This window comes from Megascapheus bottae, chromosome 22, assembly GCF_031878675.1.
Source record: "Megascapheus bottae isolate mThoBot1 chromosome 22, mThoBot2.hap1, whole genome shotgun sequence".
Classification (NCBI taxonomy): Eukaryota; Metazoa; Chordata; class Mammalia; order Rodentia; family Geomyidae; genus Megascapheus; species Megascapheus bottae.
Genome location: NC_143530.1, coordinates 11,463,582 through 11,605,213, shown reverse-complemented (window position 1 = coordinate 11,605,213; position 141,632 = coordinate 11,463,582). Strand labels below are relative to the sequence as shown.

Below are 141,632 nucleotides of genomic sequence, written 5' to 3'. Positions count from 1 at the left end.
AGTTATAATAATGTCTTTTCTTGAGGTTGTTGTGATAAAGGTGTTTGTATTTGTGAGGATTCAGAACAGTACCTAACAATAATAAACACCAAACATTAGTTTGACCATTAGTACAAGTTCTTTTTTTTTTGGCCAATTCTGGGGCTTGAACTCAGGATTTGGGCACTGTCCTTGAGCTGCTTTTTGTCAAGGCTAGTACTCTACCACTTGAGCCATAGCACTACTTCCAGCCTTTTCTGTGTGTTTGGTACTGAGGAATCTAACTCAGGGTTTCATGCATTCTAGGCAAGCACTTTATAAGTTCTTGCTGCATGCTACTGAATTTGTAAAACTGAGCCAAATGGTGAAAGTAAAGTTTTCCTTTTGTATTTTGAAATAGCTCCATTGTATATACTCAGAATCATCTTATGTTAAGTATTTCTTGAGAATGTCTGTATGCCAGGTGTTAACTAAGTCCTGTGTACTAGTGTGCTCTGATGGTAAACAGGGCATATGCATTTCTTATCCTAAAGATGTTTCAGATACATTGGAAAGGCAGGTGATTATTACTGTATAATATTTGAGCTTTACTGGGGACCAGGCTTTTGCTAAACCTACCATAAAAGTTATCACCTTGATTAAAAGACACCCTATAGATAAACACTATCCTCATTGCACATATGTGGCTGAAAGAATTAATTAACCCCCTCAAGATTATATAGTTACTAAGTGGCAGGACTGGAATTAAAACCCAGATAGTCTGATTCCAAAGCTGCCTTTATCTAACTACTCTGCCGATGGCAAATAAACATATAATAAGTGTAATTATTGGAGTCCACAGAAGACTGCTTAACCCTAGCCTGCCTTTTCTTGAATAGATCCAGGAGCCAACTAGAGATTAAGGTATATATTCTGCTACTGGTAAAGCTGGCCTGGAGAGATGCTGGGCCACGTCAGCCAAGTGGGTCTCTTTATTTTCTCCCCACTGAGTTGAACTTACACAGAATTGTAGGCAAGTCAGCTAGGCACCTTTGGGCATTCTCCCCAGCAAGACTGCCTTGAAGTGGAGTGTCAGAGCTGGTCCCATAGGAGCCATCCCACCTCCCCAAACTGAAGCCAGTTTGAAGCGAAGTATAAACTTAGTAGAATCTTAAGAGAAAGGACAAATTGTTCTTGGATAGGTTTGAAGTCCATATTCAGAAGAGAAAAGAGCCCTCTGCCATTATGTGGAATAAGGAAGGAGTTGGTGTTGGGACCCAGTGTCTCCTGGGGACCTTTTAGGTCACTGAGGGAGTGATGAGACAAATTCCGGAAGGATAAGAGTTTAGTCATAGCATGAGATGTGAATGAGCGCGAGGAGAATCTCAGGAACAGCTTGTCTGAGCAGTTTAAGGAACTGAAAGGAGCCTGCATGCCCCCCAGCAGGCCTGGGAGGGGAGGCAGGAAGGAGTGTTGCAGGGGCCGGATGAGGGCTTGGGCAGGGTCAAGTCACCCGGGCCTTGTGAGCCCTATGATAAGAAATTTGCACTTGGTTCTATATGTTAAGGAGATTGCTTGAGTGATTTGCAGCAAAAGTTTTAAAAAAATTTTAAAAATTGTATCAGAAAGTTGGGTGCTGGTGGCTCACAACTGTAACCCTAGCTACTCAGGAGGCTGAGATCTAAAGATCATAGGACAAAGCCAACCTAGACAAGAAAGTCTGTGAGACTCTTATTTCCAGTTAACTTCCAAAGAAAAGCTAGAAGTGGATCTGTGGCTCAAAGTGATAAAGCACTAGTCTTGAACAAAAATAGCTAAGGGACATTGTCCAGGCCTTGAGTTCAAGCCCCAGGACCAGCACACACCCACACACACATACACACACACACACACACAAAGATTGTATCAGAAGTTGGGCATAGTAGATCACATGTGTAATCACAGCACTCAGGAGTGTGAGGTAGAATAAATCATGATAGATAGATAGATAGTATTGGGTGCTAGTACAGAATATATTAGAAGGAAAGAAAACAAACAGAAATGATAAAGATGGTATTCACTAAGATGAGAGTTGTATCAGGTATTCAAATGTCTGACTTGAGCACTTACCAGAATAACAGACAGGGAGAGTAGTAGTCTGGGCAGTTTGAACTTGTTAATGAGTTCGAGTCTTACATGTGTTCCATATAAGAATGTCTGGCAGCTGGGCGTTACTGGCTCGCACCGTAATCCTAGCTACTCAGGAGGCTAAGATCTGAGGATGGCAATTCAAAGCCAGCCCAGGCACTAAAGTCCATGAGACTCTTAATCTCAAATTAACCACCAGAAAACTGGAAGTGGAACTGTGGATCACATGGTAGAGTGGCAGCCTTGGGCTGAAGAGCTCAGGGATAGAGCCAAGGCACAGAGTTCAAGCCCTACGACTGACCAAAAAAAAAGAATGTCTGACAGACTGTTGACTGAGAAAAAATACAGTAATAAATATAGATGTAGGGGTTTTAATGGCATTTAACTTGAAGCTATGGAATGTGGCAGGGAGAAGAGAAGAGGGCTAGGACATGTCCTGAAAAACACCTTCACAAGGAGTTTGAGTGAAGGTACGCATTCTGGGAACCAACGGAAATATGGCTACAGACTAGGAGGGACCGAATTTAGAGGAAGAAGCAGTGGTAACTATGTCAGTTTGCTAATTCAGGAAAGTAGCCATTTGATTTATCCATAGGGATCACTAACGATAGGGAGAAGAGTAGTTTCTGAATGGCTTCAAGAAGGAATGATGAATGGATTGTAAAGATCTGTGCCTATAAAACCTTAATAGCTGAAACTCTGGACAATTTTGTCTGTAGATTCTCTATTTCCAATGAACACTGCTGCTGCTCTATGGGGCACACTGAATAGCAGATGTAAAGATGTATGTGTTGGAGTTGTGCGAAGAGCTTGGGAAAATACAGACCGCTGGACCTCCTTTGGTTTCTGGGATAGAGCCTACAAATTTGCATTGCTTACACATTCCCACATGAAACTGATGGGCTGGTTCCCCTGTGTTGGGCTCTCTGGTGTAGATGATTTGGGGTGTGGGAGGGGAACAGACAGGGAGACTTAACTGTGATGGCAGTCTCACTGAGGGAAGTTACTTGTTGGGGAAAGGAAATTGCTAGAGCATATTTATTTGACAAGGTCACAGGGAGAAGTGACTGATACAGCAAAGAGGTTGAAGTGGTATAGGAAGATAGGGATGACTCCAAAGTATGTTGGGTTTTGTGAGACGCTCCATTGCGTTCTTAGCTATAGCAAGAGGGAAGGCAGGACCAGGTGCAGATGAGATTACTGATGTGGTACTAGGCAGTCTCATGCTTGATGGTTTCTATTTTCTCCATGAAGGCAAAAGCAACTTTTGAGACAGGTGGATGATCAAGAGGTTTGAGAGAGGTGTCAAGCCAGGAAACAGACACTGGATAGGCCTGCCACCTGGATATTGGAAGTTGCTAAGAGTAAGTTAAGAGTGGACAGAGACACCCAGATAGGACTTTTTTGGTAAATGATGGAAAATTCCAAGTTAGCAGATAACTACAGGAGAAAGGAATGCCTTATCAGGGTTGTGAGCTTGAAGTAATAATTGTTGATGGGGAGGACATCATCCCACCTGCTAATATGAAGTATGCTGGATATGAGTGAATGCCCTCGGATGGCAGAGTGTTGTGTTCCTCTGCCTCACAAGTAACTGGGATTATAGGAGTATACCACCATGCACAGCCTCATTGCATTTCTTGATGTGGGTAGTCTGGAAGATACGGCTTCTCTGCCTATATCTCTGACCTCTACCTGTTCTCTCCTTCCTTCTTGTGCTTTGCCATGCAGGTGCCTTTCTCCTCCTCTCCTTCACCCCAGCATGCATGCCTTATTTTCTCTACTTCTGTTTTTTTTTTTTTCATTTTGCACTTGTATGTAGTTGCTCTTTTCTTTCTTTCTTTTTCCTTTTTTTGGGGGGAGGGTCCAGCCTTTTGGTAATTAATTGGAGATGTATGTCCCTGCTTGAGTTGGCTTTGAACAGTGATCCTCTGATCTTAGCCTTTTGACTAGTTAAGATTACAAGTGTAAGCCACTGATGCCAGCTGCACTTGTTCTTTAGAGGGGCAGCTTAGCCAGGCAGGTAATGAATAACATGAGCTTTGCGTCCAGTCCCTGCTCTGCCACTTCTTTGCTTTGTGACCATGGCACAAAGCACTTTGCTGTACTTCAGTGTCCTCATTTGTGAATAAGGAAATGATGATTTTTTTGTTAAAATATTGAGATCAAAAGGGCCATTTCCAAGAATACTAATGAACAGTTCTTGGAACAGTTTCTTATATGTTGTAAAGACTTGATTAGCCGGGAGTTGCACCTGGTGGTAGAGTGCTTACTAGCATGAAGACCCAGTTCGATTCCTTAAGTACCACATATACAGAAAAAGCTGGAAATGTTGCTATGGCTCAAGTGGTAGAGTGCTAGCCTTGAGAAAGCCCAAGGATGGTACTCAGGCCCTGAGTTCAAATCCCAGGACTGGAAAAAACAAACAAATAAGACTCTATTAGTTTTACCATTCTTCCTTGGCTTGGCACTCATTTTCCCCATGTCTCTGAATGATTGCCGCTTTTTTTGTCCTTTTTTGCTTTTGGATCTCAGGTGTGTCCCAGAGGCATCTCAGCAAAGCAGTCTTGGTCCTGCTTTATATGGTCATATTGTCAACATCCATTCCAATTTGAAAGTGGTTTTTTTTTTGTTTTGTTTTGTTGTTGTTGGTCATGGGACTTGAACTCTGGGCCTGGGTTCTGTCCCCAAGCTCTTCATCTCAAGGCTACCACTCTATCCCTAGGCATGGGTGTTGTCCCTGAGCTCTTAAGCTCAGGCTACTACCCTACCCCTTGAGCCACAGCCCCACTTCCTATTTTTTAGTGATTAATTGGAGATAAGCGTCTCACATTCTTTAGTGCCTAGCTTGGCTTTGAACTGAAATTCTCAGATCTCAGCCTCCTGAGTAGTTAGGATTACAGGAGTGAGCCACCATGCCCACCTTGAAAGTGTTATATACTTCTGCTCTTCCCCTCCCCAACTACCCTGAGTGTGGAAATATGCTGATTCACTTTCTGTTGCATCTCAGCCTCTAGAAAGTGCCCTGAACTCTGTGAGTCTCAAGAAATGTTGGTGCCAGGTTATAAGTATGAGGTTGTTGTATCATTCTGACTGGGCACCATGTAGTGGCAAGGTGACAGCACAACTGACACTATCCAACTCTTTATCAGTCTGATGGCTCATCTAGATCATGCTGTTGACTCATTTAGATCATGAGGCTGCTTGTTTCTATATAGTGTATTAGAAGCCTGTTGTACTTACTGTTATTTTGTTTTAATTAATTATCTGGCTGGTTTGCAGCTACAACTTCAAGTTGAATAGTTGTGACAGAGACCTTAGGGTTTGAAAAGCCTAAAAAATACTATTATGAAAAAGCTTACTGACTCCTGATTTAGATACATAGGAGAGACCGGAAGTAAAGCTCAAAAACAATCCACTGTTTATAGATTATAGTGAGATTATCGTCATTATTATGTTGTGCTTTCTTTCTAAAATTTTGTTACAGATTCATTTAATTGGAAAGTAAATGGCCTTATAGATAGGCAGAAATAGTATTGAGACCACTTTTAATTAATGTTTTTTTTTTCTTCTTCAGTGCTGCTTTTGATGCAAAAACTGGGTTGCGTGTGGCTGTGAAGAAGCTGTCCAGGCCGTTTCAGTCCATCATCCATGCCAAGAGGACATACAGAGAGCTGCGTTTACTCAAGCACATGAAGCATGAGAACGTAAGTACAGCCTTACTTTTTTATCATCTGAATAATTTAGCTTAACCTTAGGTTTCAAATTCTTGTTACTGGAATAGCAGCTTCAAAGAGCTTGCTCATAAGAATTTCATTTTGAGCTGGTGGATCACCATGCCTGGAATCCTAGCTGCTCAGAAGGCTGAGATCTGAGTATCAAGGTTCAAAGTTAACCCAGGCACAAAGGGACCTGAAACTCTTATTTCCAATTAACCTCTAGAATTAACCCTTGGTTCAAGGGTAGGGTGATAGCCTTGAGCTGAAGAGCTCAGGGATAGCACCCAGGCTGAGTTCAAGCCCTATGACCCACACACAAAAAAAATCCATTTTGGAGGCTGGAATATGGCTTAGTGATCGTGTGTTGCCTAATATGCATGAAGTCCTGGGTTTGATTCTTCAGTACCACATACATAAAAAAGCCAAAAGTAGCATTTGTTGCTCAAGTGTTAGAGTGCTAGCATTAAGCAAAAGAAGCTTCGGGACATAGCCAGGCACAGTGGCTCATGCCTGTAATCCTAGCTATTCAGGAGGCTGAGATCTGAGGATCAAGGTTCAAAGCCAGCCCAGGCACAAAAGGACCTGAGACTCTTATTTAACCTCTAGAAAATGGGAAGTGGCGCTTGGCTCAAGGGTAGGACAGTAGCTGTGAGCTGAAGGACTTAGGGACAGCGCCTAGGCCCAGGGGTAGAGTGGTAGCCTTGAGCTGAAGAGCTCAGGGACAGTGCCCAGGCTGAGTTCAAGCCCCAGGACCCCTCCCTCCCTGCTCCCCCACACACAAAAAGCTTAGGAACAGTGCTTAGTCCCTGACTTCAAGCCCCAGGAGTAGCCAAAAAAAAAATCAACTTGCTAAGTACTAAAGTCAAATTATGACGTATACAAATGATAGATATGGGGTATACAAATACTACTGAAAAATAAAGACAGGACAGTCATAATCATATGTTAAGACAGCAATGTAGTATCAGACTCTTGCACTTTACATTGAGAGGATCGTGGTTTGAGGTCAGCCTGGGCAAAAGAAAGTTTGTAGAACTTCTTAACTAGTACATTGGTGTACATTGTGCAACACAATTCAAAGTCTGCCTGGATGGAAAAGTCTAAAGAGAAAGTAAGTGTGGTAGTGCATGCCTGTCATCGCAGTGACAGAGGAAAACATATATAGGAGAATTGTGGTCCAGGAGTAAATCTGCAGGAAAAAAATTGAGACCCCCAAAGCAAGATTTGGATAGATAACCAGTTGGAGTTTACTATATGATGTTGTAATATTATTGAACTGAAGTGAATGGGTTGGAATTAGTTCCACTTAAAATGCTTAAGATCTAGTGGGTATTATAATAACCTGCAATTGATTTACTCTTTGACTTTTGTGTGCTCCTTGTAGGTGATTGGTCTTTTGGACGTCTTCACACCTGCAAGGTCTCTGGAGGAATTCAATGATGTGTGAGTAATATCCTGCATTTGCTTCTTTGACTGGAGGATGATTAGCAGCCCACTTCTGTTCATAAGCCAGTTAACTGTTTACTGGCTTTAGAAGATTCTTTTATTCCTGTTATGCAGCTCTTATGGGGGTGTGGGATGGATTGGAACAGGAGAGTAAAGCACACATGGTATGGTTTAGTATTCCATCACAGTAGGCACATGGTGCTTCATTCAGAGAGTCGATGTTGAGTTTGTACAAAAATTCCACGGAGCTGGATGCTGGTAGCTCACATTTATAATCCTAGCTGCTTAGGAAGCTGAGATCTGAGGATTCTGGTTCAAAGGCAGCCCTGGTAGGAAAGTCTGTGAGACTCTTACCTCCACTTAGTCACCAAAGAACTGGTATTGTGGTTCAAAATAGTACAACACTAGTCTTCAGCAAAAAGAGCTCCAAGGCCCCAAGTTAAAGTCCTACAACTGACAGAAAAAAAAAATCCAGGGGCTGGGAGTTTGGCCTAGAGGTAGAGTGCTTGCCTGGCATGCAGGTAGACCCAGTTTCAGTTCCTCAGTACCACATACATAGAAAAGGTCAGAAGTGGTGTTGTGGCTCATGTGGTGAGAGTTCCAGCCTTGAGAATGCCAAGGACAGTACTTAGACCCTGAGTTCAAGTCCCAGGACTGGCAAAAAAAAGAAAAAGAAAAGAAAATTCCAAGGGCAAGAGAGTACTAACTAACTTAGCTTTTAAGGTTTGAAAAATGTATTAGAACTCACCATGTTTCCAGTAGGAGCTCTGACCTGAGTTTATACAGTGGCTCAGAACATTTCCTGCTCAAGTAAGATTTCCTTCCTCCAGCCTTCTCATCATATATTTTCCCTTCTCCTCAGCTAAAATACTTTTGACTCTGTTCCTTGCCCTACTTTGTTCTTAGTGGATTTTATCATCATATTTGTGGCAGTCTTCTGTATTAGAGCAGAGCTCATTGTCTTCTCAGCTCAGTCATTGGTACTTGGAACAGTCATAGCATATGAGTATTACTTATTGAGCAGATGAATATAAGAATCACCCCTTGTCAGGGCAGTTATAAAGTGCTAAAGAAAGGGCTCTGTGGCCCTGGGGACTCCCTTCCCCAGACATGGGGTGTCTTCAGAGAAGGCTATTCAAAAAATATGTCTACTGTGATCAGAGTTTAGGCTCCCAAAGAATAGGAATCACTTATTTTCCTCTGGAGGGAATAGCTATGTGTGCAAAATTCTTTCAGAATTGTCACTGCTCACACAGTCTGGGAACACACGAGTTTAAGGCTGCACAGGGAACAAGGGCCAAGGAAACTTACTGAGGTGTGGGCTGAGAATCAGTCTACAGCTCTATCCTAGGAATAAGGGTGTATTTAAAATAAGTACTTTGGGAGACATGAAGTCAAGTTATGGAACATCTTATTCTGATTGAATTATAACAATATAAGAATAGTAGGACTATTCAATAAGAACATAGACTCAAATCATCTCTGTGCATTTCTGTCAAAATATCTAGAGGTATGAACCAGTGAAAACTCATAGACATAGCTATTGAGGGACAGACTTATGAAGGTAAAGTACAATTCTTATGTTCTCAAATAAGAACTTTAAAACAGCTTAAAACAAACTACTTTTTAAAATAAAGTATTATAAAGTTATATTACTTTCAAGCAATTATTAGGAACATGTGTGTTGTGGTAGACAATTATGGGGTAATATGTTTAAAGTAATCTTGATCTTGGTGATAACTGAAAAGGTAAGAATACAATGGATTTTTTGTTTAGGGCACTTCAATTTTATGGTATTTGTATTGTAAACCCAAGAGAAAGACATACATAATGTAGACCATGTGTACTGAACATAACGTACAAAAATGTTTAATGTAGCATTCATTTTAATATCTGAAAATGGAGGGTGGCCACAGTAGAATGTAGGAAGACACATTGGTTTATTTAAATAAGCGAATAGTACACACATTAATACCTGAGACACAAAGTTTTCTACAACTAATATAAATCTTCAGAGATAACTCTGAATGAGAATCCAGACAGAGAAAAAAAATCCATATAGGATGAATCTATGTCTATGCAATGTAAAAGAGCAAGGTAGATTGGTGATTACCTTTGAGAAGAGATATTGAGTTGAAATAGGCACTAAGACATTGGGAATTTTCTATTTCCTGAGCTAGGTTGTTTGGTCTGGTTTGGTTATGTTATCATTATTCACTGAGCTACGTATGTATGATTTGTACACCTTTCTCTATGTAGGTTTTACTGCATTAAAACCTTATATAATATTTTAAAAAATACGTCTACTGAGCTTGAAGTGAGTCCTGGGCAAGTTGGCCAACAGCAAGCTGAGAGCAGAGGTGATGGAGCTTTGTGTTCATGGTGAAAGATGAAGCTGCATAGGGGAGGGGCTGGGTTATTTGGGGCTTTAAAAGCTAAGCCTTAGTAAAGAGGTTGTCAGGGGAAAGAGATCAAAGTGTCTAGGGCACTGAGGGAAGGACTGAGAAAGAGTTGAAGGGCTTTTCTTTCATGTGGTAGGACTTAGATACAATTCTCTCCCTTCTTCATATCCTTTCACTCATTCCATACCATAATGTGTAGGAAGATTGTATTTTAGCAGAGGCAGTTGCCCCGGGATCCTTACTAACATGCTAGAAAGCATGTTGAATTGGCATACCAAGTCTGAAACTGACTGGTACCTTTTCTAAGAACTAAAATGTAGATGGCTTTGCTCCTCACCATTAGTTTCTGATCTCAGTTTTCTTCTGCTTTCAATTCTTGACATTACATGCAGATTTGTTGTTTAGAAACCTGGTCTTCTGCATATGAGTGAGTCTGTATTAACTTGATTGGTCAATGGCCTTGATGACTTACGAGATTTGCATATCAGATTTCTCATTTGACATTGAAGCTTTGTGAAGTAAGTATTATTATGTCTAATTTTCAGACGAGGAAACAGGTTAGAAGAAACAAGCCTAATTACATACTAATACATACAAAATTGCATCCATCCCAGGTCTTTTGGCTTTACATCTATTTCCCACCACATTTTTCTTGAGTCAAGGCTATCATTTAAAAGCCTGCAAACCCTTGTTACTGAGTAAATGCTGTGTGAGATTATGTGAGATGCCAAAGGCAAAGTGTGTATGTGTCTCCTTGTTGCTTCTGGTTTCATTAAAAAGATGAAGCACAAATGCTTACTTAAGATAGCTAGAGGGCAGGCTAGGAGTTTGGCCTAGTGGTAGAGTGCTTGCCTAGCATGCATGACTACCCAGGTTCCATTCATCGGTACCACATACATAGAAAAAGCCAGAAATGGTGCCGTGACTTAAGTGGTAGAGACCTAGCCTTGAGAAAGCCCAAGGACAGTGCTCAGGCCCAGAGTTCAAGCCCCAGGACTGGTTAAAAAACAAAAACAACAACAAAAAAAACCAGACAACTGGAGGACAGGACATCCAAGGCTCTTTGGTATCCTGGTTACTCAGGAGGCTGAGATCTGAGGCCAAGGTTTGAAGTCAACCCACTGGTAAGAGAAAGAAGTTTTGAGGCCTAGCTTAGAGTTCAAGTCCTTTGAGAAGCTGTTCCCAATTTACTCCTTCCTTGGTCCCTATAGGGGTCTGCTGTGTGCACCCCCAACTTTGATGATCCCATTGTAGCTTTGTTCATGGTCTGTTATGTATACCTTCCTCTTATCTAAATGGCACCTCCCTTTTCCTCATTACATCCCTAGTGTCCAAATACTTGTGGATGGAGTGATTGAGGGAATGGATGGCTGTGTGCTATCCCCATGTAAATGGCTGATGACTTGGTGTCTGGTGGCCTGTGTTCGCTTTTAACTGGCTTGTAGACTGTAATAGAGCAGTGTCTAGTTCAAGCGATGCTGGTAATAGAGATTGCAAGCATCTTTTAACAATCTTCACTTCAAATGAGAATAGTTCGTTGTGAAATAAGTTTGCTTAGAGCCTGCTTGATGATAGGAGTGGATCTACTACCCCAACATTAGAACAGTCTGACCTTACCAGATAAGATCTTGGGCATGTACCTTGTCAATAAAACACACTGCCACCTTGTCCTGAGTCAGTTCATCCTGTGGTAGTTAAGTGTCTATTATCTGCCAGAAAATTGCTCTAGGAACTCTAGGTACTACATAGGGTAAGACATAGCTTCATCCTCCATGCATCTTGTACAGGGAGATGATACTAAACATAAACAAGGAAATAGTATAGTATATTGGCAATGAGTACTATAGCAAAACAGCAAAGGATACAACAGGGGAAGGAAATTAAGAGTATAAGGGCCAGTAGTTAGATGCATTGGCGGGGGCGAAGGGGGGGCTGTCATGGGGCTTGAACTCAGCCTGGGCACTGTTCCTGAGCTCTTTAGCTCAAGGCTACCACCTTACCCCTGGGCCTGGACACTGTCCCTGAGCTCTTCAACTCAAGGCTGCTACTGCCCCACCCTTGAGCCAAGTCCCACTTCCCATTTTCTAGAGGTTAATTAGAGATAAGAGTATCAGGTTCTTTTGTGCCTCGGCTGGCTTTGAACCTTAATCCTCAGATCTGAGCCTCCCGAGAGCAAGGATTACAGGCAAGAGCCCCTGCACCCGGCAGTTGGATGCAATTTTAAATGCAGTATTAAAGATAGGCAAAGGCCTTACAGCATGCAGCAGAGGTTGCATGCTATATTGGAACTAGCAAATAAATGGGCTTGTTGTATTGCTGAGTGAAAGCAGGGGAGAAAAGTAGATACTAAAGTCACAGAGAAAATTGGGGTAGAATCCTGGATTAATGTAATTCCGGGCTTTACAAGACACTAAAAGGATTTTTGGAATTTAAATCTAAGTGAAGGGAGGGGCTCTTAGGAAAATCAATGACATGATTTTATTTTTACTGGGTATTTGTTGGTTCTGGGGTTTGAAATCAGGAATTAGGCATAGTCCCTGAGATTTTTTTTTACTCAAGAGTTTGCCTTACCACTTGTGTCACAGCTCTACTTCCACTTTAGTGGTTAATTAGAGATAAGAGTCTCATCACCTTTTCTGCTCAAGCTGGCTTTGAATCTTGATCCTTAGATCTCGGCTTCCTGAGTAGCTAGAACTACAAGTGTGAACCATCAGAACTCCACTTTGATTTTCACTTTTCAAAATAAGTGCTCTGGCTGAACACTAGTAGCTCATGCCTGTAACCCGAGCTACTCAGGAGGTTGATATCTGCAGGAAAGTACTCAGAATAAATTACTTAGAAAAAGCTGAAAGTAGCACTGTAGCTTAAGTTGTAGAGTGCTAACCTTAAGAAAAAGAATCTCAGAGACAGTGCCTAGGCCCTGAGTTCAAGCCCTAAAACAGGCACAAAAAAAAAAAATGGGGGGAGAGAGATGCAAGATTGTAGTCCCAGCTGTTCCAAAGGTGGAGGCAAAAGAACTTAGTTTAATGTAGCCCAGACAAAGTTAGCAAGACGCCATCTCAAAAATAAAATAGAAGCCGGGTGCTGGTGGCTCACACCTGTAATCCTAGATACTCAGGAGGCTGAGATGTGAGGATCATGGTTTGAAGCCAGCCCAGGCAGGGAAGTCTTTGTTTTTTAAAGTTCGTCATGGGATTTGAACCCTGGGTGCTCTGTCTAAGCTCTTCAGCTCAAGGCTGTCGCTCTACCACTTTGAGCCACAGTGCCACTTCCAGTTTTCTGGTGGTTAATTGGAGATAAGAGTCTCACAGTCTTTCATGCCCAGGCTGGCTTTGATCTGAGATCCTCAGATCTCAGCCACCAGAGTAGGTAAGATTACAAATATGAGCTATTGGTGCTGGCTATCTATGAGAATCTTTTATCGCCAATAAACTACTCAGAAAAACCTGGAAGTGGCGCTGTGGCTCAAATGGTAGAATACCAGTCTTGGTGAAAAAAATCTCAGGGACAGCTCTCAGGTCCTGAGTTCAAGCCCTAGGATGACAACCACCACTACCACTAACAAGAACAAAATAAAATCCAGACACCAGTGGCTCACACCTGTAATCCTACCTACTCAGAAGACTGAGATCTGAGGATCGAGGTTTCAAGTTAGCCTAGGCAAGAAAGTACATGAGACACTTGGCTCCAGTTAATTAGCAAAAAGCCAGATGTGGAGCTGTGGCTTAAGTGGTAGAGTGCCAGCCTTGGATGAAAGAGCTAAGGGACAGAATCCAGGACCTGAGTTCATGCCCTAGGACTTGCACAAAACAAAATATAGTGCGTGACAGGTTCTTGGGCAGTGTCACCAATGTGCCTTTATTTTAAAATGCCTTCATAGGGGCTGGGAGTTTGGCCTAGTTGGTAGAGTGCTTGCCTACCATGCATGAAGACCTGGGTTTGATTCCTTGGTACCATATACATAGAAAAAGCCAGAAATAGTGCTGTGACTCAAGTTGTAGAGTGCTAGGCTTGAGAAAGCCCAAGGTCAGCACTTAGGCCCAGAGTTCAAGCCCCAGGACTGGCAAAAAAAAAAAAAAAAAATGCCTTCATAAAAACATGTTTCTCTCCCGTCGTGGTGGCTCACCCCTGTAATTCTAGCTATTCAGGAGGCTGAAATCTGAGGCTCTGAGAATCCTGCCAGCCCAGACACTAAAGTCTGTGAGACTCTTATCTCCGATTAACCATTAGAAACCTGGAAGTGGCTCTGTGGCTCAAGGAGTAGGGGCAGTAGCCTTGAGCTGAAGATCTCAGGGACAATGCCCAGACCTAGAGTTCAAGCCCCATGACTGACAAAAAAACAAAAACAAAAACAATTAAACATGTTTCTCTAGGATTGGGAATGTGGCTTACTGATAGAGTACTTACTTTGCATGCATGAGACCCTGGGTTCAGTTCTTCAATACCACATGAAGAAATAAGTAAAATTAATTTAAAAGGCAACAAAAAGCCATGGTTCTCAAAGAATTGTTTTTACTATTTAAAATTACCTTTAGAGTCTCCCCCTTTCCTTAAGTCAGTATAAACATATAAGTTTTTAAATTAGGAAATACTAAAATGTAACCTGAAGGGTACAACTAGGCTGGGTCCTGATGATCTTAGCACAGTGCAGCTTTACGTGGAAATTGTGATAGTAGGATAAACATCCTCAGTTCCTCTTGGAGGAAGAAGCACCTAAATTAAGATTAAGTGTCCGCCTGTGTAATAGTGCTCTGGTCTTCATGTTCATAGTAATGACTAGGTTGAGGCATTATGAAAGTCTAGGGTTTCTGGGGTGAACCTGTTGGACTTGAATGTACTCATTCCCCATCTCCCAGTATAAGGAAGGATTAATAGGCAGTGCCACACCCATGGGGAGTTCTTGGTGCCTCCTCCTGTTTCCTTCAAGGCAGACGCAGGAATATTGTCAATGAACAATATGTTTTATTAGTCACTTGGGGGGGGAAGGGAGAATGGTAGCTTGAAAATCTACATGTAACTCCTGTTTTAGAACCTTACAGCATGGCAGGTTTACAAGGGAACTAAAAGATGAAGTATTCAACAATATAACATACTTTATTATGGCTATATAATAATTGCTTATACTGTATATTTATTTCTCTTATAAGAATAAACTTTTTTTGTTGTTTTTTTGTTTTTTTGCCAGTCCTGGGCTTGAGCGCAGGGCCTGAGCACTGTCCTTGGACTTTCTCAAGGCTAGAGCTCTGCCACTTGAGCCTCAGCACCACTTCCAGCTTTTTTCTATGTATGTAGTATGGAGGAATCGAACCCGGGTCTTTGGGCATGCAAGGCAAGCACTCTACCAGTAGGCCAAACTCCCAGTGCCCTTTTTTTTTTTTTTTTTTAACAGTCCTGGAGCTTGAACTCTGGGAGGGCCTGAGAGCTATCCCTGTGCTTCTTTTGCTCAAGGATAGTGTTCTACCACCTCAGCCACAGATTTTTCTTTTCTTTTCTTTCCTTTTTTTTTTTTTTTTGCCAGTCCTGGGCTTGAGCTCAGGGCCTGAGCACTGTGTTTGGATTTTCTCAAGGCTAGAGCTCTACCACTTGAGCCTCAGCACCACTTCTGGCTTTTTTCTATGTATGTGGTACCGAGGAATTGAACCCGGGTCTTCATGCATGCTAGGCAAGCACTTTAACCACTAGGCCAAACTCTCAGCCAGCCACAGATTTTTCTGAATGGTTTATTGCAGATAAGAGTCTCATGGACTTTCCTTCCCAGGCTGGCTTCGAACTTCAGTCCTGAGTAGCTAGGATTATAGGTATGAGCCACCAATATCCTGAATCTTCTGGCTTTTTTGATAGAGTTGAGTTTCATGAGCTTTCCTGCCCTGGATAGTTCTAACCTTCATTTCTTAGATTTTTTTTTTTTTTCAGTCCTGGGGCTTAAACTCAGGGCTTGGGCACTCTCCTTAGACATTTTTTTTGCTCAAGGCTAGAACTCTGTCACTTGAGCCACTGTACCACTTCTGGCTTTTTCTGTGTATATGATTCCAGGGAATAAAGCTCAGGGCTTTGTGCATGCTAGGCAAGCATGGTACCACCAAGCCCTTCTTCTGGCCCCAATCCTCAGATCTTAACCTCCTGAGTACTTAAGATTACAAGTGTTAGCCAATAACATTTTTTTAAGAGAACAAATTTTGGCATGTATATTTTCTTTTGGGTTAATTGTTTTCTTTAAGGAGCCTGAGAACAGTCAATTTTGAGTAGAAATGAGTGTAAAAATGTTTAAATTAGCTAGTTGATGATAGTTATAAAGTGGGCTTCTTGCTGGGTGTGATGGCTCATGCCTGTATTCCTAGCTACTCAGGAGACTGAGATCTGAGGATCTTGGTTCAAAGCCAGCTGGCACTAAAGACCATGAGACTCTTGTATCCAATTAATCACTACAAAAGGGGGGCTGTGGCTTAAGAGGTAGGGCAGTAGCCTTGAGCTGAAGAGCTCAGGGACAGCACCCAAGCTCAGAGTTCAAGCCCCATGACCCACAAAAAAAGGGGGGGGCATTGTGGCTCAAAGTGGTAGAGTACTAGCCTTGAGCAAAATAACTTAACTCAGGGATGGTGCTCAGGCCATGACCTCAAGGCCCACAACTAACCAAATAATAATAATAGTAATAGTAATAATAATAATGTTTTCCGAGTACCCTTTCCTTAAACTTTATTTTTTTAGTTGGTAGTGGGGCTTGAACTTGGGGCCTCTGCATTATCCCTGAGCTCTTTTTTGAGGGGAGGGAGGAGGGTCATGGAGCTTGAACTCGGCCTGGCCTGGGCGCTGTCCCTGAGCTCTTCAGCTCAAAGCTCCCACCCTACCCTAGAGCCAAGCCCCACTTCCCTGCTTTCTAGAGGTTAATTGGAGTCTCAGGGCCTTTTGTGCCCGGACTGGCTTTGAACCTTGATCTTCAGATCTCAGCCTCCTGAGTAGCTAAGATTACAGGCATAAGCTGCCATGCCCAGCTTCCCTGAGCTCTTTTGCTGAAGGCTATAATGCTCTACTACTTTGAACCTAGGGCCACTTGTGGTTTTCTGGTGATTAATTGGAGATAAGAGTCTCATTTTCCTGGACCTGCCTCTGAACCATGTTCCTCAGATCTAAGCCCTCCTGAGTAGCTAAGATTACTGGCATGAGCCGCCCAGACCAGCTTTTTTTTTTTTTTTTTCCTAGAGTTGGAACTCAGACCCTTGTGCTTATTAGGTAGATACTCTTATCACTTGAGTCACTCTGCTAGCCCCTTTTTCCCTTTACTTTTTTTTTTTCTGCCAGTCCTGAGCTTGAGCTTAGGGCCTGAGCACTGTCTTTGGACTTTCTCAAGTCTAGAGCTTTACCACTTGAGCCTCAGCACCACTCCCAACTTTTTTTCTATGTATGTGGTATTGAGGAATCGAACCTGGGTCTTCGTGCATGCTAGGCAAGCACTCTTATCACTAGGCCAAACTCCCAACCCTTGTCCTTTATTTTTAAGGTAAGATCTTACTTTATGCCTGCTCTAGTCTGGGTTATAAGCCTTTTATTTGTGCTTCTCCATGTAGTTAGGATGACAGGCACGTATCACCCAGTCATTGGTTGAGATAGCAACTTGCATTCTGCTTGATTGAGTTGGACTCAAACTTAAAGGCCAAATCTCTGCCTTCCAAGTAGCTAGGATTATAGGCTTGAGTCACTTCTCCAAGCCTTCTTTTTGAAAGTTTTATGAAGACAAGAACTTCTTAAACATCTGTATCACTGTGTAACTCTCCATTCACTTCTAGGTATCTAGTGACCCACCTCATGGGAGCGGATCTGAACAACATCGTAAAATGTCAGAAACTTACCGATGACCATGTTCAGTTCCTCATTTACCAGATTCTCCGAGGTCTAAAGGTACAGACAAGATCAACAATAATGCTAAGAAACCAAGTCTCTCTTTTCCTTCTGTTTAGGGCTTAGAACAAATAAAACTCCAACACACAGAATCACAAGCAAAGAACACAGTATGATGAACATTGGTCAGTAAGAGACCACAGCTGCCAACAGTCAACCTTGCTTCTTTGTGTTTCCTAAGCAAGATTATTTCCAGATTGTCTAACAAGTATAGGCATCTTATCATTCTAGCCATATATATGATGTGTAAATCTCTAGGAGTTAAGGATATTTAATTTTATTAAAAATTAGTAACTTTGCAGTGTAATGACATATCTGGTCAGTGTAATGTTGAAGTGTTAACAAAACTCAAGGATAACTTAATTGTAGGAGAAGATAAACAATATCCTAAAAATCAAGCCATCTTTAATTTCTAGCAGCTTTGTGTTCAGTCAAGCAGTCCTTGAAAGCTTAAGCGGGCTGAGTCGAAGCTGTGAAAATCACGGCTGTAAATGGACACAGTAATGCTAATTGTGACTGATCTTGGCTCTCTACTGTGAATAGTTATAGGTCCTTATTGATTCATGAAGATGTGCTACAATTTGTTATAGAATGGTCATAGTTAAACGTTGAAAAGAATTCATTTGATGGACTTCTTTCTCTTTTGCAGTATATACATTCAGCTGACATAATTCACAGGGTATGTATCATGACTTCAGTTATTATTTTGGGAATATGAAGTGGGACTAGAAGAATGGCACTCAGGCTGACAGTAGCTTACTAGTAGCCTAACAAGTGTGAGGCACTTAAGTTCAAGTCCTAGTACCACCACCAAAGAACAAAGAATAATAGGGCTTGGAATGTGGCTCAGTGGTAGAGTGCTTGCCTAGCACACATGAAGCCCTGGGTTTGATTCCTCCGTACTATATAAACAAAAAAGGAGGGGGAAAAAAGCCAGGCTTTTAATCCTAGCTACTCAGGAGGCTGAGATCTGAGGATCACGATTCTAAGCCAGCCCTGGTACAAAAGGACCTGAAACTCTTATCTCCAATTAACCTCTAGAAAATGGGGAAATAGGGCTTGGCTCAAGGGTAGGGCAGTAGCCTTGAGCTGAATAACTCAGGGACAGCGCCCAAGCGCTGGGGTAGGGTGGTAACCTTCAGCAGAAGAGCTAGGGACAGGGCCCAGGCCAGTTCAAGCCCATGAGCCAGGAAAAATAAATTAAAAGCCTAAGTGGTGCCTGTGGCTCAAGTGGTAGAGTATTAGCTTTGAGCAAAAAGAAGCTCAGGGACAGTACCCAGGCTCAGAGTTTAAGCCCCAGGATGTGTGGGGGAGGGGAGGTGGAGGGGATAATAACCAGGGGGCTGGGAGTTTTGCCTAGTGACAAGAGTGCTTGCCTAGCATCCTTGAAGACCTAGGTTTGACTGCTCAGTACCACATACATAAAAAAGCCAAAAGTGGCATGGTGGCTAAAGTGGTAGAGTGATAGCCTGGAGAAAGCCTAAGGACAGTGCTCAGGCCCTGAATTCAAGCCCCAGGACTGGGGGAAAAAAAAAAAAAAGAATAACATTCAGCCAATCTGAATTTAAACATACTGTTAGCCATTGGAATATTGATCAATTGCTACTTAGATTGATTAAAGAAAGTTACAATTTCTTTAAAATTTTATGCTTTAAGACTAAGTTTGCCTCTAGGCTGAAGATGGTCTGATGATGTGTGGATAAATAAGGTCTTCCTTTGATATATGGATCCTCACTATTATCTCTAAGGAGAGGATTGTCATTGTGGATAAAGTCCAGTCTATCCTCTCTGTACTTGCTTCCTAGGACTTAAAGCCCAGTAATCTTGCTGTGAATGAGGACTGCGAGCTAAAGGTAGGACCAAGAAGGATACAGTGGCTGTGGTTTGCTTCCCCTACAGATGATTCCTGTGGCTAATTAGGATGACTTTGATTTGTCTGAAAATTCATCCTGAGGAATAGCAGTTTATTTTTTAAATAGTGTTTATTTTTTAAATTTTTATTTGTTCATAAAATTATCTTAAAATAGTTATACAAAGTTGTTTGAATTTAACCTGTCAGTTTATGAATACAATGCATCTTGATCAAAGTAGACTTCAAATTTAAGCCATAAACTTTTAGGTTAAACTATGGAATTTAAAAACATAGACTAAGCTGTTTCAGTGACATGGAAAGTAGCATTGAGTGTTTTTTAGCATTGAGTGTTTTTTGTTTTTGTTTTAAAATGAAATTAAGTTTAAAATGTAATGTATTATACTAGGCACCCTTGGCTCACACCTGGCTCACTCAGGAGGCTGAGATCTGAGGATCAAGGTTCAAAGCTGCCTACACATGAAAGTCCATGAGACTTTTTTTTTTTTTTTTTTGCCAGTCCTGGGCTTGGGCTCAGGGCCTGAGCACTGTCCCTGGATTTTCTCAAGGATAGGGCTCTACCACTTGAGCCACAGCACCACTTCTGGCTTTTTGCTACGTAAGTGGTGCCGAGGAATCAAACCTGGGTCTTCATGCATGCTAGGCAAGCACTCTACCACTAGGCCAAACTCCTGGCCCAAGTCCATGAGACTTCTATCTCCAGTTAACCACCAGGAAAACTGGAAGTGGTGCTGTGGCTCAAGTGGTAGCTGAATAGCTCAAGGACAAACCAGGCCTAGAGTTCAAGCCCCAAGACTGAAAAAAATATATAAATAAATAAACAGTAATATAATAAAGGAAAATTATAGTCGGATGTCAAGTAATCATTCCCAAAGCAATAATTGTTAGATTACTTAGGTTATTAAAAATAAAAATGTCCCGGGCCGGGAGTTTGGCCTAGTGGTTAAAGTGCTTGCCTAGCATGCATGAAGACCCGGGTTCGATTCCTCGGTACCACATACATAGATAAAAGCCAGAAGTGGTGCTGAGGCTCAAGCGGTAGAGCTCTAGCCTTGAGAAAGTCCAAGGACAGTGCTCAGGCCCTAAGCTCAAGCCCAGGACTGGCAAAAAATAAAAAAATAAATAAATAAAAATGTCCCTAAACCACTCACTCAAATAATTGAAATAAGAGATAAAATATATGGAAGAATAAACAGCTCTATGAATTTTGGCATTTGCTTATTCCAATGTCTAATCATCTTCTTAGATTCTAGATTTTGGACTGGCTCGGCATACTGATGATGAAATGACAGGTTACGTGGCCACCAGGTGGTACAGGGCTCCTGAGATCATGCTGAACTGGATGCATTACAACCAGACAGGTATTGCTTGCACTGCTCACCCAGGGCTTTGTTGATTGGGTGTCCTTACTGTTGATTGGACAAATAGTTCTCAGAGGTAACAATGGAGGAAGCATCTGCCCTTAGTGTTCTTTTCAAAGACTGTCAATAGAAGCTGCTTCATTTGCTCAGATGCAGAAATGGCATTTTTTTTAAATTCCTTTCCAGGGCCAGGAGTTTGGCCTGGTGGTAGAGTGCTTGCCTAGCATGCATAAAGACCTGGGTTCAATTCTTTGGTACCACATGCATAGAAAAAAGCTGGAAGTGGTGCTAAGGCTCAAGTGGTAGAGCTCTAGTCTTGAGAAAGTCCAAGATAGTGTAGTGCTCAGGCCCTAAGCTCAAGCCCAGGACTGGCAAAAATAAATAAATAAATAGCTTTCCAATTGTCATTTAGCACTTGAGTTTTTATTTCTTTAAGCTTTCAACAAAACTTGGAGTGCTTCTGAAGACAATAGCTACTCAATTTTAGATAGGAGAATGTAACTGTTTTAGGTAGGGGAAACACTGTATATAAGAAAGTTTTATCTTGTTATGACTTCGATGCCCTTTAGTGGGGTAAAAGTTTTGTTTCTATTGTTGTTTTGTTTTGTTTTGTTTGGCCAGTCATTGGACCTGAATTCTGGGCTTGGGCGCTGTCCTTGACTCTTCGGCTCAAGGCTATTGCTCTACCCCTTGAGCCATAGCACCACTTTCTGGGGTGAAAATCTTAATAAACTTACTTAGTTCTGTGGAAATGAGTGTGATTGTTTAGCCTTGGTTGTCTTAAGTAAATATTGTTTTAACTATTTCTTCCTTCAAAAAAATTATTTTGTGTGCCAATCTTGGAGCTTGAACTCAGAGCCTCAAGCTCTTGCTTGGCTTTTTCACTCAAGGCTGGTACACTACCACTTGAGCCATACCTCCACTTCTGGCTATTTTGGTGCTTCATGGGAGATAAAAGTCCCTTGGATTTGTCTGCTGGGGCTGGCTTTGAACTGAGATTCTCAGATCTTAGCCTCCTGATTAGCTAGGACTACAGGTGTGAGCCACCAGCACATGGCCTGGCTTGAGTATTTCACAACTATGGTCCCACTGTAGCCAATTATAATAACAGTGACCATGTATGTGCTTTTATTTCTCTTTAATTTTGCCAGTGGATATTTGGTCAGTGGGGTGCATAATGGCTGAGCTGTTGACTGGAAGAACGTTGTTTCCTGGTACAGACCGTATCCTTTATAAAGTTTGGGATTCTTGTTTCTTCTCTGTATTCTGATGTCCATCGATTTGTATTACCTTTACTTATCTGTAGAGGAGACCTCAATTTTTTGCTTTTATGATCTAGATTTTTTTATGGGTCTTCCCCTCCTGCTGTGTGCCTTGCCAAAAAAGAGACAAGCTTAAAAACTGTGAGACTGTGAGAGTGTATATTTTGTGTGCGTGTGCGTGTGTGTGTGTGTGTGTGTGTGTGTGTGTGTGTGTGTTTGCCAGTACTGGATGCTGTCCCTTAGCTTTTTCACCCAAGACTCAAGGCCTGGCACCCTCCCACTTGAGCAACAGCTCCACTTCCAGTTTTTTGCTGGTTAATAGGAGATGAGTCTCAAGGATTTTCCTGCCCAACTGGCTTTGAACTGTGATCCTCAGATCTCAGCTTCCTAAATGGCTAGGATTATAGCCATGAGCCACTGGCATGCCACAAAAAAAGAAACCCTCACATCTGTCTTTTTTTTTTTTTTCAGCAAGGTCCTTATTGGAATAATCTTCGTGCAGCTGTTCTGAAACCTGAGTGTACTCATGAGATGCCCTAGACCCCAGTGACAGGTTTAGTGGATTTGTGCAACCATAGGGAGCAGAGGCCCATCTATAAATGAAGAGTATCTTGTGGTTGAGTTTGGCTTATGTACTTTAAAAGGCTGTGTTGAGTCCCTGCAATGACTTATCTGCCATCTCTCAAGTTTGTTTTGTAACAAATAGTAAAAGCACAAAGGTCACTATGTCATGTGCCTCTGTGTGTGTGTGTGTGTGTGTGTGTGTGTGTGTGTGTGTGTGTGTGTGTGTGTGTGTGTGTTTATTTATTTTTCCATCACAACTCTATCCTGGGGTAGAGCCAGTCCCAATGTAGTCCCATACTTGTTTTCTCAGTCATGGTCTAGCTCAGCCCTGTTCTCCCTGCCATATGTTTGGGAAATATCCTTAAAATGTGGCTTGTTCAAACTCCCATGTGCTCCACTTATAGAAGGTGTTTACGTGAGAGCCTTCAGTAAGGCAAGCCTAACGTGCTTGCCTACAGTTGGCTTGGGGGATGACTGTAAGATTCAGCTGACTGGCCTGAAATTTTGACAGGCTTTGGTTGGGCTCTTAGGAATGACACATTTCCCTCTTAGATCATGCTTAGATCTCCAAGTTCTGGTGTTAGCTCCATACCCAAATAATCTCATTGAATTGAATTGATCAGCCAGAATGTCAGTGTACTGTGATGTCATGATATCTATCTATGTGTTCTATTCTGACCGTCTCTTGCTAGAGATCATGGACTTCCCTCAGGAACCAAAACACCTGTTCCTTAGGGAAAGCCAAGGTGTCCCTGCACTGCCCCTGCATATTATGGAATCCATGCAGCATTCAGCCATTCTACCTCCTTTATTTGCCTTATCTCTTTCCCTAAGCCATTTGCTCTACATCCACATTACAGTCCAAGTTGAGAGGATTAGGTTTTGCCCCTTGGTTTGCCCTCTGGAGCAGACATTTTCCTGAGGCTGTCCTCTTCCCCTCTCTCCCCTTCTTGGTGTCTGTATCTGCAGCTCTCATTTGGATAGTCACAGATATGTGTGCCTGCATAGACAGTGCTAGACAAATAACACTGCATCCAGCAGCCATACTTTCTGGGTTTAGATCTTTGCTCCTTTACTTCTAGCTGCGGGTCTTTAAGCAAGTCTAAAAACAAATATTTATGTGTATGTGGTTCTTGTTTTTCTGTTGCTAATCCTGGAGCTTAAAGTGGGGGCCTGGGCACTGTCCTTGCTCTTTTGCTCAAGGCTAGCACTATACCATTTGAACCACAGTTCTACTTCTGACTTTTTGGTAGTTAATTGGCGATAAGAGTGTCACAGACTTTCCAGACCGGGCTGGCTTTGAACTGTGATTATTAGATCTCAGCCTCCTAAATAGCTAAAGTTACAGGCATGAGCCACTGGCACCTGCCATTTTAAGTTTCTAATTCATTAGGGTGAATTATATTCACAATGTCACAAAATCACCACCTCTGTCTATTCTTATGACTACAGATCTATCTGGTCTAATAAAAGTATTGATAAGAGTAGTTATAAGCTGGGCTCACACCTGTAATCCTAGTACTCAGGAGGCTGAGATCTGAGGATAGCAGTTCAAAGCCAGCCCAGGCACTAAAAAGTCCATGAGACTCTTATCCCCATTTAATCACTAGAAAACCAGAAGTGGCAATGTGGCTCAAGGGGTAGGGTGGTAGCCTTGAGCTGAAGAGCACCTAAGTTACTCATTCCTTCTTCCCATCTCTTCCAAACTTGTTATGAAACAGTTCAGACATGCTCCAAAACACAGAGTAACAGTGACCACCTGGGTACACTCTAACCAGATCAAGTGATTTAAAAAAAAAAAGTTTAACCAGGGCTTTCTGGAGTGACCCCAGTATTCATATCTCATGGCTTTCAGTTGTTGTTTTCAAATACTCTTCTCTCTTCCTTTCCCCTCACACCCTACAGTGTTGGGGATAGAATTCAGGGCCTCATGCACTCTTATTACTGAAATAGCATTACATTCCCTGTCCTCGTCTTAATTTTTACAAAGTGAGTTCTCTCTACAAACTGAAAGCATATGTCTTAATAAATGTTGGTAACTTTAGAAAGTATTTTTCCAGAAGGGGGTTTATCGACAAAAGTGCTGTACGTGTGTGTGTGTGTGTGTGTGTGTGTGTGTGTGTGTGTGTGTGTGTCTGTCTGTCTGTGAAAACAACTGTTTTGACAACCCAGAAGAAGAGGTATTCTGAGTTTCATTGGAGTTTATCCTGTCTGTGCCTAAGAGTGTCTCTGCTTTGTGTGGATCTAGTTTCCTGGGAGATGCTGCTTACAGGCAGGTAGGTTTCACCCCATGTCTGTTGTTCATCCTCAACTCTGATTCATGGATGTTTCTGAGGAGTTATTCGGGTACTAGAAAACAAACAAACAAACAAAATATCCCTCTAATTATTCATCCCTTGTCAATTTCCTCCACCCTTACCTATTTACTCGAACTCCCTTTTGGCTTTGTTACAGAGAACTTGATTTAAAAAGTAATCTTCGGGGCTGGAAGTTTGGCCTAGTGGTAGAGTGCTTGCATAGCGTTGATGAATACCCAGGTTTGATTCCTTGGTACCACATACATAGAAAAGCCAGAAGTAATGCTGTGGCTCAAGTGGTAGAGTGCTAGCCTTGAGGAAAACCCAAGAAAAGTGCTCAGGCCCTCAGTTCAAGCCAAAAAAAAAAAAAAAGAAGTAGTAATCTTCAAGCCAGGCACCAATGGCTCCTTCCTCTAATCCTAGCCACTCAGGTGGATGGGATTTGCGAATGGTAGTTCAAAACTAGCCTGGGCAAACAAATCTGAAAGATTTTTATCCCCAATTAACCAGCAAAAGTCTGGAAGTGGAAATGTGGCTCAAATGATAGAGCACTAACCTTAAGTGAAAAAGCCAAACAAGAACATAAATCTATGAGTTTAAGCCCTAGTACTGGTATGCACACACATATACACACGTGCACACATTTCAACCAAGGTTGTCATTTTCTGTACTTGCAAAAAGAGAACAAAAACTCAAGGGTAGGGGGCATTATGACTCAAATTTGTCATTGTGATCGTTACATTCATAGCACAGAAATGAGTCTTCTCCTCAGGGGAAAAAGGAGGTTACATCTGTTAGAAAGGATGGCTTGCTATGGAAATAGTTTCCTGTCATATTACATTAAAATTTGCTTTCCTCTGCTTCTAATGCTGCTTGAAGCTTTTCCCGACTTGTCTGCCTGAGCATGTGCTCATGGCTATGCAGTAGCTGGCCCTGTTGGATCTGGCCTGTGTTTCAGTGGAAATGGAGCTTTCAGAGAACCTAGGGGTTTGCATGCTTTGGCTTCCTTTACTTAAATACTCTTAGCAACTAAGTAGATTTCTCTTTTTATATCTTGTGGTAACTCATCTTCCAAACCCTGGCTGCCATACTGTATTAAACCTGCCCATAGCCCTTATGCACTCAAATTACTGTATCTACCTACTCTTCATGGTGTGAACACGTCAGGTGGAGTGTCTGGGAACTCTGTCAAGCTCAGTAGTAAGTGACACAGCTTTTCTGGAACAATTTTTGTATGTAAACTTTCCATAGAATGTGGTTTTGAGGGCCAGGTAGAGGAGCTGGATTGAGAAGCCTGTTGAAGAATGTCTTTTTCAGGTCAGCCAGGATTTATCAAACTGCCCAATGGATGATGTTACCTGCACTCAAAACTAAATGGGAAGGGCTGGGAGTTTGGCCTTGTGGTAGAGTGCTTGCCTAGCATTACAAAGACACAGGTTCGATTCCTCGGTACCACATACTTAGAAAAAAGCCAGAAATGGTGCTGAGGCTCAAGTGGTAAATCTCTAGCCTTGAGAAAGTCCAAGGACAGTGCTCAGGCTGTGAGCTCAAGCCCAGGACTGGCAAAAACAAAACAAAACAAAAAACTTAAGTGGGAACGGGGCGCCTGGCTCACACCTGTAATACTAGCTACTTAGGAGGCTGAGAGCTCAAGATCGAGGATAGAAGCCATCCTAGGCAGATTCTTATCTCCATTTATCCCAAAGAAATACAGACCAGCAGGGTGTGGCTCAAGTGGTAGAGCTCTGGCCTGAGTGAAAAAGCCAAATAATAGCTTAAGGTCCGGAATTCAAGTCCTACTACTACCATAAAAGATGAAGCCAGGAACTGTAGCTCATGCCTGTAACCCTAACTACTTAGGAGGCTAAGATCTGAGGATCATGATTCAAAGCCAGCCTTGGCAGGAAAGTCTGTGAGACTCTTATCTCCAATGAACCACCAAATAATTGGAAGCTTCTTTGTGCTCAGGGCTAGGGCTCTACTATTTGAGCCGTAGTAGCACTTCCAGTTTTCTGGTGATTCATTGGGATTTTTCTGCCCTGGCTGGCTTTGAACTGTGATTCTCCTGAGTGGCAAGATTACAGGCATGAACCAGTAGTGTCTATATTATATATTCACTTTTCCTTTGAAAGGTTGAAAGCTGGTGTTTCTGCTTTTGTGTGTGTGGCAAGCACAAGGCTATAGAAAGAACACATAGTAGGAGAGCGCCCTCTGCTGGTTCTCCTAGCCCACTGCAGCTGGTGTGGGAGGAAGAGATTTCTCCAGGGTGTGTGGAAGGATTTGGGATCTCCACAGGCCTCTGGTCTAGGATGTTTCAAGCTCTTCAAGTCAGGCCTTAGGGGAATCATCACAAATAGACTGCATGTCCCTAGCTGCCGTGCTCTACTGCTTCTTCCCCCCGCCACTTCCTCTTCTGTAATCTTCTGCTTGCCAGCACTTAGTATGCGCCATGTCCGGTGCTTTGGAGGAAGGGGTACAGACTGAGCCTCTGGACTAACTGGAGACTTTGCATCTTCATCTGCTATCTTTAGCAGCCAAGCTCCATCTAAAATCGCTTCCTTTTACTGATTGATGATGTTGACAGATGCACAAAATGAACCTAAGCTGGTATGTTAGGGCAGCATTCTGACTTTGGTACAGGGAGTACAAGTCCTCCTTGAAGTGACTGTCCTGCAGAAGGCTTGACTAGATGAGTCCACTTTATTGGCTTGGTTTGGGGTTTTAAACTTGTTATCGGAGTGTTTTGTTTATTTTGTTTCATTTGTTATGTTTTTGTTACTTGTTTTTATTTACTCATTTGTTTGTTTCTTTCATTTTTATTTGTCCCAACATTTTCCTTTATAGTCTACCATTAGATATTGATCAGTTGAAGCTCATTTTAAGACTCGTTGGAACCCCAGGGGCTGAGCTTTTGAAGAAAATCTCCTCAGAGTCTGTGAGTTGATGCTTTGATTGTAATTACCTGCTCTGTGGGGAGTCTCTGCCACTTGCCTTCCATTTTTCTGTACTTTGACCCTGGTATGTTTGTAAGCACATGTGCCCTTTGTATGCTCTGAGATGAGGTGTGTGTGTGCGCGCACGCGCGCGCCTGTGTGCCTGCTTGCATGCAAGAGCGTGTTTTGTTCTCTTTTTTTTCTGGGTATGTACTTGGATCACAGGAACCTCTATTGGGCAGTTGTACTCCAGAAAACATGAATTGGAAAACTGTGCCTTTATTCCCTATGTCCTCCCTTCATTTTCCCAGAAGTTTTGTGGACAATGAGCTTTTTTCTCATTTTGGCTGCTGTTGGATCTGAGCTAATCCCATTTACTAATCTAACCTCATCCCTCAAGGAATGACATGGGCATTTTTTCACAGTCCTGTTTCTTTCCCAAAGCAGCTCCCTTTTTGTTTTTGTAGAATGAACACACATTCAACAGAAAGTATTTGTTCACACTGGGGTTTGTTCTCTCCCCAGCCCTTAGACCACTCAGGAAATGCCTCTGCTCCTGGTTATCTCTTGTCTGCAGGAGAGAGTGGTGTTAAGTCCTCCTTACAAACTCCAAGCTGAATAACCTAAGGAAAAGCTTTAGAGATGGTGCTTTCTTGCTCCAATTCCTGTAAGCAGGGATTTGGAAAGGAGCCGGGGGCTGGTGACTCTGACTTCCTTTGGCAATGGCTTTGTGCTGTTGATCATTTGCTCGGTCAGAGCCATGAGAGGAGCTGCAGAAGTCCAGCCTTTCCCTCCATCTGCCCCCACCTAGCAGCTGGATAAAAAGGAAAAATTGTACATGCTCCAGCTATGTCTTCCTGGATTCCTAACTGAAGGGCCCCTTTGCCCAGTTGGGAAGCCAGCTGTGTAGTTTGAGGCAGGCATGAACAGGTGGGTTTAGCAGTTCATCATCCCCCGGACAAAGAATACCATCTTTAGTGTGTATCTGCATCTCTTGAAAGGACCATAAAGCTCAGTAATGTATCAGTCTGGAAGCTGCAGAAATTCAGCAGCTGGCTCTATTTTGTTTTGTTTTGTTTACTGTATTAGGATAAGCACAGAGAAGCTGTGGCTTGCTGGAGTCACACTGCCAGAACTAAGTAGAGATCCTGGATGTCTTAATCATCTCATGGGGTTGCACACTGTTTTGAGAGTCGTTTTCAGAGTTTTCTCCACCTGAACCACTATTCCCTTTTTCCTTCTGAAGTACAGAACCTGGGTTAGAGTGAATCAGAGAAGATAAGATGCTGAGGAAGGACAGGAGGGTTTGTTTGTTTTTTTATGTTTTTAAAATATTTTGGCTTAGAGTTGCCAAGTGGACAAGGGCCAGAAGGAGGGTTGGAAAGGAGCTCAGTTAATTAATGAATGGTGCTAATGAAACTGGGAGTGATGGCCTCTTTCTTCCCCAGCCATCTGCCCCACCGATGAGAGGTTCTGTAACACAGGATGGCTGACATAGTGCCTACTTATCATCACTCCATCCTTTTGTGTTTAAGGAAGAAATAGTGTTGAGTACATGAGCTAATAAGGAGCTGTCGTCATCTTATGGGAAAGGACACATCATACATTTCAGCAGCTCCCATACAGCACTGGACATTATGAAATGAACCAGAATAAAGAGCCTGTTTAATACACTGTTGAATACAGGAAGAAGAGCAGAATGAATGTCCCCACATAATTGTGGCAAGTGGATAAAATAGTTTATTTAAAAGTGCAGGCAAGAAAGCCGGTGCAGTGGCTCACACCTGTAATCCTAGCTACTCAGGAGGCTGAGATCTGAGGATCGAGGTTCAGAGCCAACCCCGACACTAAAATCTGTGAGACTCTTATCTCCATTTAACCACCAGAAAAGTGCAAGTAGCACTGTGGCTCAAGGGGGGTAGTAGCCTTGAGCTGAAGAGCCCCACGACTCACAAAAAAAAAAAAAAAGTGCAGGCAAGATTAATTTACTGTTAATGGCAGTGTCAGAGTACTTGTTTGTTTTTAAAGCACATGATATGGCACATGCCTATAATCTCATCACTCTGCAAGGGAGAGGCAGGCACATCTAGAGTTTGGGGCAAGTCAGAGCTACATACTAAGGGTCTGTCTCAAAAAAGCATGGGCTGAGTGTGAGATTGCTTGTATGCACAAGGCTCTGGGTTCCATCCGCAGCATCACTGGGGGTAAAAAAAAAAAAATCTCATGATATGTGGAGTATGGATGGAGAAATAACAAAGCCAGGTGAGTAAAATGTTCAAAGATTTTTAAATGTTAGAAATATGGTAAACAGAAAGACTAGGTGTTTTTAAAATTATTTTTGTTATTCCTGAAAAGCAATGACTAGTAATGTCAGCCTGCATCTGTAACAGGGGTATTCTGAGTAAGAAAATGCAGCCAAGCCATGTACTGGTGACTTAACACCTTTAATCCTAGCTACTGAAGAGGTCGAGTTCTGAAGACTATAATTCAAAGCCATTCTGGGCAGAAAAGTCCATGAGACTTATCTCCAGTTAACTAGCAAAAAGCTAGAATGGGAGTTGTGGCTCAAGTGGTAGAGAGCCAGCCTTGAGCACAAAAACCTAAAGGACAGCACTCATGAGGCCCAAAATTCAAAACCAGAACTGACACAAAAAAAAAAAAAAAGGAAGAGGAAGAAGGAGGAGGAGGAGAGGAAAAATAAAAAGAGAAGAACAACCCAAACAATAGAGCCAGCATTGGGAAAAAAGGGGATAAATTGGATGCTTGTGGCTTAAGGACAGAATTTATTTGATTGCTATGCTAGAAACTTGAGTAACCAAGGAAATAACAAAACATTGTATTACAAAAGCAAAAGCTTGACTCACAGTTCTTTCTAGAAATATAAGCTGACAGGAGAGGGATATCACCACCTACTGATTAAAGAAGACAGAACCAGAACATGTCCAGGCCACATACTGCTCCCGGAAAGGAAGAGTGTTGGCATGATTCCAGCAGTGAAGGCCTAGCTGGTAGCTTACCATGGCTGGTTTACTTTGTGATGCTCTTTTCTACCTTTGTTATGTCTCCAGGCTTGTTTACCAAATGGTTTATTTAAAAAGTGCATCTACACTGTGTGATGACAGTATAGCTGGCCTTTGTCTTTAAGATGATGGAGCACATGGTCCCTGCTCTGTCCCCAAGGCCAGTTGTGGACACACCTTAGCAGTAATCTGACCACAAGCAAGTTGCAATCAGAGGATGAGCTTAAGTATTAAGTAGAGAAATTATTCAGGGAAGCCACAAAGAGGTAAAATGATACGGCCATGGCTCTTATGGAAGATGATGTTTCCACTGAAGGAAGGAATTAATTATAACAAGAAAGAGAGGGTGAATAAAGGTGAAGATTTAGAAAATACATCATTTCTGGCTTTCAGTAGGAATTCATGATAAACTAGCACTTGGTTCCTCTGTTTTGGGGCATGACTTATAATGGAGGAATTAAGGCCACAGTTAAATGAAAGACTGAAGTAAAACTTAAATGTGAGGAAAACTCAGTTCTGCCTCCATCACAATCTGTTTTGCACACTTCCTCCCAGCTGCTCATTCTATGAAGTTAATCTATTAGATTTACTCCGGGAAATAATTTTGTGGAAATAATCTTTGTAGCATGCCGTAATTCTGTCGATGGCTTATGACTTCTATTTTTGCCTCTGCCCATAGCCTCTAACTCCCCCCTCCCCTCCTCCACTTATTCTGCGTGTTTGTGGCATGTATTTTAAATGTTCCCCAGCTAATGTCTTTGAGACTGGGCATTGTTAATCATTTTGCCCTCCTCCCTGTGTCTTCGTTTGGAGGGCTGATGCCTTGGAGAACCTGTGCCACAAATACTCTCTTCCTTGATTGGATTTTTTTTCTTTTTCTCAGTCATCTATTTTTAATCCCACAGGCACACAGGTTTTGACCATTGGTTCTTGAAACAGTTCTATGGCTGGCATCCTGGATCAAGAAACAATCAGATTCCAGGGGACCTAGACTATTGAACATTGAAGATGATGCTAAAAGCAAAGCAAATGAACTTTTCCCATGTGCATGGCTAGTCCCTGGCTATGTGCCTAACAACCTGTGCCATTCGCCGAAGCATGCTTTAACATGCAGCCTTGGGCACTAGCCTGGGATGGGTGGGGAAATAGGGTTTTGTTTTGTATTATTTGGGGGTGGACTTTTTAACTTAAAACTTTGAGTTGGAAAGTTTTGGGTTTTTTTGTTTTGTTTTGTTTTTGCACTGTGTGTTTAACAATGCCCTTGACCAGGGATCTAAGATATTAACCAGCTTCAGCAGATTATGCGTCTGACCGGGACGCCCCCTGCTTACCTCATTAACAGGATGCCAAGCCATGAGGTGAGAAAAACAGTGAGGCACGGGAGAGCCTCACTCAGAAGGCCACAGTCTGTCTCCTGTATTGCCTCTGTGTAACTGACACAGGCTTCATTGTCACTGAATGCTTGCTTGCATGTGCTCTGAGGAGTCCTGAGGCCTTGATGGACTGCTGTGTGCTGTCGCAAAATGTCACATTTGATATCAAACATCACCAATCAATGGGATCAAGAATGCAATAAATAGAAAATGATGTTCCTTTGGTATGTGGGTTTGTGAATTTAGGGTGCAAGGGGCTGTGTGTTTCTTCCTAGGTTTCTGCTTGTAGTTAAAGTATACTACTGTCAGATGACTTCATTGAAGGTGTAGCATGGCATGAGTTCCCATTTACCTTTTGGTTTTTTTGAGTCTTGGGGCTTGAAATTCTGGGCCTAGGGCTGTCCCCGAGCTCTTCACCTGAAGGCTACCGCCCTACCCTTGAGCCACAGCCCCATTTCTTATTTTCTAGTGATTAATTGGAGATAAGAGTCTCACATTCTTTAGTGCTGGGAAGTGCTGGTACCAGGACTTGAACTCTGGGCCTCCTCCTCTTGGCTCAGCCTTTTTGTTCAAGGCTGATGTTCTACTACTGGAGCTATACCTCCACCTCCAGCTTTTTGCTGGTTAACTAGAGATGAGTCTTTTTCTGCCCAGGCTGGATTTGAACCTTAATTCTCAGGTTTCAATTTCCTAAGTAGCTAGGATTATGGGTGTGAGACACTAGCCGGCATCTGGCGCACCATTTTTTTTTTTTTTTAATGACTGGAAGTTCTATTTAAAAGAAAAGACGTGGCCGGGGATTTAGCCTAGTGGTTAAAGTGCTTGCCTAGCATGCATGAAGACCCGGGTTCGATTCCTTGGTACCACATATATAGAAAAACCCAGAAGTGGTGCTGAGGCTCAAGTGGTAGAGTTCGAGCCTTGAGAAAGTCCAAGGACAGTGCTCAGGCCCTGAGCTCAAGCCCAGGACTGGCCAAAAAAAAAAAAAAAAAGACGTGTGACACTGAATAACTATGAACACTTGGGTATTAAGTATAATTAGCATTTCTCTTTACCAATTCTTACCCACTTAATTTGACTAATTTTAGTCAGAGTTAACTAGGGTCCTTTATAAGATTGCCTTTTTATTTGGGGGAACCAGACTAGCATCACACAAGGCACTTTCCACTAACTTTATTTCTATTTCTGCTACAGTATATATATATATATATATACACACACACACACACACACACACACACACACACACACACACAAAAGGTATGACTGTTCTCTGGATGAGACTGGTCTTCTTATCTCTTGTTTCTCCATTTAATCTCCAGGATCAACTATGAAAGGAATATGGCCATGTGTATGCCCAGTTCCTATAACTTTCTTTTCAAACCAGAAAGGTTCTCAACTCCTCTGCCAAATTTAAGTGTTTAGAAAGACAGCCTTAGATAAAGTTGCTTAGAAGTCTTGACCTCTGTTTCTAAACTTCTGATCTTAGTACAATCAGAAAGCTAAAGAAAGGGAACTGGTTAGTTGTCATGTTCATAAGGAATATAGCTGTAAGAGAAAGCATATAAATAAAGATTATAGTCATGCATAGAGAAACTAGAAGACAATAAAAGAGATGTCTTTGAATGTTCTGAGCCAGAACTAAGATGCTATTGAAGGAAGTCATTCTGAAAACCTTTATTTTTACAGGCAAGAAACTATATTCAGTCTTTGACCCAGATGCCTAAGATGAACTTTGCCAATGTATTTATTGGTGCCAATCCCCTAGGTAAGTTGATCATAGTCTCCTATTCTATGGTATTGAACTGGTTGTGACAGAGGGGATGAAGGAAATTTTTCTCTTTCATCAAATAGAGTACTATGAGTTAAATCTTGAAATGTGATCAATAATGGCATTTATTATCTGTCTTTATATTGTCTTTTTTTTTTTGCCAGTCCTGGGGCTTGAACTCAGGGCCTAAGCACTGACCTTGTACTTTCTCAAAGCTTGAGTTCTATCATTTGAGCCTCAGCACCACTTCTGGCTTTTTCTATGTATGTAGTACTGAGGAGTTGAACCCAGATCTTCATGCATGCTGGGCAAGCACTCTACCACTAGGCCAAACTCCTGGCCCTCACTTTCCCCACCTCTTCTCCTCCCCTTCCCCTTCCCCCCCTCACCCCTGCCTGGGGTTTAAACTCAGTATTGGGCACTATCCTGGAGCTTTCTCAAAGCTAATGCTTTACCACTAAAGCCACAGCACCACTCCCAGCTTTTTCTGTGTATATGATACCAAGGAATTGAATCTAGGGCTTTGTGCCTGCTAAGCTACACTGCCAACCTGCCAATATTGTCATATTCTTTTTGTTTTTGTTTTTGTTTTGTTTTGTTTTGCCAGTCCTGGGATTGAGCTCAGGGCCTGAGCACTGTCCTTGGACTTTCTCAAGGCTAGAGCTCTACCACTTGAGCTTCAGCACCATGTCTGGCTTTTTTCTATGTATGTGGTACCGAGGAATCGAACCCAGGTCTTCGTGCATGCTAGGCAAGCACTCTACCACTAGGCCAAACTCCCAGCCTGTCATATTCTTAAAAGTATGTTTGTAGCCTGGCACTGATGTTTTAGACCTGTAATCCTATCTATTTAAAAGGCCAAGGACTGTGGCCTAGTGGTAGAGTGCTTGCCTAGCATGCACAAAGCCCTAGGTTCAATTCATGGTACCACAAACAGAACAAACTGGAAGTGGTGTTGTGGCTCAAGTGGTAGAGTGCTAGTCTTGAGCAAAAGAAGCTCAGAGGGAGTGTCTAGACTCTGAGTTCAAGCCCCATGACTGTGGTGGTGGTGGTGGTGGTGGTGGTGGTGGTGGTGGTGGTGGTGGTGGTGGAGGTGGAGGAGGAGGAGGAGGAGGAGGAGGAGGAGGAGGAGGAGGAGGAGGAGGAGGAGAAAACTATGACTGGCAGTTTGGCTACTTTCAACTTGAAACAGGAACTTGATCTCTTCAGGGGGCTGCTGTCCTCTTTAGTACATCTAAGAAGTCATTTGCAAAGTTGCAGATGCCTCTGTTTTGCCCGTGATGACATCTGTGATCGTGGCAGTATTTATGTGCCAGGGTCACCAGGAGGTGGTGATGGTGGTTGTTGTTTTCTAACACGTTAATACTCTTCATTTTTCCTTCCTGTCTCTGGCACTGGTTGATAGCTGTCGACTTGCTAGAGAAGATGCTCGTATTGGACTCAGATAAGCGGATTACAGCAGCCCAGGCCCTGGCACATGCCTACTTTGCGCAGTACCATGATCCAGATGATGAGCCAGTGGCCGATCCCTACGACCAGTCATTTGAAAGCAGGGACCTCCTTATAGATGAATGGAAAAGTAAGTCCTGAGGGCAAGATTCACATGCACCTTGAGAATTTATGTTGTAAAATCTCTTCTGGGTAAATCACTGGCCAAAGGCTACAGGAAAAAGAAAAGCTAAATGACTCCATCCAGCTCAGTAACACTTAGTGTTAAGGGCTAATACAGAATGACCATGCCCATGTAGACAGCAGCCTCTGGCCTTTAAGTAGTTGGACAGTATACTGCCCCTCATATCTGTATAGAGCTTTCGGTTCTTTTTTTGTTTGTTTCTTTTTGTTGTTACTGTTGTTTGCTTTTTGCCAGTCCTGAGGTTTGAGCTAAGGGCCTGAGCACTATCCCTGAGCTTTTTTTAAAAATGAATTTAATATAAATGCCATGAAATATATGTGGAAGTACATGAAGCCTATCAACAAAATATTAACACTACTCAAGTTCCTTATGGTTTAATTTTACCAGTATCCCCTGGGTTCCATGGGAAGAATTTCAGCATAATTATTTGTAGTTAAATGTGGGACTGAGCTTCTGTGTGTTGGCACTGACTTCACAGGAGTGTATAAGACATTTGCTTCTACTGTCTCACAATATAGTCTAGTCTAACAAATATGTGTGGCAATGTATGTTGACTATTTTAACAACTCAGCAACCTAAAGTTAAAAAGGCTTTTATGTGCCAGGCATTTTTCTAGAGTAGAGATTAGAAGTGTGGAACTTGAAGGTCTAGATCTCCCTGCTACTCCCCTCCCCTTTTCTCTCCTTTCCTTTCCTTTTTATTGTGCCAGTACTGGGGCTTGAACTCAGGGCCTCATATTCTTGCTCACTTTTTCAACTCACAGCCAGTCACAACCTCTTGAGCCATCCCTTCACTTCCAACTTTTTGCTGGTTATTTGGAGAGAAGATTCTTGCAGATCTGTCTGCTCAGGCTGGCTTGGAACTGTGATTCTCAGGTCTCCGTTTCCTGAGTAGTTTAGGATTATAAGAGTAAGCAGCTGGTACTCGGCTCAGGAAGCCCTGAGCGTGTGTCAGCCCTGGGGCTTGAACTCAGGGCCTGGGCACTGTCCCTGAGCTTCCTTTGCTCAAGGCTAGTGCTCTACCACTTAAGCCATAGTCACCACCTCTGCCTTTTTCTGAGTAGTTTATTGAAGATAGGAGTCTCATAGACTTTTCTACCCAGGCTGGCTTTGAACTGTGATCCTCAGATCTCAGCCTCCTGAATAGGTAGAATTACAGGCGTGAGCCACCAACACTTGGCTTCAGGAGACTGACTCACCTTTCTTTCTTTCTTTCCTTCCTTTCTTTCCTTCCTTCCTTCCTTCCTTCCTTCCTTCCTTCCTTCCTTCCTTCCCTCCCTCCCTCCCTCCCTCTCTCTTTTTCTCTCTCTCTTTCTTTCTTTCTTTCTTTCTTTCTTTCTTTCTTTCTTTCTCTCTTTCTTTCTTTCTTTCTTTCTTTCTTTCCTGTTTTCAGTCCTGGGCTTGAGCTCAGGGCCTGAGCACTGTCCTTGGACTTTCTCAAGGCTAGAGCTCTACCACTTGAGCCTCAGCACCACTTCCAGCTTTTTTCTATATATGTGGTACTGAGGAATCGAACCTGGGTCTTCGTGCATGCTAGGCAAGCACTCTACCATTAGGCTTTCTTAACTCGGTATCACATACATAGATACTTCCCAGTGAATGTCATTATTTTATCTTGTATGGTGGCTATGTAGAATTCCATTGTATATATGTACCACACTGGTTTGTAGGATCTGGGGAAGATTAGGTTCTTAAGTTCCCTGTAGATATTGGGTATTAAGCATTTGTCTGATATATTATTGGTAAATATCTTTTCCCAGTTGGTTAGGGGTCTTTCTACTTTAGTAGCTATGTCTTTGTGCAGAAGCTTCTTATTTTTAGGTAGTCCCATTTGTCGAGTCTCAAATCTGTTGTGACTCTGTTCAAAAAGTTTTTGCCTGTTCCTATGAGTTTCAGTGTCCCCTGAGCTTCTTTTGCTCAAAGCTAACACTCTTATCACTTGAGCCATAGCACCACGTTAGCTTTTTCTGTGTATGTGGTACTGAAGAATCAAACCCAAGGCTTCATGAATGCTAGACAAGCACTCTACCACTAAACCACATTCCCAGCCAGCTTTAGGGTTCTTAACTGGTTTTTCATTTATAAAAATCTAAGGTGAATGGGGAGTAGTAAGGCATTATTACAATCTTATAATTAATAGGGTTTTGAGACCAGAAGGTTAACTAAAACCTGTTTAGAGAAATAGGCAAAGAATCTATGTTTCCATTGCCCATTCTCATATTTTTTTCTATAAACCACAAGTACAGAACTCTACCACTTGAGCCACATCTCCAGTGTGGTTATACACTGGTGTTGTTTGGCCAGTCCTGGGTCTTGAATTCTGGGCATTGAGCTTTTGTGCTCAAAGCTAGTGTTCTACCACTTGTACAATAGCTCCATTTCTGGCATTTTGGTAATTTATTGAAGATAAGATTCTCACAGACTTTCCTGGGCAGGACGGCTTGAACCACAATCTTCAGATCTCATCCTCTTGAGTAGCTATAATTACCAGCAACCCAGCTACATTTGTTAATTTCAAAGTAGGGTCTCACTTCATGCCCCAGGCAGCCTAAGCTGCAGTCCTACTTGTGCTACATGTCTCTGGGGATGACAAGTACACAACACTACACCAGCCATTGAACTGTTTGCCCAGATTGGCCTTGAACCTAGCCAGGATTACAGGCTTGAACCACCATACCCAGCTTCTGTTATTCTTGAGTAGCTTCTCCAGTGCTTTAAAGAGTAGGCCATCAGTGATGAAAGAAAAGAGCAGCAATGGCTCTTTGTCTGCACTTGGACTCGTTTGAGTCATATGTCATATTAGGATCTCACACACAGACAATGAAGCAGTTACTTGGAAGCAGTCCTCAAACCACTCACTGAATGGGAGGGAGAATCTTGAGCTTAGAAGTCAGAGTGCCTGCCAGCAAAAAGAATAGTCCCAGCTCTCAAAGATCACTTTTCCTTCCCAACTTCCAGGCCTGACATATGATGAAGTCATCAGCTTTGTGCCACCACCCCTTGACCAAGAAGAGATGGAGTCCTGAGGACCTGGTTTCTGTTCTGTTGCTCCCACTTCACTGTGAGGGGAAGGCCTTTTCATGGGAACTCTCCAAATATCATTCAAGTGCCTCTTGTTGAAAGATTTCCTCCAAGGTGGATGGGGTGCATGTGTGCATGGCATGTGAGTGTGTGTGTGTGTGTGTGTGTGTGTGTGTGTGTGAGAGAGAGAGAGAGAGAGAGAGGGAGAGGATGGGGGTGTGTACATTTGTGTTTGTGAAAGGTGAAGAGCATAATGTGAGCTGACTCAGATCAGTGACTTTATGTGAATTTGTGATTTCTGTGTCTGTCCTGCCTGCTCTTTTCCCCATCTGAGTACTAACCAGGCTCAGCCCTGCTTGGCTTCCAGCTCAGACGAGATCAGGTGCATCCATTGGGTGGTATGGCCATAGACTCTGCCCACTTTCTGAAAGTCAATTCAGGCAGACAGGAGCTGCCATCATGTTAGGATATGGAAAATGCAAAGTGAAAACTATTACATGTCCCTGGACCTAATCATTTAGCTTTTGCCTCTTTGGCTTCTCCTGTGGCTCCACCATGGGGTGAACTTGACTACATGCCACAGCAGCACATGGAGGAAGAACCCACCTCACTGCTTCAGGTCCAAGGTCTGCCTCAGTGATGCCTGCCACCAGAGAGGACCAACTGCCTTCTGTGCTCCAGCCTATGATTAACTTGCTTAGTATGGGTCTCAGAACTTGACACATTGTGTTTGAAATATGTTTGTGCCTTAAAAAGGAGAGAAGGACACGTAGGTAATTAAAAGACTACAGCTGCTGAAGTTCTGAGCCAAGCAAATAGACAGAGCTACGGGGCAGTCACTGTGAGCCGGAAGAAACCAAGTGTGCATGTGTGCGCATGCGTATATGTGTATTTCCTCTCCCTCAGCCCCAGGAGATGTCGCTTGCCTCTCACCTGCAAGACAGAGCTCTCCTGAGAATTGACCCCAGTTGTCAGGCACGGTTCCTGCTGCTGTCTGTGTGCTTCCTGTATGCTCCTTTCTAGCCAGTGAGGATGTGTTGGCACACCTTGCTATCTGAGCATGTGCTGCTGCTGGTCCTATTCTCCTACGAAGGTCCCAGGCCAGGCGTGTCTGCCTGTGAAGACCGCCTATGTGATTCTGATCTCATGTCTCCCCAGCTGATGCTGTGGGCAAGTGAATTCATCCTCTCTGTAGCCCCCTGGGCTTTTCTGCTGTTGAATGCAGTTGATACTCCAGGTGCTCTTGATGGGAAAACCCAGAAAAGATGGAACAGGTGGATAAGATAGCATTTTTATTCTTGCCATCTGATTTTCAATGAACTGTTTTCAGAGAGCTGTGTTGAGAAAGACCAGGGCTTTCCCCAGGAACATACCGTACTTTGGAAAACAAGTCGTTCCCTTCACTCCCAACTATCAACGCTAAGAACTCTTCTAAATCAAAGTGAAAATAAAAAGCTCACAAGCCCAGAAACTCCTTTTGCTATCTTTCTCTAAATATGATTATTTAAAAAAAAGAAGAAGAAAAAGAAAGAAAGAAAGAAAGAAAGGAAAATGAGTTATCAAGGTATCTTTTCTACCCCTCCATGAAAAAAGGTCTTCTTGGCAGCTTAACTGATAGATGTTGTGGTCTTGGTTTAGGGAATAATACATTTTGTTTTAGAATTTTGTACATTGCAGGAATCCTTTAAGAATGTGATTCCTTTTGATGGGGAGAAAGGGCAGATTATTTTAATATTTTATATTTTTGCCTTTATAGATGAAATATCCTCAGGGGCAGAGAAGTGTTGCTGTTGTAATTTTCTGAATTTCTGTGCTATATGAGGACCCATCTATTTAAGCCTCTTGTGTACTAAGGAAGTATAAAGCCAATGTCAGTATTGGCAAATCTTATATTTAAGCCAAGATTGTCTCCAGTCTTGATTTTAGTAGGGTGATGCCTCCAGAGGGCAGGTGGACCCCTGAATCCACTGGAGCCAGAGGAAGATGGCAGGCACCAGTGGAGTCTCGGGGGGGGGGGGGGGGTTGCCTCACTTGGGATTCTGTGCACTTAAAGGAAAAGTGAGCAGAAGAGCCTCGCCTTTGAAATCCTCACCGTCAACAGCAAGATGAATTTCATCAGCCATGTTTGGTTGTAAATGCTAGTGTGATTTCATACAGAAATAGTGCTCTGAATATTGTGTATATACATATATACATATGTGTGTGTGTGTATATATATATATATATATAAGGTCTTTGCACATGTGACCACATATGTGTTAGGAGGCTTTGTGCTTGAAGAACCTGAACTCAATTCTGAGCATAATCCTCCCAGTTTCTCTCAGCAAAATTCTGACAAGGGAGAGGAGGAAGGAAACTGGTATTTTATTTGTATTCATGAACTTGTCTGTAATCAGGTATGCCATATAGGATGTCAGACAATACCACTGGTTAAAAATAAAGCCTATTTTTCAAATTCAGTGAATTTCTCAAATTTATTACGTGTTTCTCTTGATTGTTTTGATTTCACGCACAACATGGCATTATATCAATATTCTTTCAACTGTGGCCTGGCATGAGATTCTTACAGCTCTTATTCTGAACATTTAGAAAATATTTACTCATGTATTTATGGTAAAGAGAATCTGGACCCGAAAAGTGGAAAGCAAATAAACAAGGTATTAGAAGTTGGGTCTGTATTACTGCAGTGTGTCCATGTGATAGGGCGGAACTCAGTCAACTGCCCCTGCAGGCCAAACCCCTCTGCCACTGCTTGGTTTTGTGCAGAGACTGCTAAGAATGGTCTTTCCATTTTTCAAAGGTTGAGAACTATCACCAGAATAAAATATTTTTGTAGCATGTGAAAAGTCGTGTCAGATTCAAATCTTGATGTCCATCAATAAAGTTGTATCAGACTATAACCCCACTGTTTGTTTTCATATTGTCTGTGGCTGGTTTTGTGCTATAGTTGACATGAACAGTCAGGACAGAGAGCAGAGCCTACAGCATGCAAACTATTTAACAGTTGGCCTTTTTAAAGAAGCTCAGCATCCTTATCCCAGTTTCCTCATCTTTATAAAATGAACTCTTAAGTTCTTTGCAGCTTAGACAGTCTAAGACTAAGTATAAGCTATATTTTTAATTTTAAAACTGCCAGAGATCTTGGGTGTGTACCTCTATATATGTTTTACAGGCTTAGCAAATGTATTTTATATCTCTGTCCTAATGACACTTGAAAATATTCAAAATTGCTGAGTTGGGCTGGGACTGTGGCTTAGTGGTAGAGTGCTGGCCTTGAACAAAGAAGCTCAGGGACAGTGTTCAAGCCCTAGGACTGGCCCACGTGCATGCACACACACACACACAAATGTTTTGGTTTGTTTTGGCCAATCCTGGGGCTTGAACTCAGTGCCTGAGCACTGTCCTTAGGCTTTCTCCAGGCTAGAGCTCTACCACTTGAGCCACAGCACCACTTCCCCTTTTCTAGTGTTTAATTGGAGATAAGAGTCAGGTTCGTTAGTGCCGGGGCTGGCTTTGACCACAATCCTCAGCTCTCAGCCTCCTGAGTAGCTAAGATTACAGGCATGAGCTACTGTGGATTGAACCCAGGTTTTCGTGCATGCTGGGCAAGTACTCTACCACTAGGCCAAACTACTGGCCCTACAAAAGTGTTTTTATTACAGGACTGAAGGGCCTCGTAACTGGCTGCTCAGGTCCTTAGCTGGTGTCTGAAATGATACCTGACAAGCAGCCCTGGGTGGCCCAGGAAGATGTGGAGAGCCAGCCATTTTGTCATGTTGTCAGCTAGTCTCTGGCTGGCAGTTGGGGACAATGGCAGTGAGTGGAAGCAAAGCAAGCTCAGGCTTTGTTCCTGGGCTCAGTGGCTTCATAAAGGGCCCTGGTCCTCACATGGGCTACAAGTTCTACTGAGGAGGTCACACATGTGGTTGAGGCCTTCCTCTTCCTCCTGAAGAAAGAGTGTGGGCACCACAGAAATCATAAGTGAGTAAAAATGAGAACTAAAACTTGATAAGCTGGGTACCAGAGGCTCCTGTCTGTAACAGCTGTTCAGGAGGCTGTGATCTGAGGATTGTGATTTGAAGTCAGCCTAGGCGCAAAGTCTATGAGGCTTTTCCAGTTAAAGATCAAAACAGGCCAGCTGGGAGCATAGCCTATTAGTAGAGTGCTTCCTTGGCATTCATGACGCCCTGGATTCCATTCCTTGTTACCACATGCACAGAAAAAGCCTGAAGTAGCACTGTGGCTCAAATGGCAGAGTGCTAGCCTTGAGCAAAAAGTGTCCAAGAGGGAGGGGGTCAGGAGTCTGGCCTAGTGGTAGAGTGCTTACCTAGCATGCACACAGACCTGGGTTTGATTCCTTAGTACCACATACATAGAAAAAGAAAATGGTGCTGTGGCTCAAGTGGTACAGCTCTAACGTTGAGAAAGCCCAAGGACAGTACTCGGGCCCTGAGTTCAAGCCCGAGGACTGGCAAAAATGTCCAAGGATGGGCTGGGAGTTTGGCCTAATGGCCCGGGTTCGATTCTCTGGTACCACATATATTGAGAAAGCCAGAAGTGGTGCTGTGGCTCAAGTGGTAGCACTCTAGCCTTGAGAAAGCCCAAGGACAGTGCCCAGGCCCTGAGTTCAAGTCCCAGAACAGGCAAAAATAAAACCCTAAGTGGAGCTGTGGCTCAAGTGATACAGTGCTGGCCTAGAGCTGCTTGAGTCACACCTCTATTTCTGAGTTTTTGCTGGTTAGAGATAAGATTTCCATGGACTTTTCTTCCTGGGCTGGCTTTGAACTCAGATCTCAGTTTCTTGTGTAGCTAGGATTACAGGAATGAGTTACTGGTATCCAGAAATTCTTTTTTTCTGTTGGTTCTGAGGTTTGAATTCATCCCCATGCTGGCCAAGCAAGTGGTCTACCACTTGAGGCACACCCTTTTTGTTTTAGTTAGCTTCCAGGTTGGATCTTGTATTTTTGCCCAGGTGGTCTGTCCTGAAATCCTATTTATGCCTTCCATGGAGCTTTAGTTGAAATGAGATCTGGATAACTCAGCCTGAGCTGGCCCCAAATCACAATCTTGATTCTCCACCTTCCCAGTAGCTGAATTACAAGTATGAGCCGCCACACCCTGCAGAGGCGTTCACTATTGACCAAGTTAGTAGATGACTGTCATCTTTTAATCACTTGCAGACCATCTTGTCTTGTGTGCCCTTTTGTGGTGCCAGGTATCAAACCCAGGGCTTTGCAAATATTAAGCAAATGCTTTACCACTGAGCCATATCTCCAGCCCTTGCTTCCTGTTTTATAATCAGCAATCTTTAGAAGCAAAGATCATCTAAAAAAAGAAACCATAGCTCAGCATTGGTGACTCACGTCCATAATCCAAGCAACAATTTAATGAATTAGGACAAGAAGCTAATATGATCCAGAAAATTCCTCCTGCTTGCCCATCCATCTGCCACTTGAAAACCAAAATATCAAGGAAACAATTGAACATCTTTATGGTATCTGTTATCTCATTCAGCCATTCTTCAAATACGTGTTCAGTGCCTTCCAAGTGTCAGGCGCCGGAAATGGAGGAAAGAATAAAAGTCTGGTTCCCCGCCTGCTCCACTCCTGCGGCGGCGCTGATCTTTAAATGAGGGAAGGAAGTCTTGAACAATGGCTGGCTATCTCCCCAGGGCCCCAAGAACAGAAGCAAACTACACAGGGTTGCTGAGGGGGCATTTTTGGGCCAGGTGCCCCTGGGAGTTGGTTGATGGGCAGCAGAATTTTATATGGGAGTTCAAGGGCTGTGTTTTCTTTTGAGTGTGACCTAGACCTGATCAACTGGCTCTGCCATCTTTTTCCAGTGTTAGATCATCATCTGCTACTAGAACATGAAGACCCTTTTCCTCTAGGCCATTGCCTGGGCATGCAGAACTTGGCCAACCACAGCTCTGCCCAGTGAGCCTTGGTGACTGACAATGACTGTGACAAGTGCTTGTGGTAGGGAGTGCCCCATCCAGAGCAAGCAACTCTGTCCTCACTAGCTGCATCCAGTCTTTCCCTGGTGTCCTCGCCCAGACTCTGGGTCCAGCCAATTGCCCACTCCAAGTGTGCCTGTGACTCCACTGAGCTTTCACGTACTATGATACTTAACGTGTCACTTTTCCTATTTTCCTTCAAGACATAGACGTGTTTATTATTGAGAGAACATTCAGAGTAGCTAGGAGCTACCTGAAAAGAGTAACTGTTGACAGGTTGGGGTGTGTGTGTGTGTGTGTGTACGCATGCACATACGTGTGCCACATACTGAGGCTAGAACTTGTGCCTCACAGTCTTGTTTGCCATTTTCCCTCATGGCTGCTCCTCTACCACTTGGACCACAGCTTTACTTCTAGCTTTTTGGTAGTTACATGGAGATAAGAGGCTCATGAGGGCCAGGAGTGAGTGTTGCCTCGCATGCACAAAGCCCTAGGTTCAATTTCCTGGTACCACATACACAGAAAAAAGCCAGAAGTGGTGCTGTGTTCAAGTGGTAGAGCGATAAGCCTTGACAAAGCTCAAGGAGAATGCCCAGGCCCTGAGTCTCATGAACTTTCCTACCCAGGCTGACTTTGAACCATAATCCTCATCTCAACTTTTAGTATGGCTAGAATTATGGCCATGAGCCACTGGTCTCTAGTTCATTCAGCATCTTATTTATTTTTGCCAAGCCTGGGGCTTGAACTTAGGGCTTAGGCACGGTCCTTGAGCACTTTTGCTCAAGATAGCACTCTACCACTTCAGCCACAGCACAACTTCTGGCTTTTTCTGTGTATGTGGTACCAAGGAATCGAGCCCAGGGCTTTGTACATGCTAGGCAAGCACTCTAACAGTAGGCTATACTCCCGGTCCCAGCATTTTTTAAATTTAAAATAAGAAGGAAAGGGAAAAAATAGGTCTGCCGGGCGTGATGGCTCATGCCTATAATCCTAGCTACTTAGGAGGCTGAGATCTGAAGATCATGGTTCAAAGCCAGCCAGGGAACTAAAATCCATGGGACTCTTATCTCCAGTTAACCACTAGAAAACCAGAAGTGGCGCTGTGTCTCAAATGGTAGGATGACAGCCTTGAGCTGAAGAGCTCAGGGACAGTGCCCAGCCTCAGAGTTCAAGCCCCCTGACCAACCCCCCCCCCAAAAAAAATAGGTCTAATCCCTCAAAGTTCATCCTCTGGAGACTAGAAAATGCATGTGGTCCATTCATAGGGAGAAGAGGGAAAGCAAGCAAGTAAACTAGGACAATCCTACCTCTGCTGCCATATTTTGTCTGAACAGTTGGGGACATTGGCCATGTCTAGAAGCATGCATTTAGGTGTTACATTTGAGGGAGGCAGTGAGATACTGATATGCTCATGGAAGAGGCCAGGGATACATCAGCACCCAGGATAGCCTTCACCAGAGAGTCATCTGAGCCAAAATGTCACTTGTGCTAAGTCCTGGGCTTGAGCTCAGGGCCTGAGCACTGTCCTTGGACTTTCTCAAGGTTAGAACTCTACCACTTGAGCCTCAGCACCATTTCCGGCTTTTTTCTATGTATGTGGTACCGAGGAATCGAACCCGGGTCTTCATGCATGCTAGGCAAGCACTTTAACCACTAGGCCAAACTCCCAGCCCCTAACACTGAGATGTTTTAAGTGAGATGATTAAACTCGTGTGCAGGCAGACCTCCCCCGCAGTCCAGGGGAAGTGCCTTCCAGAGTAGTTGTACTAGTTTGCATTCCTACCAACAGCGCAACAGGGTTCCTTCGTTCCCACATCCCCACAAACATGTTGTTGCTTGTTTTCTCGATGAAGTATGGCATGGTTTTTAGATGGTGGACACAAATATGGCAGGTGTGGCCCTGACCTGCCACCGGCATCTACTAACTTACCTCATCCTTAGCCCTTAACAGTAAGTGTTTGTACCCTCCAAACTTGGGGCCCCTCTTCTAGTTCAGTTCATGGAAGTGACAGGCATGGAGTTAATTACCAAGATACACAGGTGCCTGTGTTCGCATTGTGGTTAACATGGATCAGTGACAAAGCCCAGGCCAGCTTACACTGCCACCTGCAGGTAAAGCAACAGCATTGTGGACTCCATTGTGTCCCTTTCTAGGGGAGGCCAGGGTCTGGGTCATGTGTGTCTCCTCTATGTTTGATAGGTAAGGAGATGAACAGATTGCAGAGAAAAGCAAGATGCCCTGGTCTCCCCAAGGCAGTGCTACTCAGTTTTTTTTGGAAAGGCCCTGTCATAAAAATCAGGAAGTAAACCGCAAAAAAGCAGATACGCTCACCCAATCATACCCCTTTTTAATGTTAGTTTATAAGATTGGGAGGTAGGGGACCTGCCCAGGCTCCAGGGGTATTAGAAAAGGCCTGGGAGATGGATGTATGAGCACAGGGCTCAGGTGGCCAGCTGGTATTTTGCATGCAGTCATCTTTGCTCACCTCTAGCCACACCCCTGCTTGGCTGACAGTGGTGTCACTCATTGTAACTCTTCTTTTTTTTTTTTTGGTCGGTTGTGTGGCTTGAACTCAGGGCCTGGTTGCTGTCTTTGCAAGGCTGGTGTTCTACCACTTGGGCCACAGTGCCGCTCTGGTTATTGAGTGATTCACTTGAGATAAGAATCTCATAGGGACTTTTCTGCTCTGCCCAGACTGGCTTTGAACCATGATCCTCCCATCTCAGCTAAGCTTACAGGCATGTGCCAACTGGCATCCAACTCATTGTAACTTTTTTTTGTGTGTGTGAGTCATGGAGCTTGAACTCTGGGCCTTGGCGCTGTCCCTGAGCTCTTCAGCTCAAGGCTACTGCTCTAGCCGTGGAGCCATAGTCCCACTTCTCCTGTTTTGGTGATTAATTGGAGATAAGAGTCTTGCATTCTTTAGTGCTGGCTTTGAACCACGATCCTCAGACCTCAGCCTCCTGAGTAGCTAGGATTCCAGGCGTGAGCCGCTGCGACTGGCTTCATTGTTAACTCTTGAGATGTGCTTTCTGTTGTTGTTGGAGAGGAGAGGGCCTCTCTATTGCAGTCCAGGCTGACTTATAACTGTGCTCCTCCGTGTCAGCCTTCTGATATCTGGGATTCTTCAGGTGATGTGGTGCTGTATGGTTCTTACACCACGGCGTGGCAAACATTCTGCCGTGGTGCTCCATGTCCTCAGACCTGCCTTCACCGTAGCACTGGCTATTTCCCTTTGGGAAGATTAGATTTGGAGAGGGACACTCTCACTGAGGGAAGTCAGGAGGAATTCTGGGGACAGTGAGTGCTCAGTCCAATAATGGAAGAAGCAATCAGGAGAATTGATTTCAGATTCCTGAGTGACAGAAGGACAGCCCCATGCAGCTGGGCACCAAGGCCACCATGGCAACACCACCTTGGCTTCAATCCCACCTGTCATACTGTGTTGCTTTGGGCAAGTCACTGCTACCTCTCTCCCTGTGTCTCCTTTGCTTATATGTAGAATGGGGGATGTTTGTGACCCATCTGAGGATTCTTAGGAAGGTTACACAAGTTATATACCCAGCTTTTGGTGAGTACTGAGCACTGTGTCAGCCAGTGTACACAGAGAGGCAATCTGACTTACTTCAGGTCACACAGCAAATGAGACAGATTAAGAACTGAAATTAGAGGGCAGACCTTTGCTGTGGCAGGTAGCCTGTCCTGTCCTTTGGTTCCTGTGACCCTGGCAGAGTTCCGAGGCTCCCGGGGATAATGTAAGTGTTGTTGCATAAGTATTTACATAGGAGGAGTGCAGCAGTCAGACCTTGTGGCCTCAGTCCTGGAAGTGCGGACAACTGAGGCTCTGCAGAGAACACGGCCTGGGGAGGGCACTGGGGAGGGCACTGGGGAGTCCAGACAGGTCCACAACTCCATTTCCAGCCTTTGGCAGGTCATTTGAACTGGACCAATGCCAGGCATCAAAGAGAATTGAGCCTTCATATCAGCTGCAAGTAGAACAGGTGCAGAGTGGTGACAGCAACTCCTGCTCAGAGCTCTCCCCTACCCCACCCCTGCCAGTCATCACAGTGCCTGAAAGCCAGCACTAGTGTATCTGCAACAAGTAAAATGGACAAAGCTCCAAGCCTCATTGGCTGACAATAGTGAAGGAGACAGATGATCGATGATCTAGAGATACAGAAGGAAGCCAGGTGCTGGTGGCTCTTGCCTAAAATCTTAGCTACTCAGGATACTGAGATCTGAGACTTGCCATTTGAAGTTAACCTGGGCAGGAAAGCCCGTGAGAGGTGTCTCTCTACAGAGCTGTCCATACCCCCACTCTCCACGAGGGGGCGCCCCGCCCAGGGGCAGGAGAGGATGCCACAGAGAGGCTGGCTGGGGAGGAAAGTGTCTAGTTTTCTGGAGCTTCTATGAGAAGCCAGTGCCTGGGATGTGGAATAGTTCTCAACCCCTAAGCAAGCTGATTATCCTGAGATTCCAACAAGGGAAATACTGGGAACCACAGCTAATGGATGAAGGCCGGGCAGGAGCTACCAGGCGCCCCCTTTGGTTTCCAGAGGCCAGTAGGGTGTTTGGCTGTGCTGAGGATCTCCCAGAGGCTAATACAAAAGAAAGGGTGGCAGGGCGCATGCTGTAGGCCATGCATGGAGAATGAACAAGGCCCCTGCTGGGGTAATTCACTTCTCCATTCCCATGGAAGGTCCATTGTCTGTCCTGCCCCACTGCCCTGGACACTGCTACCGCGCGTGTGTGTGTGTGTGTGTGTGTGTGTGTGTGTGTGTGTGTGTGTGTGTGTGTGTGTGTGTCTGCCTGTGTTTGTACCTATGCTTGTACTGGGGCTTGAATTCAGGGCCTTGAATTTTTTTTTTTTTTTGCTGGTCCTAGGGCTTGAACTCAGGGCCTGGGCACTGTCCCTGAGCCTCTCTGTGCTCAAGGCTAGCACTCTACCACTTGAACCACAGCTCCACTTCTGACTTGCTCTGTTTATGTGGTATTAAGGAATAGAACCTAGGCTTCATGCATAGCAGGCAAGCACTCTACTGCTAAGCCGCATTCCCAACCCAAGGCCTTGCACTTTTGCCTGGCTTTTTCACTCCAACATGTCACTTTACCACTTGAGCCACACCTCTACTTCTGGCTTTTTGCCAGTTTATTGGAGATAAGAGTCTCATGGATTTGTCAGCCCAAACTACTTTCAAGCCATGATCCTCAGATCACAGGGAATATACCCTGTGGAATGGGTCTTCTAGCCCACTAACACTTTACAGAAGAGGAAACTGAAGCTCAGAGAAGCAATTAGCTTGTGTGAGGTGACACCGCTTAGCTAGCCCGCATTGTTGGTCGTCTTTCTTTGGTATTCCCCTGACTTCTTGCACATTTTAGGTTCTGGCATCTTGTAAGCCCCAGAAAGCATGAGAATCTCAGAGCTGGGGTCAGCATTCCCCGGCTCATTTGCCTGCTTCTTCTCCATGACCCTCAAGCCCTGGTATGACTTCTCGTCACTGTGGAGGTGCCAGTTTGGTTGGGGGTGAGGATGTGTTGCTGAAGCTCAGGAACACAGCATATGAGAATTGCTCAGGCACATGGAATCTGTGTGTGGGGGGTTCTCCCCTCGATCTCTCCATCCCTGCACTGCAGAGTCTCTTAGCCAGCCTAGGAAGAGAGGGAGAAAAAGAACACAGCCCCTCCCAGGGCCACCTCCTTCCGGGACACCAGGCCGTGGGGCTGTTGGTTAAATGGACAGTCTCAGGAGCCAGGCAGCAGGTTTGAAAAACACAACCACCACCTTCTTAGTCATGTGTGACTGAGGCAAGTTACTCCCCCTCCCTGAGCGCTCCTCCCTGTACGAGGACATAGTCCTGGGATACCTCAAGGAGGTCCTTTAATGGGAGAACGGCCACTGGAGCACCGCAGGGAGCAGTGTGCATCTCCTGAACAGAGAGAGGGCTGTCTGTGTGCAGGAGGGGACGAGACAAAATCCAGGCCGCCCTATACTCACAGCTCAACAGGGACAAGGCACAAACGTTGTGCAACTAAGAAATGACCGAACAAGCCAGGTGCTGATGGCTCACGACTGTAATCCTAGCTACTCAGGAGGCTGAGGTGGGAGGGTCCCGGTGCAAAGCCAGTCTCCACAGACGAATCCAAGAGATTGTTCCCTCCAGTGAACCAGCAAAAGACTGCAAGTGGGGATTTGGCTCAAGTAGTGGAATCACTAGCCTTGAGCAGAAAAAGCCAAGTAAGAGTGAGAAGCCCTGAGTTCAAGCCCCATTCACACACACACACACACACACACACACACACACACACACACACACACCCCCTCTTCAGGAAAAACCTGGACCAAAGCTTCCTGTTTATCAGTTATAGCTTCTGTCCTAGCCCCAGGCAGCTGGCCCTGAAGGTATAATTGTTAAGATAGCCAGTGTGCTGGGCAAGATGGCTCACACCTGTAATCCTAGCTACTCAGGAGGCTGAGCTCTGAGGATCAAGGTTCAAAGCCAGCCCATACACTAAAAAGTCTATGAGACTCCTATCTCCAATGAACCACCAGAAAACCAGCAGTGACGCTGTGGTTCTAGGAGTAGGGCGGTAGCCTTGAGCTGAAGAACTCAGGGACAACGCCCAGGCCCAGAGTTCAAGTCCCATGACCAACAGGAAAAAAAAAAAAGAACCAATAATAAAATTCCATTCAGCCCCTTCAACACCCAGTTACCTAACACAGCCTAGCCCTTCTACCAGGTGCTCCCCCGCCCCCCGGGTGCTTATAGGGAATCCTGTGGTGGTACATGCTCCCTCTCAATAAACCCAACTTCCTCACCATGGGTGTGTTTCTGGCCATCCTGGCTCGAGGCATTGAAAGTCGCTACCTGACAGGGCTGTGGGAAGGAACGTATTTATCCTGTCCTGGAATTATATACTCCTCAGACTCTAAAGATACAGTTAGATCCTGACTTCCAGGAGTTCAAATTCCAGTTTCTCTTCCAGTGGTGCAATAGTGATGGCATTCATCCCAAATTTTCTTTGGATTTTCACCTTTTCCTAGACTAAGGGGTGTACATTGTAATCCTTGGGGTCTGGACACTGTCTCTGAGCTTCTACCACTAGCTAAAGGCTAAAGGCTAGTGCTTTCACTCTTGAACCACAGTGTCACTTCCAGCTTTTTGTGTATGTGGTACTGAGGAATTGAATTCAGGGCTTCATGTATGCTAGGCAAGCACTCTACCATTAAGCCATATTCCCAGCCACTAATCCTTCTTGAGGCTGGAAATGGCCTGGACTGCAGTCCCCAGTCAGCACCTGGAAGTCACCCAGGCTGGAGTGACACTTGCATCACCCTGCATTGCCACTTCCAGTATTTTCAGCTTAAGATGTGTTTGTCTGGACATAGACACACCCCAAGTTGAGAAGCATCTGTGCTGGTATACATAAATGTCACCCCGGTTTTACAAGGTTACTGAAGCTGAGACAGAGCAAGGACTTCGGCCCAATATTATATACGACACCTGGTGTGGAAATTCAGGCCACCTTCCAACCAGAATTGGTTTCCTGATCCCACTTGCTGCCTCCATGTTAAAAGAGCACAAACCAACATGACATTGCGTCTGTGTCTGCAGAGGGGAGGGGTGGAGGGGCCTTGGAGTTCAAGAAGGGCCTGAGCTGAGCACTGGTGGCTCACCCCTGTAATACTAGCTACTGAGGAGGCTGAGATGTGAGAATCACAGTTTGAAAGCAGCCCAAGCAGAAAAATCTGAGATTCTCATCTCCACTGAACTATGAAAAAAAAAAAAGATGAAAGCGCAGCTGTGGCTCAGGTGGTAATGTGACAGCCATGAATGAAGAAGCCAAGGGGAGCTGGGCATGGTGGCTCATGCCCATAATCCTAGCTACTCAGGAGGCTGACATCTGAGGATCAAGGTTCCAAGCCAACCCAACCACAAAAGGACCTGAGACTCTTTATCTCCAATTAACCTCTAGGAAATGGGAAGTGGGGCTTGGCTCAAGGGTAGGGTGGTAGCCTTGAGCTGAAGAGCTCAGGAACAGTGCCCAGGCCAAGTTTAAGCCCTATGACCCACAAAAGAAAAGAAAAGAAAAGTAAAAGCCAAGGAGAGCTGGGTATGTGGCTTAGTGCTAGAGAGCTTGCCTAGCGTGCATGAAGCCCTGAGTTCAATTCCTCAGTGCCACATAAACAGAAAAGGCTGAAATGGTGCTGTGGCTTAAGTGGTAGAGTGCTAGCCTCAAGACTAGCAAAAAAAAAAAAAAGAAGAAAAAAGAAAGCAAGGAAGAAAGAAAGAAAGAAAGAAAGAAAGAAAGAGCTAAAGGACAGCACTCAGGCCCCGAATTCAAGACTCAATACAAGCAAGCAAGCAAGAATGCGCGCACACACACACACACACACACACACACACACACACACACACACACACGCCTGGGAGGAGAAGCACCCAGATGTTCTTTGTATGATCTTTTCATTGTTGTTGGTCACGGGGCTCGATCTCAGGTCCTGGTCCTTGATCTCAGGGCCTGAGCACTGTCCCTTAGCTCTTTTGCTTAAGGCTAGTGCTGTACCACTTTCAGCCACAGTGATACTTGCAGTTTTCTGATGGTTAATTGGATATAAGAGTCTCATGAACTTTTCTGCCCAGGCTGGCTTTGAACCATGATCCTCTGACATGAGCCACCAGTACCCAGCACTCTGGATGTTCTTGGTGGCCCTTGCTTCCTTCTCCTCTCTTCTTCTTCTTCTTCTTCTTCTTCTTCTTCTTCTTCTTCTTCTTCTTCTTCTTCTTCTCCTTCTCCTTCTCCTTCTCCTTCTCCTCCTCCTCCTCCTCTCCTCTCCTCCTCCTCCTCGCCCTCATCTCCCTCCTCTCGTGATTTCCCTGAATGGATCTCAAGGCATTTCCTTCTCAAGGATACCCAGATGCTGAGTACATACAGGCTCAGCAAGGTCCAAAGTGGGGTCATGGGGCAGCGTCTGTGGCCTGAGTCACTTCCTGACCTTTGCTTAAGAGGTGTGCAGAGTGGCCAGCTGTGTAGCAGGATGGCACCCACAGGGTGAGAAGGGCTTCTCTGCTGTCCCAGGCCTCCCTGGGCTCATCTTTGCCACACTGCAGCTTCCAGGCATCATGAGCGGGCCCCAGAGCCACGGCTCTTTCCCTTCTCGAACCTCAACCTAGAAGGAAACCAGAGCTTAGGAACAGCATTTGGTGCTGGTTCCCAGTCCAACAATCTGGCTTCCAGGACATGGGCTGAGGCCCCTCAACTTCAGAACTGGGATGCCTCACTCTGGTGACACCAACCCCAAGGGATGCAAACTGCAGCCACGCTCACCCCTCCCTTCCCTTCTCTTCCCACAGCATCCCAGGTCCTGAATGGACGATGGCGTAGGGGAGGAATGTGTCAGATACCAGGGGCAGGCTGTACTACAGGAGGGAGGCAGAGACGTGATTTGGCCTACAGACACAACCCTCTGATTAGTAATATTGCTGGCCATTTCCTTCAAGGAGCAGACTCTCAACTGAGCCTGCTCAGCCTGCTGGCTAAGGGCACCGGCCCTGGGACCCGGCCATGGTAGTGTCTTCATTCAGCCCTACCCTCCAGCTGTGTGACCTACAGCCCATGACTTAACCTCTCTGAACCTCAAATTCCTCATCTGTCAGATGGGGATAATCGTAGTACTGACTCACAGGCCTCTCACCGTGATCAGAAGAGTTACACGTGTAAACCACTTGGGATAATGGCTGGCACATGACAGACCCAAGCGTTTATTCAATAAATAGTTCCTGGATGTCTAATGGACCAGCTATTCCTTCCGTGCATTGGTATGATACAGGGTTCCGTGCCTGTTGGGGATTTCGGTGGGGTCAGTGGGCTCTGCCCCCAGCCTCTGGACCATCTCTCAGGATCACCTGATGGTGTTGGCTATGTGGGAGTGGCTGTAGCATAGGGTTTAGGGACTGCAGACCCCCAGATTTCTATAGGCCATTGACAAATGCCTTCCCATGTGAACATATTTTCTTTTCCTCTGACAGAGAACAAGAGGTCCAACAACCCCTTTCTCCCAGCCAGGGGTGATTGGGGGACAGGTCCATCTGAGACACTTGTGGCAGCAGCACCCAGTTTCAGCAAATAGCCCTGGAAATGTGAACCGTTGCAGACATGTGGTATCACAAACATTGATGCTATATCAATTTTTGGACATAAGCAGGATATTGTGGTTTTATTAAATCCTGAACGTTAGGAGTTTTAAAAGGGATTTCAGATGAGATCTGGTTGTGTGATTTTTGCCTCAGAATTGCAGGGGAAGAAGAGTGTGGGTAAAGTGAAATTGAGTGGATAAAGGTGCACAAGTTGAGGAATTGGGCTCTTGGGGGTTCATTAGAACCCCATTAGTTGTGGATTTCTCCCTACCCCCCCAATTATCTCTCAAACTCCTTGGAGCTCTTCCTAAAAAAAAAAAAATTAAGACTGGCCAGGAGTTTGGCCTAGTGGTAGCGTGCTTGCCTAGCTGCCTAGCATGCACAAAGACTCAGGTTCAATTCCTTAGTACTACATACATAGAAAAAGGCAGAAGTGGTGCTGTGGCTCAAGTGGTAGAGTGCTGGCCTTGAGAAAACCCAAGGACAGTGCTCAGACCCTGAGTTCAAGTGCCAAGAGGAAGGAAGGAAGGAAGGAAGGAAGGGAGGGAGGGAGGGAGGGAGGGAGGGAGGGAGGAAGGAAGGAAGGAAGGAAGGAAGGAAGGAAGGAAGGAAGGAAGGAGAAGGGAGAGAGAGAGGAAGAAAGAGAGAGAGAGAAGGAAAAGAAAAGGAAAGAAATGAAATCGGGCCGGGGGGCTGGGGGCCGGGCCTCTGCTCCCCTCCTGTCCCCCCAGGCCCCCCTCTCTGCAGAGACCCCCGCCGGCCGCAGGTGTCTGGAGGCGGGCGGGCCGGGCGGGCGTGGCTGCGGGCGCACCTGGGCGAGCGGGCAGGTGGGTCGGGCTGCGTCGGGGCCCCGCCCTGCGCGGGGGCGGGCACGGGGGCCGTGGGGCGCCGGGCGGCGGCGGCGCGAGGGTGACAGGGCGCAGGGAGCCCGTGGTGACGGTACCGCAGCCGCCGGCGTCGGCGGCGCAGCTCCTGCGCCCGGGATGAGCCTCATCCGCAGAAGGGGCTTCTACAAGCTGGACGTCAACAAGACGGCCTGGGAGCTGCCCAAGACCTACCTGACCCCGACGCACGTGGGCAGCGGGGCCTACGGGGCCGTGTGGTGAGACCCCGGCCGCGGGGGCACCCTCGACGGGACCCTCCCCGGGGCTGGGGCCGGGGAGGGGTGGCGGGGCGGTGCCTTAGGACTGGGTCGATTGTCCTGGCTTAATATTAAAAGGGAGCCCCAGTGCATGGGGCTGAGGTCCTGACTTCCAGCCAAGGGCGGGGAGACCCCCCCAGGGGGAAGGAACTTGCCAAATCGGGGTGATACCCCTGCCCAGATGTGGGCATGGAAGCACCCCCCGCTCTAATTCCGCCAGCCCCCGTCCCTCCGCTTCCTGTGGCGCCCCCACCTCTGGCCTGGCCACGCAGGGGTGCAGGGTGAGGTGGGGCGATCTGGGGTGGGTCCTGCCCGCTGACCTGTCTGACCCCCCCCAGCTCCGCCATCGACAAGCGGTCAGGGGAGAAGGTGGCCATCAAGAAGCTGAGCCGGCCCTTCCAGTCCGAGATCTTCGCCCGGCGGGCCTACCGCGAGCTGAGGCTGCTCAAACACATGCAGCATGAGAACGTAGGCCGGGCCTGGGGCCCCGGGGTCGGGGTCGAGGGCGGGGGCGCGGGAGGGACAGCCGGCCAGGGTGTGGCCGCGCGGGAATCCAGGAGCCAGGCGCCAAGGCGAGGGACGTGCCAGCCAGGAAATCTTACTCTCCCAATCTTGCCTTCTACGCTCATTAGTAAAATGAGGGGGTGCCAGGACCTGCCCGCCTCACTTACCTGGAAGGTGCAAAGCATTTTTTTTTTTGCCAGAATGGCAATGTAGTGTTAGGAAAGGCCCAGAGGAAGTTTGTCGTTTGCTCTGTGTCTTAAGAATCCCCAGCGGAGGCTGGGAGTTTGGCCTGTTGGTGGAGTGCTTGCCAAGCATGCACAAAGACCCAGGTTCCATTCCTCAGTACCACATACATAGGAAGGAAAGAAAAAAAAGCCAGAAGTGGTGCTGAGGCTCAAGCGGTAGAGCTCTAGCCTCGAGAAAGTCCTTGGGGTTTCTCAGCCCCCCAGGACTGGTAAAAAAAAAAAAAAGAATTCCCACTGGGTGGGAACTAGACACCCTGGCCCCTCATGTGGTTTCTACCTGGGGACAACAGTGAATACTTCCTGGTCAGTCAGAGCAGCTGGGCACTGCTAACTGCACAGTTAATAGTGTAATCCTGTAATGGACACATGCGCTAAATCCCCAGTGCTCATATCATGGATGGGGAAACTGAGGCACAGAAGGATCCTCAGTTTTGTGGTTTGTTGGTGCCAGTGGGAGGATTTGAATCTACGTATCAGGCATCATATGTTGTCAGGCACTATATATTAGACTGTTCTGTCTGATAGAAACAGCCAGAAAAACTGGTGACCCAGCTCCGGGTCCCCAAACAAAAGGGCACATATTTCAAATCATGATTTAAAAGTGTACCATGTTATGCTCCATCCTTTTCCCACAAATCCCTCCCCATGAGGCCTCTAGCCACTGTGATCTTGTTTGTGGCTGAGGACCAGCCCTGTGACCGAGGGGCAGGGGGTGGGGGGGTGGGTAGATGGAGACCCAAGGTCAAAGACAGCCTGCTGGCTAGGAAGCCCCTTTCTCCACACCCCAATTTGAAGCCTTGTGGTGTTTAAATACAATGTGGGTATGGCTTTGCCCTGTACGCTAGAATGGGAAGCAGTGAGCACCATTTTCTCCTTCGAGCCTGGCAGTTATCCACCAGTGAATAGCAAGTTCCCTAGGAACTGGTAGGGGAAGTAGTGCCTCTTTGGCCTTGCCCCCATTTTACAGGGGCCCAGCCTCCTGCTGGGAGGAAGACATGCTACAAAGGGTGGGCATCCTGTAGCCCTGGTCCCTAGAGGTGGGGGGGAGGCTGTGATGATCCAGCCTTACTGGGACTCCTTCCTGTCTCCAGGTCATCGGACTCCTGGATGTCTTCACCCCAGCCTCCTCCCTGCGCAACTTCCATGACTTGTGAGTAGGGATACACTGGATTTGCGGCTTATTTGATAGTGGAAATAAGTTGGGGAGCTTCTGTCTTCTGTGTGTGTGTGTGTGTGTGTGTGTGTGTGTGTGTGTGTGTGTGTGTATGTGTGTGTGTGTGTGTGTGTGTGTGTGTGTGAGAGAGAGAGAGAGAGAGAGAGAGAGAGAGAGAGAGAGAGAGAGAGAGAGAGAGAGAGAGAGGGAGGAAGGAGGGAGAGGGAGAGGGAGAAAAATAAGGAGGGAGGTCAGGTCGGCTGCATTCAGAGAGGACAGGCGAGCAGGTCACAGAGGGAATGGACTTGGCCAAAGCTGTCTGTGCTGCTTTGTTCCTGGCTTCAGCACCATGAGAAGACTGTCAGCCCTCAGCGTACACACCCACTACCCTGCCATTCCCTGCGGCTTGGACTCAGGGCCTGGGCACTGTCCCTGACCTTCTTTATGTCCAAGGCTAGCACTCTACCACTTGAGCCACAGCACCACTGTGGGATTTTTCTGATAATGTCAAACCCATGCATGGTAGGCAAGCACTCTACCACTAAGCCACATTCCCAGCCCCCTTAGGCCTTTCTTTCCCTAGCATGAGATTAGCTAGTCTTGGCTTTCTCTCGCTCATGAAGTGTTTGACATAAAACCAGACATTTGATCTGAGAAGTGTCACACTGTCTGGGACAGTGAGGGAATGATATGGGAGTTTGGACAATGCTGAATTCAGAGTGCAGTCAGAAGCTAGCACCAACCTTCAGATACAGATCATAGGTGGCCATGAGTCTGCAGAGATTTTGAGCCTTGTAGTGACATGATTGGGTCTGGTTTTGGAGATGTACTTGGCCAGCAGCAAGCCAGGAACAGAATGCCTTTGGGGAGGAAAGACAGCAGAGAGGCCAGGGCTTGGACCATCGACCTTGATCTACACTGGAGGAAGTGGGGTTCATTCCTGAGGCACGTGCCAATCAAATGGTGTTCTCTCTGTGGAGATGCAGTGGGAGAGTCAGGCGCTGTAGGTGGGGAGGGGGTCCTGGCTTTTGCTTGGAATACAGAGAGGAGGAAGGATAGAGCTGTGAAATCAGCAGTTGCAGATGAACATAGACTTCCAGAGAGGAAGGTGGAGCTGGAGCTGTGGATATGGACTGTGGATGATAGTTGAAGCCCAGGAACAGATTATTGTAAAACATTGACAGATGATGTTGATTCAGATATTTGTATTAGAGAGAGGAGGTAAGAGGAGGAGGAAAGAGAGCTGGGCATTGGCGGCTCATGGCTACCATTCTAGCTATGCATGAAATGAAATGAGAAGGGATCACAGTTTGAGACCAATCTTTGCAGAAAAGTCCACACGACTTTGTCTCAGTAGAAGAAGCTGGGCATGGTGGCACACACCTGCCATTCCAGCAATGAAGGGAAGCCTAAAATAGGCAGATTACAATCTAGATGTGCATCCAGACATGAAGCAAGACCCCATCTCAAAAATAACCAGTACATGAGGCTGGCGGCATAACTTAATAGTAGAGTACCTGCTTAGTAAGTGCACAGGCTTGAGTTCAAGCCCCAGTACCAGCAAAAAAAATTTTAAAAAGGATAAAGAGGTGAAAAGTGATAGCCTGATGAGAGGGTTGAAGAGACCCAGTAGAGAATTTTGAGAGTGTTGCGGTGGCTCATGCCTGTAATCCTAGCTAGTCAGATGGCTGAGATCTGAGAATCGTAGTTCAAATTCAGCCAAGCTGTGAGAATCTTATCTCCAACTAATTAGCAGAAAGCTAGAAGTAGATAGATGACTCAAGCTGTAGAGCATCCGTCTTGAGCACAAAAAGCCAAGTATAAGTTCAACATAAGGCTCTACGTAAAAAGAAAAAAATCATGGGCCGGGAGTTTGGCCTTGTGGTAGAGTGCTTGCCTAGCATGCACGAAGACCCAGGTTCGATTCCTCAGTACCACATACATAGCAAAAAGCCGGAAGTGGTGCTGAGGCTCAAGTGGTAGAGCTCTAGCCTTGAGAAATTCCAAGGACAGTGCTCAGGCCCTGAGCTCAAGCCCAGGACTGGCAAAAAAAAAAAAAAAAAAAAAAAAAAATCAGAGAATCATGAAGACAGCCTCCCATATTGCTTTTTCAACATGACTCCTTTAATAATGGGTCAGATTTTGCTGTGGACTTCACAGTTACTTCCTTGAATAAGTTACCTGATGCTAACCTTGGGCCCTGTCCCTGCTTTACAACCTCCTTCCCCACCCTTCTGGGAACCCTTGTTTCCTTCCTGGAAGCACAGACATCTTGTTTGTTGTGTGTGTGTGGGGGGCGTGGCAGAGCCTGCTTCTCTGGGGGAGGGACATTTGGGTAGAAAGAGAAGTGCTAACAGGTGTTTCCAGCGCACAGCTGTGGCTTGCTGCCCGGGGCATGGAGGAGGGCACAGAGAGGGCACCGTTAAAGAACATGACAGAGCTCCCTTTGGTTTCTCTGAGCATATGCCCATGTCAGTGTTTTCCCTCGACTCTGCCAACCATGGGGCCTGGCTGCCCACGGGAGCCTGGGATCCTGGAAGTTCTCAGGGCGGATGGGGCAGGGTTTCTGCTAGCTTCTTGCGCAGGTCATCTCAAAGGCGCCTGTTCTGACTCCCCCTCCATCAAGCTCCACCTCAGATCCAGGCTGGGGGAGGGTGGCGTTGGGGATGGTGCCAACAAGCCGCTATGCCTTGCAGCTACCTGGTGATGCCCTTCATGCAGACCGACCTGCAGAAACTCATGGGCACCGAGTTCAGCGAGGAAAAGGTCCAGTACTTGGTGTATCAGATGTTCAAAGGTCTTAAGGTAGGTAGAGGCCTGAGGGGGGCCTGGGGGATGGCAGGGGGGGGGGCTTAGCATGGAGACTACAATGCTGTGATGGGGTTGATGCGGGGGGGGGGAAGCAGAGGTAGATATTCATGGCATCTCTTCTCTCCCATGCAGTACATCCACTCCGCTGGTGTCATCCACAGGGTAAGTTCTTTCTCTGCCATGGTGCTCAAGGGCCCCAGCCCACCCCCAGGCAATCATGACAGTAGTAATTCTCAGGGCCAGCTTTGGCCCTGGAAGGTTCTGGGAACTTGTAGGAAACCACTGTGAACAAGGCGAGCTCTGGGCTGGTGTTCCAGGATCCAAGGATAGAAACATCTGGAGCTCCAACGATGCCCCATAGGACATCCAGCTCAACTCTTTGTTTTCGTCAGTTATGGGTTTGAACTCTGGACCTGGGCATCGTCCCTGAGCTCTTCAGCTCAAGGCTACCCCTTGAGCCATGCATCACTTCCAGTTTTCTAGTGGTTCATGGAGATAAGAGTCTCACAGACTTTAGGGCTTGGGCTGGCTTTGAACTGCTATCCTCAGATCCCAGCCTCCTGAGTAGCTAGGATTACAGGTGTGAGCCACTGAGCCTGGACCAACTGAACTCTTGTTTATTTTTGTGCCTGAGGCTTGAACTCAGGACCTAGGCACTGTCCCTGAGCGTTTTTGGTTCAAAGCTAGCTAGCACTTTACCATGTGAACCACAGTTCTACTTCCAGCTTTTTGATCGTTAATTGGAGATAAAGTGTCATAGACTTTCTTGCCTACACTAGCTTAGAACTGAGATCCTCAGATCCTAACCTCTTGAGTAGCTAGGATTACAGGTGTGAGCCACCAGCACTTGGCCAACTCTTATTTCACCTGTGAGGAACCAGAGCAGAGAAGGGGCAGAGGTGCTATGCAGATCTAGGTTGAGGCAGAAGCAAGAGAGGCCCCTATCTCTGCCTCTTAGCATAGCATTGGCTCTGACCTTTCTCCCAGGACCTGAAGCCAGGCAACCTGGCTGTGAATGAAGACTGTGAGCTGAAGGTGAGTGGACTGTGGGTGGGCCAGCCTGGGTGGGGTGTGTCCCCTTCTGCAGGAACCCCTTCCCTCAGCGAGGTCTGTCTCCTGTGTCCCACGAGCCATAGATCCTGGATTTTGGGCTGGCACGGCATGCGGACGCTGAGATGACAGGCTATGTGGTGACCCGCTGGTACCGGGCCCCAGAGGTGATCCTCAGCTGGATGCACTATAACCAGACCGGTCAGTGCTACGCTGCCTGGGGGAGTGGCACAGGGCTGGCCTGGGTTACTGCTTCTCTGAGACTATCCTGTCACTCTGAGTGTCTAGCTGGTCAGGTGACAGCCTCTCCTCTCTCTGCAGTGGACATCTGGTCGGTGGGCTGCATCATGGCTGAAATGCTGACAGGAAAAACTCTGTTCAAGGGAAAAGATTGTATCCTTTACCGGAAAGTGTGACAATAATATATATTCACTGTAGAATAATTATACTGGAACTTGAACGCAGGATCTGGGTGCCATCCCTGAGCTTTGTTTTTGCTCAAAGCTAGCATTCCACTGCTTGAACCACAGTTCCACATCCAACTTTTTGGTGGTTAACTGGAGATAAGGGTCTCATGGACTTTCCTGCCCAGAATCAGCTTTGAACCTTCATCCTCAGATCTCAGCCTGCAGCTAGGATTTCAGGCATGAGCCAATGGTGCCGGGCTCTATAGAGTCATTTTAATGCAGATGAATGAGCTGTTAAGAATGTGTCCCTTGTAATTTCACTCCCATGCAGGGGACCCTTACTTTGGCCCTGTGTGCACAAATGCTTGAATGTGTGTGCAAAGAGATGCTGGCTCTCCCCACTCAGTGAGGAAACAGACAGGGTGGCCAGGTGGGAGGGAGGATGGAGGAACGCATGGTGGAGCATCAGCCAGGTCCCTTCGGTGTTGATCTGGTCTGCTGGGAAGTCCTGCAGAGACCTGAGTCCCTCCTGAGATCAGGCTGTGGCTGGGTGGGCACAGAGGCTGGACAGTTTGCTCAGGCTGCGATGCACCAGTGGAGGGGAAGGTTGCACCTTAACCAGCTGCCAAGACCTGGACCAACTCAGCCAGATCCTGAAAGTGACTGGGGTGCCAGGCGCAGAGTTTGTACAGAAGCTGAATGACAAAGCGGTGGGTGATGCATAGGCCTGAGCTGGCCTGAACTGTGCTGGCCAAGGTGGGCCTCTGGGAAAGAGGAGCCAGATGGGGTCCCTCTCCTCTGGCAGGGGCTCTTGCCCTTATCCTACCTTGAACTCAGGCCAGCTTTTGGTCCAGCTTTGTCCTGGGAGCTCAGCTCTGAGGGGTTCAATGCTTTCTGTCTTCCAGGCCAAATCCTATATCCAGGCCCTGCCCCAGATCCCCAAGAAGGATTTCACGCAGCTCTTCCCTCGAGCCAGCCCCCAGGGTGAGTTTTGACACTGTGTTCCAGGGCCTCAGGGTCCATTCTTTCTGGGGGGAGAGGGGCAGGGGGAGCGGGGGTGGGGGGTGGGCTGTCCAGGACCTGCGCTTGGAGGCTCACGCTGAGCTCTTGCAGCTGTTGACCTGCTGGAGAAGATCCTGGAGCTGGACGTGGACAAGCGCCTGACAGCCTCACAGGCTCTCGCCCACCCCTTCTTCGAACCCTTTCGGGACCCTGAGGAGGAGACGGAGGCCCAGCAGCCATTCGATGATTCCTTAGAACGCGAGAAGCTCACAGTGGACCAATGGAAGCGTGAGTACCAGAGCCCGCAGCTCTGCACCGTGGCCCCCTTCTGGCTCGGGCCTGGCCTCTTCAGGCCCAGACCCCTACCCCTCCTCCCTGGGTGGATAGTCTTCCTGGGTATTTGTCCTGAGGGTGATGGGTCTCTCTGGCATTAGCACCCCATTACTTACCTTAAGCCGCCACTGTCCACAGAGCACATCTACAAGGAGGTGGTGAGCTTCAGCCCTATTGCCCGGAAGGACTCCCGCCGGCGGAGTGGCATGAAGCTGCAGTGACCCCTGCCTCACCCCTAGATGGCCCAGGCGCATGCCAGTCAGGCATTGCTCCCACCACTGTTCACTGCAGCTCTTCTTGACAAAACATCTCCCCAACGCAGGGCACATCGCCTCTGTCTGCTACAGAGCCTGGCCTAACCCAGGCAAAATCCAGTTCTTCCTGTAGGAGACAAGTCCTTTCTCTCCACAGGCTTGCGTCTGCCTGCCTGCCTGCCTATCTGGGGAATTACTGGAGGCCCTTTGCTTCCCAGCTGTGGTAGGCCTGTGAACAGCTGGGCTGAGCCAGGCCCAGGGTCTGTGGCTGTTTCCTAGGGCAGCCATGATTACATAACCATATACTGGGTGGCTTGAAACAACACACATTTATTCTCTCATACTTCTGGAGGCCGGAAGTCCAAGGCCAAGATGTCCATAGGGTGGTGCTTCTATGGAAGGTGCTTGAGAAGAATTTTTCCTTGCTCCTGATGGCTCTGGGCCAGGTATGGTAGGACATACCTGTGATCGCAGCCTTGGAAGGGTGAGGCAGAATAATCAGAAGTTCCAAGTCTAGACTGGACTAAAGAGAACCAAGTACCAGTCGTTGGACTTGGAGCCTATCCAATATATGCCATCTCCATCCCTACTAATTACAGCTCCACAGGCTATTTCAAAATTAAGTCACATTTTGAGGTTCCGGGGGACCATGAATTTGAGGAAGAGGGACATTATTCAGCTGGTTAGAGCTGGCTGAACTCAGGGTCTAAGCATTGTCCTTGGGCTTTCCTCAAGGCTAGAGCTCTACCACTTGAGCCATAGCACCACTTCGGGCTTTTTTCTATGTATGTGGTACCAAGGAATCAAACTCAGGTCTTTGTGCCTACTAGGCCAAGCTCTTGGCCCCTACTTCTGGCTTTTTCTATGTATGTGGTACTGAGGAATTGAACCCATGGCTTTTTGACAGTGTTCTCTTCCTTCCTTTGGGGAGTGTCTCCAGAGCTTCTACCTGACAGTGGCTGGAATTCTAATGTTTGCTTTGGTAGAACAAATCCTCAAGCTCAGCCCTGGGCTCTGCCCTGGGCACAGTGGGCCTTACACATCCCCATGCATGGGGGAACTGGATAGAATGCAGATTCCTGAGCCCAGGGATCCCTACTGTCCAGACTGGAGTTGAGATCCAGAAACAAGGGCCATCTACGCTGGTGCCAGCCTGCTGACCTGGAGGAGCATGGAACTGACTTCTGGACAGCTTAGTTTATCCAGGGGCCCAGTGAGAAGCCTACAGTCAGGACTGAAGGGCTCTGAAGACCTCCACTCCCCAGAAAAATGCTGAAACTCAGGCTGGTGGAACTCTTCCATGGCCAGCTAATAGTGGACGCATGGCTCTGTGCACTCCTGAAATTCCATAGCAACACAAAGAGCCAACCCTCAAGTGAACTGGGGACTTGAGGCAGAAACATTGCTAGTGTATCAGTTGTAATCCATGTACTGCACTCACAGAAGATGGGAATTTCAGGAGAAATGGGACGTTTGGGAACTCTATATTTCTAAAGAATAAAGTCTGTGACAACAACAGAATGTCTGTGGCCTTGGAGTAATGAGGCCAGATTCTAACAAGTAGGACTGTAGGAGGCAGGGCTTGAACCCAGACTCAGCTACTATGCTAGAAACCCTAACCATTCCTCTCAGTGCCCCTGCCAGGCAGACTCTATATTCATCTCCTTTCAGAAAAAGCCTCCTCGCCCTTCAAGATGGCCTTAGCCTGGCTGTCGTAGCAAGTACTGATAACCCTGGAATGGAAGAAGAGGCCAGGGTATCAGCCCTTCTCAGAGAGCAGCTGACTTCTTCCTTCTTTCCTAGGCTTGGGGAAGGGGGTAGCATTGAGTGGGTGAGGTTTGCCCTCCACAACTATTGCCCCATATGGGGGGGGAGCAGGTAGGAGAGGAAGTGAATAAACGAGGGCGGCATGCCCTATTTGAAGCAGATCCTCATGCTACTGAAGAATGGAAAATGGGGTGTCCCTGCCTGTACCTCAGAGAAATCCAAAGATTCCCAGTGTCCCTCCAGGTCACCCCTCACCGCCCCCCTCAATCAAGCTCTGCAGCCTGAGGGGGTTCATGGCTATGGGCCTCACATGAAGGGCGGAGCCTGCCCGGGACTGGACTTGGCTTCCTGAACTGCTGGTGACCTAACTGGGGCGGGTCCTGAGTGCTGGCCTTGAGTAGGTGAGGCAGGCTTTGTCTAGGCAGAAGGGTGACTCAGAGGCCTCACAGAGATAACAAAGGTGGGCTAGAAGTTGGGGACAGGTCTGTAACAGCATGGGTGCCTTCCACTCCCTCCTGCAGACGGAAGGGTGAGGGCAGAGTCAGCTGGGGCGTCCAGAGTGAGACTTGGGGGCTGAGCGTGGGGCAGCACTTGGGGTAGGCAGGTGCCAGCCCTGCAGCCTGCAGGTGGGAGGGAGACCGCCCACTTCAGCCTGGCGCTGTGAAACAGCCACTGTTTTCAGCACAGGTGACGCAGCTGCCTGCTCCTTATCTCTGGGCTTCAGAGTCCTCATCTCCAGAGGAAGCAATTCTAGCCCCTTCCTCTGTGCTGCAGTGGCCTGGGCTCCCCAAATCCTGCTTTGCCCAGAGAAGAGGACAGCAGAGGCCCACAGCCACTCATGGAGCTGAACATCCCGGTGTTAACACACAGGCTTGCTCATGGAGGAGGTCCCCAGGAAGGGGACAGCTGCTGATCTGGTGCCACACCTCCCCATGATGAAGCTCTTGCCTAACAAGAGGCCTGTGACTTACATCGCTCATCTTTTAAACATGGACAAGGGTGTGTAGCAATGTCACTGGCTTCCTACACTATTTTGATCTATGCATTTGAAAATACTATTTGGAGAAAGATGCATGATATAAAGAACAGTCAAGAGCCCCAGCTGTGGCCTGGCCCAGCATGGGGCAGCTCCTTATCTGGTGCCAAGCCACAGGGTCTCCTCTCGTCCGCCCCCCACACACATCCCACATCAGCTGGGGCTCTTGTCTGTTCTTTGCCCCCGACTCCAGGGATCCCAATGCCAGGTCCTCCCACACACGCCTGCAGAACAGATAAACAACCAGTAATGGTGAAAGAGCAGGCCTGGACACACTGCTGAAGAAAGCAAAGTAAGCTACCTTCTTCCTTCTTTGAGGTATGGACGTAAGCTTCAGGTTTACATAGACATAAAAAACAAAACCGGGGGCAGGGGAGGGAGGCATGCGAAATGACCCATCAGTCCTGGTCCAAGTATGGCCTGGTGGATCATTACAGGGGTCCTGGAGTTGAGGGGAATGCTTTTGGTGAGGCTGTATAAGGTGTTGTTTGGTGGGTGGTCTGACCTGGGGAGCTTGTACTTCCTACGTGGGTGTTCTCTCATCTTGCCACTGAGCCACCCTTCAACCCCAATTTTTTGCTAGTTACTTTTGAGATAGGGTCTTGCTTCCTGTCAGGCTTCCTAAAAGCTAGAACAGGCTCAAGCCACTGTACCTAGGTCTTCACCGAAAGAGGCCTCGTGGCCTCCTACTGTAATCCCCACAATCTGCCAGTTTCTTTCTTTTTCTTTCTTTTTCTTTTTCTTTTTTTTTTGCCAGTCCTGGGGCTTGACTCAGGGCCTGGGCACTGTCCTTGAGCTTCTTTAGCTCAAGGCTAGCACTCTATCACTTGAGCCACAGTGCCCATTCAGCTTTTTCTGTTTATGTGATACTGAGGAATTGAACCCAGAGCTTGCATGTTAGGCAAGCACTTGACCACTGAGCCACATTCCTAGTCTGGCCAGTTTCTTTTCTTGGGGGCCATTTTCTACATCCCTTCTGATACAAATGTGATCACCAGTCCTGTCCTGTCTGGATTGTACAGTGAAGGCAAAGTACCTGCCAAGAAAATGACGGAGAGCAAAGGCGGATACAAAGTACAGACAGGAATGTGAGCTTTTCTGCTTTTAGTTCATTTGTAGGCTCCAGTAAAGGGTTAGTGCTTTTCAGCAGAAGCAGTTTGAGTGCCTGCTCCACTCCACTGAGCTTTACCCTCATATTCTGGTCATATTCTTGTCATTATTCCCTAAAGAATAACAGCCTAACAAGCATTTAATCACATTTACATACCATTAGGTCTTATAAGGAATGTAGCGATGAGGCTGTGCAGAGGTTATATGCAAATTTGTCCTATTTTATACAAGGGATTTGGGCATTTGACAGTTTGGCGTAGGCAGGGTTCTGGGAACCAATCCCAGTCAGATACTCAGGATAACTGTACGATTCCTAAGGTCATGAGTTCAGACTGAAGCTGTATCTCAGAACATTTTATATGTGAAATACTACTGTTTAGTATTAGGTATCCTTTCCAAATCTTTATTGTGATGTCTTCTGGAGCCCATAAATTATTTATATTGATTTTATTTTATATTTCTAAGCAATTGAGATTTAAAATCTGTCCTACTATTACTCATTTCAAATTGTATGATGTCAGAAAACATGACATGTAGCTAAGGATTTTTTAAAGTACTTTTTTTTAAAGGAGTAGTTTCAGATTTATAGAATAATTGAGCAGAAAGTACCAAGGGTTCCCACAGTCTCTTTCCCCAGCTCACACTTCTCTCTCTTATTAATACCCTGCATTAATGTGTCATATTTGTAGTATATGAATCTATATTGATATGCTGTTATTAACTGAAGCTTGTAATTTGCATTATGATTCACTGAGTTCTACAGTTCCAAGGATTTTAACAGATCCTAATATCGTGCATCCATCAATAGAGTATCATTTAAAAAAAAATCCGTAAGCCTCCTCTGGAGGTTGAGACCTGAGATCTGAGGTTTGCAGTTCAAAGCTAGCCTGGGGAGGAAAGTCCATGAGATTCTTTACTCTGATTATGCACCCAAAAGTCAGAAGTCAAGTGGTAGAATGCTAGCCTGACTTAGGGACAGTGGCCAGGCCCTGAGCTCAAGCCCCAGGGCTGGCACGCACACTTGTATGTCACACACACACACACACACACACACACACACACACACATCTGTGCTCTACTTCATCATTGCTGCCTCACTCCGTTCCTCGTATCTCATATTGCTGATCTTCCTCACACAGGTCCTTCTCTAGCTTTACCTTTTCTGGAATGCCATAGAATTGGAAACATGTAATAGGCCAGGCACAGTGGTTCACGCCTGCAGTCCTAGCTGCTTAGGAGGCTGAGATCTGAGGATCACGGTTCAAAGCCAGCCTGGGCACTTAAAGAACCTGAGACTCTTATCTCTAATAAATCACCAGAAAATGAAAAGTAGGGCTGTGGCTCAAAGTAGAGCAGTAGCCTGGAGCTGAAGAGCTCAGGGACAGCACCCAGGCCCAGAGTTCAAGTCCCATGACCCACCAAAAAAAAAAAAAAGAATTGGAAACATGTAGTACATGAACATAGCAATAAGTTTTTAACATTCTTGCAAGTTTTTTTTGTAGCTTGATAACGCATTTATTTCCAGCACAGAATCCACTGTACAGATTCAATTTGTTTATTCACTCACCTATGAAAGACATCTTATTTCATTTCAGGGTAATTATGGAACATCAATATTTATTTTCAGGTTGTTGTTTTTTTAATTTTTGTTTGAGACTGGGTTTTAATAGGTAATCTAGCCTGGCCTGAGTGTACAGGTACAAGCTGCCACACCTGGCATTGTGCACAGGTTTATGAGGGAGCATAAAATTAGAACTGATTTGTGTAAACACCTGGGAGGGAAATAGTTCATTAAAAAAAGATGTAAATTAATTTCTTGAGCTTTCAATTCTATTTCTGTTGTACTCAGATAAATAACAGCTTATTGGGGGAATTTCCTGGCTCCACCTCCCTCTCCCTCCAAACTTCATGTTGCCTTTATGTTTTCTTTGCTGCTGAGGGTGTCTTTTACCTGCTCTATTTTGATTTGAAGGCTCTATTTTTTTCTATTTTTTATTTTTATTATTTTTTTGCCAGTCCTGGGCTTGGGCTCAGGGCCTGAGCACTGTCCCTGGATTTTCTCAAGGCTAGGGCTCTACCACTTGAGCCACAGCACCACTTCTGGCTTTTTTTTCTATGTATGTGGTACCAAGGAATCGAACTCAGGTCTTTGTGCATGCTAGGCAAGCACTCTACCACTAGGCCAAACTCCCGGCCAATTGAAGGCTCTATTTTATCTGGATATGGAGGTCCTGGAAGATCAGCCCCACCTGTGCAGAACTTTCCAGCCCCTCAGATTTTCCTGGGGAGGGCTCTGCACCTTCCTGCTATTCCAATCCTGCTATTCCAGGAGCCCAATCCTGGTGTCTGCAGCTGCTCTCAGACCACCCTTGTTTGCTTTCCAGCCATTATTTTGGTCCTTGTTGGTTGTGGGGTTTGAACTCAGGGCCTGGGCTCTGTCTCTGCTTAAGGCTGGCGCTCAACCACTTTGAGTCACAGTTCCATTTCTGGTTTTCTGGTGGTTCATTAGAGATGAGTCTCACAGACTTTCCTGCCTGGGTTGGCTTTGAAGAGGGAACCTCAGGGGCCTGGAGTTTGGCCTAGTGGTAGAGTGCTTGCCTAGCATGCACAAGGACCCGTGTTCAATTCCTTGGTACCACATACATAGAAAAAAGCAAGAAGTGGTGCTGAGTCTCAAGTGGTAGAGCTCTAGCCTTGAGAAAGTCCAAGGACAGGGCTCAGGATCTGAGTTCATGGCCCAGGACTGGCAAAAAAAAAAAAAAAAAAAAAAAAAAAAAAGAGGGAACCTCAGATCTCAGCCTCCTGAGTAGCTAGGCATGAGCTGCCAGGGCCTGGGTCCAGCCATAATTTTTTATGCTATTTTGGCATCCTTCCTTTCATAGGTCCTCTGGACCCACTGGCTTTCCTTGCATTGAGGGCTGCTGAACAGGGAGTGTTTGTTTTAGTGCCACTCCCTGGTATTGTGGTTTGTCACCTAAGAGGCTTTGTTTTCATCTACTGACTGTGCTTTTTCTTGAACATTAGAGAAAGTTCATTATGCTAATCTCAACAGATCAGACTTATGATTCCATTTACATATCATTTTTTTGTGTGTATGTGCTGGTCCTGTTGGGGTTTGAACTCAGGGACTAGGTACTGCCTCTGAGCTACAGGCTCTACCATTAGGCTAGTGTTCTACCACTTTGAGTCACAGTGCAATTTTCTGGCTTTTTGGTAGTTAATGAGAGATAAGAGTTTCAGGGCCAGGTGCAGTGGCTCACACCTGTAATTATAGCTACTCAGGAGGCTGGGATCTGAGGATTGGGGTTCAAAGCCAGCCCAGGCATGGAAGTCCATGAGACTCTTTTTTTTTTTTTTTTTTTGCCAGTCCTGGGCTTGAGCTCAGGGCCTGAGCACTGTCCTTGGACTTTCTCAAGGCTAGAGCTCTACCACTTGAGCCTCAGCACCACTTCGGGCTTTTTCCTATGTATGTGGTACCAAGGAATCGAATCCGGGTCTTCATGCATGCTAGGCAAGCACTTTAACCACTAGGCCAAACTCCCGGCCCCTCCATGAGACTCTTGTATCTAACTAACCACCAGAAAATCGGCAGTGGTATTCTGGCTCAAAGGATAGGGCAGTAGCCTTGAGCTGAAGAGCTCAGGAACAATGTCCAGGCCCAGAGTTTAAGTCCATGACAAAAAAAAGGACTTTCCTGCCCAGGTTGGCTTCCAACCCGATCAGAGTACCTAGGATTACAGGTGGGAGCCACTGATACCCATGCTGGCTGAACTCTTTTGTTTTTTCCATATGAGCCCCACCTCTACTTCTGCTTTTTTGTGTGTGGGGGGGGTGGGGTTGTCATGGGGCTTGAACTTGGCCTGGTCACTGTCCCTGAGCTAGGATTACAGGCATGAGCCACCTTCCAGGTCTTTTTTTTTTTTTTTTTTTAATGGCTAATTGGAGATAAGAGTCTCTCAGCATTTTCTCCAAGCTAGCTTTAAATTGAGATCTTTAGATCTCAGCCTCAAAGTGGCTAGGATTATAGGCATGAGCTGGCTTCAAATGGGCATGAATCAGGCTTCAAATAACAATCTTGAAATGCCTAAAATGTAGAGATGAAAAACAGATTGTTAATGCTGAGTGGACGGATGTAGAACATGGTGGAATCTGCATCTTCCATTCCATGGTATTTCCATGAAGTTGCACGTGTGATAAAAGGATGCACACAGTGCCAGTGCCCATTCCTGATGGTACTATTACTACCATGTATGTGTCACCACTGGGGGAAACTGCGTGAAGGATGCATGGAATCATTACTTCACATGGAATCGTTACTTCCTGTGAATCTATGATTATTTCAGAATTTAAATTTTTATCATTTTAATTGTTCATTTATAAGACACAATATGGTCATTTGATACGTGTAGATCAAGTTAATATTTCTTTTTCTTCTCTTTTTTCTTTGTTGTTGTTGTTGCATTCTAGCAAGCACTCTTAGCACTAGGCCAAACTCCCAGCCCCCCTCCCCGCTCTTAAGTAATCACTGTTCTACAAAGAAGAGTGAAGAATTGCCACATACAACAGGGATGCCAGTCAGACAAGATGGTTTATCATATGACTCAATTTATGTAAAAAAAAAACCCAAGTAGGCATATCTTGGGCCAGGAAGTAGATCATTAGTTGCCTACAACAGGAGGTGAGGCCAGGAAGGAGGAAGATGGGAATTATTGCTAGTGGGCATGAGGATGAGAATGATATTCTACGCCATGCTTAGGAGGCTGAGATCTGAAGATAACAGTTCACAGCCAGCCCAGGAAGGGGACTCTATGAGATTCTTATCTCTAGTTAGCCACCAGAAAACCAGAAGTGGTGGTGTGGCTCAAAGTGGTAGAGTATAAAAGAAGTAAAAGAAGTTTAGGGACAGTATCTAGGCCCTGAGTTTAAGCCTCAGAACAGGCAAAAGGAAAACAACCTTGTTTTTAAAAAATATTCATAGCAACATTAAAAGAGAAAGGTGTGGTGGTTCACACCTGGAATCCTAGCTACTCAGGAGGCTGAGATCTGAGGATCAAGGTTCAAAGCCAGCCTGGGCACAAAAGGACCTGAGACTTATCTCCAATTAACCTCTCCAGGAAATGGGGCTTGGCTCAAGGGTAAGGCAGTAGCCTTAGCTGAAGAACTCAAGGACAACCCAGGGGTAGGGTGGGAACTTTGAGCTGAAGAGATCAGGGACAGCGCCCAGGCCCAGTTCAAGCCCCATGACCCACAAAAACAAAACAAAAGAGAATAGCAATCTAAATGGTTATTTACAAGCACATGTATACAATATTATTTTTTTGCCAGTCTTGGGGCTTGAACTCAGGGCCTGAGCACTGGGATTTCTCAAGGCTAGAACACTATCACTTGAGTCACAGCACCACTTCTGGCTTTTTCTATGTTTGTGGTACCAAGGAATCAAACCTGGGTCTTCGTATATGCTAGGCAAGCACTGTACCACTAGGCCAAACTCCCCATTCCATGCATATATAAATTATGATATAACCATACCACAGCTACTTCGCAAGAGTGAAAAAGTCATCAACTACTTATAAGTGCCAAAAATGAATAAACCCTGTCATTATATCCAGTGAAATAAACTGGACAAAACAATGTATTCTGTACAACCCTACTTATAGAACATTGGTGTGTTACTTTTGTATAACTGTGACCAGAGCACCTGAGGGAAAACTGAAGGAAGGAAATATTGATTTAGCAGGGTTGAGGCCTTGGCTGTGTGGCACCGCCCACTTGGGCATGGTGGCGGGATGAGTGGCAGGGGAGGTTCAACATTACATGGCAGACAGAAAGCTGGAAAAATGGAGAGGGGGTGGGAATAAGATCCTCCACCAATTAGGTTTGACCTCCTCAAGTTTCTAGAACCTCCAAAAATAGCACAACTAGCTAAGAGGCAAGTGATTAACACATTAACCTAGGAGAACACGGCATATTTAATCCATGAGCAGGGAGGAAGTGGAGTAAAAGAAAGGAGCAAACTTTTGGGAGTGATTGATAGGTTCTTGTCTTGATGATGGTGATGTCAAAACATAGATTATGGGATAGGAATGTGGTATAGTGGTAGAGTGCTTACCTAGCATGATTGAAACCCTGACTTTGATTCCTCAGCACCACATAAACAGAAAAAGTCAGAAGTGATGCTGTGGCTCAAATGACAGAGTGCCAGAGAAGCTTAGGGACAATGGCTAAGCCCTGAGTTCAACTCTCAGGACTGGTTAAACAAAAATAATAAAATAAATAAGTTATTTATTTTTGTGCCAGTCCTAGGTACTGAATACAGTGCCTGCGCTCTGTCCCTGAGCTTCTTTTGCTCAAGGCTCATGCATTACCGCTTGAGATGCAGCAACACTTCTGGCTTTTGATAATCTATTGTAGAGAAAAGTCTCATGGATGTTTCTGTTGCGACTGGCTTTGAATTGTGATCTTCAGATCTCAGTCTCCTTCAGAGTAGCTAAGATTATAGGCATGAACCAGTGGTACTTGGCTGAAATATTTATATCAATTATATCTTGATAAGCCTTTTGAAAAGAAAACTAGGCTGTAACCATCCTTTCCTAAACCAAGCAATCATGTTTCTAATTTCGACAATTCATTCTTGTTGTTTCTTTTTTCACCTTAAGACTTCTTTTCATTAAACAGCTATGTCTTTAAGAATATGGATTTACTCTTTCTAGTTCCTGAATTCTTTCTTGTAACACATTTTCTCTCCTGCTTTTTGTCTTGGCTTTCCCTCTGTATGCTACCGCTATATGTTGCAATGTCTGGTGATCTTTGGCTTCCTGCTTAGACTGAAACGATAGAAAAAAACAACATCTCAACATCTCATCTCGTTGAAGACCTCATACACGGGAGGTCTGTTGTTTTGGGTAAGGTGAGTGGAATGTTGCTTTACTGCTCTAGGTACCTAGTTGTGTTCAATTCTTTTGAGGGAATATGTGTGCTTCTTTGTTGTTGGAATGGGGATAGAAGAGGTCCCCTCCAGTATTGAGCTTCAATACTCACATCCACGTTCATTACCCATTAACCCCTTATCTGAATGAAGTCATCTCCCCTTTGCTTGAACACACATCTACCCCCCTTTCTTTAACAGAGAAAGCCAATTTGGATAACTAGGCAGATCCCAGCATGCTTTGGGAGATAAAAGTCCACATCAAATAGAGGAGAAGGCTAATCTACAAAGTAAATGTGGCTGTTTGCTAATTTACAGCAGAGCTGGACTGTGTGTCAGCCCCTTCAATGTAGAGGAATGTCATTTTAGTTTGAAATCAGATCTGCTGGTGTGGTTGCCCCTACAGTTTTGAATTCAATGAGTTAGCAATTGGGAATAGTTCTGACCATGTTCTCAGCTGGTTAGCCAAAACTTAGAACCACCCTGGCCTTCACTTAATGATGGACCATACTAAGTTCAAGTGCCAGAATTCTCTTGCAGAAAATTCTGCAATTTAAAGATCAAAAAAGACAAGAACACTGGAAGGATTTATCCTGTGTAATCTCCCAGCATGTGAACACGAGGACGAACCCTCAGAGCCTGAAGATACTTCATCAGCATTTACCACACCATTGGTGAGGAGTGCCGACATGAAAATGAGAAAGAATGTCCAAGTTTAATGGGACTGGGAGCTTCCCGTGTGGCACTTAACCATCTGAAGAAAAGAGGGTTGTGTTTACTGAGGAGAGACCTTTGAGGCATTTAGTTTGGATCTGCAGTGGTTCTGGTGACTGAACACTCCACATCTTACCCCTAGCCCAAATCTCCAAGCCAGTTTTGATATTCTTAACCTTTTCTTGTTGCTGTTGTATAGGTTGTGAGATTTGAACTTTGGGCCTAGGTGTTGTCCCTGAGCTCTTCAGCTCAAGACTACCACCCTACCCCTGGAGCCACAGCACCACTTCCAGTTTTCTGGTGGTTCTTTGGAGACAAGAGTCTCACAGACTTTAGTTGCCCGGGCTGGCTTTGAATCCCAATCCTCAGATCTCAGCCTCCTGAGTAGCTAGGATTACAGGTGCGAGCCACTGAGCCCAGCACTCTTAACCTTGCTACTGGTTGGTTTAGAACCAGACATGTCAATAGTTCTGAACAAGATGTTACAAGACCCTAAACTGGGAGTTGGGCCTAGTGGTAGAGTGCTTGCCTAGCATGCACAAAGACCCAGGTTTGATTCCTCAGTACAACATACATAGAAAAGCCAGAAGTGGTAATGTGGCTCAAGTGGTAGAAGGCTAACCTTGAGGAAAACCCAGTGCTCAGTCCCTGAGTTCAAGTCCCAGGACTGGAAAAACAAAACAAAACAAAAAAGATGTTACAAGACCTCTTGTGTTAGCTTCCAGACAATGTATCCCTAGTCCTAAAACTAACTCCCCATGCCCACACTGGAGAGAGATAAGGAAAGGAATGTTTCTTCTTGCTTTGGACTGGATGTGATGGAAAGAAGAACTGTATTGTGACTGAAGGAAGTCAGCCAAAAGCAAGGTCATGAAAGGCCAGGATGGAGAGAAAAGCAATGAGAGGACATTTTTTTTGCAGGTGGGGGGGGGGGAAGGCTTGAATTCTGGGCCTGGGCGCTGTCCCTGAGCTTTTGTGCTCAAGACTAGTGCTCTACCACTTGCGCCACAGGTCTTCTTCTGGTTTTTGGTTGTTTAGCAGAGATGAGTCTCACAGACTTTTGTACCAGGGCTGGCTTTGAATTGTGATGCTCAGATCTCAGGCTCCTGCGTGGTTAAGATTACAGGTGTGAGCCATTGGTGCCCAACTGGAGGACTTCTTGATCACAGTATCTAATATCTGGTCATAAGGAATAAGATATCTAATATCTAATATCTGGTCATAAGGAATCTATGAATAATTATTTCTCTAGATTTCCAGTTATAATATTGCTCATTTTTTTTTTGTCATTTAAGACAGCTTGAGTTGGAATTTTCCTTGTAGTCAAAAGTATCCTAGGAAGTTGCTGGGAAGAAGGTGGACAGTTCATTCAAATCCTACTTGGATTGATTGCAGGCATGAGCCACCAATAGAGCCTCCAGCAACATTTTATCAATTGTTGTTAAGTGGTGAAAACACAGATGGGCCTCTGAAGACACAGCAGGCTACATGAGTTACTCATACCCCGCTGTGCCCAGTCCAGCAGCTGCCCTTGCAGAGTAGCAGAATGTTCCATTGAAGAGTTACAACAACTAGAGCAACACCTCATGAGACTGGCGTGCTGGCATGTAAGACCTATTGTATGTTCTGAATCATGAAGCAATTTGGAGTGCGTGTCTCTTCTTCTATAATTAGACTATATAGGTAGGAAACAATGGGGTGGGAAGTGGGACAGCACCTTTCCTGATGAAGTCTAATGACTTGGTTAATGACTTACTCACCGCCATGACTTGGGGCTCTGTTGACTTGGGACTTAGGGATCCTAGAGAGTCCTGCTCCTATAAAAGGACAAAGCAATGTTTCATTAGCTGGTCATTTTTTCAGACCTATGCCTCACAAAAAAAAAGGGGATCACAGTGTTGACTGAGCAATCCTGTTCATTAAGGAAAGATGGTTGTAAAACCTTGGAAGCAAAGCAGAGCACGAGTGGCTCATACCTGTAATACTAGCACACTGAGATCTGAAGGTGGTTCAAAGCTAGTCCAGGCAGGAAACTCTGAGACTTTTATCTCTGATAAACTGCTCAGAAAAAGCCAGAAGTGGTGCTGTGACTCAAGTGGTAGAGTTCTGGCCTTGAGCAAAGGAAGCTCAGGGATTGTGCCCAAGCCCCAAGTTCAAGCCCTAGGACTGGCAAAAAAAGAATACATTGTCTAATAGCAATAGTAACAGTATAAATAACAGAATATTATCATAAGTTCAAAGTGCTATCGATACCAGAAAATTATCTTTCAAGAAAAATGGTGGGTACATGGAGGGAAAAGGGGACAAAAACATGAGAAGGTGTATTAATGTTTGAGAAGTAATGCACCTACTACCTGACAAATGTAACTGTAACCCCTCTATACAATACCCCTACAATAAAACACAAGAAAAAAAGAAAAATGACAAAATAAAGATATTATTGAGTAAATAAAAGGTAGCAGACAGAAATGGTAAAGTGGCTCAAGTGGTAGAGCCTTAGCCTTGAGCACAACAAGGCTCAGGGACTAAGGCCAGGCCCTGATTTCAAGCCCCAGCACTGGCAAACAAAAACAAAAACAAAAACAAAAAAACCAAAAAACCTCCCAAAACACTGAAAGACCTTTGAATTTCATTTTTAATTAATTATTTTATTAGCTAATATTAGTTACATGGGGGAGATTTCACTGTTACATTGTGAGATATCCATCTTTTCTATCAAAGGGAGTTGTTTTCTTTACGTTGATCTTGTGAGAACTGTTTTCTGAAAGTGCCTACTTAGGCCAGGTGCCTTGGTCCTTGTTGATTGCATTTTGGTTTTCCTGCTGCACCTGTCATTAAGTCATCTTGACATTAAGTCATCTTGTTACAATTTCACTGAATTTTAGTTATATCCTGTTAATTGAGACATCTTTTTGCAGATTGTGAACCTAAACTCAGCCAGCTGGAGCAGAGGGATAGGGCCTGATGGATTAAAGATAAAAGGAGCACTCTGCCAGATGCTGGTGAGTAGCTCATGCCTGTAATCCTAGCTACCCATTACACTGAGGATTGTGGTTCAGAACTAACCTGGGCAAGAAAGCCCCTGAAGACTCTTATTTCCAATAAACTACTCAAAAAAAAGCTGGAAATGGTGTCCAAGTGCCACCACAAGTTTCAGTGATGCCACTGTGTGGGGACCAAATACATAGCTATCACAGGGAGCTACGGGAACCCAGTGGGCCAGAGTGGGCAGAACTCAGAAAACAGTCACAAAACTGCGTTTCCTGTGGGTAAAGAGCTCACCCTGAAGTAAGCAGCCTACATCCTCTCCCTGCCACAACTGCTGAGAGGCTGAAAGTAACTGTTCAGAAACTGTATCAGCAGAATTACAATAATAACCAGAGGAGGAGAGAAAGATGGCCCAGAGGTAGCAGATTTCAGAAAATGCCCACCAGAGAAAGAAAGCTCTTCGAAATGGCAAAGCCAGAAAATTCTAACTCATTCATTGCACAAAAAGTAACAAAATGGAGCTCAGGCCCTGATAGCTCACACCTGTAATCCTAGCTTCTCAGGAGACTGAGATCTGAGGGTCACAGTTCAAAGGCAGCATAGGCAGGGAAGTCCAGAGACTCTTATCTCCAATTAACCACAAGAAAATGGGAAATGGAGCTGTGGGTCAAAGTGGCAGAGCTCAACTCTTGAGCTAAAGATCTCAGGAACAGCACACAAACCTTGAGTTCAAGCCCATAACCAACAAAAAAAGTAACAAAGAGGAATTGACATATCAATATTATGGAGATGCTATAAGAAAAAAAGGTAAAAGCTAGGAATTTAGCTTAGTGGTAGAGTGCTTAGAACTTGCCTAGCATTCATCAAGCCCTGGGTTTGATTCCTTGGTACCATATACACAGAAAAAGCCAGAAGTGGTGCTGTGGCTCAAGTACTAGAGCCTTATCCTTGAGGAAAGCTCAAGGACAGGGCTCAGCCCTGAGTCCAAAAAAGAAAGAAAAAAAGAAAGAACCCATTCTTCCTTTTGTTGGGCTCAGTGGCTCACACCTGTTTGAGGTTCAAAGCCAACCTGGGCACTAAAGAAGAGACTTTTTTTTTTTTGGTGGGTCATGGGCTTTGAACTCCTCTGGGGAGCTCTCCTTAAACTCTTCAGCTCTAGGCTTCCACCCTACCCAGGGCCTGAGTGGGTAAGTGAGCTCTTCAGCTCAAGGCTACTGCTCTACCCTTGAGCCAAGCCCAACTTCCCATTTTCTAAAAGTTAATTGGAGGTAAGAGTCTTAGGTTCCTTAGTGCCTAGCCTCCAGAGCAGCTAGGATTACAGGCATGAGCCACCTTCCCTGCAGAATGTGAGACTCTTATTTCCAATTAATCTCTAGAAAACAGGAAGTGGAGCTGTGGCTCCAGGGGTAAGGTGGTAGCCTTGAGATGAAGAGCTCAGAAACAGCTCCCAGGCCATAGTGCAAGCCCCATGACCATCAAAAAAAAAAAAAAGCAAAAAGAAAAGAACAGGGACAGTGCCCAGACCCTGAGTTCAAGCCCCAGGACTGACGAAAAGAAAAAAGAGAAGAGAAGAAAGACAGACTTGAATTCAAGACAATTTCTTTTCAAGCCAAAGGCATACCATGCACTAGGGAAAAGTGGACTCAAGCTTAGCCTAATGTAACTTGTACAATGAAGATAATGAATTGGCTGGAGGGGGAGGGCTTACGTATGGCTGCTCAAGTAGTAGGATCCATTCCTAGAAAATGGAAGGTTTCAAATCCCAGTGCTGAATTGTCTCCAAAATAAGTAATGGACACACAGGTATCTTTCCCCGCAAAAGTAACTTGGAAAAGAAAAGAAAACTACCTTCACAATTCTGCTCAGCAATATTCATTGCCAGCAGAATGCAGGAAAATCCCTGAACGAAACCGTTTGAAAAGAAACTGTGAAGAATGGAGGGCTGGGGCATAACTAAGTGGCAGGGCACTGACCCCAAGGCTGAGACTAGGTTACATTATCCAGACATGCTGTGTTCAAGTCATACATAAACTCATGGAAATAGATCCTGGCCCTATATTGTCCTAGGGAAGTACCATGAGGAAAAGTACTTTCAATATACCATTGGATGCTCAAACAGAAATTCAAGCTGGGCACTGGTGGGTTCACGACTGCAGCCTAAGCTATTCTGGAAGCTCAGATTTGAGGGCTGAGATTCAAGGCCAACTTGGGCAGGAAAGTATGAGAATCTCATCTCCAATTAACCACTAGAAAACTGGAAGTGGATCTGTGGCTCAAAGAGGTAGAGTGATAGCTTTGAGCAAAAGAGCTCAGAGATAGCACCCAGTCCCTGAGATTAAGCTTTGTGATTGACAAAAATAATAATAAAAAACATCTATGGGCTGGGAGTTTGGCCTAGTGGTAGAGTGCTTGCCTAGCATGCACGAAAACCTGGGTTCAATTCCTCTGTATCACATACACAGAAAAATCCAGAAGTGGTGCTATGGCTCAAGTGGTAGAGAACTAACCTTGAGAAAGCTCAAGGACAATGCTTAGGCCCTGAGTTCAAGGCCCAGGACTGCCAAAAAAAAAAATCTAACTAAAATCCCACCAAAGGGCCAGGAACATAGCCTAGTAGTAGAGTGCTTGCCTAGCATGCAGTAATCCATAGGTTGGATTCTTTGGTACCACATACTTAGAAAAGGCCAGAAGTAGCCAGGCATGGTGGCTTACACCTGTAATCCTAGCTACTCAGGAGGTTGAGATATGAGGATCAAGGTTCAAAGCCAGCCCAGGTACAAAATGACCTGAGACTCTTACCTCCAATTAACCTCAAGAAAATGGGACTTGGTTCAAAGGTGGGTGGTAGCCTTGAGCTGAAGAGCTCAGGGACAGTGCCTAGGCCCAGGGTTCATGCCCCATGATCCACTCAAAAAAAAAAAAAAAGAAAAAGAAAAGGCCAGAAGTGGTGATGTGGCTCAAGTGGCAGAGCACTAGCCTTGAGCAAAAAGTGTCCAAGGACAATACCCAGGCTCTGAGATCAAGCCCCAGGACTGGCGAAAGAAAGAAAGAAAGAAAGAAAGAAAGAAAGAAAGAAAGAAAGAAAGAAAGAAAGAAAGAAAGAAAGAAAGAAAAAGAAAGAAAGAAAGAAAGAAAGAAAGAAAGGAAGGAAGGGAGAGAGAGAAAGAAAAGAGAGAGAGGGGGGGGGAGAAAGAGCTGGGTGAGGTGGCTCACACCTATATGCCTAGCTGCTCAGGAGGCTAAGATCTGAGGATTGAGGTTCAAAGCCAGCCCAGGCACTACAGAGAAACTCTTATCTCCAATTAACCTCTAGAAAATGGGAAGTGGAGCTATAGCTCCAGGGGTAGGGAAGTAGCCTTGAGCTGAAGAGCTCAAGGACAGTGCCTAGACCCAGCGTTCAAGCCCCGTCTCTCTCTCTCTCTCTCTCACACACACACACACACACACTAAAAAAAGAGAAAAACCCCATCAAAATATTATTTTCCCACCTATCATATTGGCAAAAATCCAGAGTGTGGTGGATGGAGGGGGTGAAACTGGCACTCCTATCCACAGCTTGAGTAAACTGTTATGGTGCTTGTGGAGCTGTATTACACTGAGACATGCAAGAGCCTTTGGCCCAGAAACTCCATGTTGAGCAATTTATTCCGCAGACACACTTGTGAGATGATATGTGTATGAGATCATTCTTTTCCAGCATGGTTTACAATAACAAGACTGGAAATACTCCCAAATTTTATCAATAAGTACCTGCTAAATTGTGATGATCCATATTATAAAATATGAATAGCTAATATCTGCACACTGATACAGAAAGATCTTTAAGATGTACCAAGTGAAAAAAGGGAGATTACTAAAATCCCTATTTATATGCCAATAAGAAGAGTGATTTTTAGCCAGATATCAAAGGCTCATGCCTATTAATTCTAGTTATTCAGGAGGCTGAGATCTGGAGGATCATGGTTCAAATCTGGAGCAGGTCCAGCACTGGTGGCTCACACCTGTAATCCTAGCTACTCAGGAGGCTGAGAACTGAGGACCATGGTTTGAAGACAGCCTAGACAGAAAAGTCCCTGTGAGACTAGTACCTCCAATTAACTTCTCAAAACCTACAAGTAGCTCTGTGGCTCAAGTGGCAGAGCACTATCCTTGAGTAAAAAGTATCCAAGGACAGTGCCTAGTCCCTAAGTTCAAGCCCCATGACTGGCAAAAAAAAAAAAATTACATGAATAAAGCAAAGAGACTAAAGTAGCCAAAACAAATTTCAAGAACATAAAGCAATGTGAATTAATGTACCTTCTATCTGGCAAATATGTAACCCTTCTATTAATTACAATAAAAATATATGAAAAAAAAGAACATAAAGCAAAGTCATTTCAAGACTGTTCATAGACTTCACAAATCATGGCTGTATGAGATTGGCAGAGAGACAGACTCAGAGATCAATGGAACAAGACAGAGATCTCAGAAGATCTCTGAGAGGATGGATAGCCTTTCAAAAAAATAGTGCTAACACAGGTGGACATCCCAAACAAAAACCAAAAAAAGCAAGTTAGTGAACCTGAACCCTGATGTGAGAGCTTTCTTTTTCTTTTTCTTTCTTTTTTGGTCAGTCGTGGGGCTTGAAGTCTGAGCCTGGCCACTGTTCCTGCACTCTTCAGCTCAAGGCTACTACTGCTTTACCACTTGGAGCCACAGCAGCACTTCCCATTTTCTGGTGGTTAATTGGAGACAAGAGTCGCAGACTTTCAAGCCTGAGCTGGATCCGCTCTCAGCCTCATGAGTAGCTAGGATTACAGGCATAAGCCACCAGTGCCCAGCTGAGAGCTTTCTTTATACACAAATTAATTCAGATTGGATCACAGATTTAAAATATAAAACTAAAAAAATTTAGACAATAACAGTAGAAAATATTTAAGATTTAGCATAGGGCCAAAATTTCAGACTTAATAAACAAGATCTATAAGTGGAAAATGTGATCAATTGGAATATATCCAAATAAAAAGAAAATTTTTGCTCTGGTAAAAATCCTACTAACCAAACTGTGGGTTATTATTTTGTTAATAATAAAAAGATGAATTATTTATTAAGGCAACAATTAAGATGGTTTTCTGGAGAATCATGCTGAATGAAAAAGACAATCCCCGAAGGTTATAAGATGTTTGGCTTCAGTTATAAGAAGCTCTCGAGATAAGAAGTTTTAGAAACTGAACAAATTATGGGATTACTTGTTTGGTTTAACAGGATTATAGGAAGGAACAAAGTACTATCTTAGAAGCAGGGATGGGCTCCTTACCACACCCTAACTGTGCTGCTGCCTTGATTTGGACTTCTAGCCCCCATGACTAAAGAAAATCCATAGTCATCCTTTTAATGTATTATATACATATATATCATATATATAATTTTATTGTTACTATTAAGGTGTTGTACAGAGAGGTTACCATTTCATAAGTCAGGTAATAAGTATATTTCTTTTTGGACAATGTCATCCCTTCCTTCATTTTCTCCATTTACAAACTACTCAAGTCTTCCTTCCTCCCTTTCTTTCTCTCTCTCTCTGGTAATTAATTGGAGATCAGTCTCATGGACTTTCCTACCCTGGCTGGCTTTGAAGTATGATCCTCAGATTAACCTCTTGGATAGCTAGATTAATAGGTGTGAACTACCAATGTCAGGCTGACATTTTTTGGGCAGCATTGGAGTACTGAACTCAAGGCTTCATGCTTGGACCATGCTCCCAGTGCTTTTTTTTTTTTTGCCAGTCCTGAGCTTGAGCTCAGGGCCTGAACACTGTCCTTGGACTTTCTCAAGGCTAGAGCCCTACCACTTGAGCCACAACACTATTTCTGGCTTTTTTCTATGTATGTAGTACCAAGGAATCAAACCCGGGGTCCTCGTGCATGCTAGGCAAGCACTCTACCACTAGGCCAAACTCCCGGCCCCTCCCTGCATTTTTTTTTCTTTAGTTATTTTTTTTTAGTTAGGGTATCTGCTCTTATCTAGAATCAGCCTTAGACTTTAATTCTCCTACCTATGCCTCGTGTAGATGAGATTGTAGCTGTGACTATGACCAGATGTCTTATTACCTTTATTTTTTGTGCTAGTCCTGGGGCTTGAACTCATCACCTGGGCTGTGGCCCTGAACCTCTTTGTGCTCAAGGTTAGCAACTTACCACTTGAGCCACAATACCACTTTTGGCTCCCCCCACCTTCTGGACCTGGGGCTTGAACTCTGGGCCTGGGTGCTGTCCCTGAGCTCTTCAGCTCAAGGCTACCATCCTACCCTTTGAGCCACAGCACATTTCCAGTTTTCTAGTGGTTAAAGTCTCACAGACTTTAGTGCTGGGGCTGGCTTTGAACCTCAATCCTCAGATCTCAGTAGCTGATATCCTCCTGAGTAGCTAGGATTACAGGCGTGAGTCACCGTGCATGGCTGGCTGGCTGGCTTTCTTTCTTTCTTTCTTTGTAGTTTATTGGAGATATAGGAGTCTCTTGAGGACGTTTATGCCTGGGCTGGCTTTGAACTGTGCAAATTTTTAGACTGAGATTCTCTGATTCTCCTGAGTAACTAGAATTATATGCATGACCACCATGCTTGGTGCAATGGCACTTTCATCACAGAGCTTTCCCTTTTCTGAAAACATATAGACTGGGCTGGAGTTTAGCCTAGTGGTAGAATGCTTGCCTAACATGCACAAGGGCCTGGGTTCGGTTCCTCTGTACCACATACATAGAAAAAGCCAGAAGTGGTTCTAGGGCTCAAGTGGTAGAGCTCTAGCCTTGAGAAAGTCCAGGACAGTGCTCAGGCCCTGAGCTCAAGCCAGGACTGGCAAAAAAGAAAAAAGAAAAAGAAAAAAAGAAAGCATATGGGTTGATTCCTGCAAGGCTGCCACTTGGCTTGCATCTCTTGCATGCTTATGTTTTGTGGTATGACGCAGTTATTAGTATATTTGGCTGTATTTGTTTGTTGTTTTTTTTTTTGTTAGTCCTGGGGCTTGAATTCAGAGCCTATGCACTGTCCTTGGATACTTTTTGCTCTCTACCACTTGAGCCACAGTGTCACTTCCAGCTTTTTCTGTATGTGGTACAGAGGAATCAAACCCGAGGCTTTGTGCATGCTAGGTGGGCACTCTACCACTGGGCTATGCACCCAGCCCATCTGGCTGCATTCTTTTTTTCCCAGTGTATGTGGCACTGAGGAATTGAACCCAAAGTGCCGTGCATGCTAGGCAAGCACTCTACCACTAGGCCACACTCCTGGCCCCCATTTGGCTGTATTCTTATGATAAATGATAAATGCTTTTGAGCCTAACTGAAAGTATACCCTTTTCACCTTTGTGGCCTTTACAGACATAAAATAAAACCCTGGTGAGTCAGTGGCTCACAAGTAATTACTGACTGGATATGTATGGTGGTGTGAGTGGAGGATGTTCTGGAGAAGGTGAGCGCATCTGCCCTGTCACTTCTTCCTAGTCCTCAGCCCAGCTGACATCCTGAGCACTCCACTCTGCAGACTCCTAGTTTGCAATGACTCTAGCAGCCCTGCAATGATTCATCTCTGATTTTCCTTCTTGTTCAGTCATCAAATTGTTGATTTGCCTTTTGACTTTTTTGTATGTGTGGGTCATGGAGATTGAACTTGGCTTGGGCCTTGTCCCTGAGCTCTTTAGCTCAAGGCTACCACCCTACCCTTAAGCCCCACTTCCCGTTTTCTAGAAGTTAGCTGGAGATAAGAGCCTCCGGTCCTTTTGTACTCCAGCTGGCTTTGAGCCTTGATCCTCAGATCTCAGCCTCCTGAGTAGCTAGGATGCCAGGTGTGAGCCACCTCACCCAGCTTGCCTTTTGACTTTTTTTTTTTGTTGGTCGTGGGGCTTGAACTCTGGACTTGGGTGCTGTGCCTAAGTTCTTCAGCTTAAGGCTACCACCTTACCCCTTGAGCCAGAGCCCCACTTGCCTTTTGACTTCTGACATGGCCTTTCCTTCCCTACCACCTCGTCCACCATTCTAGAGAATGCCTTATTTTCACCATGCCTAATTATCTACAGCAAATATTTCCTGGTTTACTGATCTAGTTTACTGTTTCTAGTTTATCTTATTCATATATACAACAAAGACAATAATGCTTAAGATATTGAGTATTGAAGTCAGGGTCTTGAACTTGATAAGCAGGTACTGTACTACTTTATCTACCCAGTCATCCAGCCTCCCCCCCCCCCCCCCCCCCCCGCATTGGTTATTTTCAAGGTAGGGCCTCGCTCTATGCTGGGCCAGTCTAGATTGTGCTTCCCCACATTACTGAGAATGACAGGCATGTACCACCTGGCCCAGCCATTGTTTGAAATGAAGTCTCACCAACTTTTTTTTTTTTTTTGCTTGTACTGGACTCAAACCATTATCTTCTAATTTCTATCTTCCAGGTAGTTAGGATTATCAGTATAAGCCACAGTATCCAGTTAAAATTTATTTCAAGGAATCAAGTAGTGTGAACATTGGGCCTGCTTTGTACACTGGTTTAGATTTTCTACAGAATCACCTTGTTCATGTCCTCTAGTCCCTCGTAGTGGACACATGACAGATACTTTGTCAGAGTAACCAGTCTATATGATACCAGGTACAGGCCAGACTGGCTAAGATTGCAGGAGACAATGTACTAATCTTATCATTTGAGTTCCTCAACTTGAGCCAGTCTAAAGCTGGATTTCCTTTATTAACTAGTTTAAGGTTTCCTGTTAAGGGAAGAAAGATTTTTGGTAAAGTATTAGGTGTGGGGCATAACTGTTAGACCTTATTATTATTATTGCCAGTCCTGGGCTTGAGCTCGGGGCTTCAACACTGTCCTTGGGTTTTCTTTCTTCTTGGACTCTGAGCCTCGGTGTTGTCCCTGAACTCTTTAGCTTCAGACTACCACCCTACCCCTGAGGCACAACACCATTTCTGGTGGTTAATTGGAGATAAGCATCTCACAGCTGGGGGCAGACTTTGAACTGTGCTCCTCAGATCTCAGCCTCCTAAGTAGGTAAGATTACAGGCATGAGCCACAGCCACAGCTGTCCTTGGGTTTTCTCAAGGCTAGCACTTGAGCCACAACACCACTTCTGGCTTTTTCTATATGGTATGGAGAAATCAAACCCGGGTCTTTGTGCATGCTAGGCAAGCACTCTATCACTAGGCCAAACTCCCAGCCTGGACATTATTTTATTACTATTCCCTTGTCAATTTCCTACCCGATTTAACTTTTTTAACATCTGCCCCTGTGGACCTGCTAGGATGATTTATTACTCCTTGCATATAGTACTTTTGCCAGAGCTGCCTTGTGAGCAGCCTAATCATATTATTTCATACTGTTCTGTCCACGATTCACTTCTACCACCCTTTGGAACCCAGGGGGGCTTCTCACCCTTCAAGAGGCCTTCTTTGACTAATGTGGCTCTATGCCTGCAATGCCTTATCTGGTTTTTCTTGCAGGTGTTTTCTAGCTATTTCTGCCTTCCTTCTTGATTGTATACTACTCAAGGTTAGGAAAAAATAAAATGTATCTTTCTAGGTGGAGATTTTGTTCCAAAGAAACCAGTATTAGATACCTTGTTGTGGTCAATAAATATTTGTTTAAGCAATGAATGGATTTCAATTTAGAGGACATGGTATTCTATTTAAAACTTTTGTTCCCAGTGTACCTGGCACTAGTGGGCAGAGGTAAGGGGATGAAAAGTTCAAGTCAATCTTGGCTACCTAGTGAATGTCAGGACAGCTCGGGGGCCATATATACAATAAAACTCTGTTTCAAGGAAACAAAGCAGTCTTGTCAATCTATCTAAACTTTTTTTTTTTTTTTTTAAAAGAGTCTTGAAGTTTACCTGGGGACCGGGCCCTGAGTCTCACCAACTTTCTTGCCTGGGCTGGCTTTGAACCACAATCCTAAGTAGCTAGGGTTACAGGTGTGAGCCACCAGTGCCCAGCTTCACTTTTTCCTTTTTCTAGGCAAATGTTACATTCTTAAATCATTTGCATTGCAGCATAAAAATAATTCAATTCTCCAACACTCTTCAACAGTGGTTTCTGAATTCTTTTAGCCAAGTGTCTAAGGAAGGACTATTCAATTAAAAACAACTTAACAATCAGGCAAGGACTATTTTTTCTTATCATACATGTTTTATTAGTCCAGTGGGTTGGGTATCTGACCCTACAGAGAGTTCTTGCCCTGATAAGCTCTTGATAAGAGGGAAGCCTGTGGGGAATGGAGACTTTTTCTGTTTACTTCTTTTAGTTCTAAATGACAAAACTTTCTCTAACTCCAAATAAACTACTTTTCTATTTAAGAGATAGAAGATTTAAAAAACAAACAAACAACTGGTATTTGGAATTAAAGGTACCTATCCTTGTTTGTGGAACTTAATTGCTGTGTGGTTTAAATGAAAGAGCCAGGGACTGCTGAGTTTAAACTCTTTAAAATAGCAAAAGATTAAAGTGAATTAAATTTAGTGCCTCTGGGATTTCTTGATATATGATCCAAATTTGTTTTTAATCACATAATTGTCCATGTTACATTTAAAATTACATCACAGTGAAAAAGTCTATGTATGCAGTTATACGAACAGAAACAAATTCCAAAAGTAAAAAATAAAAATGAAGATAGCTGTAATGTTGCCTTAAAAAAGTGGGAGTTGAAAAGTGGAAGAGAGATCTTAATGTGGAAGCACAGAAGAGAAAAATCTGGAGATCATGTGTGTTGGGTTGACAATATATTATTAGTAGCATTAAACAATTATTTAAAAAGGATGGCATTGTCTCAAGATAAAGACACCTAATCACACAAATTAGAATTGTGGTAAATAAATTCTGAGAACAATCTTTAAGAAGTTGCTAGTCATATGTAGAAATAGTTATATTTCATATTTTAAAAGAACAAGGAATGAAATTCAGTACTCTTGTTTCTGTTCAACTTCAGAAATCTCCCTCTACCCCCCTGTAGCTAAAAAGTAATTGTAGTGTTCTCCTGCCTGTGGGGCTTTCCTTTCTGTAATTAATCATCTTTCCTTCTACACCTTCCCTGAAATGACTATTCCCTCCAGTTTAGAACACTTGACAGTAATTCCTACCATTATATCTTCCTAGCTTTCAAAACACTGCCCTGCTCTTGCTGAACTCTACAAATCTCTCTTCTTCCTTAAAAATCGCTTTAACGCAGGTATTTTTATGCCCCACTTTCCTATAAAATACCACCAACCATCTATTCAGAAAACACCTTTGTAATGCAAACGAGCTTCCTAGCTCTAACCAAAATTTTAAATTTAAAATATATTTAAATTCTTTAGGCCACAGCACACCTACGTGTCAGCAGAAGTAGCAATACGATCAACTTCCACGTTGGGAAGACTTGGTCTGAAGACTTCATCATTATTCATCTCTAATCTATGTTCTGGGGGTCATCAGCACCAACCAAGCTAATGAGAAAAAGTCTCACACCAGCTCTGCACCTCCAGCGCGGGCACAGGAAACACTTTCAAAATATGCCACTCATCTTCCCATCTGATGACAGCTTACCCACCTATCCTTTACACATAGTACTAAATATTGGTGCTTAAGACTTCCGTCATGGGAGGTAAGCTTTCTGATTTATGGGTGATAGGAGGGGTGGCAAAGGAGTCCTTCCCTCCCCCACCCCTTACATCGATTTGTCAAAACAACAACAACAAAAAGCAGTTTGCTTTCGTCCGCAGCAAAGTCTGAAGTTGCCATTTGTCAAGCATCTTTTTTAGAGAGCCGCCTAGTGCGCTCAATTAACTGACTCCCAGCCAAATCAGATTTAAGGAGAGAACGCGTTTCCCACGCCCACAGTGACAAACGAATTACCAGGCGTCCTGAAGTACTGTCAAACTTTCGTGTTGACTCTCGTGGAGCGCAGGAGGAGCGGGTGGCACACGTGGGGGAGTCCGCGCGGGCTCCCCGAGGACGACGCCCGGGCGGGCGCGGGGCTCCCGGGAGAGGCTCACCTGTGCGCCCGGACGCGGGCGGGGAGCGGGGCGGACCCGCCGGGACCTCCGTCCTCAGGATCCGGGCTGGGTGTCCCGCGGGGGCATCTGCACCCCAAGAAGCTACAAGGCTGGGCTTGATCGACAGACATTGCCCCGGCCTCACCCAGGCAGGAGCCCCCCGACCGTGAGGAGGGGGCGGGGTCCCGGAGCTCGGCTCCCTCCCTCCCTCCCCTGCACCGGGGGTGGGAGCCCCCGTCTTTATTCCTCCCCCCCCCCCGCTCCCCCGCGCCAGTCCTCCCGTCGGGCTCGCGCCGCGGCGGGCAGGGCCGGGATGAACCGGGGCTGAGCCCGGCACTGCCCGGGGTTCTGCTCGGTGCCCCGCGAGGCCGAGCCGGGGACGCCCCCCCCCCCCCCCCCGCCTCCCCGCCCGCGGTGGCGGCGCCGCGGCCCCGCGCAGCCCCGCGCAGCCCCGCCGCGCCGGGCACGGGCGGGGGGAGGCCTCCCCCGCCCCCCCTCTTTTCGCGCTCTCGCTCCAGTTCGGCGGGAGAGCCCGCGGAGCCGGGGCGGGAGCGAGGGAAGGGGTGGAGGTGGCGGGGGTGGGGGAGGCCGGAGGGGCGGGTCCTGCCTGGGGGCTGAGCCCTCCCTCCCCTCGGCCCGGCTCCGTGGCGGCGGTGGTGGCGGTGGCGGCGGCGGCGGCTCCTCTCCCCTCCTCCCCCGGGAGCGGCGGCGGCGGCGGCGGCGGCGGCCGGGCCGGGGCCCCAGCGCGGGCCGGGAGGGGCAGGAGGAGGTCGGCGCGGGAAGAGGCCGCGCTCAGCTCCCCAAGGCGGCGCCGACCTACACAGCGGCCCGCCCGCCTGCCCGCGCCCAGGGGCCCCGAACGGTGGGGCCCGGCCGGCGGCTGAGGTAATGGGGGCGGCCCGGAGCGGGGGCGGCGGGGGACCGCGGGGCCTAGGGATTGCGCTGTGGGGGGGAGAGCCGGGAGGTGGAGGGAGCGTTCCCGGGAGGGGTGGGGGCGGCGCGAAAGCATTCCCCTAGAGTGAGGGCGGCGGCGCGGGGGGAGGGGGTGGGCGGGCGGGGGGGGGAGCTGAAAAGCCAGGACCCCCTCCCGCACCCGCCATCTTGCCTCCCCCCCTCCCTGGCTCTGGAAGCAACGCCGCCAAACCCCACCCCCCGCCATGCTCCCCAATTGGTCAGGCTGACGAAACGTCCCGCCCCTTCTGCCTCCCTAGACAGCCCAGTTCCTATTGACGGGCAGATCCGGCGGCCAATAAGCGCTGGCCTCTGCGTCGCTCGCTCGCCTGCTCGCTGGCGCTCGCTTTGCCCTGCGAGGGTCTGAGTCCTCGGCAGTCTGTCTCTGTTGCGCTCGTCCTCCTGGGCGAGGAGCGAATCAACTATTTCCCTCCTTTCTCCTCCGGGGAGAGTCAAGATTCTTCTAGAAGAGGTGCTCCTTTTAAAGGGACAGGCGTCTCTGACTGGGGTCTTGCCTTGTCTCCCGGGTATCTTGCGTGGTGTGCAAGGGGTTCTGGCTAGTTGCAGAAACTTCATAGCCTTTGGGGGGTTGTGGGTGGCGGTGTGGGGTGTTGGGCTCAGGGGCTGCAGAGGAAGTGTCTGGGGTGAGGGTTGGGGCATATCTTGGAAGTGTGTGCGGGGGGGAAAACTGTCGATTGGGAAACTCCCGCCAAAAATGTCAGCTCCTTGTGGGCGAAAGTGACTTGGTGTTGCCCCGCCGCCACCCTCCCTCCGAGGGCGTGTCCACGGGTGTGGACATCTCGGGGTCTGGGGACGGGGGAGGGGCCGGGGAGGGCTCAGAGCTGGGGGGAGGGAGAAGCTCCAAAGTAGGGCTTGAAGTGGGTGTTCTGACTGGCCTAGGGACACCCTGCTTTTTGAGGGGCCAGGGGTGCAGCAGGTCTGTGGGCTGGGCTGTGTTGGCAGCAAATGGGATGTGCCCACCTAGCTGGCACTGCTCCACAGTCCAGTTTTGTTGTTTGTTTTCTGGTGTAGGGGCTTAAACTAAGGTTCTGGGCACTGTCAGAGAGAGAGAGGGAGAGGGAGGGGGCGGGTTAAACCCAGCCTGGGCTCTGCCTCTGAACTTGTTGGCTCAAGGCTACTACTCTACCGCTTGAGTCACAGCTTCACTTCTAGCTTTTTGGTGGTTTTCCTTGCCTGGGCTGGTTTTGAACGATCCTGAGATCTCAGCCTCTTGAGTAGATCCGGCTCTGGTTTATTTCAGTCACCCTAGGGATGGGAATCTTTATTTTACTTTATTTTTTGCCAGTCCTGGGGCTTGAACTCAGTGACTGAGCACTGACCTTGGGCTTTTTCCTCAAGGCTAGCACTCTACCGCTTGAGCCATTAGCACCATTTCCGGCTTTTTCTGTGTGTTTGGTACCAAGGAATTGAACCCTGGTCTGGTCATCGTGTATGCTAGGCAAGCACTCTACCAATAGTCCGAATGCCTGGCCTTGATGGTGTTCTTAACTCCCATTTGAGTAGATGAGAAGATCTGGTTCAAATTTTAGCCTTATCACTAGCTTTCAATTGAGTAACTTTCTGAGCTTCTTTTTCTCCTTTGTAAAATGGAGATGATAATATGGATACTCTTATCCAAAGTAGTTGTGAGTTGTGAATAAAAGGGAAGGGGCTTTGGGCCGGGAGTTTGGCCTAGTGGTTAAAGTGCTTGTCTAGCATGCATGAAGACCCTGGTTCCATTCCTCGGTACCACATACATAGAAAAAAGCCAGAAGTGGTGCTGAGGCTCAAGTGGTAGAGCTCTAGCCTTGAGAAAATCCAAGGACAGTGCTCAGGCCCTGAGCTCAAGCTCAGGACTGGCAAAAAAAAAAAAAAAAAAGGAAGGGGCTTTGTAAATGGACTAAATTCTTTTTTTGGGGTCTGTCACAGGACTTGAACTCTGGGCCTGGGCGTTGTCTCTGACCTCTTCAGCTCAAGGCTACTGCCCTACCCTTGAGCCACAGCTCCACTTCCCATTTTCTGAAGGCTAATTGGAGATAAGAGTCTCACTTGTTTAGTGCCTCTTTAGTGCCTGGGCTGGCTTTGAACTGGGATGCTCAGATCTCAGCCTGCCGAATAGCTAGGATTATAGGAATAGCTAGGATTATAGGCGTGAGCCACCACCTCAGAACTAAATTCTAAATTCTTTTTTTTTTTTTTTTTTTTGCCAGTTCTGGGCTTGAGCTCAGGGCCTGAACACTGTCCTTGGACTTTCTCAAGGCTAGAGCTCTACCACTTGAGCCTCAGCACCACTTCTGGCTTTTTTCTATGTATGTGGTACCGAGGAATCGAACCCGGGTTTTCATGCATGCTAGGCAAGCACTTGAACTACTAGGCCAAACTCCTGGCCCTAAATTCTAAATTCTTATCGCCAGAATGTAGTTGGTTGATCCTGCAGTCACAGTGATGAACTGTTTTTCTTCCTGGAATCCTTCTCTGTTTGTACTTTGCCACCTCTGCTTTGAGTGTAGGGCATCATGACCCAAAAGTCCTCCTGGTAACTGGCTTCCACAGCTCCTTACGAGATTCTCATAGTTCCCTTAATCCAGAGAATGGTGTGAAAAAGCTTCAGAGCTTTCTCTTTGCTTTGTGGATTAGACAAAAGTATTTGGGGGAGAAAGGAACTTTTAATATATTGAGGTACTCAGGTGCTATCCCAATCCCATTGGATGAACTAGACAGTTACTCCGGATGCTGCCTTCTTCAGGGAATACCCTCCCTGCTATCATTTGAAGCCCTGAAGCTATGTGTATAGGTATTTTGGATGCCTTCACTCTGGGCAAAGGCCAAGAGTAAGATGTATTGGAAGAGGGGTGTAGCTAGACCTGTGATTTTTTGATATTCCATGACACAGCCAAGTATACATGTAGAGAACTTGTCAGTGGTTGCTGTTTGAGTTTCTTCCTTCCCTTCCTTTTTCTTTCTTTCCCTCTTATCAATATCTACCACCCCCTTCTTACATGATCTTACTGTGCAGCCCGGCTATACTCCTAGGCTCAAGTGATCCTCCTGCCTCAGTCTCAAGTACCTGGGAATATAGGCATGCACCTTTGTGTCCAGCTTATTGCTTTTGTTTTTATTTTTCAGAAGACTTAACCTTCCTCTCCTTTTTCATTATTAGCTGTCCATCATTTGCTCTGTGTGTATCATTAGAATATTAGAACACCAGACAGAACTCCTTGAGGATGAGGGTCTTGATGCTTGGTTTCTCCTTTCATTCACCTAGTATTTACTGAGTGATTACTTAGGTACTAGGCATCCTAGACACTTGAGATACAACAGTGAGCAAAAGAGCCCTCCCCTTCTGCACACTCACACACACACACCCCCCTCCCCGTGGAACTTATTGTCTAGTGGGAGGAAGTAAATGAACATAATAAATATGCAAACCATGTAGCATGGTATAAATGATAAGTGTTGCAGAGAAAAATGAAGTTGGGTGAAGTCTGTTGCTAGTACTGGAGAGGGATTTGCAATTCTTTTTTAGTTTTGTTTTTGGTTGGTCATGGGACTTGAACTCTGGGTCAGGGTGTTGTCCCTGAGTTCTTTAGCTCAAGGCTATTGCCCTCCCCCTTGAGCCACAGTGCTACTTCCAGATTTCTGGTGATTATTTGGAGATAAGAGTCTCATGGACTTTTTAGTGCCCAGGCTGGCTTTGAACCACAGTCCTCAGACCTCAGCCTCCTGAGTTGCTAGGATTATAGGCCTGATCCACCTCGCCCAGCTTGCAATTCTGGATAGAGTAACAGGAAAGGCCTGACTGAGAAGTGATATTGGGGAGACTTGAAAAGGATAAAGCTTTGTATATGCGTAAGAGGCATTTATTTGTTCATACAGTGGGAGCAACCAACGCTTTCAATGGCTACTTTAGAAGGGTGAATGCGTGCGTGCATACATACATAGACAGTCAACTTACAGTTTCCTGGTCTTTCCTTAGGTCTGTCTCCTTGATTGCCTGGTGTCATGAGGAAGCCTCGCCGGAAATCTCGGCAAAATGCCGAGGGCCGACGGTCCCCATCCCCCTACAGTCTCAAATGCTCACCCACCCGGGAGACCCTGACATATGCTCAGGCCCAGCGAATTGTTGAGGTGGATATTGATGGACGTCTACATCGTATCAGCATCTATGACCCACTCAAGATTATCACTGAAGATGAGCTGACTGCTCAGGATATCACGGAATGCAATAGTAACAAGGAAAACAGTGAGCAGCCTCAGCTCCCCAGCAAGTCTAAGAAGCCCTCGTCCAAGGGCAAAAAGAAGGAGTCCTGCTCCAAACATGCATCTGGCACTTCCCTCAATCTTCCACAGCCCAGCTTCCGCCTGGTGGATCCAGGCAACCAGACAGAAGCACCCCCATTGCCTGCTGCCTATTATCGCTACATTGAGAAGCCACCCGAAGACCTGGATGCAGAGGTGGAATATGACATGGACGAGGAGGACCTCGCCTGGTTGGACATGGTGAATGAGAAACGGCGAGCAGATGGGCACAGTGTGGTGTCAGCAGATACCTTTGAGCTTCTGATGGACCGGCTAGAGAAAGAGTCATACTTGGAGAGTCGCAGTAGTGGGGCCCAGCAGTCACTCATTGATGAAGATGCTTTCTGCTGTGTGTGCCTGGATGATGAATGCCACAACAGCAATGTCATTCTCTTCTGTGATATCTGCAACCTGGCCGTTCACCAGGAGTGCTACGGTGTGCCCTACATCCCTGAGGGTCAATGGCTATGCCGCTGTTGTCTGCAGTCTCCCTCTCGGCCTGTAGATTGTGTTCTTTGTCCCAATAAGGGTGGCGCCTTCAAACAGACCAGTGATGGGCACTGGGCCCATGTAGTGTGTGCCATCTGGATCCCTGAAGTCTGCTTCTCCAACACTGTGTTCCTGGAGCCTATTGAGGGCATCAACAACATCCCACCTGCCCGCTGGAAACTAACCTGCTATATCTGCAAGCAGAAAGGGCTGGGTGCCTCCATCCAGTGCCATAAAGTGAACTGCTACACAGCCTTCCATGTGACATGTGCACAGAGGGCTGGTCTCTTCATGAAGATTGAGCCGATGAGAGAAACCAGCCTCAATGGAACCATCTTCACTGTGCGCAAGACTGCCTATTGTGCGGCCCATTCACCACGAGCCGCTGCCACTAGCAGGAAGAAGGGTGATTCCCCCCAAAGTCTCAGTGAGGCTGGGGATGAGGATGGGCTGAAAGAGGGAGGTGGGGAAGAGGAAGAAGCAGAAGTAGATGAGGTGGAACAAGAAGGCCAAGGTGGGGCAGGAACCCCCCTCAAGGGTGTACCCAAGAAGAACAAGACAAGTTCCAAGCAAAAGATGAAGAAGGAGCCAGAGGAAGGGGGCCGTGACACTCCCTCCAATGTTCCCATGGTCACTGTCCCACAGATACCTTCTTGCAGGTGAGCTGGCCCAGAGGGCTCCTTTTGTGTGGGGCTTAGGCCCTGGGCCAGGCCAAATATGGTTGGTATGAATGTGTGAGCTCTTCTATGCCGCCATATGTAAACTTCAGAGCCTAGGCATACCTATCCCGTTTTGTGGTTATGATTCTTTCTTCTAAGTAATGTGTTTTTTTTTTGGTTAAGTTACTTAGAAACTCAGGTGACAGGATATAGAAGGCAGTCTTATATTCAGAATTAGATCAGATTTCTTTGAAGGAAAGAGAGGGTTCAAAGATAGCATTTTTTAGTGGCACCTGACATGTCATTACCATGGATGGCTTTTTTATCTTACAAAGCACAGGGCACAAACATGGCAGCCAGTGGAAAAGGCAACATTTTTCAAAAGAGAGAGCAAGGGCATCTTGGACAAAACAGTTCTTCATTGCTAGAATTGTTGCAAGACTTTCTTTTATTTTCTGCCAGTCTTGGTCTTGAACTCAGGACCTGAGCACTGTCCTTGGGCTTTCTCAAGGGTAGAGCTCTACCCCTTGAGCCACAGCATCACTTCCGGCTTTTTCTTTGTATGTGGTACCAAGGAATGGAACCTGGGTCTTCGTGCATGCTAGGCAAGCACTCTACCATTAAGCCAAATTCTTGGCCCCTATTTCATGCATTTCTAGCTGTATAGTATCCTTAGTCCCCGTTAGTGCCAGGTGCAGCTCCTCCCATTGTCTGATCTTTGTGGCAACTTTTTGTGGTCCCATACAGGTTTCTGAAGTTCCCCAATGGGCTACAACTATTCCTAAGGGAGAACTGCTCTGTCCAGGAGCTGACACATCTGCCTAACAAGCTGTCCTAAGTATTGTGGAGACTTCGTATGAGGAGGGTAGTGGTATGATAACATTAGTAAAATGTTTAGATTTAGGGTAAAGATCAGCTGTATTGTCACATGGGCCTCTACTGAGTTTATAGAGAGATCATTATGTTTGCATTAAGCTATCGTGAGATAACTGGAACTATTGGAGGGATAGGATCGCAGGCAGGGAAGATTTTCAGCAGAGGTCCATCTCAGGGGTGATCATATATAAAAAGTATTCAGTAGTGAAGCAGGAGGGACTCTCAGAGATTATTCATCTAATTCCGTCCTTACACCTTCTCCCACATCCCCAGATAAAGAAACTGCAGCCCTGGAGGTAAAGTTTTTGTTCACTCCTTTGTTTATTCATTGAGATAATTTATTGAGCACTTACTATAAGCCATATTCTGTCCTAAGATGGGACTAGGTGGAAAGCAATAGATTCTTGACTACAAAGCAAGGGCTCAAGACATCTCTAGGTTGTATTGCTGTCAATGGGAGGACTAGAGATGAAGGACTACTAGAAGGTAGCAGAAGAATGGATTGTGTGGGGGCAACAAGTGGACTTGCCAGACTTTCCCAGACTTGCCAGGCCTGGTTGGGAAAAAGACAAGATGAAGCTTTTTTGTTGTTGTTACATTTCAGTGTCTTCTGTACCCAGAACTGTTCTGGGCTACTTCTTTTCTGCAGTAAGTAGGTTGTGCTTGGTCTTCATCTGCAGCCATGTTCTGAGGCCACACTCTAGTTGTATCTCTTTTTGAGTTCTCTCCCAGGAACCAGCTGTACTTGCTCAAATAACAAGATTGGCCTTAATATTTCCGTGACTGTTGGCAACTTCCTTAACTGCTCTAACCCTTAGTTTATTTGTGAATGAAACTACCACATAGAATTGTGAGAAATAAATGACATAAGCAAAGCACTTAGTACAGTGCCTGGCAAATAGTAAGCGCTCAATAAATGGTGGTTTTTGCTGCTGTGGCTGTGTTCCTCTTTTCCCTCCCTGCACAAATGCTGTTAGGACCATGGTCAAGAGGTTGTGGATGAGGGGCTGCCTACAGGTGGGAAGGTGTGCTTGGCATGGGCATTGGTGGGGATCTGTCCTTTGGGGAAAGGTCTAGGTCTTGATTTTGTAAGCTTTGCTTACAAAATGTCTGCAGGAATGTCTGGAGACAAGCGAGGCCTAGGTGAAGTGTATTACGCCCACCGTGGCTGGCCTTCGGGTGAATCCTGGTTTAGCTATCCTTAGCTTCTTTTCAGCAGAGTGCAATGAAAAGATGGAGCAGAGGAAACACTGCAGGAGCACTGCACCTTGTTTACTCTGTAGATAACCAACTGGAGATGTACCATAGTGTAGCAGAGAGATCAGAGTCAGATACCACTAGATCTGCCATCTTGCTAGCAGTGCTAATTGCTTTGACAGTTTATTCAACTTCTGTTTCTAAGCTGTCTTTCCATCTTTTAGAATCTGGTTTCTCCACTATACAGTATGTGTATTAATGGATTATAGGTACCTTTATCGTCATGTCTCCCCCCCACCCCCCAGTGTAACTGGTTTAAATCCTGGTCTTCAGACTTTTCTTTAAGGTAGTTAAACTGGCTAAAATTTTAGAGCCTCTATTCTCTTACATATTTATAGTCAATTTTTCTTTTCTTTTTTTGGTTGGTTCAGAATTAAACAGCATTATTAAAAAAGTATACTGAGATTTTAAAAAGCCAATTTAACTTTAAACTAATAATAATTTGTTATTGGCAGTAATGAGGTTTTAAACTCAAGACCTCTGCTGTAACACTTGAGCCAGGCCCAGAGCCCTAGGATACTGAGGGATTTGTTGTTGCTGTTTACATGACAAACCAAGTGTTTAGTCAGGCATGTTGGTGCATTTGGGAAGAATGAGTTCCAGTTTATCCTGGACGACTTAGTATTGAAACAAACCAACGAACAAATAGTGATTATTGAATTGCATTTGAGCTCAGAAAACAGTAACCTTATACCTTCTGCACCTCTGCTGATTTTCCTTTTAGTTTGGGTATGGCCTATGCTCTGTTCTGGTGGGATCCTCAGTCACAGGAGACAGGATAGAGTAAATACATTGCCCATAGCTTTCCCAAATTCCTGTTTCCTTTTGCCCCCTCTATCAAGAGAGGGTGAGGTTACTAGTGCATAGGCCTGCTTTCTCAGTACAAGAATAAGGGATGAGGATGTGGCTCAAGTGGTAGAGCACCTACCTGGCAAACACAAGGCCTTGAAGGAGCCCAGGACAACAGAAAAAGTTCTAGGAGAGAATTGTTTTGGAGAGGTTATGTTTTGTTTTGTCTGAGGATCAGAGCTGCAAGATAGGAAGTAGAAAAACAAGTGAAATATTCTTCTAGCTGAGTCTGAGCTGCCTAATATTGCAACTTTTTTCTAGGCCTTTTCTGAGGTGAGTGAGGCATTTAGCCGCTCTATTCTGTTTTCCTCTACAAAGATCAGAACTAAGCTAGGGTCTGGCTAGAATGCAAAATCTCTGATATGGGATGCCTACTGACCTTGGCTTTCACTTCTCTGTGCCTCTACTCAAGGTTGAACAAGATCTGTAGTGGTCTCTCCTTTCAGAGGAAAAACCAGTTCATGCAGCGGCTTCACAACTACTGGCTGTTGAAGCGGCAGGCACGGAATGGTGTTCCCCTCATCAGGCGCCTACACTCCCATTTACAGTCCCAAAGAAACGCTGAGCAGGTAAGTGCAGTGGTTACTGGAGGCTTGGGGGAGGTGGAGAATGAAGAGGAAACACTGAATCGGTGGTGCTGGCTCCCCTCCCAAGCACTATGTACAGCCTTTGCCTGTATATGGGATCATCTATGTGGGCAGTCTATCTTAGCAGCAATCAACACAACAAAGCCTGGACCTGACAACTACCTCTTCTGAATGGGAGTAAATTCTGACAGGGGAGGGGAGAGCGGGAGAGCCAGCCCAATTTCCCATGTATAGGTGAGAAACACCTTCCAAAAGTGGCAGAAAAGGAAGTGGGCTGAATGTAGTCAATTCATATTATGTGAATTAGGAAATGGTGCCAGAAAATGCTATCTGCCAGAGGATCTATTAAAGTAAATATACAGTTTTGCAGTCTTACTTGTGCATAGCCTGTCTAGTTGTAGTAGCAGTTTGTCATTGTCACCTGGAGTTGCTGCATGTTTAATGTTTTCTTTCTGTTTTCATTTTCCTTTTGTCAGTCCTAGGGCATGAACTCAGGGCCTAGGTACTGTCCCTGAGGTTCTTTTGCTCAGGGCTAGCACTCTACCACTTGAGCCACAGCACCACTTCTAGCTTTTTCTATTTATGTGGTTCTGAGGAATTAAACCCATTACTTGCATTCTAAGCAAGTACGCTACCACTAAACTACATTCCCAGTCCCTAATGTTTTTTTTCTATGAATCTATTTCCTACCTCTTCCCACTTTTCTGCACCCTGTGCTGATCCACGTCTTGCGCCTTAATGTGTAGTCCTTGCAGCTCTGTTATCTGCTTATTTGGAGAGTATGTTCACTATCATAATTGGCAATAACTGTGTCAGTAGTTCCAGATTTTTGTCTTGGTCCTGTCCCTCTGTTGGATTTGAACTCAGAGCCTCATACTTACTTGGCTTATTTGGCAGGCCTGCTACCACTCAAATCACTTTCCTAGCCCTGCTTTTTTTTTTTTTTTTTTTTTTTTGAGGACTTTTCTGCCTGGCTGGCTTCAAACTGTAATCCTCCAGAACTTAGTCTCTGAGTATGATTACAGGTATGAGTTACCAACACCCTGCTTCTCATTCTTTTTTTCTGTGCTCTTATATGGTTTGGGATGCTTCCACCGTGGATATTGCTGCCTATAACTTGAATATTGGAAACTGAATTATCTTCCTTTTAGTAAACTTATTTCCCCATTTTTGTCATGGACTCTTTCTCCTTCCTTACCAAGAGTTCCTCATTTTGGAGTTGTTTTTGGCCATAATAGGTCACAGTTGATATCCCTTGAGTTATTTGGAAGGATTTATCAGTACATGGCCTTTTGTTGCCATTCTATATTCTTCCTACACATGCTGCCTTAACCTTAACATTCGCATTCTAGATAGTTTCCAGCCTCTACTTTGTTCTTTGGTGGTAGTGTTTAGTTCACATGCCAGTTTCTATTCTGTCATTCCCTTTTCCAGAATATGCTTTCTCTCTCTTGTTTTCTGTTTTGTTTTCTTTTTCGGTCATAGGGCTTGAACTCCAGGCCTAGGCATTGTCCCTTAGCTCTTCAGTTCAAAGCAACTGCTCTATCATTGAGCCACAGCTCCACTTCCTGGCAGTTAATTGGAGATAAGAATCTCATGAACTTTTTGTGCCTGGGCTGGCATATCTCATATCTCAGCCTCCTGAGTAGCTAGGATTACAAGTGTGAGCCACTGATGCCTGGCTTCCAGAATATACTCTTTCCAGAAAGTCTGTTAAGGCTTTATTGCCAGCATTGAATGAAAGTTCTTTTCAGCAAGGGTCTGGATCTTCATGGCTTGTAAGTTTCCTAGCTTCTCTGCTATTGCCTACACATTTTGCTCACTAAGCAAAGAATCACTGGTGGTTCTAGAAGAGGCCTTACTTACTACTTGCCCATCCATCTTTACCCTTGTGTAGAGATTGCTTTTTCCAACCTAAACCTTCCCTACCTTCTCTATATTGTATCCTCTCTGCATTTGACACTTACTCACTTTTCATTGTAAGTTTTTATGCTGATATGTGGTTGTGGGTTTTTTGTTTTGTTTTTTTGTTTTTTGCTGGTCTTAGGGCTTGAATTCAGGACGTGGGCACTGTCGTTGGGCTTTTCTCAAGGCTAGGATTCCACCACTTGAGCCACAGCACCACTTCCTGCTTTTTCATTGTATATGGTACCAAGGAATTGGACCCAGGGCTTCGTGCATGCTTAGGCGATCACTCTACCACTAGGCCACGCGCTGGCCTCCCATGATTGTGTTTTTCAAATCCCGAGTCTCTTCTTCCCACAGCTTTTCTAGGACAAGACTCAAATTTATTGTTTTAACAAATATTTTCGAAGCTCTTAAAATAAGCTAATAGTAAGAACTTGATTTTGTTTTCTAGCCAAGTCAAAGCTCTAGGGTGAGATTTTTTTTCCTACCCTTGAGGTATCTATTAATTTTCCTCTGAAATTCTTTTTATGGCCCTTGAGAGCTGTAACTCATCCTAAGAATCCCTAGGGAAGGAAGAAGCAGTCTCATCTTTAGCAGTGGTTCTTGTGCTTTACTGAAGAAATAGTGTTAAGAGTGTGAGGGAGATGGGGTGGAGGGGTGCTCTGGCTCTGGGTTAGGGATTGCTGTCTGCTGAGGCTCTGTGAGGCTTCAATAGGAAGAGGCCTTGGGAAGAAAAGAGGCCCCAGCTCCTCCTCCTCTTACTTCTTGCAGCGAGAGCAGGATGAGAAGACTAGTGCTGTGAAGGAAGAGCTGAAATATTGGCAGAAGCTTCGGCATGACCTGGAGCGGGCACGGCTGCTGATTGAGCTGATTCGGAAAAGAGAAAAGCTCAAACGGGAGCAGGTAAGAAAGAGGCCTCAGCCTCCTCCTCAGCTTCCTCCTCCTACTCTACCTTCCTCCTACTCTTAGTGTGGCATTGAGAGACCCAGGACCCCATGCCTGGTGCCAGTTTTCCCTCTTTCTCTCCTGTCCAGTTCCATGGGTTCTAAGATCTGCATCCTCTGTATTGGGTGGAATGCTACTGATGGCTTTTGTGTTTCGGGGTTCTTTCTGTGGCCCCAAGCATAGGCTTCACCTATGCCTCAGTTCATACCTAGAGTTTCGAAGTGATTTTTGCAGGGAGGCTAAGCCTATTCTAATGGGCTTTTTGGTTGGAGAACCTCTGGCCTGAGGTTCTTGCTTGGCCCTAAGACATTTTTACTCTTCTATTTAAAATTTTGGACCTCAGTTCAAAGAGATTTTGAGTCCTAGAACATGGGGAATGTTGAGACAGGTAATGTAGTATAGTGGTTTAGGAACTTAAGCTGCAGCACATAACTGGGTTTAAATCCTGCTAACTATGTAACATTAAACAAATTGCTTCATCTCTCAATACTTGTATTTCTTTATAATACAGGGTTGATAGTAAAGCCACATCATAAGGATGTAAAAACAACTTATAACAGTGCATGGCACATATTAAGGGCTATAGAAGTATAGTTGCTATCATTATGTTGATATTCCTTATCTTGCTGAAGGATCTATTATAGTACTTCACACATGGCAGAGAATTAATACTATTAATTGAATGGATGACAAGCCAAAACTATTCTCTCGGGTCCGGGAATAGCACTGTTAACTCTCATGCTTCAGAGACCTGGGTTAAGAATGTTTCTTTCTCAGCTGGGTGTGGTGGCTCACGCCTGTAATCCTAGCTACACAGGAGGCTGAGATCTGAGGATCGCCCAGGCACTAAAGACTGACAAACTGTTATCTCCAGTTAACCATTAGAAAACCAGAAGTGGCCCTGTGGTTCAGGGGGTAGGGCAGTAGCCTTGGAGCACTAGACTTGAGCTGAAGAGCTCAGGGACAGTGCTAGGTAGGGCCAAGAGTTTAAGCCCCATGGCTGACCAAAAAAAAAAAAAAAAAAAAAATTCTCTCTTCTAAACACTATATCACAGTTTAGCTCTAGCCTTTTTTTGGCTTGAACTTTGGGCCTGGGTGTTGTCCCTGAGCTCTCAGCTCAAGTCTAGTGCTCCACTTGAGCTATGGTGCCACTTCCAGTTTTCTGGTGGCTAATTGGAGGTAAGTGTCTCATGGACTTTCCTGCCCTTGCCTGGGCTGGCTTTGAACCTCAATCCTCAGATCTCAGCCTCCTCAGCAGCTAGGATTATAAGCATGAGCCCCCACACCCAGCATCAGCCCCAGCTTTTTTCTAGTAGACCAGAGGAGGTCCTTGAGATTCCACTGAAGTTCCCGGGCTGTTCTTGACAAGGAACAAGAAAAGGACAAGTGAAAAACTCAAGCTAGCAGTTGCCTATTCAAAAGTCTTAAGAAACTTTTCAAAATACTTTGGTCAGCCTCCCTCCAGAAATTCTTCAGGTGCCCTAAGTACAGACTGAGGCATGTAGATTAAGCTTATGCTGGGACTGTGGAAGACAGGTTCAGGGCCATGATCACCAGTTAAGCTATCAGGACTGTCCTAGACTTGGTGTCATAGCTGAGCTTGTCTTCCTGCCTCTGGTTCAGAGAAATAAGAGGGACAAACTGTGGGGAAGCAGATGGGCTTGTTTTGATGTAGACAAGAAGCAGGGGCTTTTCATAGTCTAATCTGTATCTACTTAAGTGTTTCATATTGGGCACATATGGAAAATAACACTTGTATAGCAAACCACTTTAAGTATAGGGGAGCTGAGCTGGGACAAAGTTAAGTCCAAAAAGACTCTAGGAAGTGGCACTGTGGCTCAAGTGGTAGAGTGCTAGCCTTGAGCAAAAGAGCTCAGGGATAGTGCACAAGCCTCCAAGTTCAAGCCCTACGACCCATTCTCTGCCCCCCCCCCCCCCAAAAAAAAAGTACTTTTGACTTCTAAGGGAACTGTTGCTTGAGGAGTGAAGCTGGAGGCCCTGGTCACCCTGGGTCACCTCAGGTGCTTGAGATGCTGATGGGATCTATTTCTCAGCACATTTGGTAGAAAATTCTGGCCCAATGTATATTTGATTTCCATAGCATATTGTCCCTATATCCAGACCTGGGTTCAGATGCCTTCTCTGTTCTGTTCTAGACAGATAAGTTAGACTAGTGACTTTATATTTTCTCCAAAAATAAGGCCGTAAAATGGGGGTGATAATTTTTCCTTCAGAATTATTGTGGCGATTAACGGAGGTACTATAAATAAAGAAGCAATGTGGCATAATGGTCAAGAGCACTCACTGTGGAACCAGCCTGCTTAGGACTGTCTGTCTCCTAACCCTGCCAAGCTGTGTGACCACGGGCCAGTTTAACTTTATGTGCCTCTGCTTCCTTTTTGTAAAAGACATCATCTGTACCTACATCATACACTCGCATTACATAAAATATTAGAACTTTACCTGGTATGTGGATTATGAAAGTGTTTTACTATAGTCAACAATTATTCTACAAGTTTTAGTAAGATACATGATACATAGGAAACATTCACAAAATGATACCATTTTGTTTTAGTCTATTTTTAGCTTCTATAATATCACAGGCTTGATAATTTATTTTATTTCGTTTTTGCAGTTGTGGAGTCTGAGCGCTGTCCCTGAGCCTCTTTGTGCTCAAGGCCAGCACTACTTGCTCCACAGTGCCATTTGGCATTTTTGAGTGGTTAATTGGAGATAGGAGTCACACAGAGACTTTTCTGTCTGGGATGGCTTTGAACTACGATCCTCATATCTTAGCCACCTGAGTAGCTAGGATTACAGGTGTGAGCCATTGGCACCTGGCTAGGCTTAATAATTTAAAAATAAATTAGACTGTGATTCACTGTTCTGGACGTTGGGAAGCATAGTAAATCTAATGAGAGCTCTCTTGCTGTGTTCTTTTTTTCTTGTTAGATGAGTGGAGGGGAGGGGAGCATGAGGGAGGGCTCACCTTTGTGTGTGCATGTGTGTGTGTGTGTTTTACTTTTTGCCAGTCCTGGGGCTTGAGCTCAGGGTCTGGGCACTGTCCCTGAGTTTCTTTTGCTCAAGGCCAGCACTCTACCATTTGACCCACAGCTCCACTTCTGGCCTTTTCTGTTCATAAGATACTGAGGATGGCCAGGAGTTTGGCCTAGTGGTAGACCCAGGTTCGATTCCTCAGTACCACATACGTAACAAAAAGCCAGAAGTGGTGCTGTGGCTCAAGTGGTAGAGCCCTAGCCTTGAGAAAATCCAGGGACAGTGCTCAGGCCCTGAGCCCAAGCCCAGGTCTGGCCAAAAAAAAAAAAAAAAAGATACTGAGGAATCAAACTCAGGGCTTCATGTATGCTAAGCAAGCACTCTACCACTAAGCCACATTCCCAGCCCAAGTGCTTGTCTTTATAACAAAGCCATTCCCAGAGGAAATAAGTCACTCCTGTGAAAACTCCCCTGAGAACTCCCTTAAGCCATTCATGAAAGTGGAACTCTCATGTCATAAACACCTTCCAGCCTGGCACTGGTGGTGGCTCATGCCTGTAATCCTAGCTACTCAGGATGCTGAGATCTGAGCGTCACAGTTCAAAATCGCCTAGGCAGGAAAGTCTGTGAGACTGTCTTGTTTCCAGTTAACCACCAGAAAGCTGGAAGTGGTTTTGTGGCTTAAAGTGGTAGAGGGTTAGTTTTGAGCAAAAGAGCTTAGGAGCAGCACTGAGGCCCCGAGTTCAAGCCCCACAATGGATTAAAAGCAACAACAGCAGCAGCAGCAACAAAAATCCTCCCATTAGATTTCACCTCCTAGCACCCCCTCACAGGGAATGAAGACTCCAACACTGGACTTGAAGGACACATTCAAACCATAACACCATTTGTATTTTTGTTCCTAGGCTGAAGGTTAGGTGATACAGCATTTCATATCCTGGTCAGCTGTGAAAATCTGTTGTATGCAATTGGTGACAACCAAGTAATGAAGAGGATCCAGTACCTCTGCAGGGCTGTTCTAATTGCTTCCTGGTTCTCCAATAGATCAAGGTCCAGCAGGCTGCCATGGAGCTGGAGCTGATGCCTTTCAATGTTCTTCTGAGGACAACATTGGACCTGCTGCAAGAGAAGGATCCTGCACACATCTTTGCGGAACCTGTCAACCTGAGTGAGGCAAGTTCCCCCCGCTTCCTAAGCACCAAACCTGAAGTAGACACAGTTTGAGTAGACCAGGAGGGGGTGGGGCCTCAGTGTGTACAGAACCGAGAGTGGGGGTGGTATCTAGTCAGCCCTGGATACTTGCCTGTGGTGTGAGTAGTTAGCTTGGAGGTCAGGGTGGGGCCAAGGCCCTAAGGTACCAAGTGAGCCTGGCATGGATAAACCAGAAAGTGGGGCAGCCAAGAGTGCCGGTGAAGGGTGCACCTGTTTGGCTAGTAAATGGTTGTTGTAATTGTACAGGTTTTATATGTTTAGGTTCCAGATTACCTGGAATTCATATCCAAGCCAATGGATTTTTCTACTATGAGGCGGAAGCTGGAGTCCCACCTGTACCGCACCTTGGAGGAGTTTGAGGAGGACTTTAACCTTATAGTTACCAACTGCATGAAGTATAATGCTAAAGACACAATTTTCCACCGAGCAGCTGTTCGCCTGAGGGACCTGGGAGGGGCCATCCTGCGGCATGCCCGGCGGCAGGCAGAGAACATTGGCTATGACCCCGAGAGGGGCACTCATCTCCCCGAATCACCCAAATTGGAAGACTTTTACCGCTTCTCCTGGGAAGATGGTGAGAAGCCTGGATGGGTGGGGAGGAGAGGGACCAGGAAGAGTCACAAGGGTAGGGCCCAGAGGGCTAAGAGTCAGGATGGGCCTTGGAGTTTGAGAGTAGACTAATAAGCAAAGCAGGGGATAGGTATAGACTGGAGTATGGAGTAATTCCAGGGGTTAAAGTTTAACTGTGCGCTGAGCGCTTCTTGAATGGTAAGAAAAGGGTAGCTATTTGGAAAACTAGAGCCTAATCAGGAGTCTTCCTCTCTTGGATCCCCTTTGTGTGGCATTGAAGCACAGGGCATAGTATAATGCTAGTGTGAGCATGTTTCATTCAGAAGAGTGCAGATGGAGGACCAGAAAAGTATAATGCCTCTGAGCCCCACACTCTGCCTGCCCCTGCCCTCTGCCTGTCATGACAACAGACAAATAATCACTCAGCCTTATGCCTCCTCCACGGAGCCTGTAATCATGACTCTGTGAACTGCTTCCCGCAGATGTTTCTCGCATTCTGACTTTGTCCTTGTGGCTGCCTTCCAGTCAGCAGTGTTATAGGTGCAAGATCCCAGAATGACACTGCTGGAAGCCACTGGCCCAGACAGCCATACATCCAAAGGACTCAGTCTCTCTCTTATCCTTCAGTCCCCTCTGACCTCCCTTCTCCCTGGCAGTGGACAACATCCTCATCCCAGAGAACCGGGCACATTTGTCCCCAGAGATGCAGCTGAAGGAGTTGCTGGAGAAACTGGATCTGGTGAGCGCCATGCGGTCCAGTGGGGCCCGTACCCGTCGTGTCCGCATGCTACGCCGGGAAATCAATGCCCTTCGACAGAAGCTTGCACAGCCACCGGCACTACAGCCACCATCACTGAACAAGACAGTGTCCAACGGGGAGCTGCCAACAGGATCCCAGGGGGATGTGGCTGTGTTGGAGCCAGTCCTGCAGGAAGAACCAGAAGATGACGGTGACAGAGGTGAGAGAACGTCACAAGCCGGAAGGGGCTGGAAGTTCGTGAGAGGGACAAGGGTTAAGCTGACATCTCTTAAGAGTACTGTCCTCAGGTTTAGATCAGACCCTATGCCCAGGGAGGGGCTAATATTCAAAATATTGAATAATCAGTACGCTAATCTGTAAGACTTAGGTATTGGCTATTGTATTAGACTGGGCTCCTGAGGTCCCTGATATAGATGTTTAGTTGCTGCATTAAAGGGAGTTTCAGGTGCTGGAGTCTAGCAGCTATGTAGCTAGCTGTTTATTAGTCAGTTAAGAAGTATGGTATTTTGCACCTGATTTGGAAATTTTGCACATTTTAATTAAATATCAGCATACGTTCCCCCACTATGTGCAGAGGCAGTTTTTTTTTTTCTTTTTTTTGTACTGGTACTGGGATTTGAACTCAGGGCTTTGTGCTCTCGCTAAGCTTTTTGCTTAAAGCTGGTACTCTACCACTGAGCAACACCTCCACGTATAGCTTTTTGCTGATTAATTTGAGGTAAGAGGCTGACTTTGAACCTTGATCCTCAGAACCCAGCCTCATGAGTAGTTACGATTAGAGACATGTTCCACCCGTGTCTGACTCTGGAGAGGCTTTTTTTTTTTTTTGCCTGAGTGTCTTTTACTCAAGGCTAGCACTCTACCATTGAAACCATAACAGTACTTAAGGCTAGCACTCTACCACTAAAACCATAACAGTACTTCTGGTTTTTGCTAGGGTTCTGAGAAATCAAAATCAAACCCAGGGCTTCATTCATGCAAGGCAAGCACTCTACCACTAAACCACATTCCCAGCCCTCAGGAGAGGCTTATAAAGCTGGTTAAGTTAGAGTCGGGGTAGGGTGGGAAATACAGCCAAGAAGTAAAGACTCTGCATGTGGCTTGGACTCTTAATGGTCTTAACCCTGGAGTTGACCAAGACTACAGACTCATCTCAGGCAAAGGCCAGATTGCAAAAGGCAACCAGTGATTCTCAGAAACCTAGCAGCCTTATAAACTGAGCTGCTTCCTATCTTTCCCTGTCACCAGTATCTCATACCAGACCTTGGATCTGTGCCTTAAGCTTGTGCAGGCTTATCACTCACCCAGTCCAAAAACTGAGAGTTAATCTTTAGTAGATAAGGACCCAAATTCCAGAGAATGGTCTGTTTTAGGTTGGCAGAGAATGGGAATATGGTTGAGAAGTCATACTTGGCATTCAAGGACTTTGTGTCCATTGTGATTTTCCCAATCTTCATGTGGCAGGCGGCATGTATTCCACTCCTGGGCTCTGATAGGGCAGTCGTGCTCAATGGCATATCCCCACCTAAAAGATTTTACAAGAACAGGGGCTGGGAGTTTGGCCTAGTGGTAGCATGCTTGCCTAGCATGCACGAAGACCCGGGTTCGATTCCTTGGTACCACATGCATAGAAAAAAGCTGGAAATGGTGCTGAAGCTCAAGTGGTAGAGCTCTATCCTTGAGAAAGTCCATGGACAGTGCTCAGGCCCTGAACTCAAGCCCAGGACTGGCAAAAAAAAAATAAAAATAAAAGATTTTACAAGAACAAATTAATTTCTAGCCTCACCTCCCAGAGATTCAGGTAGAGAGAAGTTTGAAGATGAGCAAACCTGTTTTGGAACCTTGCTTTCTTGCTTACAGTGCTCTAAGTCTGTAAACTTCCCTTGTGCCTGCTATACCTGTCTATCATGTCTTGCATGATAGAAAACTAATGACAACAGATGAGAAAACATAGACGTTAAAATTGTTGACTTCAAATCTGCTAAGCTGAGACTTAATTAAGCAGCTGACTTTCTCGGGTATAGAGTGACATTTGTAACCTTTGCTTAGACTCACCTGAACAACTTTTTTTTAAAAAAGAAGTACTCCATCTTTAGAGATCTGGTTTCACTTGGCCTGGGTTTTGATTTGGCATAGCTATTAGAACTTTTTTTTTTTTTTTGGTCAGTCCTGGGCCTTGAACTCAGGGCCTAAGCACTGTCTTGGGCTTCGCTCAAGGCTAGAGCTCTACCACTTGAGCCAGAGCACCATTTCCGGCTTTTTCTGTGCATGTGGTACAGAGGAGTTGAACCCAAGACTTCATGCATGATAGACAAGCTCTGTACTATGGAGCCACATTCCCAGCAGCCATTAGGACTTTTTTATTTTTTTTTTGCTTGAGCTTGGGGCCTGAGCACTGTCCTTGGACTTTCTCAAAGCTAGAGTTCTACCACTTGAGCCTCAGCACTACTTCTGGCTTTTTTCTATATATTTGGTACCGAAGAATTGAATCTGGGTCTTTGTCCATGCTAGGCAAGTACTCTACCACTAGGCCAAACTCCTGACCGGACTTTTCTTTTTGGAAAGTCCTGGGGCATGAACTCAGGGTCTGAGCACTGTCTTTGGGTTTTCTCAAGGCTAGAGCTCTACCACTTGAGCCTCAGCATCACTTCTGGCTTTTTTCTATGTATGTGGTACCAAGGAATCGAACCCAGGTCTTCGTGCATGCTAGGCAAGCACTCTACTACTAAGCCAAACTCCCAGCCCCAGCCATTAGGACTTTTAAGAAACTTTCTACTTGAATCTAAACATGACCAGGGTTGAGTGATATTAGCATAGGTAAAATGTTTGCCTACATTACTTTTATTTTAGATCAGAGACAACTTGGGATGTGTCTCAAGCCTAATAATTACCCATACTTTTCAGTCCTTGGTTATTAGTGCCCATTTCTGGCTTACAGGAGCAGACTGTTTCTAAAATGTTCAAGCAGGTTCTCCTTTTCTCTAACAGATGACTCCAAACTGCCACCCCCACCAACCCTGGAGCCCACCGGACCTGCGCCTTCCTTGTCTGAGCAAGAATCTCCTCCAGATCCTCCTACTCTGAAACCTATCAGTGATAGTAAACCTCCAAGCCGATTCCTCAAGCCCAGAAAGGTGGAAGAAGATGAGCTCTTGGAAAAATCACCTCTGCAGCCAGGGAGTGAGCCCTTGCAATGCTTGCTCGGTGACAGTGCCATCGATAGACTGTCTCTCATGTCCCCTGACACCTCTGTTGATGCAACTCTTGGGATTGTGGGTCGCCGCACATCAGTCCTCTTCAAGAAGGCCAAGAACGGGGTTCAGCTTCAGAGGAGCCCGGACGGGACCCTGGAAAATGGGGAGGACCGTGACATGATGAGCTCCCCTCCCTCTCCTGCCAGCACTGAGGATGAACACCTTTCCCGGAAACGGCCAAGGAGCAGGAGCTGTAGTGACAGCGAAGGGGAGAGGTCACCCCAGCAGGAGGAAGAGACAGGTGACTGCCTGTGACTTTTCTTGTTACTTCTCATCTACCTTCCTGCTTTGCCTTGCCAGCCAGCACCTTCCCCAGTTGGCCACCTCCCTAATGGCCTCTATTGAAGCCAGTAGTGGTCCTGAGGCCTTCATACTTCTTCACAGTTGATTTAGCATATGTGTTGGGTCTGGGGAAGTAGGCATTGAGCAGGTATTTTCAGAAGGCCAGGTAGGGATGTAAGGTTGCACATGACAAAATTCTTCCTACCTTCATTCATCAAAGCAGGCACTATCTTAGGTACTGGGGAAAAAAATCCCTTTGAGCAGAATAGACTAAAATCTCTTTTAGCTGGGTATCAGTGTGTCATGCCCCTAATCCTACCTATTCAGCAGACTGAGATTTGAAGATCCGGGTTTGAAGTCGGGTTTGAAGTCAGCCTGGGTAGGAAAGTCATGAGATTCTTCTTTCCAATTAAACAACAAAAAGCCAGAAGTGGAGCTGTGACTCAAGTGTAGTTTAAAGGAACAACGGTGAAGCCTTGAGCTTAAGCTCAGGTACTGGCACACATATAAAAATCCCCCTTATATGGGAAATAGGGCTAAAAGCAAAGGAAGTATCTTGGATTAGAAACTTTGTATAAAAAGGAATTAGGGATAAGAGATAGGGAATTCCAGGAAGATAACTAGGAAGGTCTGAGGAAGAGGTGATAGTTGAAAGAAAGCGTGAACAAGGGAAGACTTACAAAATCATTGCTTGGAAATGGTAACATGCCTGCCTCTCCAAGGAACCTCAGAGGAACTGGTGTGGCTGTAACAGTGTGTAGGAGTGGTAGGCTAAGGGATAAAGCCAAGAGAAGCTAATCATGGGACTTGGATCATCAGAGAATCCTTACTGCATGTCCAGCATGAGCTAGTCGAGGGAGAACAATGCAGTTAATAAAATAAGACTCAGTAATTCTGGCTTTAGAACGTTTATGATCCTAAGGTACAGAGAAATCACACAGCTAAATAAAATGTGGTTAGGGGTCAGGTGACAAGTTATGGCTGTTCAGGGAATTTGAACAGGAAAGGGAGTCACTGAGTCTTCCTGGGAAAGTAGTGTCTGAGCTGGCCTTTGAGGGGCACGGGCAGGATAGAAAGAGGTAGATGGAGAGGGGTGGGGGGAGAGGGAAATGGGGACCAAGACATGTGAAAGGGTATCAATGTATGGGAATTAATGCACCATCTATCTGGCAAATATCATGTAACCCTTCTATTAATTACAATAAAAAATATATGAAAAAAAAAAAAAGAAAGAGGTAGATGGAGGCAGAGGGCTCAGGCTAGACATGGATACAGGAAGACAGTGAGGGCCAGTTTGATAGGGAGCTTCCTGGAGCCTCAGAAGCTTTGGAAGTACTTGTTTTTTCTCTTTTCATGTATAACATCTTTCCAGCAATACCTTCCCTTTGGTCCAAACTTCCCTGTATTATGGCAGAAGTTTAGCATAGAGGCAAGAGCTTACATGGGAGTAGACATACCTGAACTCCAACTTCTTACTAGCTCTATAACCTGGCAAAAATTTAACCTGTCTGAGTTTGTTTCCTTGTTGCAGTATGGAGCTATAAATAGCTACCTTCCAGGAGTATTGGAAATAGGCTGTGTGATATCTGCATACTTGGTAGGTACAGCAGTGGAGGGTAACAGTTACTGTTATCTTCTCAGCTTTATCTTGGTTCAGCCAAAGAGCACTGAGAACACTGAAAATTGAAAGCCCTTGCTAGTAAGACCTAGGTCTGCGTATCAGGCCCATCAACCTTGAGGCCAACTACTGGAGGATACAACATCTGTTCCTCTCCCACCATCCTAGCTGCCCAGCAGCTAGAAACACTGCCATACAGCCCTGGTTGAATCATACAGAAACGGGTACTGATCTTTATAAAACACAAACCTGAGGCACAGCTGGCTTCAGTGATCCAAATGAGATCATCATATTAGAGAAAGGTCCAAATCAAGGTGTAGACATCTTGGCTCAGATACCTGCTCTTACAGGTGTGACTTGACTCAGATTCCTGGCCAAAGTATCTTGCTTTACAGCTCTCAAATCAGGTGCCTGGCTTACCTCCACACTGTTCTTGGCTCAGATGTCAGAGCTGTAGGACTCTGGAGTGTGGTTAGAAAGAAATTAGATGGCTATGAGAGTGGATGATTCACAGCGAGGTTATGTGCCTGGGATGACATCCCTGAGCTATCCTCTGTCTCTAAAAGCTGCTTGCTGTAAACAGACTTTTTGTCATTCATATTAATTAGCACCCTTCACAAGTAAGAAGCTTTACTTCTCTTTGGTTAAGCTAAGGTATAAAGAAGAAAAAGGACTTATATTTCAGAGCCCAGGCTAGATGCTGGCTTCTGACTTCCCCATCCTGGGAAGGACTAGGGCTACAATACTCCTGAAAAATCTCCCTTCCTCAGTTTAGATCAGCTCTGCCAGCTACCTGAGGTGTGGACATGGATCCCTTATCCTGTCCCAGCTTCTGACACCATCCCCAAAGAATGAAGCTAGCTGCTGCCAGCTCTGTGATGGGGAGGGCATGTAAGTATCTCAAGAAGCAAGACAGATGGACTCCTTAAGAGACAAAAAAACTCCCCTGATAACTGAAATTTGAAATTAAGAGTATAATCCAAGGCCTTGTGAGCCTACCAGCATAGGGAACTCAATATTTTTCTTTGTAGCAAAGTAACAGTAGCTAGAGTCAGCTGTGTGCAATATTTTCCTTGGAGTAAGATGGGAAGTAAAACAAAAACCAGTGGTCTGCTTGTTACCTGAGCTAAGCTTTATCTCTGTCTCTCTGTCTCAAGCTCCCTGACACTCATTTCCCACAGGGGAGGAGCAGCATCCTGTCCATACTCACCTGGCCTCTCAGGTAGTGTCTCATGTGGCATGTGTCAGAAGTGGAAATATTGCCCCTGGGTTCATTCTGTGTTGTCTTTGGCAGGTGTGACCAATGGCTTTGGAAAACACACTGAAAGTGGGTCTGACTCGGAATGTAGCTTGGGCCTCAGTGGTGGACTGGCCTTTGAAGCTTGCAGGTAAGAGCTCTTGACTCTCAAAGCTTTGACAGCAACTCTGCCACCTCCCTTCATTCTCCCGTTGTGATAGATTGAACTTCCTTCTTATCTCTGTTCCCAGCCCTGAAGCTCCTAGGAAACAGAATGACCCTTGGCTCTCAGGTCTGCTCTAAGAGAGGAGAAGTAGTGTTGATAATTTTATAGGGTTTGTGTGGCTAAATAGCTTATTACCCAGTGAAGTTAGCATATGAGCCACTGCCCCTACTGCATACACACTGTGTAACCCAGCTTTATCATGGGTCTAGGTTGTTAGAGTTTTACCTTGACTTGTTGGGTTTCATAGCATGGGCCTCTGTATCCTTTCTCCTCCACCACCTAGTGCTGGTCCTGAGGAATCAAACCAGGGCTTCAGGAATGCTAGATAAACACTCTACCACTAAGCCACATTCCTAACTCTAGCATTCAGTTGTTGTTGTTGTTTTTGTCATTTGTGGGGCTTGAACTTTGGGCCTGGACACTGTCCCTGAGCTCTTAGGCTCAAGGCTATCGGTCTGCCACTTAAGCCACAGTGCCAATTCTGGTTTTGTGGTTAATTAGAGATAAGAGTTTCACAGTCTTTAGTGTCCATGTTGGCTTTGAACTGTTATTCTCATAGCTCAGCCTCCTGAGTAGCTAGGATTACAGGCGTGAGCTACCAGTGCCCAGCATAGCCTTTAGTTTTTTGAGACAATGTCTTAAGCTCACGCTGACCTCAAACTCCTGATCCTCCTGCCTTAGCCTCCCAGTACTAGGTAAATTATAGGCGTACAAACCATATCGAGGGGTCTTAGCCTGGAATGAGCAGGTAGGAAATTTAGAATTGTTTTTATTGAGCAAAGGCCCCAGCTTGTCAATCATCCTTGAGCTGAGAAGGGATTAGTTTCCTTTTGTCATTCTTTAACCTGATAACATTCTGAGACTAGAACTTTAAAGTTCCTTTCAAGTCCATGGTTATTAAGCCTTTTATTGTTTATTCTGCAAGACCCCTTCATTATCCGTTTCTAGAAATGAAAGATCATCATTGCCACAAAGGAAAAATGACCATTTCTAAACCATATGCCATGACCCACCGTAGTTATTAAGTGGCTTCTATATTCAGAGTAGGGTAAAAAATGTTTCCAGGCAGCACCCAAGGCTAGTGTCTGGTTCTGAAGTGTTTCCAAGGCAGTTGAGTCCATGTTCTGTGAGGTGCTTCTGCTACCCTGTCCACTGGGATCTAGGTGGGGCCTTGGAGGCCCTCAGATATCCCTTGACCTTCACTGGTTCCCCGCTTTGATTCCTTTGAAATTTTTCTTCCTACAAAGCTTCTAAATTGCCCTAGCTTTTTCCTTCATCGCAGCCTCTAGAAGTGCAGGAAGAGAAAGTGGGGGGGAAAGTTACCAGACAGAGGGAGGACCAATTTCAGAATCACAGAAAATGTTTCTAATCTACTCCCAGGTTCTAATTCCTGCCTTCATTCAGAGATGAACTCAGTGGGTGACTGAGGTAGGAGGATCATCTGGAGCTACACAGTGTGTTCAAGACCAGCCTGAACTGCAGAACTACATAGCAAGACCTTGTCTCAAAAACAAAATGGGGGAGGGGACAGAGGATGAAAGGGTTCCCTCATGCATGAGAGAGCCTAAGCTAGTTAATTTGACTTGGGATGTGAGCAAGATCATCCAACTGTAACTTCTAGCCCTTGACCAGAAAGTGGAAAGTGTGCTGTTCTCCCTGCATAAAAGAAAGGGCACCCTTCCCAGTTCTGACTCATGAGAAACATGCCAGACCAGGCTTTTGTGAGCTTATTGATTCAGGTGTTGTTTGCCTTTGTGTAGATTCCAGTCCAATGTCACTGATTTTTTTACTGGTGCTGCTGCTTGATAGAGAACAATAGCCTTGGAAGGCATTTTCTCTTGAACTCAGTAATTCTCAGTGGAATGTCATACTTTAAAATGGGAGATCCAGCAACTCTAACTACAGTGGGATTTTTGTGTGTGTGCCTGTGTGTTAGTCTTAGTGCTTGAACTCTAGCCGGGGCTCTGCCCCTGATCCATACTTCTGGCATTTTTGTTAGTTAATTAGAGATTGGAATCTCATGGGCTTTTGTGCCAGAGCTCTGGGACTGGCTTTGAACCTCCGTCCTCAGATCTTAGCCTCCAAAGTAGCTGGGTTTATAGGCATGAGTCACTTGTGCCTGGCTAAATACAGTTTTGTTTTGTTGTTGTTGTTGTTGTTGTTGTTATTGCTGTTTCCTCTCCACTATGTATAACTACATAAAGAAAAAACTGATTTTTTTTTGGGGGGGGGGTGTCAGTTGTGGGACTTAAACTCTGGGCCTGGCTGCTGTCCCTGAGCTTTTCAGCTCAAGGTTAGTGTTCTAGCACTTGAGCCACAGGGCCACTTCCAGCTTGAGATAAGAATCTCAAAGTTTGAGATACGAGTCTCACAGACTCTGTTGCCAGGACTGGCTTTGAACCCCCATCCTCAGATCTCAGCCTCCTTAGTAGCTGGGATTACAGGTGTGAGCCACCAGCACCTGCAAAAAACTGATATTTTTAGACTGGAATCAATCCCAGAATTAGAAATAACCTTGAAAGAACTGGTCACCTCCCTATTCCTCCTTACCCAGCTGTCCCTTAGTTGATCTTTTCTGTTGGTCTTCCAAATAAGTTGGGGCTACAACTTCTTTCTATAGGTCATTCATCCAACTACTTATAGTAAACACTTGGTAGATGCCAGGCTCTATTCTACATTGATAAGATATCTGTTCTTCTGGAAGTTATCTTGTAAAAGGGGAAATGGAGGTTGAGTCAGTAAATAAGATAATTATAGATTGGGTTGCTTCCTTAGACCTGGACAACTTGAACAGATAAAACTGAAATGCAGGCCTCACAGACCTCTCCCCTCCCCCCTTATTTTTTAAGCAGCATGGGCCACTGCTCCCACCATTTTGGGGGGGGGGGGCTGGTCCTGAGGCTTGAACTCACTTTAGCCACAGCACACCACTTCCAGCTTTTTCTATGTATGTGGTACTAAGGAATCGAGCCCAAGTCTTCATGCACGCTAGGCAAGTACTCTACCACTAGGCCAAAACTCCTGGTCCCCCGACCTCCTATAATGTTGTATCCTATTTAAGTGAAATCATCTTTCTCAGAACTTAGCATTCTATAATATAACAGTAGTTAAAAAATTATCTCGAGGGCCAGGAGTTTGGTCTAGTGGTAGAGTGCTTGCCTAACGTGCACAAAGACCTGAGTTTGATTCCTTGGTACCAGATACACAGAAATAGCCAGAAGTGCTGTGGCTCAAGTGATAGAGCTCTAACCTTGAGAAAGCCCAAGGACAGTGCTCAGACCCTGAGTTCAAGCCCTGGGACTGACAAAAATAAAATTACCTTGAGTAAATCATTAAAATGTACAGCCTTCTATGTAATGACTGCCACTGCCATCCACTAGATAACATAGTGTAAGCTTTGTGTATTAACTTTTTTTTCAAGTTTTTTTTTATTGTAATTAATAGAAGGGTTACATTATATTCACCAGATAGAAGGTGCAATACTTCACAAACATCGATACCCCATCTCATCTCATGTTTTTGTCCCCATTTCCTTCCTCCCACCCCCTCCTCTCATCTTGCCCCCCCCAAACCCTGTATTAACTCTTTTTTTTTTTTTTTTTTTTTTTTTTTTTTTTGCCAGTCCTGGGCCTGAGCACTGTCTTTGGGGTTTTTCTCAAAGTTAGTGCTCTACCATTTGAGCCACAGTACCACTTCCAGCTTTTCTACGTATGTGGTACAGAGGAATCAACCCAGGTCTTTATGCATGCTAGGCAAGCACTCTACCACTAGGCCAAACTCCCAGCCCCTGTATTAACTTCTTAAATCCAATTAACCCTATGTGGAGGGCGTGGGAAACACTTTCAGGGAAGTTAAGTAACTCAGGGTCACAGAACTAATGAGAAGAGCTGGATTTTGAATCCTAGTAGTCTGGCTCCAGAGTTTTATTAGCTACTTTGCTTTTCTGTTGTATTCCTGCGTTTTAGTTGAGCAAAGTTTTCTTAACATAAAGATAAAAGTCAGGCCCGTCGTGGTTGCTCACACCTGTAATCTAGACTACTCAGGAGGCTGAGATCTGAGGATTGAAGTTCAAAGCCAGCCCAGTCATTAAAGTCTCTGAGACACTTATCTCTAGTTAACTACCAGAAAACTGGAAGTGAAACTGGCTCAAAGGGTAGGGCGGTAGGTTTGAGCTAAAGAGCTCAGGGACAACCCAGACCCAGGGTTCAAGTCTCATGACTGCCAATAAATAAATAAGTCAGTTAAACTGAGTGCCATTTAAGTCTGGGCAAACAAAAGTCCTCAGCCATGTTATTTTTACCTGAAAGGGCTCTGGGTCTCATGCATTCTAGGCAAGCACTCTTATGACTAAGCCAAACTTCTGGCCCTGAAAGCTCTCATTTTTTGTTGTACATTTGAATTGCATATGAAACTACTTAAAAAATACTAAGGTCGAATGGGCCTCAGTTCAACTATTGCCCTGTGTTTCCATGCCAGATCTCCTTATTACCTTCTAGTCTTTGTCTAAAATAGACTTTACCCCTTTGCAGTAGCTATATATACTTTTTAGTGTTAAAAAAAAATCCATCTCTATCCAAGAAAAACTTCACACATAAACCATTGAGATGTGAGAAGTAGATTTCTTTTTTCGATTTAAAAATGTCTTTTCTAATTCTGGAAGTATGATATGTCCATTATAGAAAATTGGGAAGCTAGGCAAAATTTTAGACCTCAATATCAGTTGGTTTCTGCAGATGGAGAATGTAAACCACAGAGTAAGGCATTCTAGACAAATGTGAGATGGCCGCTCCTCATGTCAAGGCTGCTGGGGCTCTGGATGGATTGACCAGAGATCAGGTGACCGTTCTGTGGATGAAGTACGAGGAACTTGGACTGGAACCTCTTTCTAGGTTTAATCCTTCCATCTGATGGAATGATTCCTGGAACCGGGTGGGGGCTTGGAGGTGGGTAGTGTTGGGAATCTTTAGGGGAAGTTGAATCGCCATCCTCCCCCAGGGCTTTTGCAGCACCAGTCCAGTTATGATAGGAAAGCAGGAATGCATATGATAGCCATTGAAGCTGCTCATCTCACCCCTTTCCCTGCTCTGTATGTAGTGATCCGGTGCCCCCCAAACGCAGCCGTGGGAAGCCAGCCCTGTCCAGAGTGCCCTTCCTAGAAGGTGTGAACGGAGACTCCGACTACAGTGTTTCAGGTGAGAAGGGTATTCAGGCAGTTGGGGAGCCATACTGTCTGAGGAGCCAGTTCTGTGGGCTTCTGTGCTGCTGGTGCTTAGAACTAGGCAGCCTCTCCTTGAGCTCCCCAAGCTCTTGGTCACTGGCCAAAGGGATGGCCTCTGTTTCTATGCCAGTCCTACTTTAAAAAACAAACTTGAATTGACTAGGCAGTACATACCCCTAGTACTAACTCTCCTCTGTGTATATAAACCAAAGCCTGTGTTTCTAGTTGAGAATGAGTAGAGAAGCCTAATAGATGTTCTCCTAAATCATTCCTTTGTTCCAGTTAATAATATACCCTGGAGATTCTTCTGTGCTTTATCTTGGCAACCTAGAGTCCCATTATATAGAGAGATACTTTCATTTGTTTAGCTAGCCCTGTATCGATGGACATTTAGATTGCACTTATAATCAGTATTACGTTGAGTATCATATCTATACGTATATCGTTTTATATTCCTGGGGACTATATGTATGATAGTGAAATTGTTGGATTAAAAGAAGTGTGCTTTGTAATTTTGATGGGTATTGCCTGTCTAATTGCTCACTAATCAGTGATAGCCTGTTATTACTGAATCTCACATATAATCTTGTCATTTACACCGAATTGACCTTAGATCAGTAAAGGATAGGGCCAGGCCAGGAGGAGGGAAGGAGCCTGGAACGGTGCTCAGGTGGAGTAGGTACAAAGCTGGCCATTCTCTGAGCTCACCCTTGTCTGGCCCTGTGTACTTTGGATGCGCTGTCTTCGAAGTTTCCATGTAATATACAGGCCGCAAGACTTCTTTGCCCCTCTTTCCTTTTCCAGCTGATTTCTTCTCCTTTAGCATTATTTCCTTTCTGTGTGTATGGTGATAGCTGCATGCCTGTGTGTTTCATTACTCTGTGTGACTGTCAGCACCCAGAAGGCAGGGCTCATGGCTAGATGAATCTGTACCATATCCAACCTTGAAACCAGGAGTGGATTGGCATACTTTATGCTTCTGGTGATAACATTTTATTCTTACTTTTAAAATCCACATATTTAAAATGATGCTGAAAGAAATTTTAAAAGGGAATTAACCTCTTGGTTTCATCATCTTAACATGGTTCTCTTTCATTTCTCTGTGTTGCCTTCTGTTTATTTTAGGCATGTTTTTAACAAAGTGCTAATCTAAAACATGTACTTTTGTGTTTGACTTTAAAAAGAAATCCAGTATCTCATCACTTTTTTCATGTTGACACATGATCTTTACCTCATATTATTGGAATAAGGTATCTAACAATGCTTTAAAATTTGCTTAACTATTCTAACATTAGACATTTGGGTCATCTCCAACTTTTAGACCAACATTACATATCATATAGTGAGCCCATATTTTTTGTTCAAAATCCTTTTATTCATTTGTGAAGTTGTTTTTCTTAGAATAAACTACCGAGGAAGGAACTTACTGGAACAGATGGTTTATCCACTTTATCCTGAAACATATTGCCAGATTACATTCTGAAGGAATTGCACTGGTCTGTGGTTTCATCCACAGTGTGCACCCGCTCCCTCTCACCTTTCTCTGCAGCACTGGGTCTTCCTGCTGTTTTCTCACTAGAGGCAGAACAGTATGGCTTTGTTCTCTTCAATGTTTGTTTTTAATTACAAATGAGTGATACTATTTCCTTAAAAATAAACTCTGTCGGAGTGGAGCCTTGGTTGAGTCTTCCTCCCATCCTCAGTTTGTAGGCAGAGGAGGAAGGAAAGGATTCTCTAATGAATACGTGTGTCTCATGTATTGGGTAGAGGATGAAGTAAACTGAGATGTCCCTGCCCCAAGATGAACTCCTACTATAAGATTCTGACAAAAGCAGGCACATGCTGAGCATGGTTGGCAGATAATAATAATAATAATAATTTTCACAATCAGGAACCTAAGATAGAAAGGTTACCCTGAGGGACCGGGAGTTTGGCCTAGTGGTAGAGTGCTTGCCTAGCATGCACGAAGACCCGGGTTCAATTCCTCGGTGCCCCACATACATAGCAAAAAGCCGGAAGTGGTGCTGAGGGTCAAGTGGTAGAGCTCTAGCCTTGAGAAAGCCCAAGGACAGTGCTCAAGCCCTGAGCCCAAGCCCAGGCCTGGCAAAAAAAAAAAAAAAAAGAAAGGTTACCCTGAGCTTCATATGGAATTCAGGATCTCTCTGAGGGACATAGAGACCTAATCTCTAAGAAAGAAGAGCTGAGAGTATAGCTCAGTCATAGACTGCTTGCCTAGTGTGCTCAGGTCTGGGGTTCAATCCCTGACTCTGGAGGAGGCGAGGAAACGGTCACAAAAGACCTGCAGACCTGCTTGGCTCTGCTGATTGCTGTGACCTAATAACCCTGTTAGCATCTGGTTTATACTGGGTAGGATGTCCTTTCCATGAAACCCCCATCATCAAGACTCCCTACTCAAGGCCAGGTAGTGGTAGGAGGGCTGCTCAAGATGAGATTTGGCTCTTCTCCGAGGCCTAGAGATGATCCAGTTATGTTTTTCCTAGGACAAGCCATTCTAGGGCTCAGGTTCAGAGGTTGGTAAACTATGGCCTGCTGCTTGTTGAAAAATGGCCCATGAACTAAGAATATTTGTATGCTTTTAAATGGCTAACAAGAAAACCAAAAGAAGAATGGTTGACATGCTATAATGTGAAACTGACATGAAATTCAAATTCCATTTCCAAAATAGTTTTACTGGGACAAAGCCACATTCATTTGTGAACAGATTGGTGGTGGCTTTCCTCGTGTTGTAGCTGCAAAATTGCGTAGTCGGACAGAGACCACACGGCCCATAAAAACCTGAAGTGTTCACTACTTGGCCATTCATGGAACTAGTTTGCTGACCCCTGATCTAGTCTAAAATCACTTGAGAGAGCAGAGAAGAGGAAGGGTGGAGGGCCTGTTGCTGACTCATTCCTGGGCTGCCCCAATCAAAGGAAAGCCACAGGCAGGGCTTTGGGGTACCATTCCAAGTCCCCTTTGGGCACTGTTTCCTCCCCTCCCCCACCCCCAGGCAGAAGCCTTCTGATGCCCTTTGAAGACCGCGGAGACCTGGAGCCCCTGGAGCTGGTGTGGGCCAAGTGCCGAGGCTATCCCTCCTACCCTGCCTTGGTGAGTCTGCCCCAGACGCCACCCTCTTGCCTACCTTGGGCGGCTCTGGCCCTTGCCTTGCCTTGGGGGCTTATCTGATTGGATCAAGCCAGAGTACAGTGGTGGGAGTCAGTGCCTTTAGCTGCAGAGGGAGGGGGGCTTACCTCAGGCTATGCTGGGAAGACCAGCCAGGGTCCCAGCTGTGGGAGCGCTCCAAATAGACTAAAAGTACAAAGACACTAGGGTTCTTAGAGTTTTAAATAGCACTTGTTTATTTGCTTATGTGTAAAAGTAGGGATTTAAAACACGTTTAGATACTGCTTAGATGCTTTATTAAACATCCATCATGCTAAATCTGTGAAACACAAAAGCAAAGTATGCTTATTCCTATTTTGCAGGAAAGAGAGCATAATCTGTTAACTGTGGTCAGCCAGCTAATAAATGGCAGAGTTGGAATTTAAGCCCAAGGCTCAATATGTGTGAAGTCAGAGCTTGTGTCCTGAGCCACGGAGTTCAGTGTCACCCACAGTTCTGTCCAGGATTACCTGACATCTATCTGCTTTGGTTTTGTTTTTGTTTTTAATGCATAAACATACATGTGTAAGAGGCCATGTTCTGTTTTTAACCTCCTTTTCACTTTCTCATTTTATACTATTAAACATTCTCCTCCATCACATCAGTTTAATGATTATGCTTTCAGTTGTGTTCATGTACCATATTTCAATTTATTTCCTAGCTGCTCATTGAGTTGGAATTTTCACTGTGGTAAGCAGCAGCAAATGTCACTGTAGCCTTACCATTGTATACATTCATGATTGTTTCTTTCCGCTGAATTCTTTGGGGTGCCTTCTGGGACAAAGTCTCTACAGAATTGTGATACAGGTTGCAAAGTTGCTTCAAAGCTCCAATTTATACTCCTACCAGCAGTAGCTAAAGATTCCATCCATACCACCTTGAATAAGTTGTCCCTTAAAACTTCATTAAAGTTGGAATGTCCCTTGGCTCTGGAAGATACCACTAATTCTAAATCTTTAGGGTGTGTCAGAATCACCTGAAAGAATTTTCTAAACAAATGCCATCTCTACCCTGTGACTGCCAAATTAGATTCTCTGAAGCATGAATATTTTTTTCAGAAGTTTTTTTTTTAAGTGATCTGTAGTATAGGATAGGAACAGCCCAACCTCTCCTGAATACAGAACTCTTCTACCACCCTGTCCTTATCTGCTGATCTAGAGCTTAAATGCAGCCTCTTTTAAGTTAAAGCAGGTAGGCACGGGTAGGCATTCATATCCTGGTCCTGAGATAGATAAAAAGAACTCTCAAAGAGATAATGTAGTTTGCTGGAGCTTTACTGGGACTCTTTCCCTCCTCCTCAGCAGTGGCAGGTATGGAAAGTTCCACAGTATGTTCCAACAGCTAGAGACATGGGGCCAGGGGCTGTTTGATTTCATAAGGTTCTGGGGTTGGGCTGAAACCACAGAAACCCCAGCTTAGGTCATTAAGGAAGTGATTGGCACTGTGCAGGCTTGGGCATTTATTTAAACCTTACCATGCAGAAAAGCCAGTCTAAAACTCATATTTTTACAAAGAAATTTAACTACCACCTGAATACACCCTGTTTTTTATTTCTGTGCTTGCCCAGTGCTTTTCCTATGTCTACTTCAATATGTATTTGCATGTTGTGTTTTATCTTTTTCTTCAGGCTATCCTTTAAACAAATGTATTTTTTGGTTTGAGATTTATTTTTTGGAGGGGTGGCATAAAAGTAATGTACTACATTATAGAAAAGTAACGCAAACCCATCATTTCCATGTGTTGACTCTGAAGTATTTTGCATTGTTCCTTCTTTTCTTGTTCACATATTATAGTTACATATATAGTATGCTTTATCCATTTATTAATATATAAGATGTTTAATTTTGGGCCAGGAGTTTGATAGAGTGCTTGCCTAGCTTGCATGAAATCCTGGGTTCAATTCCTCGGTACCACATACATAGAAAAAAGCCAGAAGTAGTGCTATGGCTCAAGTAGTAGAGCTCTAGCCTCAAGAAGACCCAAGGACAGTGCTTAGGCCCTGAGTTAATGCCGTAGGGCTGGCCCAAAAAAAAAAAAACTTAAAATTTAACACAAGCTTTATTTCCAAGCCATTTTACATCTGCACAGCATTCATTGAGTGAATGGGATTTTCTTATTTTGGGGGGATAAAAGCTGTCCTCAGATGGCAGACTTAGCTAGCCACCTTGCTTTTGCCATCGGGAAGTTTTTTCACACACACACACACACATACACACACACACACTCTCATGCCCCCCCAACCCCCAGCCAGCATGCTACAGTCAAGAGGGAATGTATCAGAAGAGATATGTTCCCTAGTGGTATGCAAGAAAATTCAGAAGGGCTGCTATGGTTGCTCTTTACGACCCCTAGTTTTAGTTCCAGGAAGACTAGCAGTCTGGGAGATAAAATTTTGACCAAACTTATAGCAGGCTGGTAGAGTAGGGGGTGGGGTTTTTTGTTGTTGCTTTGGTTTGGTTTTCTTAAACTCTTCACCAGAGCACCTGCTTTCAGCTAGCTGCTGGTCTTCAGAGGGATGTGGGAAACTGGCAGACACCCAAAGGTAAATAATGGGAGCAGTTTATTATGAGAAGAGGCCCACTGGGACAGCGTATAGGAATTAAGACTGCTCCTTCTCTAGAGAGGGCTGCTTCCTTGGTAAGCTTCCAAGTATCCACAGGTTACCAGCCAGCTTCTGGAAGCAAGGACTATGCAGGAGGTATCCTGAAGCTGACACTCATGCCTTGGCTGAGCATCTGGTTTTAGTTCAAATGTCTGGTTTTAGTCTGGCCCTGGCTTCAGCCAATTCTGTCGCTCTCCACACCTGTCAGCTAACCTGTCAATAGACTTCTCAGCCTTAGTAAAACATTGAAATGGGATGATGTGTGAGTAATTAGAGTTTTGGAAGCTTAAAAGTGTTATACACCTGGAGAATTATTGTTGTGCCAGTGCTAAACATCACTCTGAGCTAGGCAGTGGTACTAAGCCCAAGAAACAAACAGAACAAGACAAGCCCAGCCCCTGCACTTTAGGAGCTTGCTGCCTCAAGGCTTAGTTCCTTCGGTAATCCTTGATTCATCATTTTCCTCACCACCGACTCTCCAAGCTCAATCATCCCACCTCCTTTCTAATCTTTCCATGGAGATGGCCCATATGTATCTGGCTCAGGCCAGAATTACAGACAGGAAGGTGGCGGGTAGCCAGCTATACACAGCTGTACATGGAACTGAAAAACTATTCGTCTTGCTGATGCAGAAGCCTTCATAGCATGGTCTCTAGGCAAGATCCCTGCACATTTGAGATGAGTTACAAAGGTGATTCGGGGGCCACGAGCATAGCCTAGTGGTAGAATGCTTGCCTAGCATGCATGAAACCCTAGGTTCAATTCCTTGGTACCATATACACAAAAAAGGCTGGAAGTAGTGCTGTGGCTCAAGTGGCAGAGCACTAGCCTTGAGCAAAAAGTATCCAAGTACAGACCAGGAGTTTGGCCTAGTGGTAGAGTGCTTGCCTAGCATGCATGAAGACCCAGGTTCAATTCCTCAGTACCACATGCATAGAAAAAAGCTGGAAGTGGTGCTGAGGCTCAAGTGGTAGAGCTCTAGCCTTGAGAAAGTCCAAGGACAGTGCTCAGGCCATGAGCTCAAGCCCAGGACTGGCAAAAAAAAAAAGTATCCAAGTACAGTGCCTAGGAGTGGTAACAACAAAAGTGATTTAGGGGCGTAGGAATGGCCTCCTGTCTCCCTCCCCCCTCCCCCCTCCCCCCTCCCTCCTCTCTCCTCTCTCCTCTCTCCTCCCTCCTCCCTCCTCTCTCCTCCCTCCTCTCTCCTCTCTCCTCTCTCCTCTCTCCTCTCTTTGTGAGACTTAAACTCATGGTCTGGGCACTGTCCCTGAGCTTTTTCTGCTCAAGGGAAGTGCTCCACCACTTTGAGCCACAGCACCACTTACGCTTCCTGGTGGTTAATTGGAGATAAAAGTCTCATGAGGGGCCGGGAGTTTGGCCTAGTGGTTAAAGTGCTTGCCTAGCATGCATGAAGACCCAGGTTCGATTTCTCGGTACCACATACATAGAAAAAAAAAAGGCCGGAAGTGGTGCTGAGGCTCAAGTGGTAGAGCTCTAGCCTTGAGAAAGTCCAAGGACAGTGCTCAGGCCCTGAGCCCAAGCCCAGGACTGGCAAAAAAAAAAAAATCTCCTGGACTTTCCTGCCTGATGACTTTCATCCCAGGGATCCTGGAATACCAGCCCCCTAAGGAGCTAGGACGATGGGTGTAAGTAAGCTACTAGCACCTGGCCTCGTTTATTGTCTGGGAGATTGAGAGGAAGAGGTTTACCTATCCAGTTTGGATATCAAAGGTAGCCCACTAAGTCCTGACACCCTCACCCCCTGCAGGCTTTCTGCTACTTCTCTCTTGGCTCTGGGGCCTTTAGTTGTTGGCGCATGCTCCCTCACAGGAAGGGCTAGTTGAGCAGGCTGGAAGATTAGAACAGTGAACTGGGAAACAGTCAAGGCTTCCATTTGGGGGTTCTGTGGGTACCATTTCCTCTATCCCTTAATTGTAGGCAGGGCTACAGTCTAAGTATGGCTTAGCTGTGGGTTGCTTTTGTGGCTCATCAGTCAGTTGGGTCCCTGAATACCTACCCTGTCCCATTAAGTTCTTGACTCCTTTCTGCCTCCAGATCATCGATCCGAAGATGCCCCGAGAGGGCCTCCTGCACAATGGTGTCCCCATCCCTGTCCCCCCTCTGGACGTGCTGAAGCTGGGAGAGCAGAAGCAGGCAGAGGTTGGAGAGAAGCTCTTCCTTGTCCTCTTCTTTGACAACAAGCGCACCTGGTGAGTGGTAGTGTGGTCCTGAACCCATGCCAGGGTGTGAGCTCCAGGTAAAGGGACATGCTTTGCCTGGTGGTAGTTAGCCCACACATAAGCATGTTCATGAGAACGGAATGTTACCATGTGTGTCATAGCATGTCTAGGAATGGGATTGCAGGTAAGACTCCCTGGGAAGTGCTCTGTGGCTGAAGCTTGAGTTGGAAACCATCTCAGGAGTCTTGAGAAGGAAGTCTGCAACTCTGGGCAGGGGAAGAAGTCAAACTGTAGTGCATTTGAAACAGATGGGTCTTATTTAGCCCATCCTCTGGGAGCTTAGGGAGGAAAGGGGAAGTGGCTGGGGACATCTCTGGGGAGGGGAGAAGCCTCAGCCACATAAACTCCAGGGTAGATGATTCCTGGAGAGAAACAGCTGAGAGCTATCTCTGCCCCTACCCCACCCCCGTGGTTGGTGTAGGTATCTCATTATCAGCAGGAGAATGCTGTCACTTCAGCTTCTGCAGAATTAGGTAGAATCATCTAGCAAAAAGAATCATACTGGGGCCGGGAGTTTGGCCTAGTGATAGAGTGCTTGCCTAGCATGCACGAAGACCCGGGTTCGATTCCTCGGTACCACATACATAGAAAAAAGCCAGAAGTGGTGCTGAGGCTCAAGTGGTAGAGCTCTAGCCTTGAGAAAATCCAAGGACAGTGCTCAGGCCCTGAGCTCAAGCCCAGGACTGGCAAAAAAAAAAAAAAAAGAATCATACTAATAATTGCTCTTGAGTGTTTACTCTTGCTGTAGACAAATTGCTATTAAACACACAATTGTGTTTAATCTCAGTTAAATCTTAACTGTCACAATCTATTTTTTCATATAAGAAAACTGAGATTTAGAAAGCCAAGGCTCAAGCTTGATGTGGTAGAATAGCCTATAATCTCAATACTGTGGAGTCTGAGACAGGAGGATCATAGATTTAAGGCCAGAATGAGTTACATAACAAGAGCCTATCTTGAAAAAAAATAAAAGCAAGTCAGGCTAGACACTGGTGGCTCATGCCTGTAATCCTGGCTAATCAGGTGGCTGAGATCTGAGGAATCCAATTTGAAGCCAGCCTGGGCAGGAAAATTAGAGAGCTCTTTATCTCCAATTAACCACCAGGAAACCAGAAGTGGAGTGGTGGTGTAAGTGGTAGAGCACTAGCTTTGAGCAGAAAAAGCTCAAGGACAGCACCCCAACCCAACAACAACAAAAAAAGGCAAGTCAAGATTCCATTGACAGAACTAGGGTGCAAACCAAGATCTGGCTGCACATTAGATTTACCTGGGATTTTAAAACTCATTCTTTCACTCTCTTACACACACTATCTGTCTTTCTGTCTGTCTCTCTTGTGTGTCTCTGTCTCTGTTTCTGTCTGTCTCTCTGTGTCTCTGTCCCTCTCTCCCGCTCTCCTCATCTCTCCCCTCTCCTTCATCGCTCTTTCTCTCTATCATCTCTATTTCTACGTATGGCACCCTCGTTCCCCAAGGCAGAATGAGGTTCAGTGCCCTCCAGGGTCACTCCAGGCCACTCTGTGAGGTGGCAGAGGAGTCCCTCTTGATTCTAGAACCAAAGACCTAGCAGCCAAACAGGGCCGACGCTTCTGCCCTTGCATCCTGTGTTTACTTCCCTCACCTCCCTGATTCTTGGTGGCTTTATCATGGAGTATCCTAGCCCTTCCCCTTGGTGTTGCGTGCCCTAGGCAGGTGAGCCCAGAGGAGCCCTGTACAGTCCATCACACATAGCCCCGTGTCTTTACTGTGCTTGCGTTACAGGCAGTGGCTTCCTAGGGACAAGGTCCTGCCTCTGGGTGTGGAAGATACCGTGGACAAGCTCAAGATGCTGGAGGGCCGCAAGACCAGCATCCGCAAGTCAGTGCAGGTGGCCTATGACCGTGCAATGATCCACCTGAGCCGAGTGCGGGGGCCCCACTCCTTTGTCACCTCCACCTACCTGTGAGGGCGGGGCTGTGCCTGCCTCTGCTCCGCCTCACTTCCATCCCATGGGGCACAGAGAAGCTTCTCCTGTCCCTGCCAGACGTATGGCCGGCAGCTTCCACTTCTCATGGCAGGCCAGGGACTATGACTGTGTCCCTGCAAAGGGAAAGACCTCAGTTTTGACCAATCACATGGTTCCCCTGGAGGGCCTGCTATGTGCCAAAAACTTCTGCCCGAGGTTCCTCGGGATATTCCACTGAAGAACCACTTAGAAGTAGAATCCGCTGTGGGGCTTGAGCCCAGTGGACTCAGCCCAGAAGGCAAGAGGTCCTGAGCTCCTTGAGGGGCAGCCTGGCCCCCTCTCTCCCCTTCCCAGCTAACCACACCTCAGGGCGGGCAAGGTTCGATACTGATCCCAGAGATGCTGTGGATGCACGAGGGTCCCTCGGAGAACCTCTCGGAGCTCCCCTTCTCCCCTCATTACCCATTCTCACTCCTCCCTGCCTCCTCTCCACACCCAGCCCTACCTACATGCTTTCCTTACTTTCCCTCTCTCATGCCAATTTGACAGAAACATTACCAAACTGGTCTTTTTTTCTTCAATATATTATTTGCCTTCTTGCCCAAGTACTCTGCTAGGTGGATATCTCTACCAGCTCCTCAGGGCTCAGGCAGAGGCCAGCCCATCCTGTGAGGGTCCCGTCCACCAGCACACCATTCCCACACTCTAAACCTCTGCTGCTGCTGCTGCTGCTGTGCTGAGGGCCCTGCTGTGTGCTGTGCGCATGTTCACTGTGAGTGGGGCCCTCCCGGCCCCTCCTCTCACTGTGAGGCAGCCTGAGGCTCCTGTCAGCAAACCAGGCTGGCATATGCTGTCTGTCTGCCCACTTGGATGTTGAGGGTGGTGAGGTAGAGCGTGTCCTCTACCCTGCTCCTCTCCTCTTCTGCATCTGCAGCCTCAAGCCTCACTTTCTTTTCTACCATCATGGCCAGCATGGCACCGCCCCCCAGCTCTTTCTGCCTGCCAGGCTCTGCTGCTCCTGCTTCCCACACCAGGGAATGCAACCTTTTTATTTCAAACCTTGTCCCCTTCCCTCTTTCTCTTTCTTCTTACCTTGTCCCAAACTCCACCTTCTCCAAATGGAAGGGGGGGGAAAAAAAGCTGTGAACGAGGAATGCTGATTTGACAAAACAGCGCAACTTTCAGAAGCTTTGACGTCTGTTTTCTGGACGTTTCTTTTCACCTCTTAAGCACCAAAGTCGCAGGCCAGGTTGCAGGCCATTGATTGCCATGTTGATTTTTAACTTGATGTTCTTTTTAATTGTTTTAAATTTTTCATAGGGGAGTTTTGGACAAAACCAAGTCACTGGGGAGATCACTGCCATTTTTACACACACTTTTTAAAAATGCAACCACACACCAACTTCTTATACATGGGACACGAGCCAGAGTTTAAAAAGGGAACCAACAAAACTATAGCATAAAGGATAGGATTTGGGATTTTGTACAATAATAAAAACAATACAGCGTATGGCTAAGGAAGGACATGGTGTATATATTTGTATAATACTGTTCTAAATTATTCAGGCCTATACTTTGCATTCTTGGAGTCCTCATTGTGTGGCCATGTGATGTGGCTTATTTAAAGGAGCCAACATGTCCCCTCCCCAGGTGGTCAGTCAGCTGTGGACTCTGTGACCTTTGTCTAAACCTGTGTTACAAGATCTCGGGTCTCTCTTTTGCTCTCTCTTGCTCTCTCATCTCTTTTTTCCAACACATTCTCTTCTTAGTCTCTATTTTTCAATCTCTAAATCTTTCAGTCTCTGAGTCTCATTTTCTTAGAACATTCTCAGAAGGAGAAATGGCTCAGACCCTGCTGTGGCATGGGGCCTGTGTGTCTCTGTCGCGTCTGCTGTGAAGCACATGATGCTCTATTTATTGTAGAAAGTTGACTTTATTTGCTTCCTAGAATTGTTTATAACAAATGGTATAAGAGAGGTAATAAACAGAGAAAACTATGCCTGTAAAGATTACAAAAGTTAATTTTACCTACTATAATATGACTGTCGGAAACTTATTTTCTCTCTGAGAAATAAATGTTCTAATGGGCATCAGTTGTTGTGCAGTGTTTGCTGGAATCACTGGGGCCACTCAACACCAACTGCCTACCACCTCCTCCAGGGGCCGGGGCTGTTGGGAGTAGGCCTGTCCCTGGAGGGGGCTCTGTGCTCTGTCTGTCTCTTGGGCCTCTGGGAAAGGTGGGAAGATGGCTTCTGTCCGTGTTTCTCTCCCAGAGAATGCTGCCTTTTGGACATAGGAGAGTTAGGCTCCCTTTCCCAGGTCTCAGCTTCTCTGTTGCCATGTTCCTTGAGCTTTACTCATTCAGCTGAAGAGTGGACCGCTGGCATCTCTACCAAGCTGAGACCAAAGGCTGCAAAAGCCTTGCTATTGTTTGCTGTTCTTTGTAGATGGACAGCCGGGACTTGGGGGGGGGGGGGGGGAGCGAGAGACATAAACTTGATCTCTCTTCCGTTTGAATGGGCCTAACCTTGGTTTTACAGAAGGGAGCAAACAAACTACTAAGACTAAAAGAACTGACCAAGATTCCTAGCGAATAAGTGGTGGCAGAATCCTGCGACATGTGACAGAAGCCTGGCCATGGCCTCCCTGTGGGACCCACAGCACTACCAAGCTGTGTACTGTGCTCCCCACTCCTTGCGGGTGATGACCTCGTCTTTGAAGGGACCTCTTGAAGAGCAGAAGCTCAAGGAGAGTTCCTAGGGACAAGGTGCTTGGTGGCAGTGCTTAGACTAATGTCCTCGGGTCCTGCCCAGCTCCCTTGCTTTTTGTATGGTGGGGACAGATGTGATCCCCCACAGGTGACACTGAGGCAGGGGCCTCCCTGATAAAGCCCCTAATATGTCGGCTGTCTTTACATTACATGTTGGGTTTTGGTTGCATGAGGACATTGCACACTACCAAAGGGGGCCAGTGTGAGGGGGCCTGATGAGTTGGGGAGAGACACGTTTGACTGAGAAAAGATTAGAGGAAAGAAGCAATAAATGCATTTTTAAAAATGGATGTACAATCCTTATGGGTTATATTTTGTGTATATGTGTACACACACCAAGGGTGGTGTCGAAAGTTGAGGACGTACGTTGGAGAACTGTCTGCATGTTGGAATAACAGTGTATGTACTGGTTCTGAGCCTTGAACTCAGGGTTTCTTGCTCAACTTTTCTGCTTAAGGCTGGTGCTCTACCACTTGAGCCACAACTCCACTTCTGGCTATTTGCTGGCTAAGGGTAGATGACAGTCTCATGGCCTTTTCTGCCCAGCCTATCTTCAAATCTCAATTCTCAGATCTCAGCCCACTGAGTAGCTAGGACTACAGGTGTGAGCACTGGCACACTGTTTTGGGGGTCTACTGGACAGTTCTTGGTTCAGATCATTTCCCCCACCTCCTCTCTTCATGCTGCACTATCAGGACCCTGATCTCCAGACCATCAGGCCTTGGGCCTCTTGATAAATAAACACGCCATGCCTGAAGTTTCGCCATTAGTGCTTCATGCTTTTACCTCCTAAGGGTTTGGCCTTCAGTTAAACCATTTTTAATGCCTGTTTCCTTTTAAGGGCCACCCCAGCGTAAGCCAATGACAAGCAATGTAGCAAGGACACTTGGGCCTTGAGAGGATTAGGAAAGAGATCAGAGGGGCCCGCTTGCTATTGGCTGAGCCACAGACCAGCATTTTGGAGTGATAGAGGAGGAAGACAAGACTGAAGTGACTTCAAAGGACTGGCTTAGTTGGTGGATGGCGAGGTCAAATTGAGACCTTGGGGAGCCTCCCATAGCAGCCCAGACCTAAAGCCCAGATGCAGAGCCAGAGTCAACTCGAGCTACTGTTGCAGTTGACCTTGTCCTTAACGCCCCTGTATTGTCTAGGACTGACTGGGGGTGGGGGCCAGGCAGTGTGCAGACTATCCTGGACTGGTGGCAGGCCTCTGCTTCCCCCTGTACCCCAGGGTAGCCAGAGTCTGGCTACTCCTTTCTCCTGTGACCAGAGCTTGATTCTTCCCCTCCCTCTTTATTTGCTTTATCTCTTGTCTCCCTCTCAGTCTTCTCTCTCTAAATTCTATGTTGTTGTTGTTTTTTCTCTTTTTACCAGTCCTGGGGCTTGAACTCAGGGGCTGAGCACTGTCCCTGAGCTTCTTTTTGCTCAAGGCTAGAACTCTACCACTTGAGCCACAGCACTACTTTTTCTATGTATGTGGTTCCAAGGAATGGAACTCAGGGCTTCATACCTACTAGGCAAGCACTCCACCACTAGGCCAAATTCCTGGCCCTAAGTTCTCTGATTTTTAAATTTCAGTTGATTTATGTGATTCAGAATTCCAACAATTCAGGAAAGTCTCTCCCTGGTCCTCTGCCTCCCAGTCCCCCCCCGCACAGACAGCTTGCTATAAAATGCTACTAGCATCCTGGATGGAGTATTTTGCATCCTGTTTGGGTTTGTCTCTCACTTGATGTCTCTGGCAGGCTTTTCTGTGGCAGTTCACAAATAACTCTTTTTTCTTGGCCAGTCCTGGGGCTTGAACTCAGGGCCTGGGCACTGTCCCTGAGCTTCTTTTGCTCAAGGCTAACACTCTACCACTTGAGCACAGCACCACTTCTGACTTGCTCTGTTTATGTGGTACTGAGAAATTAAACCCAGGGCTTCATGCATGCTAGGCAAGCACTCATTCCCAGTCACCAAGAATTCATCTTTTCCCTGCCTCCTGAGTCCTCTGCATTGGTGGGTCAGGGGCTCCCTACAATATTCAGGTAAATAGTCCTTCTATTAGGCCATTCTAATAGGCTATTGTAGCACATTCCTCTGATGGCTCAGTCTCCTGCTGACCATATGGGGACAGATCCAGTCTCAAAACTACCTTCCAGGGGCCCAGCACAAATGATCACCCCATTTTATAAGTTGAGGCCCAAGGAGATCCTGATTTGCCCATGACCATTCTTGAACCTTAGACTAAGGAGGCGGGCCCTGCCTCCCAGCCCAATCCCAGCCCTTGAGGCCACACTGCCTCCCAGTGGCTACTGGAAAGCACTTAACCAAGGACAGACTGGCTTCTGGACTTTGTTCTGTTACTCTGTACACAGAAAAGCTAAACAACAAAGCTTAGAAAGATTAGAACATCTGTCCAACAGGTCAAGTATGTACAGCACTGCAGACATGTCTGAGCCCAGAAACAAGACTTAGTTGTCATCACTATTCCTGTCAGTGAACCCCCCAGAGCGAAACCCACATTTTCAACTCCATTGTACTTCCCTCGGGCAGTACCATTCCATAGATAAAGCTGGTAAATCTCTGATGAGATTATCTAGACGGTCTTTCTTCAGAGAGGACAGGAAGATTCTTCCTCATAAAAAGCTCCTCCGCTACCATCCTCTCTCTGCCTCCTGTCCTCCTGTCTCAGTGCTGGGCGTGTCACCATCTACCTGCCTCCTGATGCTGGGGACTCCCAGTTCTTTTTGTTTGTTTTTGTTTTGTGGGTCATGGGGCTTGAACTGGCCTGGGCACTGTCCCTGAGCTCTTCCACTCAAGGCTACTGCCCTACCCTTGAGCTAAGGCCCTACTTCCTATTTTCTATATTTTGGATATAAGAATCTCATGGACTGGGCTAGTTTTGAACCTTGATCCTCAGATCTCAGCCTCCTGAGTAGCTAGGATTAAAGGCGTGAGCCACTGCGCCCAGCTTTGGCTGCATAATTCCAGCAGAAATTGAAATTACAGGTTGTGACTTTTGCTGACCTTGTTGGCTGATGGCCAGACTCGCTGACTGAAAGCTTCCAGGTAGGCGGTTGGGTGGTAATAACCACCTGTGGGTCTAAAGCCCGTGGTCCCCTAGCCCATCACCTCTTCCGACCTTTGAGTTTAATACTCAGAGAACTGAGGCTCCAGGAACAGGACACAGGTGTGGGGAGTCCAGGTCTCTTGCCAGGGCTCTGCAGCTCCCTGATCTGTCCTCAGTACCTGCACGCAGCACTTCCACTCCACCACCAGCCCAGCAGCTAAGTACCGTTAGTTACCTTCACTGTGTGGGGACCCCAGGAGACCTCATAGCCACTCCCCCCACCCACACACACACCGAACAAGGGACAGACCCTCTTGCTCCCTGGGGCATCTGTTTCCAGACTTTGCCTCCATGTTTTATACCCCACACCAACATGGCTGTTCAAGCAAAGTTGCACACCACCCCCTCCTCCTCCCGCACTGGTTGGAATCTCCCCAGAAGTCTCTACTAAGGCTGGGAATGGTGGGTGCCAGGAACCCTATCTGGGAAAGATAGGGACACTTTGGGGGAAGGGACTGCAAGACCCATGAGTTGGCTGCTGGCAGCTGGCAAGAGTGGGATTTGAGGTGTACCTTTCTCCTCAGGCGAGAGGCTCATCAAGGCTGTGTGCTGCGTTATGTGAGTAAGGAGCTTTTCAAGGCCTCCCAGTCAAGGCTCTGGTCAGTCATTACCTTTCTCCTCTCCTTGGTTGAGTTTCTGCTGAAACACAAGAAGAATTTGAACCAAAGTGTCACCAAGTTTTGACTAAAACAAAACCCTGTCCTTATCTGCCAACCTTTAAGTCAAATACAACATCATTTTGGTGATTCCGGGGTTTGAACTCAGAGTTTGTTGCTTTTTTTTTTTGGCCAGTCCTGGGCTTGAGCTCAGGGCCTGAGCACTGTCCTTGGACTTTCTCAAGGCTAGAGCTCTACCACTTGAGCCTCAGCACCACTTCTGGCTTTTTTCTATGTATGTGGGACCGAGGAATTGAACCCAAGTCTTTCATGCATGCTAGGCAAGCACTCTGCCACTAGGCCAAACTCCCAGCCCCAGTTTCTTGCTTTCTAAAGCAGACTCTCTACCCCTTGAGCCATGTTTCCAGCCCTTTTTGCTTTGATTATTTTTGAGATGGGGGTCTCACTTTCTGACAAGGCCAATTTGGACTATAATTCTAGTTACGCTTCCTGTAGTAGCTAAGATGCCAGGTGTGTGTCACCATGCCCAGTGTTTTAAATATTGAGATGGGATCTCCAGAACTTCTCTGTTCAGACTATCTTGAGCCTCAGCATTTCTGATCTCAGCCTTCCATGTAGCTAGGATTGCAAGTGTGAATTACCACATGGGTCCAATACAGCTTTTTTTAGGTAAGTTTTCTACAGGGTACCAAGTTTGGCATTTTTGTCTTTTCAACATCAGTAGTCCATGTTCCTAACGCACTGGCCCAGAGTGATTGGAAAGAACCATGACCTAGGAGTCAGGACTCTGGTTCAAGGCCCATCTCTAACTGGAGCTTGCTGTGTGACCTTGAACAGTTCAACTCCTCCCTCTGGGCCTCTGTTTCAGCACCAAGAAACTAGGGGATTCCGCTCTAAGAACCCCTGAGTTCAGTCCCTGTTTCATCACTTACTGCTGAGTCAAAGAACAAGTTAGACAAGTTGCTTAACTACTGCGGGGCTGAATTTCCTCATGTGAAGTAGAGTGATACTACCTTTGTCATGGGATTGCAAAAGCAGAAATGAAATTTCATGTTAATAGAAGCTCAGGGTTAGTAGTTGTTGCAGTGGGGACAATTTTTTTTTCTTTTTTGCCAGGGTTGGAGGTAGGGAGAAATGACAATAGTGAAGAGAAAAGGTTTTGTTTTTGTTTTGCTCTTCATTTTTGTCAGTCATTAAGGTTTGAACTCAAGGATCTGGGTGCTGTCCCTGAGCTCTTTCCCTCACAATCACAATCCTCAGATTTCAGCCTCCTGAGTAGCTAGGATTACAGGCAGGAGCCACCAACACTCAGCTGATAATGTTATTAAAAATAAAAAGCTGGGGTTGGGAGTTTGGCCTAGTGGTAGAGTGCTTGCCTAGCATGCACAAAGACCCAGGTTCGATTCCTTGGAACCACATGCATAGAAAAAAGCTGGAAGTGGTGCTGAGGCTCAAGTGGTAGAGCACTAGCCTTGAGAAAGTCCAAGGACAGGGCTCAGGCCCTGAGCTAAAGCCCAGGACTGGCAAAATAAAATAAAATAAAATAAAAAGCTAAGCACCCTAGCTACTCAGGAGGCTGAGATCTGAGGATCACAGTTCGATGCCAGCCTGGGCAGGAAAGTCTGTGAGGTTCTCCTCTGCAATGAACCACTAAAAAGCTGGAAATGAAGCTGTGGCTCAAGTGGTAGAGCACTAATCTTGAGCATAAAAGCTGAGTGAGAAGCCCTAAGTTCAAGGCTCTGTTCTGGCCCAATCTCATCTACAGTGTTTCTTTTTCTTTTTCTTTTTTTTTTTTTTTTGGTAGGTTATGGGACTTGAACTGGCCTGGGCACTGTCCCTAAGCTCTTCAGCTCAAGGCTACCACCCTACCCTTGAGCCAAGCCCCACTTCCCGTTTTCTAGAGGTTAATTGGAGATAAGAGTCTCAGGTCCTTTTGTGCTTGGGCAGGCTTTGAACCTTGATCCTCAGATCTCAGCCTCCTGAGTGGCTAAGATTACAGGCTCGAGCCACTATGCTCAGCTTCTGCCACCACTTCTTAAGTATGTTCATTTGTTTTTCAGTCCTTGGACCACAGAGCATGTCAGGAGTGGTCTGGATTTCTGGAAACAGCAGAGTTCTGGGTCCACTTTTGGGGTGCCACCCTCAGGTGCTTCAGCTTGTTTGCAGTCTGACTGCAGACATTGGGTTTCCAACTCAACCATGTGTAAAGGAAGTAAAGCTCCCTCTCCACCAAAACCCAACTGCAAACCAACTGCTGAGACACCGCCCCCTGGTGGATATAAGTTTTGACAGCCGATTCCTAGCAGGTGGTACCTCAAGAAAACCCAAGGACCAGAGTCTCTGTGCTTATAACACACTTAAATTTAGGGCTGGCTGCTTCACGCTGTCATCCATTTAAGTTAAAGTAAGCTGAGGAAGTGATAGCTAGCTTTCAGAGGGCCACTCCTGTACCTCTGTTATCTATACCCTGGTGGTAGGCAAATTGCCCCAAACCACTGATTGTCCCTTAAAAGTAGCTTAACCTAAGCTGGGCATCGGTGGCTCACACCTATAATCCGTAATCCGAGCTATTTAGGAGGCTGATATCAGAGGATCTTGGCCCAAGCGAGCCCCTGCCCAGGCATGAAAGTCCATGAGACTCATCTCCAGTTAACCACGAGACTGCAAGTCATGCTGTGGCTCAAAGTGGTGGAGCGCTAGCCTTGAGTTGAAGAGCTCAGGGACAGTGCCCAGGCTCAGAGTTCAAGCCCCATAACCACCCCCCCACAAAAGTAGCTTAATCCATATTTAAAGGGAAAATTTCCAAGACATATATAAATATATTGTATGATGGTTTTCATTATATGGTCTCTGTATACTTACTTCTTGTTGTTGTTGTTGTCTTTGTTTTTTAGCCTATGTGCATCTAGAACTGGTGACCCTCAGCCTCCTATACGCTGGTATTATAGGTATGTGCCTTCATACTTAGCCACATCCCTGCCTTTCCATGTGCTGTGCTTCCTTGATCCTAAAAGAACACCAGCCCTGCACAAGCAAGGTGACTCACTCCTGGAATCCCAGCCGCTCAGGTGGCAGACAGTGGGTCAATGGTTTTTGAAGCTAGCCTGGACAAAAAAGTTCATGAGCCCTTCCCTCCCTCCCCATCTCAACCAACAGCTGGTCTGGTGGTATGTGCCTGCCATCCCAGCTATGTGAGAAATGTAAATAGGAGGATCACAGTCATCTCCAGGTAAAATGTAAAATCTCATTCAAAAAATATTGATAGAGTGTCTTCCTAGCAAGCTCAGGGCTCTGACTTCAAACCCCATTACCAATAATTAATAATACTAATAAACACTTTACTATTCAGCATCAAGTTAGTAAAAGCTTTTTGGGGAGGAGATGGGGGGAGTTTCATAATGACCCGTGAAGAATGACTTGATTGTGAGGTACAGCCTAATCATTGAGACGTTTAAACACAGGCCACAAGACGCATACTACACAACCAAGGAAAATGGCAAACAACAATGCTGGTTATAAAACCAGATAAGTGTTTTCAATTATTTAGCATTCAATTATTCAGCACCCCGATGACACTGAAGTCTTATTAGGGGCTTGTCCCTTCCTGTTCCTGCTCAGTTGCCTCCCCAGAGGCCACTAGTATTTTCAGCCCCTCCTACATCATGGGGAGGTAGGCATCTTGGGTTCTACTTTTACAAATGATAGCAAATTGCAGCCTTCACCTGACTGTTTCTCACTTAAAATGCCATAAAGATATGTCCTCAGGGCCAGGCACCATGGCTCACACCTATAATCCTAGCTATGGAAGAGGCTGAGATCTGAGGATTGTGGTTTGAAGCCAGCCTGAGCAGCAAAGTCTGTGCGCCTCTTAGCTCCAAGGAACCACCAAAAAGCTGGAAGTGGAGTGAAAAGGCCTTGAGTGAAAAAGCTAAGGGACAGCTCCCAGGCCTTGAGTTCAAGCCCCAGTACACACACACACACACTCGTAAGTAGATAAACATCAATCTTCATTACATTCCATTTTTTTTTTACTTTTTTCACCCCTAAGGTTATACAGCATTCACTAGCTTCTTAGATAATTGCCTAAATTATTCTCTTTGATGATTCTGATTTAATGAGGCCCCTGGCACATAAGAGTTTTTTGAGTCCTGAGGTTTGAACTCTAGACCTTAGTTTACTAGACAAGTACTCTACTATTTGAGCCACACCCCAGCCCCAGAGCACAATTTAATAACAGTCTATATTGAACATTTAGATTCTTTCCAGTGTTTTGCTGTTACCAAAACCACCAACCTAAGTATTTGCTCATTCCACAAATATTTATTAGCTGAGATTCAGTTTTGTGCCAAAGTGCTTCCTTGAAGGGGCTCAGAGGCCTACCCCTGACCCCAGGGGCATGTGTGACTGCCGTCTGTGCTCCCCGGGAGAGAAGAGAGAACGACAGTAGTGGGCTTCTCCACTTGCTTGCCCGGGGTAAATGAGTCAGTCAGGTCAGCCCGCTTGAGCCTGGTCAATGTGCATTCAATTCAGACGGATTCCAGCTCCTCAGCTGGTCAGACCACTGCCCCAGGCCCCTATAAGTGCTGAATTCCCATGAATGGTTCAGGCTCATAACCTTAGCTCCTCAGGAGGCTGAGATTTGGAGGCTTGTGGTTTGATGCCAGACTAGGCAGAAAATTCTGAAAAACTTTTTTTTTTTTTTTTGGTCCGTCATGAGGCTTGAACTCAGGGCCTGGGCGCTGTCCCTGAGCTCTTTTTGCTCAAGGTTAGTGCTCTACTACTTTGAGCCACAGTGACAACTTCAGTTTTCTA

The 141,632-nt window shown here is 45.7% G+C and overlaps 3 protein-coding genes and 1 long non-coding RNA gene across 9 annotated transcripts in view; 3 read left to right on the top strand and 1 right to left on the bottom strand.

Annotated features, from left to right (window-relative positions):
* Window positions 1-41,108, top strand: part of Mapk14 (mitogen-activated protein kinase 14) — a 57,567-nt gene extending 16,459 nt beyond the window's left edge. For 2 of the 3 annotated variants that reach the window (XM_090355799.1, XM_090355797.1), the window contains 11 exons: window positions 5,663-5,792; window positions 7,189-7,247; window positions 17,434-17,545; window positions 18,195-18,224; window positions 19,351-19,398; window positions 20,662-20,776; window positions 21,928-21,999; window positions 27,755-27,834; window positions 33,915-33,993; window positions 35,402-35,575; window positions 38,587-41,108. In XM_090355799.1, coding sequence (XP_090211925.1) covers window positions 5,778-5,792; window positions 7,189-7,247; window positions 17,434-17,545; window positions 18,195-18,224; window positions 19,351-19,398; window positions 20,662-20,776; window positions 21,928-21,999; window positions 27,755-27,834; window positions 33,915-33,993; window positions 35,402-35,575; window positions 38,587-38,654 — 852 coding nt within the window. In that variant the 5' untranslated portion in view covers window positions 5,663-5,777 and the 3' untranslated portion in view covers window positions 38,655-41,108. Of the gene's footprint in view, window positions 1-5,662; window positions 5,793-7,188; window positions 7,248-17,433; window positions 17,546-18,194; window positions 18,225-19,350; window positions 19,399-20,661; window positions 20,777-21,927; window positions 22,000-27,754; window positions 27,835-32,130; window positions 32,211-33,914; window positions 33,994-35,401; window positions 35,576-38,586 lie in introns of all 3 variants that reach the window. The other variant, XM_090355798.1, reaches the window with a different exon arrangement.
* Window positions 41,109-55,675: 14,567 nt separating this feature from the next.
* Mapk13 (mitogen-activated protein kinase 13) lies at window positions 55,676-65,153 on the top strand. The gene is made up of 12 exons (XM_090355796.1): window positions 55,676-55,847; window positions 56,225-56,354; window positions 57,727-57,785; window positions 60,485-60,593; window positions 60,732-60,761; window positions 61,587-61,634; window positions 61,736-61,850; window positions 61,971-62,042; window positions 62,687-62,766; window positions 62,962-63,040; window positions 63,170-63,346; window positions 63,530-65,153. Exons 1-12 carry the CDS (start codon window positions 55,729-55,731, stop codon window positions 63,610-63,612), a joined length of 1,101 nt encoding a protein of 366 aa, XP_090211922.1. The 5' UTR covers window positions 55,676-55,728; the 3' UTR covers window positions 63,613-65,153.
* Window positions 65,154-75,795: 10,642 nt separating this feature from the next.
* On the bottom strand, window positions 75,796-90,285 carry LOC150047770 (uncharacterized). The gene is made up of 3 exons (XR_016539232.1): window positions 90,039-90,285; window positions 76,958-77,014; window positions 75,796-76,303 (listed from the first exon to the last, which is right to left on the bottom strand). It is a non-coding gene; the product is annotated as an uncharacterized LOC150047770 (long non-coding RNA).
* Window positions 90,286-90,879: 594 nt separating this feature from the next.
* Brpf3 (bromodomain and PHD finger containing 3) lies at window positions 90,880-132,411 on the top strand. 4 transcript variants are annotated; one of them, XM_090355792.1, is made up of 13 exons: window positions 90,881-91,063; window positions 95,106-96,576; window positions 99,971-100,127; window positions 102,825-102,956; window positions 107,040-107,168; window positions 107,469-107,781; window positions 108,434-108,736; window positions 111,526-112,032; window positions 114,986-115,079; window positions 120,249-120,346; window positions 123,383-123,480; window positions 128,192-128,346; window positions 130,135-132,411. In XM_090355792.1, the coding sequence occupies exons 2-13, from the start codon at window positions 95,132-95,134 to the stop codon at window positions 130,316-130,318; spliced, it is 3,615 nt and encodes a 1,204-aa protein (XP_090211918.1). In that variant the 5' UTR covers window positions 90,881-91,063; window positions 95,106-95,131; the 3' UTR covers window positions 130,319-132,411. The 4 variants fall into 4 exon arrangements, with proteins under 4 accessions (XP_090211919.1, XP_090211921.1, XP_090211918.1 ...); XM_090355793.1 differs by lacking the exon at window positions 123,383-123,480 and having other exon boundaries at window positions 90,880-91,063; window positions 130,135-130,224; XM_090355794.1 differs by lacking the exons at window positions 128,192-128,346; window positions 130,135-132,411 and having other exon boundaries at window positions 123,387-123,474.
* Window positions 132,412-141,632: the final 9,221 nt, after the last annotated feature.

Bases quoted from the DNA above. Each gene is read 5' to 3' on its own strand.
- Mapk13 (XM_090355796.1), top strand. From the start codon at position 55,729: ATGAGCCTCATCCGCAGAAGGGGCTTCTACAAGCTGGACGTCAACAAG. The intron at 61,851-61,970 runs GTCAGTGCTACG...CTCTCTCTGCAG, and splicing joins GATGCACTATAACCAGACCG to TGGACATCTGGTCGGTGGGC. The intron at 62,767-62,961 runs GTGGGTGATGCA...TCTGTCTTCCAG, and splicing joins AGAAGCTGAATGACAAAGCG to GCCAAATCCTATATCCAGGC.
- Brpf3 (XM_090355792.1), top strand. From the start codon at position 95,132: ATGAGGAAGCCTCGCCGGAAATCTCGGCAAAATGCCGAGGGCCGACGG. The intron at 112,033-114,985 runs GTGACTGCCTGT...TGTCTTTGGCAG, and splicing joins CCAGCAGGAGGAAGAGACAG to GTGTGACCAATGGCTTTGGA. The intron at 128,347-130,134 runs GTGAGTGGTAGT...CTTGCGTTACAG, and splicing joins TTTGACAACAAGCGCACCTG to GCAGTGGCTTCCTAGGGACA.